At 52.6% G+C, this 100,951-nt stretch overlaps 6 protein-coding genes across 10 annotated transcripts in view; 3 read left to right on the top strand and 3 right to left on the bottom strand.

The window, feature by feature from the left end:
• The window catches only part of CACNB1 (calcium voltage-gated channel auxiliary subunit beta 1), an 11,119-nt gene extending 10,482 nt beyond the window's left edge, over positions 1-637 (bottom strand). The window contains exon 1 of the mRNA XM_041462964.1: positions 471-637. Coding sequence (XP_041318898.1) covers positions 471-557 — 87 coding nt within the window. The 5' untranslated portion in view covers positions 558-637. The remainder of the gene's footprint in view (positions 1-470) is intronic.
• Positions 638-2,834: 2,197 nt separating this feature from the next.
• RPL19 (ribosomal protein L19) lies at positions 2,835-7,527 on the top strand. The gene is made up of 6 exons (XM_041463006.1): positions 2,835-2,961; positions 4,093-4,199; positions 5,192-5,314; positions 6,005-6,125; positions 6,642-6,752; positions 7,337-7,527. Exons 1-6 carry the CDS (start codon positions 2,957-2,959, stop codon positions 7,458-7,460), a joined length of 591 nt encoding a protein of 196 aa, XP_041318940.1. The 5' UTR covers positions 2,835-2,956; the 3' UTR covers positions 7,461-7,527.
• Positions 7,528-8,321: 794 nt separating this feature from the next.
• LOC121351123 (transcription factor CP2-like protein 1) lies at positions 8,322-11,772 on the top strand. The gene is made up of 15 exons (XM_041463007.1): positions 8,322-8,404; positions 8,485-8,627; positions 8,703-8,773; positions 9,369-9,474; positions 9,541-9,647; positions 9,748-9,900; positions 10,077-10,187; positions 10,266-10,363; positions 10,472-10,526; positions 10,626-10,719; positions 10,794-10,884; positions 10,990-11,066; positions 11,207-11,352; positions 11,486-11,537; positions 11,603-11,772. Exons 1-15 carry the CDS (start codon positions 8,322-8,324, stop codon positions 11,638-11,640), a joined length of 1,425 nt encoding a protein of 474 aa, XP_041318941.1. The 3' UTR covers positions 11,641-11,772.
• A 2,075-nt stretch (positions 11,773-13,847) lies between these two features.
• Positions 13,848-50,027, bottom strand: FBXL20 (F-box and leucine rich repeat protein 20). 3 transcript variants are annotated; one of them, XR_005954757.1, is made up of 16 exons: positions 49,470-49,500; positions 36,554-36,615; positions 30,513-30,567; positions 28,641-28,715; positions 25,439-25,533; positions 24,096-24,164; positions 23,597-23,692; positions 23,232-23,358; positions 22,695-22,769; positions 21,792-21,922; positions 20,650-20,710; positions 19,952-19,996; positions 18,796-18,852; positions 17,271-17,483; positions 14,839-16,284; positions 13,848-14,270 (listed from the first exon to the last, which is right to left on the bottom strand). XR_005954757.1 is itself a non-coding variant. In XM_041462925.1 (15 exons), exons 1-15 carry the CDS (start codon positions 49,868-49,870, stop codon positions 16,177-16,179), a joined length of 1,290 nt encoding a protein of 429 aa, XP_041318859.1. In that variant the 5' UTR covers positions 49,871-50,027; the 3' UTR covers positions 13,848-16,176. The 3 variants fall into 3 exon arrangements, 2 of the variants coding, with proteins under 2 accessions (XP_041318859.1, XP_041318858.1); XM_041462925.1 differs by lacking the exon at positions 49,470-49,500 and adding an exon at positions 49,850-50,027 and having other exon boundaries at positions 13,848-16,284; XM_041462924.1 differs by having other exon boundaries at positions 13,848-16,284; positions 49,470-49,502.
• A 412-nt stretch (positions 50,028-50,439) lies between these two features.
• On the bottom strand, positions 50,440-66,832 carry MED1 (mediator complex subunit 1). 2 transcript variants are annotated; one of them, XM_041462921.1, is made up of 18 exons: positions 66,653-66,832; positions 64,710-64,816; positions 63,917-63,995; positions 63,297-63,351; positions 62,702-62,834; positions 61,959-61,987; positions 61,538-61,609; positions 61,284-61,358; positions 60,832-60,905; positions 60,525-60,614; positions 59,493-59,604; positions 59,136-59,260; positions 58,421-58,539; positions 57,493-57,694; positions 57,232-57,327; positions 57,025-57,130; positions 55,829-55,969; positions 50,440-55,651 (listed from the first exon to the last, which is right to left on the bottom strand). In XM_041462921.1, the coding sequence occupies exons 1-18, from the start codon at positions 66,678-66,680 to the stop codon at positions 52,723-52,725; spliced, it is 4,572 nt and encodes a 1,523-aa protein (XP_041318855.1). In that variant the 5' UTR covers positions 66,681-66,832; the 3' UTR covers positions 50,440-52,722. The 2 variants fall into 2 exon arrangements, with proteins under 2 accessions (XP_041318855.1, XP_041318854.1); XM_041462920.1 differs by having other exon boundaries at positions 50,440-55,969.
• Positions 66,833-67,010: 178 nt separating this feature from the next.
• CDK12 (cyclin dependent kinase 12) lies at positions 67,011-95,016 on the top strand. Of its 2 annotated transcripts, none has more exons than XM_041462922.1 (14): positions 67,011-68,761; positions 74,486-75,361; positions 78,647-78,823; positions 79,898-80,037; positions 80,872-81,042; positions 81,771-81,960; positions 82,340-82,396; positions 82,876-82,977; positions 84,189-84,266; positions 85,786-85,902; positions 86,477-86,608; positions 87,694-87,908; positions 90,494-90,937; positions 93,253-95,016. In XM_041462922.1, the coding sequence occupies exons 1-14, from the start codon at positions 67,725-67,727 to the stop codon at positions 93,933-93,935; spliced, it is 4,419 nt and encodes a 1,472-aa protein (XP_041318856.1). In that variant the 5' UTR covers positions 67,011-67,724; the 3' UTR covers positions 93,936-95,016. The 2 variants fall into 2 exon arrangements, with proteins under 2 accessions (XP_041318856.1, XP_041318857.1); XM_041462923.1 differs by lacking the exon at positions 93,253-95,016 and adding an exon at positions 91,703-92,275 and having other exon boundaries at positions 67,020-68,761.
• The last annotated feature ends 5,935 nt before the right edge of the window (positions 95,017-100,951 follow it).

Genomic DNA, 100,951 nt, shown 5'->3' with positions numbered 1-100,951 from the left:
AAAAACCGTCACCCCCCTCCTCAATTGGTGCCCCCCAAGAGCACAGAGATGGGGAGGGGTCTGTCCCCAGCGCCCCCCACCCCTGTGGGACAGCGAGGGGACTGTCCCTGCTCCCCCCAAACCAGAGGGGACAAACCGAGGGAAGCGGGGGGGCGGGGGGAGCACCCCAAGAGTTTTCCCAATTCCCAAAACTTTCCCGTTGGGCGCAACACCCCCCCCCCAAAAAAAAAAAAAAAAAAAAAATGAGGGGGGGGGGGGGGGGGGGGGGACACGCGCATTTGGAGATCCCCCCCCCCTTAATTTTTTAATTTATTATTTAATATTTATCACCCCGGGAGCGGGGGGCGGCACCACCACGAGAATTTGGGGGGGAAGCGCCGAAACCCACGGGACGCCCCCCACTCCTCTGGAGGGGTGCCTACCGTGTCGCCCCCCCCCCCCCAAATAAAAAAAAGCATCGGGGGTGTCACCTGGAGGGCGGCGTTGTCCAAGACGTCCATCTGGATGTCCTGCGTGGAGCTCGAGGGGGTCCGCGCCATGCCGCCTTCCCGCACCATGGGAGCGCCGCCACCGCCGCGGTTTGGGTTTTTTTGGGGGGGGATTTTGGGGATGGGTGGGCGGTTGGAAATTCGGGGGGGGGGAACACACACACACACACGCACACACACACACACACACACGGAGGAAGATGATGACGATGAAGCTCAGGCCTGGCCCCCGCGGTGACGGAGGAGGAGGCCCACTCTGGGGACAATTCCCCCCACCCTGGGGACAATCTCCCACACCCTGGGGACAATTCCTACACCTTGGGGACAATCCCCCCCACCTTGGGGACAATCTCCCACACTGGGGACAACCCCCCCCCCTACCCTGGTGACAACCCCCGTCCCCAGCTGTGTCCCCTCGCTGCTGTCCCCTCCCTCCGGCTGTCGGAAAGTTCCAAATTCCTCCTTGTCCCCCCCTCCCCAGGGCAGAGGGGATTTTCCTGTCCCCACCCCTGGGGACAGCTGGCAGCGAATTTTCATTTCCCACCCTCGGCCCCCCTCCCTCAGCAGCCGGGGGGGGGCTCGGGGTCACCCCAGGGACCCCCGTGCCCTGGATGGAGATGAAAGCCCTGGAGGGGCTCTGGGGGTGGGGGGTTTTTGGGTTTTTTTGGGGTTTTTTTGGTTTTTTTTGTGGGGGGGTTCTTCCAGCCGGGATCGTGCCCGGGGGTGGAAGCGGGAGATTGGCACAGTCACGGCATCTCCTCCTCCTCTTCCTCCTCCTCCTCCTCCTCCTCTCCTCGGCTCCCGGGAGGAGCTTCATGAGCCTCCAGGCACGGATATTCCCAAAAATCCAAAAGAAGGATGGAAAACTCCTCGGAAAACGCGCCGGGAACGCAGCAGCCCGACCTGAAACCTCCCAAATTTGGGCTCAGCTGCTTCTCCTCCTCCTGGGAGCCTTGGGAAGCACAAGGTGGCACATCCAGAGGGCTTGGTGGCACTTCCAGAGGGCTTGGTGGCACTTCAAGGGGTGGGATTTCAGGGAATAATCAGGTGATTTTGGGGGTTCACCTGGTGATTTCAGGGTTCACCAGGTGATTTCGGGGGTAACCAGCTGATTTTGGGGAGTAATCAGGTGATTTCAGGTCTCTAACCAGATGATCTTAGGGCATAACCAGGCAATCTTGGGGGTAACCAAGTGATTTTGGGGGATAATCGGGTGATTTTGGGGGTTCACCAGGTGATTTTCAGGGATAGCCAGGTGACTTTAGCCCCAGTGCTCCCAGTCCATCCCAGCGCTCCCAGTTCCATCCCCATTCCTCCCAGTCCATCCAGTCTATCTCAGTGCTCCCAGTCTATCCCAGTCCCTCCCGGTCTATCCCAGTCCATCCCAGTCCATCCAGTCTATCTCCGTTCCTCCCTGTCCGTCCCGGGGTGGCTCAGTGCTCCCAGTCCATCCCAGTTCCATCCCAGTCTATCCCAGTCCATCCCAGTCCATCCAGTCTATCTCAGTGCTCCCAGTCTATCCCAGTCTATTCCAGTTCCATCCCAGTCCATCCCAGTCCATCCCAGTCTATCCCAGTCCATCCCAGTTCCATCCCAGTCCCTCCCAATCCATCCCAGTCTATCCCAGTCCATCTCAGTGCTCCCAGTCCATCCCAGTTCCATCCCAGTCTATCCCAGTCCATCCCAGTCCATCCCAGTCCCTCCCAGTCCATCCCAGTCCCTCCCAGTCCATCCCAGTCCCTCCCAGTCCATCCCAGTCCCTCCCAGTCCATCCCAGTCCCTCCCAGTCCATCCCAGTCCCTCCCAGTCCATCCCAGTCCCTCCCAGTCCATCCCAGTCCCTCCCAGTCCATCCCAGTCCCTCCCAGTCCATCCCAGTCCCTCCCAGTCCATCCCAGTCCCTCCCAGTCCATCCCAGTCCCTCCCAGTCCATCCAGTCTATCTCAGTGCTCCCAGTCTATCCCAGTCCCTCCCGGTCTATCCCAGTCCATCCCAGACCATCCAGTCTATCTCCGTTCCTCCCTGTGCGTCCCAGTCCATCTCAGTGCTCCCAGTCCATCCCAGTTCCATCCCAGTCCATTCCAGTTCCATCCCAGTTCCATCCCAATCCATCCCAGTCCATCCCAGTCCCTCCCAGCGCTCCCTCCACGTGCCTCCCACGCTCCCACCGCGCATGCGCAGCCCCCACCCAGCCCTTCCCGCCACGCACGCGCGGGCTGTACCATCCCTCTACAGCCGAGGGGGGAGCCGGGAAGGACCCACCTCTCTCCCACGTATCCCGCGTGGGTTTCCATCCTTTAGATGAGCGGCTACGCGTGATTTAATGGCGGTTGTTCCTTCATTGCGTTTCGGGCTGCGGCAAGACGGCGGGAACGGGAGCGGGGGGGAGGGTGCGGTGGTACGTGCCGCGCGCAGGGGGCGGGGTCAGCGCCGCCGCTGCGTCTCTCCGGCCCCGGCGCCGCCGCCGCCATGAGGTGGGAGCGGGGCTGTGGCCGCTGCTCGGGGGAGAACGGGGGTCAGGAGGCACTGGGGAGGGCTGGAGGGCAGCGGGGGAGTCTCCTCAGAACCGGGGCGGCGCCCGGGCAGTGCTGGATGACGGCCCCGGGCGCTGTGAGGCGGCCGCGGCCTCCTGAGGCCTGGCGGGAAAATGGCGGAGGGGCGCCATGGCCGCGCTGGGGGCCCTAAGGGGAGCGAAGGATCCCTTGGTGGAGGTGAGGACCCTCCCAGGGGAGGGTGACGGTCCCTAAAGGGGGATCAGGGGTCCCTGAGGGAGCTAAAGGGGAGCTAAAGGGGGGTTGAGGGACCCCTGAGGGGTCTGTAGCGTACCTAAAGGGGGGGTCAGGGGTCCCTAAACGGGGATCAGGGGTCCCTGACGGAGCTAAAGCAGAAGGTTAAGGGTCCTTAAGGGGCTGTAGGGTCCCTAAAGGGGGGATCAGGGTTCCTTGAGAGGTCTGTAGGGTCCCTGAAGGGGGGTCAGGGGTCCCTGAGAGGTCTGTAGAGTCCCTGAAGGGGGGTCAGGGGTCTCTGAAGGGGCTAAAGGGGGGGTCAGGGTGGAGAACAGAGCTGCGAGGAAGGGAACACAGGGCTGTGAGGAAGATAAAAACAGGGCTGTGAGAGGAGGGGAAACGGGGCCATGAGGAGGGGGAGAACAGGACTCTGGGAGGGGGAACAGAGCTGTAAAGAAGGGAGAAGAGGGCTTTGAGGAGGGGGAGAACAAGGCTGTGAGGAGAAAGAACACAGGGCTCTGACGGGGGGAAGAACAGGGCCCTGAGAGAGGGAGAACAGGGCTCTCAGGAGGGGGAACACAGAGCTTTGAGGGAGAGAGAACAGGGGGTCAGGGGTCTCTGAAGGGGCTAAAGGGGGGGTCAGGGTTCCCTGAGGGGTCTGTAGGGTCCCTAAAGGGCGGTCAGGGGTCCCTGAGGGGTCTGTAGGGTCCCTAAAGGGAGGTCAGGGGTCCCTGAGGGGGCTGTAGGGTCCCTAAAGGGGGGGGTCAGGGGTCCCTGAGGGGGCTGTAGGGTCCCTAAAGGGGGGTCAGGGGTCCCTGAGGGGGCTGTGGGTCCCGCGGTGGGTGCAGCCCCCCCTGATCCGTGCCCATTTCTCCCCAGTATGCTCCGGCTCCAGAAGAGGCTGGCCTCCAGCGTGCTGCGCTGCGGCAAGAAGAAGGTGTGGCTCGATCCCAACGAGACCAACGAGATCGCCAACGCCAACTCCCGTACGTCAGGGGGTCTGGGGAAGGGGATCCTGCAGGAGGGGGGGAGCAGAGGTTTTGGGGAGCTTGGTAGTGGTGGGGTTGGTTTAGGTTGAGTATGGGAAAGATCTCTCAAAAGTGTTTGGTTCAAGCTTTGGTTTAGGTAGAATTTAGCAAATTATGTGCAGGTTAAAGTGGGGATTTTCAGGATTTGCAGTGATGAGGTGGCTGGTGATGTGTTCTGAGGTAATCAGTGAGGGAGTTGGGATTGTTGGAGGTTCAGTGGGAGAAACAGGAGGGAAAACAGGGCTGGGGGGGGATGAACACAGGGGTCTGGGGAGGGGGAGAACAGGGCTGTGAGAGGGGGGAACAGGACTCTGAGTGGGAGGAGAGAACATGGACCTGAGAGGGGGAACACAGAGCTCTGAGGGAGGAAGAACAGGCTCTGAGGAGGGGGAGAACAGAGCTGCGAGGAAGGGAACACAGGGCTGTGAGGAAGATAAAAACAGGGCTGTGAGAGGAGGGGAAACGGGGCCATGAGGAGGGGGAGAACAGGACTCTGGGAGGGGGAACAGAGCTGTAAAGAAGGGAGAAGAGGGCTTTGAGGAGGGGGAGAACAAGGCTGTGAGGAGAAAGAACACAGGGCTCTGACGGGGGGAAGAACAGGGCCCTGAGAGAGGGAGAACAGGGCTCTCAGGAGGGGGAACACAGAGCTTTGAGGGAGAGAGAACAGGGCTTTGAGGAGAGGAAGAGCTCTGAGAGGGGGGAGAACAGAGCGTAAGGAAGGGAACACAGGGCTTTGGGGAGGAGGAGAACAGAGCTCTGAGAGGAGGGGGGAATGTGGTTCTGATGGGAAGAGAACAGGGCTGTGAGGAGGGGGAACTGCCCTGAGGAGAGGGAGAACAGGGCTCTGAGCAGGGGCGCTGCCTTGTCCGTGCTGTTGGCTGCTCTCCATGCCCGTGGGCTGGGGTCAGTGCTCCCTGGCAGCCCCCAGCAGCGTTTGGGTGCTGTTGCAGGGCAGCAGATCCGGAAGCTGATCAAGGATGGGCTGATCATCCGCAAGCCCGTGACCGTGCACTCCCGCGCCCGCTGCAGGAAGAACACACTGGCACGCAGGAAGGGCAGGCACATGGGCATCGGTGAGTGCCCCTGGGGACAGGGAAACTGAGTGCCCTGTGCCCCTGGGGACAGGGAAACTGAGTGCCCTGTGCCCCTGGGAACGGGGGAATTGAGTGCCCTGTGCCCCTGGGAACGGGGGAATTGAGTGCCCTGTGCCCCTGGAATGGGGGAATTGAGTGCTGCATCCCTCTGGGACTGGGGGAAATTCACATCGGAGAGTGCCCCGTGCCCCTGGGCTGAGTGCCCTGTGCCCCTGGGGACGGGGAAACTGAGTGCCCTGTGCCCCTGGGGACGGGGGAATTGAGCGCCCTGTGCCCCTAGGAATGGGGAAACTGAGTGCCCCATGCCCCTGGAAATGGGGGAATCCACATCTGGGGTGCTGCATCCCCCTGACAGTAGGGAAATCCACATCTAGGAGTACCCCATGTCCCTGGGAACAGGGGAAATCCACATTAGGGCGTGCTGCATCCCCTGGGGATGGGGGAATTGAGTGCTTCATCCCCTGGGAATGGGGAATTCCCCACCTCCCACAGCTCCTGCTGCTCCCTCACCCTGGGAATCACCTCCTGGGTTTGGGCTGCAGGAAACCTCTGCCTTGTGCCAGTGGTTGTTTCTTTGAGCTGAAGGGGAGGATGGAAAGCTTTGGGATGAGGGTGGGGTTGAGCAGGCAGGAATTTGGGGCTCCCTCTCACCCCATTCCCCCCCTCCAGGCAAGAGGAAGGGCACGGCCAACGCCCGCATGCCCGAGAAGGTCACCTGGATGCGGCGCATGCGGATCCTGCGGCGGCTGCTGCGGCGCTACCGCGAGTCCAAGAAGATCGACCGCCACATGTGAGCCCTGTGCCCCCGAGCCCGGCGTGCCACCTGCCCTGGGCAAGCCTGGACATGCCCTGGGCAATCCCAACCATTTCCTGGGCAGCCCCAGCCATTCCCTGGCTGTTCTCAGGGCAGCCCTGATCATTCCCAGCCCTCCCTGGGCAACCCTGCCCATTCCCTGGGCAACCACAGCCATTCCCTGGGCAATCCTAGCCATTCCTAGCCCTCCCTGGGCAACCCTGCCCATTCCCTGGGCATCCCTAGCTATTCCCAGCCCTCCCTGGGCAACCCCAGCCTCAGGAAGGCGGGTTAGGGTTAGGCACAGCACAGGGCCACTGCTGCCAGTATAGGCCAGAGCAGTCCCTGGACAGGTCCAGTTCTCCCAGCACGGGCTGGGGTGAGCCCTGAATCCTTGGCCCTGCACTTCCCACGCTGCCAGCAGGGTGGGAACATCCCCTAATCCCAGTGCTCCCAGTCCATCCCAGTGCTCCCAGGCAGGTGTTGATGTCCCCACCCCGCTGTGCCCCACAGGTACCACAGCCTGTACCTGAAGGTCAAGGGCAACGTGTTCAAGAACAAGCGGATCCTCATGGAGCACATCCACAAGCTGAAGGCCGACAAAGCCCGCAAGAAGCTCCTGGCGTAAGTCCTGCTGCAGGCAGGAGGGATTGTCAGGAATAAATCCCCTCCCTGTGGGTCATTCCAGGGGGGTTCTGGGAGGAATTGATCCCAAACTGGGCAGGGAAATGTGGGGTTGTGGTGGGGTTTTCCTGAGGTGGGAACTGGGAGATTCCTGATCACTGCTGTGGTGGGTGAATGATTGACCAGGGGAGGGGAGGGATTGCAAAATCCCGCTGTGTCCTTGGGGGGAAAAGCTGAATCTCATCACTCTGGGGTTCAGCAGAGACACGTGACCCCAAACCAGCTGCTGCTGTGGGACAGCAGGGCCCAGGGAGATGGGGACAGGGGTCAGGGGGTGTGGGGTTGTGGGGCAGGGTGTTGTGGGGTTGTTCTGGATGGTGTGGGGTTGTTTCTGGGGTGGTGTGGTGCTGTTCTGTGTGGTTTGGGGCTGTTCTGGGGCTGCTCTGGGTGATTTTGGGTGTTGTGGGGCTGTTTCTGGGTGTTGGGGGCCTGCTCTGGGTGATTTTGGGTGGTGTGGGGCTGTTCTGTGTGGTTTGGGGCTGTTCTGGGGCCGCCCCGGGTTCCTGACGGCCCCGACCCCGCAGGGACCAGGCGGAAGCGCGGCGCTCCAAGACCAAGGAGGCGCGGAAGCGCCGGGAGGAGCGGCTGCAGGCCAAGAAGGAGGAGATCATCAAAACCCTGTCCAAGGAGGAGGAGGCCAAGAAGTGACCTCGGGCTGTCCCCTGCTCCCAGCCTGTTCCATCCCCGGGCCTCCAATAAAACATCCCGGACTCTTCCCGCCGAGTCTCCGTGTCTGCAGTGGGGAGGGGACGGGGAATTGCTGGGGGTCCCTCTGGGGCACCCTTCCCCACAGCCCCGGGCACAGGGGACCCCCTCAACCCCCCCAAAGGCTCAGGGAGGAGCTGAGGGGCTGGGGGACACCCAAACTCCCCCAGCAGCTCCTTGCCAGCCCCATCCCACACTGGGAATGGCTGGACAGACAGACAGACACGGCCTGGATGGGCTCTGGGCCCACCTGGGGGGGTTCAGTGAGCTGGGGAGGGTCCCCCCCACCCCAAAATGGAGCTGAGACCCTCCCAGCTCATCAGTGATGGGTCCGTGTGTGACACCCCTGTGTCACATCCCAGTGTCACCATGAGGGGGGACAGCATCCATAGACCCCCCCCCAAATCTGACACCTCAACACCCGAGTGGGGAACACAGCACCCACTGACCCCCCCCACACTGGGGGCTTAGCAAACACCCTTTTTCTGCCCAAAAAGAGCCAAACCTGGCAGAAATTAAAGGGGTTAAAAGGGGGGTGGTGGCAGGACACACAAGGGGGGGTTTGGCTGGGACAAAGGGACTGGGGGAGCTCTGGTGTCCCCCCCATTCTATTGACAGCAAACGGTGCCCCTCCCTCCCCAGTGTTTACTGTCAACACCCCAAACTGGTCCCAACTGGGCCAAACCGGGCCCAGCCCCGCTCACATCACCCTCCCCGTGCCTATAAAATGGGGGTGGGGCCACCCGCCTGTCCCTGTCTGCTGTCACCCTCTGCTTTGCGGGGTGTCCCCCCTGCACCCCCACCATGCTCTTCTGGCACGGCCAACCCGACCACTGCTGGTCCAGCCCTGGGGACATGTACCCCCTGCCCAGTTCGGGGGTGCTCAGGTACCCCCCAAATCCGCTGGGTTTGGGGAAACTGAGGCACGGCCGAGCTCCCACCCTTTTCGGGGGGTGTTTTCCCGCAGGGACACCCCGGTCCTGCCCTACCTGAAGCAGGAGGAGCCCAACGGCATCTCCACATCGCTGCCGCCCTTCCAGTACATCCTGTGTGCCCCGACCTCCCCGGCTGTGCGGCACCACGAGGAGACCCTCACCTACCTCAACCAGGGTGAGTCTGGGGGCGCCGGGGAGGTGGGACCCCCCCGCTGAGGGCTCAGCTCCCGCTCCCGGCCCCCTCCCCCAGGGCAATCGTACGAGATCCGCATGATGGGGACGCCCCGGGGGGACCCTGCCGAGGGCCGCAGGATGGTCAAGGTGAGCGGGGTGGGGGCGTGGGGGAGCCTCGGGGCAAAGCTCTGGGCTGAAGACCCGGTTCAGTCCCAGTCCAGACCCAGTTTTGCCTCCTCACAACCCCAGTCCAGACCCAGTTCTACCCAATTCTCATCTGAGCCCCAGTTCAGTCTCATTTCAGCCCCAGTCCTATCCAGTCCAGCCCCAATTTTGCCCCAGTTCAGCCCCATCTCAGCCACAGTCCTGTTCCAGTTCTGCCCCAGCTCAGCCCCAGCCCAGCCCCAGTCCAACCCCAGCTCTGCCCTGGTTCATCTCCAGTGTAGCTAGTCCCAGCTCAGCCCCAGTCCAGCCTCAGTTCTGACCCAGTGCAGCCCCAGCTCAGCCCCAGTTCTGCTCCAGTCCAGTCCCAGTCCAGTCCCAATCCATCCCCAGTCCCAATCCATCCCCAGCTCAGCCCCAGCTCAGCCCCAGCTCAGCCCCAGCCCAGCCCCAGTCCAGCCCCAGTCCAGTCCCAGTTCTGCCCCAGCTCAGCCCCAGTCCAGCCCCAGTCCAGCCCGTGTCCGGCGGGGCCGTGGCCGTGGCTCAGGCCGTGGCCGTGGCCGTGGCCGCCCCTGTCCAGAGCGTGCTCCGCGTGGTTTTCCACGACCGCCGCCTCCAGTACTCGGAGCAGCAGCAGCTCGAGGGCTGGCGCTGGAGCCGCCCGGGCGACCGGATCCTCGACATCGGTGGGTGCCGGGGCTGGGGGGAGGGCCCGGGGGGGCTGCAGGGGCCGTGCTGACCCCGCTCTGCAGACATCCCCCTCTCCGTCGGGATCCTGGAACCCCAAATCCACCCCACGCTGCTCAACACGGTGGAATTCCTCTGGGACCCCTCCCGACGCACATCCGTGTTCGTGCAGGTGGGAGCCAGGCCTGGGCGGGGTTTTGGGGGGGCTCGGGGGGGTCCTGGAGGAGTCACAGCGCCCGGTCCCGACCCTGCTATTCCCCCCCCCATCCCAGGTTCACTGCATCAGTACCGAGTTCACGCTGAGGAAGAACGGGGGGGAGAAGGGGGTCCCCTTCCGCATCCAGATCGACACCTTCGGGGCGGGGGGCAAGGGGGACCCCCCCGAGCACCTGCACTCCGCCAGCTGCCTGGTCAAGGTGTTCAAGGTATCGGGGGGTGGGGGGAAAACCAGTGCTCCTAGTGCTCCCAGTGCCCCCCCACTACCGGGAGATCCAGCTCTGGGCTGGGGGGTGGGTGCATGGCGGGGTCTGGGCACCCCAAGGGTCCGGGTACCCGCGGGGGTCCCGGGGGGTCCCGGGGCCGCCCTCACGCCCCGGCACAGCCCAAGGGGGCCGATAGGAAGCAGAAGACGGACCGGGAGAAGGTGGAGAAGCAGCCTGCGGCGGAGAGGGAGAAATTCCAGCCGGCCTACGAGAGCACCGTGCTGGCCGAGGTGGGGCCCGGCCCTGGCACCCCCCGTGGGCCGAGGGTGCCCCCGGGACCCTGCCCCCATCACCCCCTTCCTCCTCAGTGCCCCCCGTGGCCGGACGTGCTGGGTGCCCCCCACACCCCCCCGGGCAACCCGGGGCTGCCGTCCCCGCACCCCTTCAAGCTGCTGAGCCCCGAGAGGTGAGCGGGGACCCCTGGACCCCCCCTTCCCCAATTCTGGGGTCCCCCTCTAAGCCCCCCCCTCCCCCAATTCTGGGGCCCCCCTCTAAGCCCCCCCCCCCCCCGCAGGGTGTGCTTGTCACCCGCCTGCGCTGCCGAGAGCCCCGCGGAGAGTCCTGGCGAGGTGAGGGAGCCCCCCGGAGCCTCCCCCGGCCCCCCAGGAGGGGCTGAGGTTGTGCCCGCTCGGGTCGTGCCCCGCTGAGCCCCCGCTGAGCCCCCACAGGCGCTGAGCCCCTGCGCATCCCCCCTGGAGACGCAGCAGTGGCTGCTCCGGCGCCGCTTCTCCTCCTGTGCCCGCGTCTTCGCCAACTTCAGCGGTGAGAGACCGGGCCGGGCTGGGGGGCAGAGCCGGGCCCCCCTTCTGCCGCCCCCTGAGCCCCCCTGTCCGCAGGTGCGGATCTGCTGAAGCTCTCCCGCAGGGACCTGATCCAGATCTGCGGAGCCCCCGACGGCATCCGCCTCTGCCACGCCCTGGCGGGCAGGTGAGGCTCCCGCGCCCCCGCTGCCGCTTTTTGGGGACCCCCGGGAGGTTCCTCGGGGTTCGGCAGCATCCTGGCCCCCCGCCAGAGCCTTCTGTGCCCCCTCAGGTGCCCGCGGCCCCGGCTGACCCTGTACGTGGCGCGGGAGCCCGGCGGGGCCGAGAGTGTGGAGGATGCGGGAGCAGGTGAGGAGGGCTCAGGTGTGCGGGGAGGGGGCTCAGGTGTGCGGGGAGGGGCTCAGGTGTGCAGAGAGGGGCTCAGGTGTGCGGCAGCCCAGGGATGGGCACCCATCCCATCCCCATCCCCATCCCCCCCTCCTCTCCAGGGCTGTACCAGGAGCTGCACCTGGAGCAGCTGACGGTGGCCGAGCTCACCTCGAAGCTGGCGGAGCTGCTGGCGCTGCCCCCGGGGCAGATCCTGCGGCTCTCCCGGCAGGGACCCGCCGGCATCCACGTCCTCGTCAGCGACGCGGTGAGGACACGGGGACAGCCGGGGACGGGAGGGACAGACCCCGCAGCCGCCCCGGCCCCTCGGGGTCCCCAGTGCTGGAGCAGGAGGGTCCCAGCCCCCCTGAGCCCCGCTGAGCTCCCCCTCTGCCCCGCAGATGATCAGGAACCTCCAGGACGAGACGAGTTTCGTGGTGGCGATCGGCAAAGGTACCGGGGGTCCCGGGCGGGCAGGGGGCGATCGGTGGCCCCGGCTGAGCCGCGTCCCCCCGCAGCCCCCGGCCCCGACGGCTTCCAGCTGCTGCTGCGGTAGGAGCGACCCTGGGAAGGGACATCGCTGGGGACAGAGAGAGGAGCCCGGGGCTGGCACAGTCCCCAGAGCCCGCCCGAGGGGATGGGACCCGTCCTGTCCCCCGCGTGTCCTCCTCCGTGTCCCCGCTTTGGATTAAAGGAGCGGCCCCGAGCTCGGCCTCGTCCCTGCGGCGCCCGCCGGGGTTTGGGGTCCCCAGGGTGGATTTGGGGTCCCCAGGGTGGATTTGGGGTCTCCAGGGTGATTTGGGGTGCGGGGACAGAACCGGCCGGTGTCGCCTCAGCCCGGTCGGGAACGGGTTGTTCCAAACACCGAATCCTTCCCGAGCCGGCGGAGCGGGACCGGGACGTCCTTGGGAGAGAATTCCTGGGGCAAAGGACGGGAGTGGGATAAACAAAACGGGAGCAGGGGAGGAAGGGGAGGAAGAGGAGGACCGGGAGGAGCTGGGACAGCCCCGGCCCGGAGCTGCCACCACAGACACGGGGACAAGAGGAGGACACGGGACCCTGGACCCATCGCTGGACGGGACAAGGGGACATCCCCGACCCTCCCAAAAACACTCCACGGGGATCCAGAGTCCCACCAGCCCTTTCTGACTGTCCCCTGTGTCCCCACCCCGCAGGGATGGCCCGCGGTGTCACAGAGGCCAGAGCCACCTTAATTAACCAGGTGCATTTATAATTAACTCCCAGTTCAAGGCGCTGTCCCACCCGCAGTGCCGGGACAAGCACAGCCACAGCATTTCATTCAAGGGACATTTCCCGGCTCTCTGTCCCCCAGCTCCTGTGTCCAGCCCCAGCAGCCACCAGGACACCCCCGAGCTAAAAAGTGTCAAAGCCCCCGAGGGAAGGGGACAGGGGAATGGGGGTGGCGCAGGGGAGGGGGCTCACAGCCCCTGGGGACCCCCGGGGGGGCTCAGCTGCACCTTTGGGGACAGAGATGAAGCACAAAGAGCCCCGAGTGTGGCACTGCTGGCACAGGGTGACATTCCCAGCCCGGGGCAGGGATGGGTGGGAGCAGGGGATGGATTCCATCATCCCTTAAAAAAATCAGCTCCAGGTTTCCATGTGAGGTCAGTCAGAGCCACGGGGCAGGGACAGGGACAAGGAGGTGAGGGGACACTGGTGACACTCCCAGGGTGGGTCCTTGCAGGGCCCAGGGGAGAACAAAGGGGAATTGAGGAGGAAAAGAAGCTTCTCCTTGATTTTCTCCATCATTCCAGCCCCACATCCCCCAGGCTGCAGCACAGGAGCCTCTGCCAGGCTTTGGCACAGAGGGAGGGCAGAAACCTTGACCTGGATGCCAGAAAGGAAAACAAAAAGGAATAAATCCCCCAAAACACCCGCAGGCCCATCAAGCACACAACCCTTCACCAGAAAAAGCCAAAATGTTTTAGGACATTTTCCAGGACACTGTAGCCAAGATGTCACACTGAGCCCAATCCACCCCTATTCTGCCAAAAAAACCCCAAAATTACCCCAAAACCCACAGCAGCAGCCAGCCATGAACAACAGAGAGGAAATCAAACAGAAATACAAAGGGAATTACAGAGATGTGCAAAAAATGGAATTTGTTGGTTTGAAACAACCCCCGTGACAGCGCTTCCCACCCGCCCCACACTCACCCTGTGTCACAGAATTGGGATAAAAGGTGCTGCAGTGTCTCCAAGGCCCAGAAAATTCTCTTTTTTGGTTTCACTGGATCTGCTCAGCCCCCCTGGAGGATCTTCTACCCCAGGCTGCTTCCTGGAGAGGTCCCTGCTCCTGTGGGGAGTCCAGGGGCAGCTGGAAGGTGCAGGAAGGCAGATCCAGGCTCCAGAAACCTCTGCTGGGAGGTGGGGACAGCCCAGCCCCTGCTCCACGCAGGATTCCAAGGACAGGGAACAGCTCAGGGGCTGAAATTGGAAGAGCTGCCCAGCACAGGCTGGAGAAGGGGATTTGGCACAGGGAGGGAGCTTGGAGATGGGATGGGATCCTCAGCCAGGGCTGGAGCTGTCCCAGAGCCCCCTCAGAAAGGCCAGGATGGAGCAATTCCTGCACATTGTGAGCAGCCCAGGCTATGGAAGGAGTCCCTGGATGAGCTCTGAGCTCCTTCCACCCCCAAAAACCATTCCTGACTCCATGCAAACACTCAGAGCTCCCCCCTCAGCAGCTGCCCCATGCAGGAGCTGGATTTTCCTCCACCAAGTGATTCCCCCAGCGAGACACAGCTTGGAAAATGGTGTTTATTGGTATTTATAAATATAAACATCAGGAAGAGTCCATTTGAAGACGGATAATTGACTTAAAAGGACACTGTCAAGAAGTTTGAGCTACCTTAATGCTGTCACCCTGGTCTGCAAACAGAAAATAAATTGCTTTGGGTTCTGTGTTCTGGAGTTTTCCCTGGAAAACTCTGCTCTGTTACAAAGGGATCAGTCAGCCAAAATCCTGCTCTTCGCTCTCCCCTGCCACAGTAGGAACTAAACAAAAGTGTTTTGTTTTGTTTTTTATTTTCCCAGAGTTGTGCAAATCCTGTGATTGCTGGGTGACCCCTCGCCCGTCCAGTCTGTCACCACCATCTTCTGCCACCCTGAAACCTGGAGAAAGTTCTGGAAATGAAGGCGCCCGAGGAGAGGGGGAGAATCCACAGCGCTAAAGAGGATTTGAATAAATATAAGGGATTAAAAGCCGTCTACAGGAGGGCATTGACAGTATCCTTTTAACCACAGCAGCCTGGAGTTGCTCCCAGCAGAGTGAGCACAGACTGGGGGGGCTGGGGGAGAGGAAGGGGTGCAGCTCCAGGGGCGCCTGGGACCCTCCTGCTGGGAACAGCGCATTGTCCTTGGAATTCCTGGTGGGAAAACCCCCCCCTCCAGCCCCTAAAATATCCATTCCTGGTGCTGCAGCTGCTCTTTCCCCACCAGGAGATTGCTCAGCAGCAGGGGGAAGCCCAGCCCCTGGCTCCAGGGGAGCAGGGAGCCCTGAGCTCCCGCAGGGACAGTGGGAACGACGGACACGGCTCCCACGGACCAGCCCTGCCCCTCAAACCCTTGGGATCTGCCCAGCAGCTCCACACTGAGCCCTGGAATTCGCTCAGTCCGGGCTCCCCTGGAGCCTGAAACACCCCAAAAAAGCAGCCACGGACCCCCCACCTCCCCCAGAGCTGGGCCTGGCACGTCCAAACCCCATCCCGGGGCTCCCTGCAGGGCTGCACACTTACCTGGGCAGGTGGGGAGGGCAGGAAGGGCCCCCACGGGGACTGAGGCTGGATCCCAGCCCTGCTCCGTCAGGGAATCCTTAATTCTTCATCAGGGCAACAAACAAAAAGCTCTACTTGGCTTTTCCTTGGGGGAAGGATGGAGGGGAAGGACAGGAGGAGGGAACTCAGTCGGAACACGGGCTGGAACTTCCTCCCTGTACTGAGAATTATATATTTGTATATATATTATTCCCTGTATGGAGAGTTATAGCCTTGTCATTGGGGTAAAACCTGGATTTGGGATAAATTTGGACACCCAATCCCTGATCACACAGGCCAGGAGAGCCCAGCCTGGGGTGCAGCTTCCCAAGCTCCTTTAAAATCTTCCTGACAGCTCACCACAGGCTCAGGCTTCTCCTGGGAGAAAATTCCTTATGGATTTGTGGCTTTGGGCTGGGAAATCTCAAGAAATTACTGAATTGGGAAAAAAAAAAAGTGGCATTAGAAATTCCAAGGTCTGTCACAACAATCTGGGAAGAATCTGGGAAGCCTCTGACACAGGGAAGATGAACCTTCATGTGAGCATGGTCAGGTGGGAGCAGGGAAGCACAGGGGAATCCTGGACCACAGGGAAATCTGGGACCTCAGGGAAATCCTGGACCCCAGGGAGATCTGGGACCTCAGGGAAATCCTGGATCTTAGGGAAATCCTGGATCTCAGGGAAATCCTGGATCCCAGGGAAATCCTGGAGCTCAGGTAAATTCTGGATCCCAGGGAAATCCTGGACCCCAGGGAATTCCTGGCTGAGCAGCTGCTGTTTCATTCCCTCACTGACAAATGGACATGGAACTTGTTTGTTGGGGTTTTTAGGCTTTTTGGGGCTTTCAGGTTTGTTTGGGCTTTCAGGTTTTTTGGGGTTTTCAGGTTTGTTGGGGTTTTTAGGTTTTTTTGGGGCTTTCAGGTTTGTTGGGGTTTTTCCTTCTGCACAACGGGGTTCCAGCGTGTTCCTCTCCTCTCCCCTCTCCCCACTTCCAAGGATCTCCGCTCCTTTTCCAACCTCACCAGCAGCATCAGTCCCTCCAGGCTGGGAGCCCTCCCCTGGGCTATTCCCAGCAATTCCCAGCAGGAACGGTTCAGGATCAGGCCAATCCACCCCGGGAACAGCCGGCCCAGCTGCAGCTCCATCCCCAGTCCCTCATCCCGCCGGGATCACAGGGGGTGTGTGGGTGGCTGCAGGGCAGCCCAGCCCTGCTCACTGGCCCTGGCAATGACACTGGGATCGCTGTCCCCGAGGTTCTGGCGTGCCCGGAGCTGCCCGGGCGTGGTTCCAGCCCCCTTTGCCGGGAGGAGGTTCCAGTGTCATAGGATGATGCAGCATCTGCAGAAGCGCTGTCGGCTGCCGCCCACCGAGGGCGGGGGGGTCACCGGGGCGAAGTAGGCGTGGACTTTGATGTTGGGCAGGTGGGTCTGCAAGGGCAAACAGCAGGAGCAGTCAGGGACACGCCCCGAGCCACCAGGGATGGGGAACGGCTGGGGTCACCCGGCACAGGGAATGAGGCTCCTCATTCCAACTGGTGGGATTCCCATCCTTGGAAGTGTTGGAGCAGCTTGGGGTAGTGGAAGGTCCCTGGTTGGGCTTTCTCAAACCCAAATCACCTAAAGATTCTGTCATTTTATGGTGTAACTTTGCAGATCCATGTTGTCTTGGCAGGGAAAATGTTATCATTACTGTTCTTTTACACGTGGAGAAAGTGATTTAGGAGGGGAGGAAACTCCTGCCTGTGAGGGGGTGAGGCCTGGCACAGGGAAGCTGCCCCTGCATCCCTGCAAGTGTCCAAGGCAACCCAGGGTAGTGGAAAGTGTCCAACACAAACCATTCCACCTTTCCATGACTCCAAACCCACCACCGATGGTTCTCAGAACTCCTTTGAGCAGGAGCATGAGGTGATGGGAACTCTGCCAGCTCAGCCCTCCCTATGGATAAACCCTCCCGATCCCAACTCCTCCTTATGGATAAACCCTCTCCATGGATGAGCCCTCCCCACCCCAGCTCCTCCCCATGGATAAACTCCCACCCCCAAAACAGCTCTTCCTTGTGGATGAACCCTCGCGATCCCAGCTCTTCCTGTGGATAAACCCTCCTGATCCCAGCTCCTCCTTGTGGATGGACCCTCCTGATCCCAGCTCCTCCCCATGGATAAACCCTCCTGATCCCAGCTCCTCCTTGTGGATGAATCCTCCCCCATCCCAGCTCCTTCCCATCTCAGCTCCTCCCTGCGGATAAACCCCCCCATGGATGAACGCTCCCGATCCCAGCTCCTCCCCATGAATAACCCCTCCCGATGGACAAACCCTCCCGATCCCAGCTCCTCCCCATGGATGAACCCTCCCGATCCCAGCTCTTCCCCATGGATGAACCCTCCCGATCCCAGCTCCTCCCCATCCCAGCTCACCCTGAGTCTCTTGATCCCGGCCCGCGTGATCTGCTGGCAGTCGTACAGTTCTATCCTCTCCAGGCTGTGGCAGCTCTTGAGGTGCTCCAGGGAGGCGTCGGTGATCAGGGGACAGTTGTCCAGCTCGATCACCTCCAGGCGGTCGTGGGCGCAGGCGCCGTTGCCCAGGTGACGGATCCCATCGTCCGTGATCAGCTCGCAGTGGGATAAACTCTGTCCCCAAAGACAGGGGTTAAACCCAGCTCCCAAAAAACAGCCCGGATGGGGATGGGAGGGTGGTCCGTGGTGGGCTGGGCTGGGCTGTGCCCGATTTCCTGAGGCATCAGAGCCCACCACACCATTAAAGCCTCCTGCCTCACCCTGCCCAATCCTTGTTCCTCCTGGAGTGGAGGAAACACTGCTGGCTTATCAGGAATGTGATACAAGCACTGGAAGGACCAGTTTCCACTTCCATTTTAGTGTTTATCTGGTTTCCCATCAGTTTCCCCTCTCTCCTGAGCAGGTTCATGTGGGGAGAGCCCTGATGGTGTGAGGTGTTTCCTGCCTTGCTTCTCTCCCAGCCCAGATTTTCTGTGATTATTTCTGCACACACACCTGATTTAGAGCCCATTTTTGTACAGGAAGACCTTGACCAATAGACTTAAAATTCTGTGCTCGCTCCTGGGCTCTGTGGGTTTCTGAGGAGTGATGTGCTTCCAGCTCCAACTTCCAGCTGCAGGGGGAAAACTCCTGCCTGGGAGGGTGGGCAGGCCCTGGCACAGGGTGCCCAGAGCAGCTGTGGCTGCCCCCAGATCCCTGAAGTGTTCAAGGCCAGGATGGACAGAGCTTGGAGCACCCTGGGGTAGTGGAAGGTGTCCCTGCCCATGGGAACAGGATCATCTTGAGGGTCCCTTCCATGGTTCCAGGGGAATGCAGCTCTGGAGGGATGAGACCCCCAGGGTGACACAGAAATTCCAGCAGAGCTGAGCTATGCAAGAACCCACCTTTGGGACACCTGTGGCCTCACCCATTGTGGGAAGGACCCTGGCCCAGCTCCAAGCAGCAGCAGGAACACGATGGCCCCCCCTTGGTGTGGATTTTCAGGGGGATTCACCTGGAAAGTGCTCGAGGAGGAAGCAGGGCCTGAGCCAGGAGCTGGAACTGGCTTTCCTGAGGGATGGCTGCACTGCAGAACCCACATCCCCACACCTCCCAGGACAGCATCCCTCATGGCACAACCCAGGGGGTGACAGAGACCAAACTCGCAGAGTTTCAGCCCTGAGCACTCCAACTCCTGGCTGCCCTGCAGGTTCCTGTCCCACAGACAGACTGACAGCTCCTGTGCAGGCAGATCCCACTTGGAATTCTGCTCCTGGGAGAATCCCCACAACCCTTTCCCTGTGGGGGCCTGGGGTGGGATTCCTGTGAGCAGGAGGGAAGGGATAAGAGGTTCCTCAGGGTCAGGTTTGCAGCAGAATTCTTCCAACTGTTAAAATCTCTTTGTTTGGAGAAAGGAAATGCTGGAAGTGTCCCTTGGGATACTCACCAGGACCTGCAGCCGTGGACAGTGTATGGAAAGCTGGATTAGTGTGCTGTCTGTAATCTGGAAAAGAAGAAAAAGCCCTTTCATGTTGGTGCTGGGCACAAGGATTTGTTTGTTTTTTTGTTTTTTTTCTCTCCTACCAAAGCAAAACTGCAGGATTTTCCCTAATCTATGAGATTTCCCCACAGTTCCTCAGGAATCCACCTCCTCATGGAAATCACCTCCTGCCCTTGGAGAACTGGGATGCACAGGCATCACTGGATTGTTTTTAAACTCCTTAGGGAGCTGAAATCAGCTCCCAAATGTGTCCCAGATGTTCCTCTGGAAGGACAAGGAGGGCTCAGATTCCCTCAATCCCCTACAGATTGCCCAGCTCTTGGTTTTCTTCAGGAAGAAAGAATCCCTACAAAGATTCCCAATCCCAAGCCCCCACAGGAGCTGCCTGGGATGGATCTGTGCCCTGCCCAGCTCCTGGTTTTCCTCAGGAAGCAGGAATCCCTACAAAGATTCCCAATCCCAAGCCCCCACAGGAGCTGCCTGGGATGGATCTGTGCCCTGGCTCAGCTTTGCTTCTCCATTTTTAGGGTTCATTCCCAATCCCTTCCTGCCTGGCTGGTGTCATTCCCTCTTTATATCCCAAATTTCTGCTCAGGACACACGGTCCAGCTGTTCCCAGGAATCCCAATCCCATTCCCTTTGTCTCAGGCTCAATCAATTTCCAATCCATCCTCAGGCTTGGAGGTTTTTTCACAGAATTTTGAGTCAATTCCACCCTTTTCCCTGGAAATACTTCAGCCCAGTTTGGTTTCAATCCCCTAAAATCATTTTTGTTTCACAATTTTCCCCATGGTTTTCCAAATCAGAGGGAACTCCCATTATTTTTTAGCAAGATAAGATTTTTCTCTAGGATTTCCCCCCAAAAATCTGGATTTTCTCTCACAAATCCATTATTTGACCCAGGATCTCTCACTATTAAATATTTCTTATTTACAGCACTGTTCCCATGGACAAAACCTCATTCCCAGCATTTTCCTTTCCAAATCCAGCCACTCTTCCCACTCAGGATTCCACATTAAATTCTGATTTGGAGAAAATCTCTTAATTTTCCACCAATTTTCCACACTGCTGCAAGAGAAACAGCCTGAGGTGGCATTCCTACCTGGACACACTCTTCCAGATCCATTTTTTCAAGCTCATGGCAATTCTAGGAATAAAGAGAATTCCAAACACCCATGGTGAGTGTGAAGTCCAGACAGCAAATATAAATATAAAACCATAAAAAATATAAAGATAATAAAGAGAAATAATAGAAATACATTATATTTCAAATATAAAGATAAATAGTATATACAGTATATAATATCTAAATATTTATTTAAATTTACAAAATCAATATAAATATAAATATAAATATAAATATAAATATAAATATAAATATAAATATAAATTAACCACCACAAAGACAGTTTGCTTTAGAAATTAAGGGGTTTCTCCATGAAATACCACAACTGGAAGGAAAGCTTACAAAGTTTCTGAAGGATAATAAAGGAAATTTCACTCATTTAAGGGTTTTTTTAATCATGGAGAGTAAATGAAGTAAAATTTAGACAAAAGAGTAAAGTTTGTAACTAAAATATTTAACATTTCCTGTGGTTTGGATGCAAATCCTCCCAGGTGTGCGAGCCAGAATGATGCCAAAGATCCCATAAAACCGAATTTTTGGACCTTAAGCTTCCACCCAAATTCAAAGCTTTCCCCAGGGTACTTCCCTGGTTACTTCCTGGGGTATTTTTTGCATTTTCCTTTATGAAAAGGAAGGAAAAGCAGGAGGGGAAGGAGGAGGAGCAGGGCTCTTACCCTGGCCAGGGTGGTGAAGCCCACGTCGGTCAGCTGGGAACACCTTGCCACTTCCAATATTCTGCAGGACACAAGGAAAGAAACGTGGTGGAGCCCCCAAATCCCAGGAGAGGGCTGGGAATGACCTCAGGAGACCCCTCAGTCCCACCCCTGCCCGGGGAGAGCAGCAGGGGACATCTCCAGCCAGGGACACCCCACGTCCTCGTGGAACTGCTCTGGGATCTGCCACCCTCAGGAAGGAATTCTGATGTTGGAGTTGTGGCTGCTGAGGATTTGAAACTTTCTGTGCTGACAGATTCTGACTCCCTGGAGAGCATCTGACCTGTCACCCCCTGCATTTGACCTGAGGCTTCCAAAATTGATTGATAGCACTGGGATTGTGGGGGTGGAGTTGGTTAGAAGTGTGTAACATCACAGGGTGGAAAATTAGAGTTTGGGGTTTTAGAATATAGAAATAAATATGAAGCAAGATGGAGGTTTTAGGGTGGAGACTGGTTGTTCTTTATCTTCTTCCTCCTTCTTCTTCCTTCTTCTTCATGGGTTTGGGTGGTATTTTGTAATTGGACAGGAAATTCCACAGTGCAGGCCTTGAGTGACCAGTTATTGGGTTAAAAGGGAAAATAATTTAGGTGTTGTTTCTTAATTGGACAGTTTAGCCTTAAAATACCTTGTAACAAGAGATAGTTGGCCATTTTGTGCCTTGTTAATGAAAAACTGCAGAACTCACTGCTGTAAGGCTGTAACAATGATAATAAATAATAAACACCTGAATCTAAATGTGAGCCATCATCTCAAGTGCCTTCAATCCTGACCCTGACAGAGGCAGAAAAAGGAAACTGAAAACCTGCGTTCCTCATCTGGAATTTGGGGTGGGATTTGTCCTGGTTGAGTCTGTGCTCCTCATCCTGGCACCTCTGGAAAGGTTCACCCAATCCCAAATTCCCTCCATGGATACACACAGAGCCTGCAGGCACCACACTGGGAGTTCTTTTAAACCCCAAGAATTTAGGGGACAACCCAAAAATCACAACCACCCTGTTCCAAACACCTGGAAAAAGCTCAGAATGGTGGGTGAAATGGCTCAGAGAGCATCTGGAGCCTGTGCTGGGTGTTCCACTGGGGGAAGTGCTGGGAGAACTCACCGGAGGCGTGGGCAGTTCTGTCCCAGGGCGTTGAGGATGGCGTCGGTGATGTTGGAGCAGCCAGAAGCACACAGGGACTGCAGCTTGTGGCAGCCCCTGCAGATGGTGATGAGCCCATCATCTGTGATTTGCTGCCAGGGAAAACACAGCTGCCTCAATCCAGGTAGGATTTGTCTCTCCCAATTCCAAATTCCAGCTCTTTTTGGCTCAAAAAGTGTTAGGGAAATGTGTCACCCCAAAATTGTTATGGAGATGTTTTACCAAAGCAGCAGAGGGAGGATAAACCTCGCTGGATTTGGGAATATCAGGGAAGGGATCTGGAGGGAAATATTTTGGAGCTGTACCCAGTGAGGGATGGGGGAAGGTGCTGGGAGTCCTGCAGGGCTTTGGAATTCCTGCTTGGAAAGACACAGGGGGTCTGTCCATTTGTGTTTGTGGACACAGCAGTCTGTCCATCCCTGTCCCTGGGGAGTCCATCCAATCCCATCCCTGGACACAGAGGGTCCATCCATCCATTCCTGTTCCCATGTCTGACTGTAATGGCACAGACAGCCAGCCCATGCCAAAAATGTGTGTTTATGTCAAAAAAATCTAGGCATAAACACACATTTTTGGCACCACAGAGATGATTGAGGGCCTTCCTGTGCAGAAGTGTCTTTGTAGGCTCAGTTCTGCACAGGGACCAGAGGAGAGGCCTGGCAGAACCAGCCCAGCCTGATGGGAAGGATTTTTCCAGCTCATCCCACAGACAAGTTCAGAGGGAAGAGAGAAACACCCCTGACAGAGCAAAGGTGAGGGGCTCAGTGCCCCTGAAGTGCCACCAAGGAGCTGCTGGTGACAAGTGCCCCGTGGGCAGGGGGATGGAGCACATTCCATGAGGGAATCCTGGGCAGTGCCACTCACCAGGCAGGTCTGCAGGTTCAGGGTCACCAGCTCAGGACAGTGGGCACCAATGAACTTGAGGGCCTCGTCCTCCAGCTGGAAGGGAAACCACAGCGATGGGAACTGGGAGCACTGGGATCCAGGAATTAAAGCTGGGACAGCAGGGAATGGGGATTTCCTCTGGGGAGGAGGGAAATGCAGCACAGGAGCAGCAGCACCAGGAGTGCTCCTGCTTTTTACTCCAACAGGAGCAGAGCCAGAGGAAAGGACTGTCATGAAACCCCTCGAGCCCAGATCTGGCCATGGATCACAGTGACCTCCTCCAAGGGATCAGTGGGAAAAGGAAAATCAGGATAAAAGGATTCTCCAGCCCCACATGTGATTTATTCCCTGTCCCACTCCTCGGGGCTGTTGAAGAACTTCCACCCCAGCACCCGATCTCCAACTCCGTGGGGATTTTGGAGAAGGGGATAACCCAAATCCCTGAACTTCCATGCCCACACCCTGAGGGACAGCAGGACACCCCAGCCATGCCCATTCCCACTTCTCCAGCTGTACCTGGGTGCAGCCTTTGAGGGACAGGGCCCGGAGCCCCCCGCAGCCCCGCACCAGCGCCTGGATCCCGTCCTTGGTCACTTGGTCACACCAGGAGATGATGAGCTGTTCCAGCAGCGGGCATCCCTCGCTGGGGACACAGGGACACACATGGAAAGCTCATTTGCCTCAGGAGAAATCCTGCTCCAAGCCAGAAGCTCTGCTATTCCCATTTCTGGGAGCCACAGAGCAGCCCCACACCCAGTAGGGGACATTGCTCCACAGGGAGGCTCTGGAGGGAACGTTGGGTTGGCTGGAGGATCTTAGAGGTCTTTTCTAACCTTAATGATTCCAAAATTCCATGGAAAATCCCTGCTGCTAGCTCCTACCTGAGTGCTTTCAGGGACAGGTTGGTTATGGAGGTGCAGGAAGCCAAATCCAGGTGCCTGAGTTTGGAGCAGAACTTGCTGAGGCTGGTGCAGGTGCTGGAAGAGACACACGGGGACAACTCCTGCAATGGATTCATGCCAGGCCACAGAAATCCCATGGGATGGGCAGGATGGGGTGAGGATGGAGGTGGGAACCTGGCACAGGGTGCCCAGAGCAGCTGTGGCTGCCCCTGGATCCAAGAAGTGCCCAAGGCCAGGCTGGACAGGGCTTGGAGCAGCCTGGGATGGTGGAAGCTGTCCCTGCCATGGCACGGTGGGAATGGATGGGATTTCAGGTCCTTCCAACCAAAACCATTCCATGATTCCATGGAAAACCTCCCACAATCCCAAGGCCGCCTTTTTTTGGCAGCCAAAAGAAGAATTTTTGGCAGCCAAAAGAAGAATTTTTGGCAGCCAAAAGAAGAATTTTTGGCACCCAAAAGAGAAGAGTTTTACTCACGCGTCCGTGATCTTGGTACAACCATTGAGGTTCAACACTTCGATGTTCCTGCAGTTCTGGGCAAAGGTCCTGGGGGGAAGGAAAGGGAAAACATTGGATTTGTGAGGCAAAGGAATTCCAGGTGAAAAAAGTTTTACAAACCTGATTGAAGAAGAAAACACAGAAAATCAAGAAGGAAATCAAGAAGAAAACCATGAAAATCAAAAGAATCAATAAAGAAATCAAGAAAATCAAGAAGAAAATCAGGAAGAAAATCAGGATTAAGATCAAGAAAAGAATAAGAAAGAAGAAAATCCAGAAAAAAATGCAGAAGATCAAGAAAGAAATAATCAAGAATAAAAAAACCAAGAAAACAAAAACAAACAAAAAAACCCCCAAGAAAACCAAGATGGAAATCAAGAAAGTAGAAAGGAATCAAGAAAGAAGAATCAAGAGAATCAAGGAGGAATAAAACAATCAAGGAAAGAATCTATAAAGAAGAAAATGCTCAACAGAATCAGGAACAAACCCAAGACAATCCCTGATTTCTGCTGCCCCACCTCTTGCCCTGGGATGTCCCAGCCTGGAGGCACCAGAATCACCCAGTGCCCATCAGCCTCAGCCCTTGGCTTTATTTTAATGAGAGAAGTGGCTGCTGGGTGAGGTTAAAAATAAATTTAGTGATATATTTATAATATTTCTATTAATTAAGTATACTTAATATTTAATTTATTAATTTATTCTAATAATATTTATTTTTATCAATGAATATTTATATATCTATACTTATATACTTACACATATTTAAATTTAGTGATGTATTTATAATATTTCTATTAATTATACTTATTATTTAGTTTATTAATGTAGTATATTTTAATTTATGGTAATTAATATATTTCTTTTTATATATAATATTTATATTAATGAATTAATTATATTTATGATTGAATATATTATTTTATTCTAGTGTTATTTGTTTCTATTATATTAATGTTTAGATATATTTATATCTTCATATCTAAATTGAAGTATAGTGATATATTTAAAATTTAATTTTTATTTTAATTTTTATTTATTTACAATTTAATTTTTATATAAAACCCCAATACATTAAATTATAAAAATGACAAATTAAATTATAAAAATGATCAATGAAATAAAAAAAATTTATTAAATGAGAAATGAATAATCTCTGTCACTGCTCTCCAGGTTTTGACATCCCGAGTGTCTCAGCTCCGAAGCGGGGATAAATTCTCCCCATTTTTTTCCCAGAGAAATTAGAAAATCCGGATTTACCCCAGATAAATGTGATCCAGATTAATCCCAGATTTCTCTGGTTTTGCAGCCCTTTCCAAAGGTACCTTAAGGCGTTGTCCCCCACTCCCAGGCAGCCCCGCAGGCTCAGCTTCCGCAGGAATCCCCCGCATCTCTTGGAGATGTTCTCCACCACTCGGCCCTGGGGGACACAGAGGAGCCACGTGAGAACCCCCCAGAGCTTCAGGAAGATCAAGTGAACATTTTGCAGACTGACAACAATTTGTTGTTCAAGGGAAAACGGTGCTAAGGGGATAAAAGTGCTGTGGGAATGGGCTGAGGGAGGGCAGGGAGAATTATTCAGCTTCTGAAGATGGAGACAAGGAGCAATCAGCTAAAGCCAATCAATGACAGGGTTCTGAGGCTGGGATGACCCCAGTGTAGTAGAAAGTCTCTTCTTTTTCAAAGAAGAAGTCGAGATTCCTCAGCTCTGCTTTTCAAGGTTGTTTATTTTCTCTTATCTATTACATTTTTCCCTGACCAGCTGAGGTCTGTCCAGCAGGTCGGTTCGTGGCACACTGCTGGCTCTTGGGGGGTGTTAACATTTTATACTAAGAACTACCTGTACTTTATTGACAATAATTTTCCAATACCCATCACCTATGTTAGACAGTCTGTCCCTGCTCTAAACCAATCAAGAAGTGTCACCAGCAAGAGATGATGGAGGACAGGAAGAAGGAGAAGAAAGGACAGGACATGCCCAAATTCCTCCATCTTGCCTCTTGAACCCTCATTCTAAAGCCCCAAAATTCTACTTTTTTTTAGAAATGAACTATCAGCCTACTCAACTCTTGTGGCTTGTGAATCTTCACACAAAGCTGGTAATTTTTTCCATGGGTTAAAATCAAAGGCACAGGTGTTTTTGACTCCATGCCAAGGTCTCTGAGCCCCTTGCCAGAGTCTCAAGCCATCCAGGGCAGTCAGAGGAATGTCCTGGGCTCCAACAATCAGCTAAAGCATTTTCAGAAATTTCCTCCTTTTTGGAGCTCCTGGACACGGGCACAGACTCCCCAAGGGAGGTGAGAGGAGCTACAGCCCAGATTTCCAAGCACAGCCAATGGATAAACTCCAATTTCTACTCAAAACAGAGATGAGCAGAACCAGCCCACGAGTTCTGCTCCTGCAGGAAAAGGGATTCAACCATTCGTGCTCCAGAGATCCAGAAAAGGGGTTTAATTTCAAATCTGGACCCAAAGACTCCATTACAGCCAGGATTTACTTTTCTCCTGGGACCAAAGAGCAAAACCACGGGAGAATATTTGCACCAGAAACTCAGAACCTTCCCCTGCACTTTGGCTGTTCCTCACAGAGCAGGAGCAACCCTCGCTCCTTCCAGGACTAATTGGAATTTGGAACCTCTCTGAAATGAGGATTTTCTTCCAGAATCTCTTTTCCAGTCTAAAAAAACCCAAATCAGCCACCAGGCTCAGCAGAACACAACCCCACTACCAGACCCTGGGCTGGCCAGGCGAGCTCTGGGGACACCACGGGAGCAGCTCGACCTCCAGAGCCCTGAAAAAAGGCTGGAAAAGCTGAAACACCCCCTGATTCTGCAGTTCTATATTATATTCTACATTCTATGTATTCTATATTCTATTCTATATTATATTAAATATTCAAATATATATTAAATTATATATTCGATATTCAATTCTAATTCTATTCTATATTCTAGTCTATATTCTATATTCAAATCTATATTAAATTCTATATTCTATTCTATATTCAATTCTACATTCTATATTCAATTCTATATCCTATTCTATGTATTCTATATTCAAATCTATATTCTATATCCTATTCTATGTTCAAATCTATATTCAATTCTATATTCTATATTCAATTCAGTATTCTATTTCAATTCTATATTAAATTATATACTCTAAATTCAATTCTATATCCTAGTCTATATTCTATTCTATATTCTGTATTCAATTTTATATTCTATTCTATATTCTATACTCTATTACAGCAAGCCTACAAATTCTGCTAAATTAGAGGAGCCAAACATGTTTTTATCATAAATTTCCATGGGCTGATGGATTTAACTCTGTTACAGCAGAGCCTGAGGATGCCCAGCAGGAGCTTTGAGGTGAGCTACAACAAATTTTGTTTTCAGAGGGGAAGCCTGGGCTTAGGCAAGAACACAGGTTTGATGTGCAGGGACATGAAAAAAAGCACCCCAAAAGCACTGAGGAATGGGAAAAGCCTGCTTTGTACTCCCAGCCTCTCCCTCCTCCCAGGCTGAGCTGTTCAGTCCCACCTCCTGCCACTCCACACATCAGGAACCCTGAGAACTCCACTCTGAATAAATAAATAATTCCATGGCTCTGGGTTTTTAGGGCACGTTGTGAGGGGAAGGATTCATTCTGAAGACCCAAAATCCCCCATTTCCTTCCCCCAGGCCACTCAGACCCTCCTCAGGTGACAGTGGCACCTCCTGCTCCTCACCCCTGACTCTCAGCTGCACAAAGGGATTATTTTAACACTTTCCTGCAAAATCAGGGGTGGATTTCCCACAAGGTCAGAACCTTCACCCAGCAGCTCCTTGATGCCTCTGTCTACCACAAGTTAAAGCCACACACTCCTCATTTCCCTCCAATGTGAAATGTTTTCAATCTCTCTCCTCCTGTTTTAAACTGGATAAAAAATCCTGAGAAGAGATTTAAGGATTGGGGGTTTTCTCATCCGTTTTCCTGCTTAAGGCAATTTGAATTTTCAGCCTCCATCCCCACTGCTGCTGCAGAATCCACATCCCATAGGTTAAGCTACAATAGAGCAGCTCCAAAGCTGCTCTTTTAGGGACAATTTGGACCTTGTCCTTCCCAAATCATCTTCAATTTCAATTTTTGATACTAAAGATACAAAATATTTCAGGCCATGATTCAATATTCAGTCCTCATGGTCTGATTTGAGTGCAAGGAGCAGTAGCTTAAATTCTCTTCCATACAAGCAGCAGTTTTCCCCCCAAAATTACCTTTTCTATTAATTTCTTTTTTCAGAACAGACAAAAACTACTTTCCTTCCATTACAACCTTTAAGTCTTGCTAGGGATATAGAACTCTGTCCATTTTCAAAAGCTGAATGCATTGCCAGGACTTTAAAAGACTCCCTGAAGCTGAAGAACTGAAATTAATGATTTCTATCTCCAGGGAAGGTAGAAAGGGTTACACTGGGAGTATTAATCCATTCTAGGCTGTAATTACATTTTAACAAGAAAAAATAGGTTTGTATGTCACTTAATTATACCTCAATATCCCTCTGGAAATCAAACAGGTCAATTCGCTGCCAGTTACTGCCATCCAGGGCCAGAACATTCCATGCCTTTATCAGGGGAAAAAATGTAAATGTGTGGTTAATATTAAAAAAAAAAAAAAAAAAAAAAAGGTCAGTGGGGACCTAGTCACAGTTTGTTCCTTTGAGAAACAACATTCTGTCCCAGGTGGGGAAGCAACAGGTAATTGCAGCCAGCAGGGAGAACTGAGCAGGCACCAGGAGCACTGGCAGGGAGCTTGGTGCCCTCCAAACTCAGAATTCTGAGTCCCCCAGCCAGGGAAGAGCCCTGGCAGCTTCCACTCCCTTGGGAGGTGCAGGTGTGAGCCAGGAGAGTGCCTGGAGCTCTGGCATTTTCACATTCCTGGCTGGAATTTCCTCCCCAGCACCTCAGAGGACACTTGGGCACAGTGAGTCCCCAGGGGACCCCACAGCTGCAGTGCCAAAGGGTTTGGGTTTTGTTTAAATCACCAAAATCCCTGTGGTTCCTGCTCCAAAGGAGAGGCAGGAACTCAGAGGTGGCTGCTGTGCCCTCAGCCAGGTGGGGAGCACAGAGCTGAATTTAAAGTTTCAGTTTCATCATCAAGGTAAACAAGGGGATCTTGTAATAACCAGGAGGCAGCACTGTGCAGGAGCCAGGGGTAAACACAGGGGGATTTTCCACCCCAAATCCCACCTGCACCGAGCTCCTCCCCAGCACAGCAGCAGCTCTTGGGCAGGAGTTAGTGCAGAGTTACAACAGATGAAAAAACTGAGCATTAATTGAGTTTTTGGGGTTTAAACCTCACTGCTGATGTTTGTTTCAAGGTCTGGAGAAAAGCAGTGGGAAATGCCCCAGTGGCTGCATAATTCCATGGGCAGTGCAGGGAACGTTCCAGAACCTTCCTGCACATCCCTGCAGGAACTCCCTGTGCTGTGCCACGGAACAGGAGCTGGGACAGGCCAGGAGAACACCCTGACATTGGCAAAGAATCCCTGGGAGCCCATTCTGGCCAACATTGCTCTGCTGGATTTCAGCTGGGAGCTCCTTCCCTGCACAACCTGTGTTATTCAGGTGACAACTGTGATGCCCAGACACCACAGAGGGTAATTTTTTAAAGCAATTAACAACGTTTAAGCAGTTTTTTTTTTAATTCCAATGTGCTTAGAGTAATTAAATCAGTCGTGGTTGAGGTTTGGAGCCAGGACTGATGGGTTTGTGCAGGTGTCACCCAGCCAGGATGGTGAACACAGCACTCCAACACCTTCCCTGGATCACCACCCTGCCCTTGCTGTGCTGCTTCCCCTGGGAGTTACCAGACACTGGCAGGAAAAAGCACCTGAATAAATCTGGCAGCTCCAGAACTTCCCAGTGCAGCTGGAGGAATTGTCCCAAGCAAATAATCCAAGCTGGGTTTCATTAACTAAAGCCCATGAAGGATAAGAACAACCCCTCACTTTATTTCCATGCTTACTCCAACTACATCCAAGGAGAAAATGAACTTTCATTGAGTGTGCAGCATCTCTGGAAATTAAAATTTCCACCAAAACCCACAGGATGCCATTTTGGGCTCATCCCATGTTGGGGATTTCAGCAGGGTGAGCTCCCTGTAAAACCCAGAATGAGGGGAGAGCTCTGGGCAAAACATCAGCCCTGTCCCCTTTGTACCTGGGACACTGGAAAATGCTACTCCAGCTCAGAATTCCCCTTCACTGGTACTATGGGAATTTTCCAGGACTTCCAGGGGACACTAAATAACCCCAGCTGAGTGGCACAAAGCTCCCTGGCCCAACCCCTCTGGGGAGGGAGGATTGTCACCTAAATCCAACCCCCTGCTAAAATCCACCAGGAAAGAGGAAGGTTCTTACCCTGGAAACTTGAGCACAACGACACAGAGTGACCACATCCAGGAAAGAGAAAATTCTGGAACAGAAATAAGAGATACCTTATAGGTTATTGACATTTAAACCAAAAGGGGACAGGGAAAATAAGGGGGGAGGCAGGGGGAGGGAAAAAAAAAAGGACTGGGACAGCAAAACTTCTTTGTGATTTGGCTGAAAGCTGAACTGTGAAAGGAAGTGCAGAGGCAGCAGTTCCCAAATGGAAACAAAACACGGCCATGGAGCCACTGGGAAACAGAAACCTCACACCTTGGAGTGGGTCCTGACCCAAATCAGTGACTGCTCACCCCAAGTGACCCTTGCAGGAGCCCCACACTGAGCCAGGACAGGGAGCACCAGCAGGGATCTGGGCTGGCTCTGACTGCACACGAGTGAATTAACACTCCAACACCTTCAGCAACAGCTCCCAGAAATGGGCAGTGCCATCCCTCATTACCAGCTCCAGGATCAGGGCAGTGCCATCCCTCAGTGTGGGCAGTGCCATCCCCCATCACCAGCTGTGGCTGCCCCTGGATCCCTGGAAGTGTCACAGGCCTTGGAGCCACCTGGCACAGTGGCAGGGCTGGGAGTGGATGGGCTTTAAGGTCCCTTCCAGCCCAAAGCACCCCAGGATTTTGCACTTCCACAACTGGCAGAGGCAGATGTGCTCAGCCAGGAGGGACAATGACACCAGCCAGGAGGGACAGTGACACTGTGGTCACTCCTGAGTGGCACCCAGGGTCAGGGCACACCCCAGGGACCCGGCCAACGCCCAGGACTGCTGGGCTATTATTGGGATAAAGGAATGACACAGCTGAGACTGCCAGGATTGCCCTGGGGATCACATCACACCCTCCCAGCTGTGGGTGCAGGAAGCACCCAGCCCATGGAAAGCTCCCAGTCTGCACCAAGGTATCAATAATGTCTAAAATTCAATGGGATTTCAATGTCATTTGGTGGTTTATGGTTATTCAAACAATTGTGTCCCAAAACAGATGAGGTCAAGTGGAGGGTGGGAGGACATCAAGGTCTTGTTCCCTTTGGGAACAATTATAAAACTGGAGTTTCTGCAATATAAGATAATACAAGAGTTCAACCACAATGTGCTTTAATGTTTTAATTTACTATTTTCAACTTGAAGGCCACACAAAAGAGAAGGCAAACGTTGTCAGCCACAAGCATCCTGAGAAGCAGGGATGGAAAAAGCCCTGCAGAAACACCAATATTGGGTGGAAAGGGTGTTCCTGATGGAGAGTAAATGCAATTATTTATCAGAACATTGATGCTAAAGGTATCACACAGCAGCACCCGCTAAATCAGGATGAACATTCCCTCCTGTGCTCATGCACTTCCCAGGGATACTCATGGATCCAAGGAGTTAAGGGGTTAAGACCCAAGGGGTTCAAGGCACTTCTGATCTTACCACGAGACAAATCTGACAGTGATGTGCTGGGGAAAAGCTCTGCAGAAGAGCCCAGTGCACTTTAATGCTGTCAGGAGCCCCAAATTCTGGATTTCAGAGCAGTTCCTCCTCCCTGCCTACAGAAGAGGCTCCCCCTGAGCCCAAAAAGTCATTTATTGGTGTCCAAGGGTTTATTCAGCACCATGTCCATGCACAACAATACCAGGAAAGGCAGGGAAATGAGAGAAGCTGGGGAAAATTCCTGTCATAGGAGAAAATAAAACTTCAAATTCTATGGGTCACTCACTATGGAAGTTGTCTCTATTTTCATTAAAATTCCCTACTCCATGGGAATCCCAGACTGTTAATGATCACCACATCCCTCTCTCAGGGCTGGGAGATTTGGGATAAATTCTCCTCCACTTGCTGCTCCTCCCCTGCCAGCGTGCCCACACATCAACAGGGATTCCCCCCGACCAAACCCTCACCCCTCTGCCTTCCCCAGCACGGAGACTGCAGCTTTGAGGAGCTCCAGGGACTTTCCCAGTGCTCCCTCAGCTCCTCCTGCCCTTGTCCAAGACCCTGAGTCAGTGATTCAGCAAAATCAGGCTGCAAAAAGGATTTTTTTCACAGCAGGCACTCCTTGGTTGTGGATTTTCATCATTTCAGAACTGGATCCAGGTGCTTCCCAAGGACCAGGAAGAGCAGCAGGCACCATCACCCCAGCTGAGAATTCCTCTGCAGCCCTGAGGATGGGATTTTCCCACTCCAAGGAACTCCTGGACAACACTAAAATACCCCAAACCCCACAAACAAGCAGTGACTGAGCTGCAGCAGAAGGTTGATCAGCACTGCTTGAATGATTTTTCCCAATTCTGCATTAACAGGCCCAAAGGCACTGTGCTGGAACATTTATTTTTCCACCCAAACAGGATTCCTGTCCTGGTGAGCCCTTTTACATTGGTGTTTTTATTCTTCAGAGTCCACAGTGGAGAAAATAATCCACAAAATTAACTTTATCATCAAACACTGATCACAGATGAAGGCAGACTGAGCTTCCCAAACAGGAATTAAATCTGGAATTGCAGCAGATTAAATTGTCTCACTGCAAAGGGACTCCCTACGTGTTTGATTTTTGTCAGAACAGCTCAGCTCTGCACAATTTGGGTAAAACACACTCACTTTGAGCTATTTTCAGGTTTCAACCTCTTAATCCACTCAGGGGTTTCTAGGACTCCTCACTTTCCCACTGCTGCTCTAATTAGATTAGGGTCAAGACTCTCATGAAATCCCTGCATGCTGCAGGCTCCGAGGTGAGCCAGCTTAGACCTTCAGCCTTCTAAAATTATCAACACCAATTTGTGCCAGCGACCCCCCCCAGCATCCCAGTTCAATCCCAGTTCAGCCCTGCTCCCACGGGCTGGGCAGGGGCTCAGACATCACAGCTCTGCTGCCAACTCAGAGCTCCCCACGGGCACAACTCCAGCTCCCCAGGGATAAATCAGCAGTGGGCATGGCAGAGCCAGGCCTGGGCATGTGCTGGGCAGGGCTGGATGGGCAGAGCACGGAGTCAAAGCTGCTTAGGCCAGGGGAGAGCTGCAAACTGCCTGACCTGCCTGTGACCCAGCAGGAAGAGCTGAATTCCTGCAGGCTGATCCTGCTGGGGACAAGCAGGAGCTGGGCAGCAGCCCCATGTCACACTGGGAGTGCCACCTCCTTCAGGAGGGCAGCAGGGACCACCTCTGCCAGGAGATCCAGGCTCAGGGAAGGAAAGCACCTTTCCAACAGCAGTGGGAATGCAGGGAAAAAGGGACAGGATGTCCCTGTGGGGACACAACCACAGCTGGAGCCAACAGGGAGCATGGATACACCTCTGGGAGTCACTGCCCAGGGAGGAGCTGGGGCAGCCAGGGAAGGAGGGAGCAGTGCAGGAAATTCTGCTTTTTGCTGCTTTGGCTCATTGCTGTGTGTGTGAAGGTCCAGCCACCTCCAGAGGTGTCCCCTCAGCTGGCAGGGGACAGAGCTGGAGCAGGTGCAGCAGTGCCAGGACATGGATTGGTCACCACCTGCTGGGGCTGGGGCTGCCCCTGGATCCCTGGCAGTGCCCAAGGCCAGGCTGGACAGGGCTTGGAGCACCCTGGGACAGTGGGAGGTGTCCCTGCCATGGCAGGTGGAACCAGACAATCCCTTCCAACCCAAACCATCCCGGGATTCTGTGACCTCCCCACCCTGTGTTGCTCCCTGGACACACAGGACAATGTCCCCACTGCAGGTGGGGCAGAACAGGATGTCACTGCTGCATCCCAGACACAGGACAGGGCCATGTCCTCAGGAGCACCACCCTCCTGCTCCATCCCTGTATTTTTAGGGATAACAAAGGCTGCCGTTCTCCCCTTTCACATCCTCCTCCTCTTTATTTTGCCTAAGTGCAGCTTTCACTCCACACACAGGGGACCCCAAGGCTGTCTGAGAGTGCCCAGAGCAGGGACAGGACTTCACAGAGCAGTGCCCAAACACACCAGCCTTTGTCCTGCACACAGTGACATCCATTTACAGGAGATTCCTGCAGAAAACCCATCCAAGCTTCTCTTTCAAAGGCTGCACTGTCAATGCACAGTAATTAATTTTCACAGTATGCTAACAGTGAATTCCAGCTCTCCAAACCATTACTTATGAGCTTTAAACATTTATCAACTCCTGATTTCCCCTCAGTTCCACCAGATCCTGAACAATTCCCTGCTCTCCAGCAGGTTGGGATGACCAGGGACAGCAGGACACAACAGGCACAGACATTTCCACAGGGCAGGAGTGTGGGAACTCAGCCACACTGGGGCTTGTCCTGATGCAATTCCCTGCTCCATGCAGGACTTTCCCTCCTTCCTACCACAAATCCTTCTCCAACTGTCCAGCAGAGTTCATGGAGTCAGGGAATGGCTTGGGAGGGACCTCAAAGCTCATCCAGTGCCACTCTTGTCACACTTCCCACTGTCCCAGGCTGCTCCAAACCCTGTCCAGCCTGGCCTTGGGCACTGCCAGGGATCCAGGGGCAGCCCCAGCCCCAGCAGGTGGTGACCAATCCATGTCCTGGCACTGCTGCACCTGCTCCAGCTCTGTCCCCTGCCAGCTGAGGGGACACCTCTGGAGGTGGCTGGACCTTCACACACACAGCAATGAGCCAAACCTCAGCTGCTGGCTCCACTCAGGATTATTCCACTTCTATCTGTCAGAAACTTCACCCAGCTCCAAGAGAAGTTCTGCTCCTGGGAGCCTCATGCCCTCACACTTCTCCTTCCCCTGAAATCCATGCAAAATCCCATTTACATGCCATCACCCAACCTTTTTCTCCCTATCCTATTCCCCACACTCCCAGTGCCACACAGACTCCCTGCCTCACCCATCAGGGCTCTTCACAACCCCTGTCTTGTCACCTCAGCACAGAGAAAAACCCCAGGTTTGTTTTATCTGCTCCCACCAGAAAATCATCTCAGAAAATCCAGAAAGACAATTTTTTGCCACTCCTTTGTTGCTCCAGATCCCAGCCATGGTTCAGGACAAGCACAGCAGCTGCCACCTGCAAATCCCTGTGCAAACTCCTCGTGTGGAGGCTGGGGCTCCATCCTGCTCCTCCCACAGGCATCCCTCACCCCCAGATTCAGGTTCTCCAGGGATCTCCACACACATGGACAATCACTTCCCAGGCCCCAATCCCAAATATCCACCCTGGCAGCAGGGAGGGCTCTAACAGCCACACACTGTGCTCTGGGGTGAGGAATACTGGAATAAAAGAAATGGGATCAGGTGGGAAACAGCAACTGAACCAGGTGGGAAATACCCTTCCAGGGCAGCCAGTGCACTGAAAATTAAACACAGTCATCCCTTTTCCCTGCTCCTTTCATTCCAGACGTGAGCCAGCAGCATTCCCTGGGTCACATTTCCCTCCCCACAGACTTCACTGTCACTGGGTGTTGACAGAACCAGTTTCTTGCAGTGTAAGGACGTTGTTGCTGTTAATAATTCAAGCTTCCCCCTGCCTCTGCTTTCCCCATTTCCAGCCTAACACCTGAGCTCAAAGCACTGAAACTCAGCTTCAGTTCCAGAGCCCAAAATGAGGGACAATCACCCCCACACTCCCCTCCTGCTTCCCACAGGGCAGAATTTTCCACAGAGACCTTAAAGGACTTTCAAACAATAAAAATCCACCAAGTCTGATCTGTTTGGTGTTTGCCAACAGGACCATCCTGCCAGGAGCTGAACATCTGGCTCCTACTGACAAGGGACAGGACAAAGTCCACTCCAGTATAACTGGAGCAGAGGGATTCACCTCTGCTTTCAACTCAACCCCTCAGAGAAGCAGAATCCTCTTCTCCACATCAGCCCATCCTCACCAGGAGCATCAGTGAGAGGATCCTCACTCCTCCATTCACCAAACAGACAACTAGCAAACCAACGCAGCATTTAAAACCCCAAAACTGAATCCCATTTAGCACAAACTGCTGACACAGACCTTTGACCTGCCTCTGTTTGAGTCTGGCTTTATGAGTGACCTGATCCAAGCTCATGATTTTGGAGCACAGCAGCAAAATCCTGGTTGCAAATAACAACCCACCGGTGTCCAGAGAGGACTCACCGAAGCAGCAGCTCTTTGGGCAGTTTTTTGTTGATCGCAGCTTCATCGTTGTTTGAGAACATCTGCAAACACAAAAAATGGCACAATTTAGCTCCACATCAAGGGAACAAACCCTGATTTACCTCAGTGGCTGGTTAATGAGGCCAGGAAATTCCTAACAGATAAACCTTGTGCTGCAGCTTTCCAGTTTCTGGACCACAGCTGGATGGAGCATTACATCAAAATATTTTAGAGCATGGTGCAAGGATTGAGAGATGAAATATAAACTGAGATTTGCAGCTGTTCCAGTGAAGTAAATGATAATCAGGATGTGCTTGTGAGCTGGCACTGACTGGAGAGGCTCTCTCAGCACTTTGAGGGGTACACACATCAAAACTGGGAGGTTTTACAGACCAAACATCTGGCCAAGGGGCTGGAGGGGAGAGGAAGAAGGATCCAGCAGCCCAAATATCCATAAAACAGAGGTGGAAGGTGCAGGTGCACCTGGGTTGGTTTCTGTGATGGAAAAGGTGCCCCAGAATGTTCTCCCAGCCCTCAGAAGCTGTGGGACAAACAGGACTGAATTTTAATTGACCAAGAATAGCTTAAAAGGAGTTGAGATCTTTGGTGCTGCACCAGGAGGAGGGATAATGCTGGGAAAGCTCTGTGCTCTGCCAAGGCAGTGAGGCCAGAGCTGGTTCTTGGATCCCTCCAAATCCAGGGACAACACCTGATGCACCTGGAATGGACTTTGGGACCAGGTAAAAGCATCTCAGGCACTCTAGGAACAAGAGAAACTTCTCTTTTTCAAGGAGTCCCAAAGAAAACAGAGAGCAAAGGCCTCATGAGCCTCTTGAGAAGAATCTAAATAAAAACAGTTCTAAGATTTGGTATTGTCTTCTCATGGAGGAAATCCAGCACCTCCCAAATATCCATCCTGAGTAAGGATCCATCACCTCCCAAATATCCTGTACCTGAGCATGGATCCAATCCCATCACACCCCAAATATCCTGTACCTGAGCACAGATCCAGTCCCATCACCTCCCAAATATCCTGTCCCTGAGCCTGGATCCAATCCCATCACACCCCAAATATCCTGTACCTGAGCATGGATCCAATCCCATCACACCCCAAATATCCTGTCCCTGAGCATGGATCCAATCCCATCACAACCCAAATATCCTGTACCTGAGCACAGATCCAATCCCATCACCTCCCAAATATCCTGTACCTGAGCATGGATCCAATCCCATCACACCCCAAATATCCTGTCCCTGAGCCTGGATCCAATCCCACCACAATTTAACATGAAATCCAGTGTAAAAACCCAATGTGCTGCCACTGAATGACCCTTTAAATGCTCCATTTGGTGATGGAAAACTGGGAATTGAGGAACACCTTCACCCCCCGAGAACAGCAAACCCCAGGATTTCAGAGTCAAGGCTGCTCTCCCAAATCCCAGTTTCCTTTTGAATTATCCCAAGATGCCCGAGCACGGTGCTGAAGTGGGAACTCTCAAACTTCCATCCCAAAATGCCAGCCAGCAGAAGTGTTGCTCCCCCCACAGACCCTTTTATCACTTCCCACCAGGAACATCACAAGTCCTGAGCAGAAACCAGACTGGCAACTCTCAGCCCAGTTTGCTGCTAATTAAACTGAGCTTTTGCCATTCCCAGCTCACACAGCTCCCAGGGCTCTTCCCTCCCATCTCCAGGTGACTCTGGAGCCACAGTGGGTGGGGACAGACATTCCCAAGGCTGGGAGAGCAACATCTGGGACAGGAGCAGCTAATAAAATTGATTAGTTGATTGATTAGGAGATGGAGGAAATCATGGAGGGAGCTCTAATGGAGGAGGAATGCAAAGGAATTACTCATGGAAAAGGAGATGTGATTCCTTTCCCCCAATTACACATCCAAACCCTTTCCCACCACAGTCCAGACCTCAAATCAGGACTCTCCTCCCAAAAAAAAGGATCAGATAAATTAAAGGAACAATCAGAGAGCAGGAACAGACTTCCCAAAAGGAACCAGAGCAGAACAAGGGCAGGAAGGGTTAAAACAGAGACTCCAGAAGCAGCCAGGAGCCTCCTCTGCCTGATCACAGAGAACTCTGCCCATCAAACCCCCCAGAGGAAAATCTCACCTCAGTCCCAGCACAAATCCCATCCCCAGACTGCTTTCTGCAGGAGTTTCCCTTTGACCAGCACTAATCTAAAGGAATGTTTGTTTTTTGTCTTACTAAAAATAGTCCTTGGACTTAAACCCTGCCAGGGCCCAGGCAAGATGGGCTCCAGGGGAGAACCTCAGCTCTGGAATTCCCTGTCCCTGGAAGGCTGGCAAGAGCCAGGATGCATCTCCAGACCTATTTTCTGCAGCCTTCCTTCAAAGCTGAGGCTCAGATGGCAGAGGCTGGGTGAAAACAGGCTGGAATTGGGATTTTGCTAAGTCATGGCAGCACGTACAGCTAAATATACCACGGACATGGGGACCTTCTGGCAAGTCCATACAAAAATAAAGCTCTGAAAAAATGTCAGTGGCTATTCTAGACTTCCAGGCTTTCAAAATGCTTCAAAGGATAAAAACAAAATGCCCCAAGTTTGCTTCTCCTAACATCTCTTTTATCTTTTTTAATACCAGATGTTGTCCAAAAGAAGAAATTATTCTGGACAGGACACAGAAAATCCCATTTTTCTTGTATGGAAATTTTCAATTCTGTACCAAGGACAGAATCCTCCACCAAGGAGCAACTGTGCTGCTGTGTGAAGCCACAGGGGATTTTGGGAAGAAATTCCTCCTTGTGAGGGTGGGGAGGGACTGAGATAGAATTCCCAGAGCAGCTGCGGCTGCCCCTGGATCTCTGGAAGTGTCCAAGACCAGGCTGGATGGGCTTGGGGCAGCCTGGGACAGTGGAAGGTGTCCCTGCCATGGCAGGGGTGGCACTGGGTGGGATTTGAGGTCCAAGCCAAACCAGACTGAAATTCTATGGAATTAAGGAAGTTTATGAAAAGAGATGGGCAAAAGTTGTGGGAAATATTAAAGGTAAGAAGACTTCCAGAAAGCTGTAAAAGCAGGCCTTAGAAAGAACAGAAAACTCAGAGCTAGCAGCAGCTGCCAAGTCTGAAAGCAGAAAAAGTTACAATAGTACAGCAAGCAAGGACATGAAACTCTATGGAATTAAGGAAGTTTATGAAAACAGATGGGCAAAAGTGACCAAAAGCAGAGCTCTCACAGCCTCACACTCAGCACAACATGCAATTGTCCATTTCCTTTAAAAACTCATCCTCTGCCCTCCAGAAGATCCAAAATGTACCAGACTGGCTCCACCCACAGCAGTCCAGGCTCATTCCCTCATTTCCCCACTTCCAGGGCAGGAGACAGAGCTGCTGGCCAGGCCTCGGTCACACCAGGGCTTTGTCACCTGGGACAGGTCACAGGTGGCAGTGTCTGGGTGTCCCTGCACAGGGGACAGCAGCTGGGCCAGGGTGGGTGAACAGCTCCAGCACAAACACAGCTTGGTGGCATTGTTGCTGCCACTCATCTGGGGTGGCTGTGCCACAGACCAGGCTCCAAAATCCATGGAAGTACTTGGATCTCTCCTGGCTCATGGGATGGACCTCACAGATGGGTTTGGGTGGGAAGGGACTCTAAAGGCCACCCAGTGCCACCCCTGCCATGGGCAGGGACAGCTCCCACCATGCCAGGGTGCTCCAAGCCCTGGCCAGCCTGGCCTTGGGCACTTCCAGGGATGGTGAGCCCATATCCTGTCTGGAAAACCCATCCCAGGGCCTCAGCATCCTCACAGGGAGGAATTTTTCCCTAACATCCAATCCAGCCCTGCTTTATCAGTTTGAAGCCATTCCCTTCATCCTGCCCCTGGAATTCCTGATGGAATTTTCAACGGTGTCAGCCCACTCTGAACCCAAACACCTGAAAGCACAAAATTCAAAGCTCAGTGGAGAAAAAGGGATGAAGATAATTCAGAGCTTTAGGGAATTAGTGGCTGTGAGGTTAGAGGAGGCACCTGGGTCAGCTGTGACGGCAAGAGACAGAATTATCCACCTTGATGTTCACTCCAGGGAAAAAGAACCAGGATCTGGCACCTCTGGAGAGCCTGAGGCTGCCTGGGAAGCACCAACACAACAAAAAGGCACCACAGAGAGGGGAAAGACACCAAGGAGACACACAGGGGGGAAGGGAGAAGGTGACACCCATTTCTGCACAAAACCAACCAAGAGACACCCACAGAGGTGGGCAGGAAATAAAAGGCAGAAACATTCCCAGAAACACAAGCAATAAAGTGCTGCATGTCTCTGTGCTAAGCAAAGCTAATGCCAAAGAAACAGTGCAGAATTTAAAATCATAATCTGTTAAATATTAGTAAATATTTTGATTTTAAACTGCTCCAACTTGTTTATTTTTGGGAGAGAAACGGTGTGAGATGACAAATGGGTAATGATGAAACTGCAGCTGCTGGGAGGCCTGGAGCTCACTGCCCTCATGGGCCCCCTGTAATTCAGGATATTCCAGGGTTCTGTGAGCCCTGATCCACGAGGAAATGCTGGCCAGACCCTGCAGAACTGCACATAACCACAGGAAATTAAGCAATTCAAACCAAGCCAGAAAACAGGCTGCAATTATTAATTATTAGAGAGCAAATAATGTGCTCTGGAAATTGGTTTTAGGTTGGGAAAGGTAGGGAATCAACCACTGACGGCAGAAATGAAGGATTACATCCATAGCTTGAATATTTTGGAGTTTACAGCCCACCCAGTCTGTATCAAGACACTTTGGAGATGAACCTTCTGAGCTGCAGAAGTCTTTTCTGTTCTGAAAGCTCTGTGTGAATTAGTTCAGAGTTTAAACCCTGACTCTGAGATGCACTGGGAGGTTTCTCCAGCTGTAAGGCTGCTGGCTCCCAGCCCAAATTCCAAGATTTCTGGTAGAATTTGTACCAATTTTATCTGTCATGATCCACATGGAGATGAACAATCCCAGTACAGTCACTGACACAAGACAAGAGTCACAGCAAACCTCACCCACAACTCCAGTCTAGCGAAAACAGCTGAGCACGAACCACAAAACAACAGCAAAAACGTGGAATTCACTCAGCATTTCCTTTGGAAAAGCTCAGTGAAGCTTTGAGACAACTTCTTACAAACATGGTCAATATGTACTGACACCTTGCCTCGAGTTCTGCTCATTTGGGGAAAAAATTCCACCGCTGTGACAAAGCTCAAATAACAGAGACACGAGAGACATCAGTTCCCTTCCCAGGACAAGATTTCAGGAAGCAGCAGCTGGAGCAGGCTGAGCTGCCTTCCTGGAGGCAAAAAAAAATATTACACTGCAGAGATAAGTCACAGTGAAGTGACAGAGAAATCCAAGGGCTCCTCAGAGGACGCCATCCAAAGAATGAAGTTGTTTACATCCACAAGCAGCTCCGACCGAGGGAATTTTCCCTCCAGCCTGTAGTTACACAGGGAATTTTATTTAAAAACCCATCCAGTTTAATCTGCATTGAGTCTCCAAGGAAATGGCTGGCTGCTGGATGAGGCCAGGCTGTCACAGGCTCTGGTGTGGCTCTTGGGATGCTCTGTCAGGATCAGGAGGGATGGGAACGTGGGCGCTGCCCTCCTGCCCTGGCCACGCTCGCCCCTCTGGCTCCCAACCCGAGCTCTGCTCAGGCAAAATCCTGACTAAGCAGGACAAACAGAAATAAACCCCGGCCAAAAAGGCTTATTACAGGCTTAATATTCCTAAAAATAGCTGGATAGGCAGGGGGCTGGATGGGCACTGTCACATCACTGCTTGGTTGGGAAAGTTGAAATTCCTGCTGGGATGGAGGAGCTACCTGAGCCCAGCCTGCATTTGGGACACATTAAATAAAGGGCATTTTTTGAGGTTTTTTTGAACCAGCAATGATCCAGACCTCAGTCAAACCCCACAGGAATGGAGCTCTCCCCCTGGAGGGAAATCCCTCATTGCTGGATGGGCAAAGGGATGAGGTCGTGCTGCTTCCAGAAAGGAAAACTCCACAGGCACAGGTGAGATACCAAAACCCCAACCCAAAATATGCTGGGATTCTGTAAAAGCACTTTGCCAGGGCCAACACTGTCACCCAAACCATTCACACAACTCCTGAGGAGAAGGAAGAAGTGAATCCTCTTTGGGGTAAAAACAGCAATAAAAATTTGGGACGCCAGCGCTGTCCCTCAGGTCACACAGGCTGAGGCCAAAAGCCATTTTCCTGGTGGATTCCCCCAATCTCCCTGGGGCCTGGGCCAAGCCCCAACTGATTTTTGCTTCTGAATCTGTCCAAATCCCTCTACTCAAGCCACAGCAGCAGCACAGTGGGGGTGTGAAACACAACTCCCATTTCAGCTGCCACGTGCCCGCATCCCACTGAAAGGGAACCCCTCCAGAAACTGCTGCCAGGTACATTCAGCCTCTTTTTGTTCACCTGTTTTGTTCTCCTCCCACAATCCTGGCTGCCACACAGTTCTCCCCACAGCAACCATCCCAAACTACCCCAAACCCCTCCCTGTGCCCACTGAAATCCCAAGTCCAGCCCCCCCAGCCCCCAGTGACCCGACGGGCACCGGCGGCATCCGAGCGGCTCCTCCCGGGTGGCCCTGGCAGGACCTGGGGCACAGCTCAGGGAGCCAGCAGCTCACACTTAATCAGATTTCATTCCCCACCAGTTGTACCTGGAAATGGATAAGAAAACACCTCCCCAACGTCAGACACAGCCAGGGAAAGGGCTGGGCAGCACCAAGCCATTCCTGCTGCCAGGGCTGCTCCAAGCCCAGCTCTCCACAGGTGACTCCTGAGGTGGCCCAGCAGAGATTTCTGATGGAAAACGGTGCTGCTTTCTCACACACACCTGCCAAGGTTTTAAATATAGAGCTCTGCCCATAAGAACAACATCCAGACCCAAAAAGGAAGAGTATAAATAAGACAAAGACTTCCTGGCTTTCCCAGGACAGCCTGTGGCACAGTCCCTGGCCATAAAACACCCACTACCAGCATTTATTTCTATTTTTTAAGAAGCTCATTTTAGCAGAGTAATCATTTACTACAAATACACTTAGAATGGATTTTTAAAAAAAAAATCAAACCCAAAAACTGAGACATGATTCAGTATTTTCAGCCTAAACCCAAGATTAACCCAGCTCTCTGAGGCTCATCACAATTCAAATAAGCTGCTTTGAAAAATTATAGTTCTGCCCCTCCCCAACACCTGCAATTCTGTTATTATTACTGGTAATATTATCATTATTACTATTATTATTATTGGTAATAAGGTGGTTTTTTCACTGCTGGGTTTGTATCCAGCTATTATGTAAGAAGACGCTGGGATCACTGGCATAAATATTGGGAAATAAAGTCAAATGATGGTGACTTAAATAAAATTATCCACCTGAGCTGAGGTGTGAAGGGCATGGAGGGAGTTTGTCCCAAATGAGAACTTTGGGATCAGGCAGAGATGCCCAAATCCCAAGAAGGGGGGGCTGGCTCCTCCTCAGGGCCGTGCAGATCCAGGTTTCACCCCGGATCAGGGAGGATAAAACCCTCCCAGGGCTGACTTTCCCAATGGTGTGACTCAAAGGAAGCTCCCAGCCAGCGAAAACAGTAATTACTGCAGTGTCCCAGGCCCCAATTAATGACGGTGTCCCAGAGAAATGGGATGTGCCCGTGGGTGCCAGCCCTGAGTCTCTTTCCTGCCACGCAGGCGGCGATGGATGGGCACAGCCCCTGTCCCCAGGGCCACCTGGGATCCCCAAAATGTCCCTTGTAGGAGCTGCTCCAACCAGCAGCTTCCAGTGAAGTCACCCCAAGGATCCCTGGGCTGCTCACCAGCCAGGAAATCCCTCAGTGGAGTCAGACATGAAATCATGGAATGGTTTGGGTTGGGGCAACCTTAAAGATCAGCCAGTGCCACCCCTGCCATGGCAGGGACACCTCACACTGTCCCAGGGCTCTGTCCAACCTGGCCTTGGGCACTGCCAGGGATCCAGGGGCAGCCACAGCTGCTCTGGGAATCTGTGCCAGGGTCTCACCACTCCCCCAGGGAGGAATTTCTTCCCAGCATCCAAATCTCTCTTCTTTTAGTTTAAAACCCTCTCCTTTTTCTCTTATCATGGAAAAAATCATGTGCCCCTGGTGGGGGGTGGAACTGGATGAGCTTTAAGGTCCTTCCAACCCAAAATATGCTGGGATTCTGTAAAAGCACTTGGCCAGGGCCAACATCCCCATTGTCACCCAAACCCTGCCAGAGAGAAAAGGAAGTGAATCCTATTTGGGGCAAAAATAGCAATGAAAATTTGGGACACCAGAGCTGTTTCTCAGGTGATACGAACTGAGGCCAAAAGCAATTTTCCTGGTGGACCCTCCCTGGGCCAAGCCCCTTTTGCACAACTCATTTTTGCTCCCAATCTCCCCAAATCCCTCTTCCCTCTACTCAAGCCACAGCAGCAGCACAGTGGGGGTGTGAAACACAACTCGTGGTTTACATCTCTTCCTATCTCATCATTTCAACAACCACTTTGAACCAAATAAATTAACAGTTTATTATTATTCACCTGCCCAAATGAAGCCCTGGTTTATAAAGTGTTACGTGTGATGTGGCACGACACCAAAATTAAAAATAAACGAGGGTGGAGGAGTGAACAGGAATATGGAAAATCCATCAGCTTGGACACCCCCCTCCCAAAATCTTTATTTTTTACAGTTTTTCTCATTATCTATGAGCCACATTGTTAGATACCATCCAAAAAAAACACCTGTTTCAACTGTGCCACCTCAGGTGTTCCTGGGTTATGTCACCAACAGTTTCTCTTCCCATATAAAATCAGATTCCATGGTGTTACATCAGTTTTTGCAAGGAGAGTCAGAGCAAAGTTTTCCCTGCCCTGTTTGTCTCCCTCTCTTTGCACAACCTCCATTCCTTGGAACAGCAAAGCCCCAGCCAGGAGCACAAGGAGCAGCCCAGGAAAGGGAGCAGGGACAACCCCAAAAGGATCAGTCCTGAAGATCCAAAACCCCTGAAAATACAGCAAAAGCATTTCAGAGGCAGAAACGCAGCAGATTCCAAAATGGGATTAGGGTCAGTGAGATTATTCAATTTCTGAACACAGATAGGATTAATTATTAGAAGGCAGCTCGATTTTGGAGCATTTGAAGTTTCCCATTTTGCATCCAGCTTAGCTCATTTCACATTTCTACAGCTGAACAAGAGCTGGGCATTACAGAGGTTCAGAAAGGTCAGAATTCCCTCACACTGAGGACCTTGAATCCAGCACAGAAATTCCATGGATCGATGCATTTCCCAGGCTGAAGGTGCTCACAAGGCTCACCACAGACTCTCATTCCTCAGAGACATCCCTGGAGTTGCCAAAATGTCATTTCTACCAGGCCAAACTGCCCCATGGACAGACACACTTCACAGCCAGGAGCAGCTCCTGCTCACTGCAGGCTTTGGAGGCTCCCAGAGGAAGCTGGAAAGGATGGAGCTTTTTGTGTGCTGGTGGTTTGGAGGATGTAGAGGAGACTACACGGATGGTTCACAGTCAGAGGAAGAAAAAAAAAAACAACTGGAATTACTTAATCCTGACAAGGTGGCTGAGGGAAACCCAGGACAGCTGCAGGTGACATCCTAGGGCACAGGAGGACAAGAGAACTTGGGCCTTGGTAGATGAATCCTCCCAGAGCATCAGGAACCACTCAGAAGCACCAGGAGATGCCTCCCCTCCTCTCTGCTGCTATTTGGCTGCTCTTCATCAGGCAGGAAGCAGAGAAATCCCAAATAAAAGCACGGATTTGGATCTGTCGGGGCACGTTCCACGTGAAACCGACACCACAGAGAATTAGGAGTCAATCTGGGTAATGTTTTCCCTTTTTGTTTGCTTTGCTGCAGTAAGTGGTGATTTTCTCTGTGGTGGCCACGCCTCCTGTAAAGGGACTAATCCCAGTATGTTCCATGGCATTCCCAGGAAAAAAAGAATTCCACTCTTCCTGGAATCAGAAACTCACATGCAAGTCCAATTTAAGGAGCTTTGCCCATATTTTATTCCTACAGTAAGGAATTATTATTATTATTATTATTATTAACCCCCCTCCCGACTGGATTTGTGAATTACCCAACAACAATGGCTCAGGAATCTGTTTACGTGGCTCCACAAAAGACAATAAACCAAGTGCAAACCCAACCCAGCCTCCCCCTCTGCAATTCCCCCGTTATTCCAAGTCTGAAACAGACACAATATATCAGTCACAGCCCCAGATCGGGCTGGTTTTACCCCAAAATAAGATTCCAGACTCAAAGGCCCTACTTCCCCCTGCTCAGCCAGGGGAACTGCCCTGGCAGTACCCACAGGTGAGGAGGAAGAGGAGGAGGAGGAAGAGGAGAACTAAACACCCACTGCCTTCATGACCTCACAATATTCCACAGCTCTGAAGAGCACCTCCCAGTCTCCAGACATTTCTGCCCAATTTTCCTCCTGTCCCACGAAGTGTGAACTCTCACAGACCTTTCTTGCAAAGCAAAGCCACCACAAACTGGTTTCTAGGAAGCACAGAGGAATTTCCACCCATTCTGCTCCTCTGGAAAATAAATCTAAGCGTGAACACACATTTTGGAAACTCTCTTGACCAACATAACCTCAGTGGAAAATCACAAATTTAAAGGAAAACAGCTCTAAAACTTTCCAGGTTATCCAGGTGAGCGGGTCAGAGATAATCCATGCTGGGGAAATGAAGGATTCTTTGGATTTATAATCATGGAATAACTCATCCAGTGCCACCTCTGCCCTGGGCAGGGACATCTCCCACTGTCCCAGATTATCCCTCTCCAACCTGGCCTTGGACACTTCCAGGGATGGGGCAGCCACAGAACACAGCAACCAGAACAGCCAAGAAACAGGATGATGTTTAAAGGCACTTCTTGTAGCTCAAAATAAGCCTCTCTATAACACACCAACTCTTCCTGTGTAAATATAGGTTTAAAAAATTAATTTTAGGCCTCAAAGGCTCCTCGAGCATTTTGCTTGTTTTCCAACTTGTCTTGTTTTTTACTATGAGAAGAAAATAACATTCCAGCAAAGAAAAAAAACCCCACCCAAAACAGGCCAAACAAAGCTCTTCCCCACTCTTTTTCCCCAATGAATTGGGTTCATCGTGTCCTGGTGCAACCCTGATAAAACCCTCCCAAAATTGGAATGAACTCCAGCACTGAGAGACAGAGACTGAGGAAGCAAAGGATTTTGATGCCCTATGAGACATTTCCCCCAAAAGCTGTCACCAACCTGCTTTTACTCTGTATCCAGCCACTCTGCAGCAGTACAAAATAAAAAACAAAGCTCTCAGGGGGTAAAAATAAATAAATTAAAAAACCTGTGCAGGCAAGAAGAGCCCAGAACAGTAAATACAATAACCCTGGATAACACAGGGCTCATGTGCAGGCTCCTCTCTGGAGTTCCCAGGGTGAGCCCAGTGCTTTTAGCACTGCATGCTACAGAAACACGAATATTACATTTAAAAACACCTGAGCCCACCCCAAACTGACACTGCTGCAGCTCTCACACGGATCTGACGGAGGAAGAAAACAATCCCACGTGCAGTGTGGGACCACCAGCATTTCCTCAACTCCAGGGCTGAGGAATCCCCCAAGGATCTCTGAGGAGCCAGAGCCCCTCCAGTTTACCACTAACCAGCATTTCCCCTGCATCGCCATCCCAGCCCTCTCCTCCAGCCACGGTTTTACCATTCCAGGCTCTTTTTTGTCCCCCACAAGGGCCGGGCAGTGCGGAGAAGCAGCGAGCAGGGATTTCCATCCTCTCGCAGCGATGGGAAGTAAATCCCGCCGCTGCCCTTCCTCCCTACCCCTCCTCCTCCTCCCACGGGAAGACAGCTGGGACAACAATGCGGCTGGAATCGCCCTGGCTCCACACTCCGCTTTGTGCCACGGCCTTTGAATAGATCTCATTGTTTACCCTCCTCTCCTTCCGTCCTCTCCATCCCCCACCTCCCCGTAAGCAAATTTTTTTTTTCCCCCCTGCTACTGCCCCAAAAATAAAAAAATCGGGGCTGGGGGCTCTTTTCTCCCCTCTGAGAGCCCCCCCAGCCCCGCTCCCCAAAGGCTGTGGTGTTTTCCAGGCGCGATTCCCCACAGCTCCTGCTCCATCATCAACTTGGCTGGCAGCTCTCGCACCCGCAGCAACACGTTGGCAGCAGCTCCGACCCCCCCAAAGCCCCCCGGGAGTTTGTAACAGACGGGGAGACCCCCAAAATGGGGAGGGGGAGAAGTTTCACACCAGCACCCCCCAAACTCGCAGACCCCCCCTCGAGTTAGAATCAGACGGGGGAACACTCTCCCTAAAACCGATGGAGGGGAAAGAGGTTTCACACCAACGCCCCCCAAATCCGGGAGTCCAGGCCTGAGCCCCCCCACCCCATACCCACAGACCCTCCCCAGCCTCATTCACAGCGACCCCCCCACGGGACCCCCAAAAACGGGGTGGGGAGGTGTTTAACACCAGCCCCCCAAACCCGGGGGGCACAGCCTTGACCCTCTCCACATCCCCACACTCACCCCCAGCCCCATTCACAGACCCCCCCCGCGGGAGTTTACATCCTCCGACAGAACATCCCCCCAAAAAATGGGGATGGAGGAGAGAAATGTCACACCAACCGCCCCCCAAAGGCGGGGGGCACAGCCCTGAGCCCCCCAGGCCGCCCCCGATCTCCACCCCCCATCCCAGCCCCATTCAAACAGGCTTTGCCCCAGGGCCGCGCTGTCCGGGCCGGGGCCAGGGAGGGACCCCAGGGCCCTCAGGGGGGGTCGCACACAGCGCGGCCCGGCCCCCCCCGCGCCTCCTCAGCCGGGCCGGGCCAGGCCAGGCCGGGCCTCCCCCCCGCGGGACCGGCCGGGGCCTCACCTCAAAGCGGCTCTTAGTGACCCCGTTCATCTCCCTGGGGGTGCCCCCCGGGAGAAAAGGGGGGGTGAGGAAAGGAGAGGGACGGGAGCAGGACGGGGGAGAGGGAGGGAAGGGAGAGGGGCGCACAGCGGGTGGGGAATGGGGGGTTTGGGTATAGCGAAGGGAAGGGTCGGGGGTGCCCCCCGGGAGAAAAGGGGGGTGCGGAAAAGAGAGGGATGGGAGCGGGGCTGGCGAGGGGAGGGGGTCCCGGAGCCGGGGGTACCGCGAGGAAGGGGCGAAGCACCGGGGATGCCTTGAGGATGGAGGAGCGGGGATATCCCGGGGAGGGCGAAGGGATGGGAAGGGGGGGACACACACGAGCGAGGTTCCCCCCCACCTACCCCGCAGGCCGCCGCCCCCATCGCGCCGCCGCGGGGGTCCTGCCGCCCCCTCCCCCGGTGCGGAGCGAGGGAAGCGGAGCTGCCCCCGGTGCCGGGGGTGCGGGACCCCCAGGATCCTCCCCCCGGTGTCCGGGGGGCTGCGGGGATCGGGGGTCCCGGGAGGGGGGGGGGGGCGTCCCCCGCCCCTCCGGTCCCTTCCGGGAGCAGCGAGTTCAACCAATCAGCGCGCCGCGCGGGGGTGACGTCATGGTGATGTCATTGTCGCGGGAAAATCGAGCATGGCGGGGATGCCCTTGTGACCCTCCCCCAGCACGGAGCACACACCGCTTTGTACCAAAGGGGTTTATTTGCGTGTAAATAAACATGTTCTCTGCGATATTTCCAAAAAAGTTGAAATTCCATTTTCCGCCCCACAAAAAAAAAAAAAAAAAAAAATCTGCCGCGGGAGGCGGGATATTTACAATTCCAGCGATTTTCCAGCCAGGGATTTATGTACATCATGATAATCGAGGAAAGAACCAGTTGCTTTTAATCTCCGTGTTCACTTCACCACCTGAGATTAAAAGGTTTGGCTTATATTAAATTTTCACTTTATTTTATCTTTCTGAATACTGAAAGATGTAAAATTATTGAGAATATAAGCAAAAATATTCCAAAAATAAACCATTTCTCAGAGCCCGAGCACTGACACCCCAATGCCTCTCGTGGTCATGCACCTCAGCTCTCCCAGGACTGACATCATTGGAAGGGGACAGGGCAGCAAAATGGGGTGAAAAGCTTTAAATTTGGGCTGGAGGAGACGTTGTTCCCTCTGTTCCCACCTTCCACAGGGGGAATTTTGGATACTGAGCTTTGGTCTGGGTGAGGGGAGAGGAAACGAGTGCAGCTTGTTCCTTTAAAACAGGTTTTTGTGTCAATTTTGCTGCTTTCCCTTCCATATTTTAGTGTGCAGCACAGCAGGAAAACACAGCTCTGGCCAAGAACGAGTCCAGGGAGCCATCCTGAGGGATTCCCAGCCTGGATTCCACTTGAAAGTGCTTTTTGTTTGGAAGGCTGCTTGTGCCCCCTCGCACAACTCGCAACGGACCGAAGGGATTTTGTCCAAAACAATGGATTTGACAATAGCAGGAGATGGGGGCAGCTCCAGAGGCTGACTGGCAACATTCCCAACAGAGCCACTGGAACAGGGTGTCCAGCTGAATTCCTCTGGGATTGTGCTCCTCACATCCTCTTTGCAGCACCCCACGATTCCAACACTGTGCCAGGGATCACTTTTTGCTCCAGGTTTGGATTTAGTTCCCATTTTCCTATCATTTCAAGCTCTGGTTGTGGTGTGCAGGGCACCAGGAGAAAGGGATAAATACTGGAAAATGTAAGGAGGGAAAGTTCTCCAGAGCTGGGGGAATTTTGGGAGACATTCAGGCTCCCATGCTGGAATTAAACTGGAGGCAGGAGGAAGGGGTGAAAAATCCCTACAATTAACAGGAGAGTTGCCAAGCTACTAAAAAGACTTTCCAAAAAAGCTGGAAACCAGACAGCTTTCCTGGGGTATCCCTGGGGTCAGCCCAGGATGGGAAATTTCAGTGGTTTAAAAGAAAAACTCAAATCCTTGCCATCTTTTCACGCTGCATCCCCAAAGCTGAAGCACAACCTCATTCCCACGGGGAAATCCTGGCCTCCAGCACCGACAGCAAAATCCAGTGGGAGCATGATCCTGCTCAGTACATAATTCCACAGGAGATGTGTTTCCAGAACTCCTGATTTCCCACATTCCTCTTCAGTGAATCAGATGGAACTGCTTTTAAAAATAAAACACTCTCCTGAGTCTCTTTTCCTTTCAGGGACCACAAGATCAGCCCGGAGAGAATGCCTGAGTCATGCTCCTAATTCCAGCCAAAAGGGGAAAATCCATCTTTTAAGGAAATCAACACTTCTGCTGCAACTCTGATCCCAGCTGAGCCACTCTGGGACTGTTTTCCAAGCAGGACATGGGTCCCTTAGCTGGACAATCCTTCCCAGGGCAGTGCTCCTGTGTGTGACCACAATTTTCAGCTTCAGCAGCACGAGGAGATTCCAGGGAAGCTTGTTGGTTCAGGCAGGAGTCCCTTTTCCATTGAGATTTGCTGGAATTTCACCATGCTGGAATGTCACCAAAGCTGCAGAGCCACCCAAACCCACGGGCTCTACCCAAATTCCCACTGGGGGAAAACAAGGAGCACGAGGTGTTGCCACATGGAGGTGAATAAATAGCTGAAATAAATGGGAAGGCAAACCCAAGGCAGCAGCAATCCCTCAGAGCTGAGACCTGGGATAAAATCCTGATTTCCATGAGGAAACAGCGCCCAGCTTGTGCCAGAGGCACCCTGCTAAGCTGGGCATTGAATGAAGGAATGCCGTGGGAATAAAATAAATTAAAAATCTCGTGGTTTTCCTTCTTCCAAAGAATTAAAACCCAGCCCTAACACATTTCCTAAAATAATTACTTTAAAACTTCCTACATTCAAAAGGAGTTTATCCTGAATGGGAAGAGGGCAGAGGGACTGGGATCTCCCAGACCAGCCTATGTCTGTTTGTCCCACCTGGGAGCTGCTCCCACATTCCCACACTCAGATTCATCCCCGTTAACTCCAGGGGATGATAATACTCATAAATTCAGGAAGAATGGAAGTGCCCATAGGATGAAGGCCACAGGCAGGGACCTGGCACTCACATCCTTCTGCACAGACCTTGGAGGTCTGAAAATCTTAGAAATACCTTGGAAATACTTATTTTTCCCCCTCTCCAAACACACCCCGTGAAGATCCGTGTGGCAGGTTTGAGATGAATCCTTCCTTCCTTCCCTCCACGACCTGCAGACAGCTCATCTGGGAGAATTAATTGCCAATTAGAGCAACATCCATGAGATCATCATCTTCCTCCCCGATGAGGAACTCGGGGCTGGCCCGGGACGGCCGCTCAGCCGAGAGGATGGCGTTGCTTGCCATGGACAGAGATTGATCTGCTGAGATGGGAGACTTGGACCAGCTCTCGGGCTTCATGCCGTGGGATTTCTTCTTGTCCCTGTCCTTATCCCGGTCCCTTTCTCTGTCCCGATCTTTGTCTTTCACTTTTTTCTTCTCCTTTTTGTGCTTCTTGTGCTTCTCGGCGCTGTACTCGGGCAGGGGCCGGATGCCATCGTCGGAGCTGGGGCTGTTCTGGTAGGATTTCTCGGCAATGGAAGAGCCCGACTCGCTCTCGCTGTCGATGTTCTGGGGGGTGTAGGCTGGGGATTTGCTGTGGCTGGGGGAGCAGCGCTCGTGTTTGGGGGTGGAGCCGCTGATCAAGGGGGAGCCGTAGCTTTTGGAAGAAGCCATCTGAGGCCTCAGCCCATCCCCGCCCCCTTCCCCTGGTTTCTGCAAAGTTACTTTGGCTTTAATGCTGGGGGAACCACCATCGTGTTTGCTGATGATAATTTTGGCCACTCCAGTGCTGCCGACGTTTTTGGAATCCGAGTTCTTCTTGGAAGAGTCAACGGATCCTCCAGAAACAGAGACCTTCGATTTCTCCTTGTCGCTCTTCTCCCGCTTTCCCTGGAACTCCCCTCCAGACATGTTGTGTTTGGAGGACATTGTATGGCTTGAGGAATTGGAACTCGGCCCCATCTGTCCATCCATGGGGTCGTCTCCGCCAGGCCCGCTCGTGACCACCCCGTGCTTCAGCTTGTCTATGACTGCGGTCAGCGATGGCTTCTTGTTTCTGCTCGGGGACTTGCCTTTGGAGCTTCCATGCTGGTTCTGGGATGAAGACATGGAAGACCCACTGGATGAAAAGGAAGATGAAGATGCCGTGGAGGAATTGGACGAGGGAGGCGGTTTCTGTGACATAGACCCGGAGGATCCCATGCCTGAAGATGATTTCATGCTCGAGCTTGACCCAGTGCCAGACATGTGGGACCCACCAGAACCTGAACTGATGGGTGACTTCGCTTTTGACGACGGGGGAGTACCCGGGACAGGTTTCATGGGAGAAGCAAGTTTCTCAGAACCCCCCGAGGGTCTCGAGTGGGACGGGGAGATGTTTGGTTTGCTCATGGAAGGGTTCATGAGGGATGATGGCTTTCCTTGAGGTTTCATCTTGGTGCTGCCAGAGCCGGTGCTGAGGCCGTGCTTGGTGATGGGGGAGGATCCCGGCTTTCCCACCGACTGGGCCGAGCCCTTGGACTGACCCGAGCCGGAGCCGCCTTGGCTGGAGTAGAGGCTACTGCTCATCTTTGAGCCAGAAGACCCTTCTGATTTGCTTTTAATTTTGCCTGAGGTTGAAGAGGAGGAAGAAGAGGAGGGGGAGGAAGAATGGCTATGATGGCTTTTGCTGCTGGAGGAGGTGACAGAACCACTACTCGTGTACTGGCCGTGTGAAGATGGTTTGCCAACAGTCACTGTTCCTTTTGGGATCTGAATGGTTATTTTTGGAATAGGAGGAGTAGCTACCCCGGGAGGAGTCTGGGATCTGCCCGAACTCCCCGGAGATTTGGACCCACCTGTGCTTGCTGGTGGCGTGAAGGGCCTGTTGGATGAACTGTGGGATGGAGATTTCCCATCTGTCTCCTGCTTCTTCCGCTTTGGAAGTTTCTCTTTGCTTTTGCCATCACTGGATGGCGTCCGGCTGCGCTTCCCTGGCTTCCCATCCATCCCAGCTCCTGCCATGGCACTTCCAGACCCATTGCCTTCCTTTACCCGTTTCTGAGACTTCTCTTTTCCTAAATCCCCCGTATTCAGCAAAGGGCTCTGACCTCCACTGTGGTGCTCCATGATGTCAGAGGACCCCAGTGCTTTGCTGGCAGCTGCAATAATACTAAAATCCACCGTATCGGACGGAGTGCTCCCCTTAAATTTATTTTCCCCCCCATCAGCCCCTAAGACTTGCACCCCCAAATTAGTTAGAGCCTGGGGGGCATAGCCCTTGAAATCATCAGTGTCTCCACTCTGGCTGCTCTCATCGAAGTATTCCTCCCCAAAACCACTCTGGCTCTGACTGTTTAGCAAGTCAGGGTTGAAATCTACCCCATCTGGAAAAAAATGGTTGGAGGAGTCGCTGTTGGGGCTCACAGCGGCGTCCGCGATCAGGTCTGCGGGGTCTGTGTAGGGATTCTCACTACTGTTGGTCTGAAAAACATCGGGGTCAAAGAGGGCACTTTGTGAATGTCCTGAACTAGAAGAGTCTCTGACTGGAGTCCCAATGGGTGGGCAGTCCTCAGTACTGGTGGGCAGCTTGGAAGCCTCCTCGGCTATATCCGAGAGGATGTCGGTGACATCGGCCCCGATGCTGTCCGAGCTGGACAGGCGAACCATCCTCTGGATACTGGGCTGGGTGTGGGGCAGAGCCTGGGGGTAGGTGGTAGGAGGAGTGCTGCACTGGCTGGGTGCTGGAGTAATATGAGGGGTGTCCAGGGTGTCTGCAGTCATGTTGACATCAAAAATGGGGTTCTGGGAGTCAACATCCATGGAAAAGAGCTCCCTCTGGAAATCATCCTCAGTCTGGTGCTTGGGCTTGTCGGCTGGCATGCGGGATTTTTTTTTCTTTTGTTTATTCCCCCCAGGGCCCATTTCCATTCTGGGAGAGCCAGAGGAAGAGTTCTGCCTTTCCAGAGGGCTGCTCCCATAGAGTGTGGAGAAATCCTGAGGGGGATTCTCCTTAAGAAGGTTCATGAGCATGGGGTGGTTCTTGGTGTTGCTGGCTGGTGAGGATACTGGTGGTGGTGTGTGGTGGGGGGGGGTTGGACTTGAGCCAATGGTAGACCCCACATTCCCTGTGATCTGCAACAAACTAGTGAGAATAGGGTTCTGAGACACTTTGCTGAAGTCCTCCCCATGGCCCACCGAGTCATGCCTCTCTTTCATGCTTATGCTCATGTTAAACAAAGTAGTGATGGGCCCCCCAGGAAAAGTGTTGGTTGGGGTGGTGGTCCCACTCATTGGGTTGCTGCCTGTGGTCATGCCATACCCTGGGCTGCTGGCTGGGGGCAGGTTTTTCTTCACCATGTCTTCAACTGTCTCTGCAATGAGGGACAGGGCTGGCGTGTCAGCTTGGATGGTTTCTGCTTTCCTACGGATGGCTCTCATGGTCACAGGGATGGACATGCACCTGCAAGACACAGCACAGGGTCAGGGTGGGGCTGGCTGCCCTCAGCAAAGGTCACTGGGGAGGTTTTACACCTCCAGCAGGTATAAAATGAGCACTCAGGGGCTTGCACAGGAGAGAAGCAGGTCCAGGTTTTAAGTCCTGCTGTTCTGCTTGAATTCACACTTATCCCACCAGCCCTACCCAGCCACGAGACACCTGCACTTGCAATCACAGAGGGAGGATTAATCAATTATCTCTAATAACTGATAGCTGACAGATCATCATCTGGTAGTTAAAAAGCACAGAATCATGGAATGCTTTGGTTTGGAAGGGGCCTTAAAACCCATCCAGTCCCTCTCTCTGCCACGGCAGGGATGCCTCCCACTGTCCCAGGCTGCTCCAAGCCTTGTCCAGCCTGGCCTTGGACACTTCCAGGGATCCATGGGCAGCCACAGCTGCTCTGGGAAGCTGTGCCAGGGCCTTCCCACCCTCACAGGGAGGGGTTTCTTCCCAATATCCCTCCTAGAGCTACTGTTTCAGTTTAAAGCCATTCCCTCTGCCATGTCTTCATGAAGGAATCGGGGTTGTTACTCCAATTCTGGCAGAAAACACCTTTATCTCAGCTTGGTAAACCTGATTTCCTACAACCTTATAAAAATCCCAGGATGGCTTGGGTTGGAAGAGCTTAAAGCCCATCCAGTTCCACCTCTCTGCCATGGGCAGGGGCAGCTTTTTGAGCTCAAAAAAATCAGTGATAGCACCACATCCTCCTCAGGGATAACAAGTCTATAACGTGCTGAAAGCAAAACCAGTGGTTCCCACCCAAAAGGTGACAGGAGTGTTGTGCTCTGGGAATGTCCTGCTCTGTTCTGAATGTGACTGAGGTGATAAAAGCCCTGTGTAACCAACAAACTCAAAAATAAATAGCTACAGTCAATGAATTTTCAGCATGGCTCTGAGTTCTTCTCTCCTCCAAACAACCACAGAACAGCTCCAGAACTGCTGGATAAACAGGAGATGGAGCAGAGCTCATCTGTGTGATTGGGAGCACAAGATGGGACAAAATCCCAGCTTACCTTTGAACAACTTTGGCAATGAAATCATCTGTACAGATGAGGGCATCAGACAACCCTTTGTACAGCTTACAGTTCACGTGGCTGGAGTCCTGCACATCCATCACCACTGCAAGAGAGCAGGGAGAGATCAAAATCCTGCACACAGGATGAGGAAACCCTGCCAGCCTTCCCAAAAACGCTGTTCCTGCTGCCCCTGAGGCCACTTACCACACACCAGGGAGTCGTTCACAGGGTGCTGGAAAGATACACTGAAACAGGAGTCAGAGAGAGGGCAAACTTCAAACTGCAGGATCCCAGGAGAATCTGAAAGACAGAGGAACTTTTAACTGAGGGAACAGTGAAGATGAACCAGAGCCTCACACAGATGGGAAAAAAAACAAAGGAAGCAGCAGCGGCTTCAATTCTTATCAGGAAAACTCCCCAGAGTTCACCATTCCCACTTCATATTCCTCTGGAGGTGGCACCCACCTTCCTTCAGGACTGTCCTCTTGACACAGCTGCCAATGAGGGTGTTGTAGGCCACCTGGTGCCGGATCAAGCTGAGGATGAGGGGCACCCGGCCGGGGTGCTGGAAAGCGATTTTGCTGATCAGAGTTCCCTGCAGGCTCCGTCCGTCCGGGAGAGGAGCGTCTTTGTTCAGGAAGTAACAGTGCTGCTGTCCTGGAAGAGCCTGACAAACAATCCCTGCTTTAGAAAGGGTTAATGGACACCCAGCAGTGCTCAGAAGGCACTGACACCATGTCACCTTTCTGGCTGATAGGGACAAACACTGAGGATGTTTTCCTTCCGCTCTGAACGAGGAAAATATTTTAATTCCTCAGAAGTAGCACTGCCCAACAGCATTCACTGTTCCCACTAAAACAGTTTCACACTGGATGGCATCCCTTGTGGGGAGAGAATCCTCTGGAGTTAACACTCATCTACAAATTTAAGGATTTCTCCCAAAATGCTGCAATTCATTCAGCCACACATCACTGCTCAAAAGGAAGGGACAGATCCTGGGAAGGCTCAGCCCCTCTGCTCTCCTCCCTGCAGCTGCACTCCAGCAGCAAAGCATCTTTCAATACTTGATTTTCCTAAGCACCATGCTCATCACAGAATCATGGAACGGTTTGGGTTGGGAGGACCTTAAATCCCATCCAGTGCCACAGACTGAGACACTTCCCACTATCCCAGATTGCTCCAAGCCCTGTCCAACCTGGCACTGGACACTGCCAGGGCTGGGGCAGCCACAGCTTCTCTGAGAACCTGTGCCAGGTACATGAATCCTAACGCTTGAAGAAGTTTTGTCTGTGAACAAATACAGAACCCATTTTGTTTATCCCACTTGGAATCAGCTGAATCCCCCTGAGGTTGCTGTGGAGGGGTCCCAGGCTGGCTGGGAGGGAACACTTACGGCGTAGAAGCGCATGTTGTGGTTCAGGGGCAGGGGATCCGCCTCCTTGGACAACTCAAACTGGGTGATCAGCTCATACAGGGGCACAAACGTGGGTGGTGTGTCAAACAGTGGGATACCTGAGGGGCAAGACAGAGTGGAATGATGGCACCTGAACCCAGGATGGTGAAAAACCTGTGGTAGTCATATTTTCTGGAAAAATCCCTTCGCCTAAGATTTTGCTCCTGGGAAGCTGAGAAGCTTCAGAGAAAAAGGAAAACAATAATAATCTGATTTACTTCTCCTGTGTTTTGCTCCTTTGGAATGTGTTTGGAGATTGTTTCATTGGGTTTCTGTGAATTGTTTTGACTTATTGGCCAATCAGGGTCAAGCTGTGTCGAAGCCCTGGAAAGAGTCACGAGTTTTCATTATTATCTTTTTAGCCTTCCATAAGTATCCTTTCTGTATTCTTTAGTATAGTTTAGTTTAGTATTATTTAATATAATGTGCTATCATAAAATAATAAATTAGCCTTCTGAAACATGGAGTCAGATTCATGATTCCTTCTTTTGGGGACCTGGAAAATACAATAAAAACCTGTCCAGGTTTTACTGACAACAGCACAAAACCCTGAGGAACTCCCCTGGCACAAGTTAAAAATCAGCAGCATTTACTGATAGAAAGGAGGGAAAATGAATAAAACCCCAGAGATGTGTCTGACAGGTCTGCAACCCACCTGTGCAGCTCTGCAGTTTCTGGATGAAAGCTCGAGACACTGGAATGGGACGTGGGAACTTCAGGAAGAAACAAGCAGGCAAGTCCACGCTGTTGGCACTGGTGATTGAGGAGAAAGATGGAGTTCTGCAAGAATGGGGGGACAAAAGGTCCTGTGAGCTGCAGGGCTTCTGCTCTCACCTGACACAACATTTATGTTTGCTCAAATACACTTTGTTACACCTTAGAAATGAAGAAATCTTCAGAAGCACCAGACAGCCCTGAAAAAGGCATTTCTGGGCCTAAAGGCAGCACGTGAGATTCATGTAATGCTGTGACAATCCCCCAGCTGAGTGCTGGCCTCGTGTCCTGCCCTTACCCTTTGCTGTCCACAGGATGGGAGCCCATGATCAGTGGAGCAATTGGAAGTTTGTGCATTGCCATGGTTCCCTCCACTGTCACCGACACGTTCATACCCAGCGAGCGAGGAACTGCAGGGGGAAGCAGGAGAAGAACCCAACAAGGACATGAGCTGATGGAAAAAAAACTCACCAGTGGCAAGTTTTGTAGATTAAATATGAATTAAATATATGGAAATGTTCAAGGCCAAGTTGGATGGGGCTTGGAGCAACATAGGATAGTGGAAGGTGTCCCTGCCCATGGAACTGGATGAGCCTTGGGGTCTCTTCCAACACAAAATATTCTGTGATTCCATAAAATATTATTCTGGCTTTCCCCACAAGGCACAGAGCTCACTGTACACCTTCAGGACCAAATGGACAACAGCCAAACTGACAGCTCTACCCAAAGCTCCATTTCCCTCTTGCCAGGTGGACCAATTGCATCATTCTCAAAATATTTTCCAAATGCATTTGCGAGTTCATCGTTTGCTCTTTGCAAATAAAAACAAATTATGATTTTGGATAATTTACCTCTCTTTTTTTCCTGACAACTGGAGCTTGGTTTTGGCATTGTAACAAGAGCCAGATGTCCATGCATAAAAACAATTTTCCAGTATGACTGGAGAGGCATGAGGGTGAATGGGGCTCTGAGGAACCTGGAATAGTGGAAGGTGTCCAGGCACATGGATGAGCTTTAAGATCCCTCCAAACCCAAACCATTCTGGGATTCCATGTTATTATTCAGGTAACAAAAGAAATCCCATGTTAAAATGAGATTGACTGCAAGGAAAAAGGCTCTGCCTGCAAACCCCAACACCTCACAGGAGCCCAGCTCCAACTCCAGCACAGTCACAAGGTCCAGTGGTCACCTGGGGCCAGTGCTTAAGCTGGGCTCATTAAACCTGTGACTGTCCTGCTGGACAGGGTGACAGCAGAGGCTGGGCTGCAATTCTGCTCCCTTCCCTCCTTCAAGCAGCAGCAGACCCCAAGCAGTTGCACAGCTGACTTACCATTGTTCTCGTGCAAAACCACGGGGGCTCCAGTGCCATCCTCAAATAAATCATAGGGGGACACGTAATATTTGAGGTTCATCAGGAGACCTGGGGGAGAGAAACTCTGATGAGGCATCCCAAGAAGTCATCCTAATCATCCCCACCCCACAAAGCCACACAAACACCCAAAGACTTTGTCCCTCTTTTACTTTACTATTTTTCATCAGTTAATGTGGAACTATGACCCATACTTGAGGCCAGGAACAAATAATTTTTTAAAATTTATTAAAATTAATTCCTTTTTCTAAGAGTGAATCACAGGTACCTCCACTCCTGGGGGTGAGATAGCCAACACTGCCATGGAGGATCTTGTCCAGGGGGTTTGCATTGGTGGCTTGCCTGCAAGAGAGGCAATCACAGTCTGAAACAAGCCACAGCCACACCTGGAACCAAAATCCATGTGCTGAGACTGATTTCAACTCAAAATTCACATTTCTGGGACCCAAAGAGGGGTTGATCCAAAACTTCACACTGTACAAGCAAAACAAAAGCTGCTTTACCCTCTACAGCATGGCTGGCTTGTCACTGAACCTACAGCAGCGAAACAAGGCCAAAGCTTTCTCAATTTAAACCACATCACTGAATCCACCTGGCTACAAACTTTTATTTTGCCTTTTACACTCTCTTCCAATCAAATCCTGCAGTTAAAAAGGAATTTCTCAGAGCTCTAAGCATTTATAGATATTTAGAAAACCACACAGACACCACAAAACTTACCAATACATGCCAGCCATCTTTTGGAGATCCAACTCCAAGGACTGCAGAGCCAAGTACATTTTAGTTTTAAGTTTGCTTAGGGAAAAAAAAACAAATAATAAAACAATATAAGAAAACTTGAAAGGAACTGTGCAGTGCAAACCTACAAGCTTGGAGGTTTTTATCTTCATTTTATATGTGTTGGTATAAATACATGTATTCTAGATTTGTTATTTCATTTTATAGATGTAGACAGATTTATATCTTGGACTTACTTGTCCCCTGGCAGCTTATACAGGTTCACAAGTCCCCTCAGATGCTTTGAAAACTCATCAAAATTTTTCTCTCTGAAAGGAAAAAGAGGGAAGTTACCAAGTATTCAAATTAATAATAGATTGGTTTCATTAAAAAAGTGATATTAATAAAGATGCTGAGCCACTTAAAAAAAAACAAAGACTTTTGCTACATGAAAATGTTTTCTTTAAATGATCCAGCTTTAATGTGCTGTGGGCTTTGAAGATACCTTGCACAGCAGCCAGAATCACAAGATCTGAGCCAAAGCCAGAAAATCCCCTGGAGAAGTGAAGACACTTTGTGGGGAAGGGGCAGTTGTGAAGAATTTTGTGTTTGCAGACACAAAAATATCAAATCAAATAGCATCAGATCAAAACACAACAACCCACCCCTGTCACTCACCTCAGATGTTGCACCAGCTCTGGACAGCTCTGAAAAGGAAGGAACACACAAGGATGTCAGTGTGGAATGCAGCCACTCCAGGTTTTGTGCAGCTCTGCAGCTGGGAAATATCAGGGCAGAGGAATTCCCAAGCATCAGCTTTTCCTGGGAAGCCACACAATGCTCACAACCACTTGCTGTGGTTCTACTTCTGCTCCTCAAGCCCTGCTGGGACAAGTCCAGGTAATAACATTTCCTCTTAAATTATTAATTTGAAATAAACTTCTCAAACTATGAAGCTTTAGGTTGAAAATCTATGAGCTTACATAGGTATTACTGATGGGCTGTTTTGAGGAGAGGCCAATCAACACCAAGCTCAAACTCTCCTCCACATGCAGAAGGGTATTTTCTCCCAGCATTCCACAATTTTTAACTTTCCATTCCCAGATCTGAGCTTTGTAAGAATAATTTCCCTTTCCTTTCCTTGGAAACCCAGCAAAAACTTCCATAAAATTCTCAGAAAAATTGAGGTAACTTCCCCAAACGATTTTGCAAGTTGTGAATCCACAGTGTGCATTGATTAGAAAATCCCACAGGAGTAAACTACTCCATGGAGAATTTTACTTCCCACTAGAATGAGCAGCAAGGGTGTAACTCTGGGTCTAAGGGAATGTTAAATAAAACCCATTTCCTCTGCTCAAAATAAAGAGAGATAAACAGGAATCCTAAAAGCACAAGGGTTCCTCTTTCCCAGGCATACACACCACGGGGTTTTCTCCATGGTGAGCCACCTTGACATCACAGAGCAGCCCTGTAGGGTCCAGCTGCACCTCCACATAGAACATGTCTGAGGTGATGTAGCACTCGGTGCCGTTCGCACTCAGGTGGGACCCGAGGCTGCCAGAGGAAACAGAACAAAAATCGCTGTGAGATGCACAGAAAAACCCCATAAAACCCCCACAAAACCCCACAATCCAAGCACACCAAACTCCCCAGTCCAAGTACACAAAATCCCACAATCCATTACACAAACCCCACAGTCCAAACAAAAACCCTAATCCAAGCACACAAAACCACTCTGTCCAAGCACACAAAATCCCCAATCCAAGCACACAAACCCCACAACACAAAACCCCCAATCCAAGCACACAAATCTCCCAATCCAAGCACACAAAACCCCCCAATCCAAGCACACAAAACCCCCCAATACAACAGAAACCCCACAACACAAACTCCCCAATCCAAGCACACAAAACCCCCAATCCAAGCACACAAATCCCCCAATCCAAGCACCACAAGGTTTGGTGTGGGCAGGGCACCAGGAGAAGTCTCTGCCATGAGCCAGAGGAGGAGACCCACCCGCTCTGCCTGGCGATGGACTCCAAGCGATCGGTCATGGCAGGCAGAGATGACACTGATGGAGGGAACAAAAACCAAACTTCAGGGGAATGATCCAACATTCCCCAAGGAATGAGGCACCAGCAATGAACCAAATATCAGCTGGTTACTCCCTCCCATGCCTGCTCACACTGTGCAACTACACAGGACCTGTCCTCAAATGCAGACAGGAGGGTCTGCACAGAAAAACCCAAATATTCCCAAACTGCAAGGAGAGAAGGGAATTTCTTCTGCAAGTGGAATCCAGGTACGGGCACTCACAGAATCATGGAATGGTTTGGGTTGGGAGGGAGCTTAAAGCCCACCCAGCAGGACACCTCCCACTATCCCAGGTTCCTCCAAGCCCTGTCCAACTTTGGACACTTCCAGGGATGGGGCAGCCACAGTTCCTCTGGACAAAAGAGAGGATTTTCCCAATAAAAGCAGCACAGCCTGACTGTCCTGGCACTGAGCTCAGTGTGTGATGAACCCCTGAGCACCAGGAACACTGTGAAACACAGCAGCAACACCCTGTGTGGTTTTTATGGAGCATTTCCATAGGATTTTCCACCCTGTGGAGAGCACACAGAGAACACACCAACCTTTCAGGGCCTTCTGCAGTGTCTCCAAGCAGCTCACCAGGTGCTGGTGTCCCCCTGAGTTCAGCACCACACGCTTTTCCTTGGGCACACAGAAGAAAAAAATATCATTTTTTCCTCAGTAGGAGGGAATTATGGCAACTTTTGAGCAGCCAAGCGAGGTTTATTTAAATAATTAAAAGCAGATTAGATTTAATCCCCAAATCACAACATCTTGATTCCTCTAGGTGAACAGTATATGTTTGCAAGCAGATTACAAAGGCAGGCCTGGAGTTGAGTTATTTTCTTTTTAGCAATTTGCCCAGCTGGAAGCACAGAATGTAGCAACTTTTTATAGGTCTAAGCTGAGAGTTTTAGAAGAGGAGACAGAAAAATAAAGAGCTGGGCAAACTTTTAACACCTGAGCATGGCCAGGAGGCTTTGCTGAGATCTCCCCTGCCTCCTGCTCCTCCTTCCCCCACCCACACCAATATTTCAAATCCATTTTTGACTCAGCCAGGGCTGAGTGTCACTGAGCAAAAACAATATCCACAAAACAATATCCTGGAAGGGCAAGTAGCAGAAAATACAGGTTTGACCCTTTCCCTGGCACTGAGCACTAATCTGTGATTAGGGGAGGGAAAGGCACGTCAGGCAGAGAGGGTTTGGATATCCTTCCCTCCCCTGCACCCCTCAGGAGAGAGTGAAACCAAACCAAACCAAACCAAAAACACCTGGAAGAGATCTGAGACGCCACCACAAAGCCATGAGCAGGGAAGCTGCAGGCAGGTCCTGCTCAGAGCCCAGCAATGCTCACCATGACCTGCCGGACCAGCTTCATGGTTTCTGTCCAGGGCCGGTTCTGGCTGTACTTGGCGTGGAGCCTCTCCAGGAGGGAGCTCATCTTGTTCAGCTTCTCTGCCTCTGGGAGACAGGAATGGTCAGGAAACACAATGAGCCAATATTGGAAGCTTTACAAATCAATTCAGGAACACAAAACTTTACATCTTTAAGTTGGAGATGATTTCAAAGGATTTTCTTACTGCTGGTTTAACCCCAGACGTCGAGGTGAGGTAAATGTCATGGAATATCCCAGGATTTTCCCATGAAAATCCCATGGAATGCCTGTCTGGAAAATGCCCAGCTCCTGTTCTGCACCATCCCTGAGTGATGTGGCCTCAACAGGTTCAGTTCTGCCAGGACAGGATCCCCAGGGTTAGACCTGGGGCAGGAAACTGAGGGTGTGGGACACACAGGGTTAAAGCAGTGAGGAGGGTTTTGTGTCCTGGATTCCCCCTCTGGCCTCTCTCCCAATTTCTTGAAAGGTCCTCACACCTTCCATCATGAAAAACCTCAGCCAAGTCATTCCAATTGCCATTTGTCACAAATTCTGTGCTCAGACACATTTCTGCCTCACAGCAGGACCTGGGGGAGTGGCTGGAGCTGTGCCAGGGGGGTTTAGGTTGGATTTTGGGAAAGTTTCTTATCCCAGAGGGTGCTCAGGCACTGAACAGACCCCCCAGGGCATGGTCACAGCCCCAAGGCTGGCACAGCTCCAGGAGTGTTGGGACAAGGCTTTCAGCACAGGGTGGGATTTTTGGGGTGCCCGTGCAGGGCTGGGAGCTGGACTCTGATGGTCCTGGGGGTCCCTTGCAGCTCAGCACATTCCAGGACTCCACACTCAGCTCAAAGCTGAGGGCAGCCATGCCATGTGCTGGGAGTGCCTGAGTGACTGGAAGGTGACAGAGACAACATGGCTTTCAGGAGCACTCAAATCCTGTATTTTATTGCCAAGAGACAGAGCTTTCTATACTTTCCTGTAAAAAAAAAAAAAAATCCCAGTGGACATCATTCCAGAAGAAACCCTGTCCCCAGCCCCAGAGGGTCCAAGGCAAACATGACATTTTGGTGTCACCTCACAGGATGCACCTGCCAAACTTCCACGGTTTGGGTGCTCTCCTAGCCCACAGAGCTCACACTGAGTCCTCTAAATCCAAGTCTAAGGAACAAGTGAATGTGTGCTGGGTGTTTTGAGTCTCCTGCTCTGGAGACATTCCACACTCACCTGTATCCCCTGCTCCCTGGCTGGACTGGATGATCTCCAGAGGTCCCTTCCAACCCCAGTTATTCTGGGGTTTTGTTTTCAGGCACTTTAAACCTCTCAGCTGCACCAACACAAGATGCTGGAGGTGGGAAGGGACCCCTGGAGCTCACCTGCTGCAAGCCCCCTCCCCAACCAACAGTGAGTTGTCCAAAATCCCAGGAGAGAGGTGGAAGGGACCTCAGCAGATCACCCTGACCAGGCAGGGTCACCTGGAATGTGCCCAGGTGGGTGTGGAATTCCTCCAGAGAGGGAGACCCCACACCCACCCTGGGCAGCTCTTCCAGGGCTCTGACACCCTCTTCTTCATATCGAGCTGGAACTTGCTGTGTTTCGGTTTCTGGCCACTGCTCCTCGTCCTGTCGCTGACTGAACAGAGCCTGGCACCATGCCCTGACACTCCCTGGAGATTTCTGTACGGATTTATGGGATCCCCTCTCAACCTTCTCTCCTCCAGAGTAACCAGGCCCGGCTCCGCGCTCCCTCCTCATCACAGACATGCCTCAGACCTCAAATCGCCTTTGAGACCCTCGCCGGTTTCACTTTCCGGGGCGGCACCTCATCCCCAGCCCGGGGCTGCCCACACCCGGATCCACCGGGCCCCCCTCGTTCCCTCACGGAGCCGGCGGGAACCCCCGCCTCCCTCGCGCCGCACTCACCCTCGGCGCTGCCCGGCGCTGCCTTCATATTGCAGGTCCGGGGCCGGGATCGAGAGAGGGAGAGGGGCTGGAGAGGGATCGGGAGCGGGCGGGGAGCGGGGGCGGCGGCCGGGCCGCCCTCGCCCTCACACGGCGGCGGCCGCCGCCATCGCTGCGCCCGCGGCCGCGCTCTCGCGAGACTTCGCCGCGCCCGCAGGGGCGGGCGTGGCTCGGGAGCTAGCACGCCCCGCCCCCTCAGCCTGCTGAGCGCGGCGGCGCCCGCTGTGGAGCTCTAACGGAGCACTAACCGCCCGTTAGCCGGCCGTGCGCCGGGGTGGGCTCGACAGCGACCCGCCGGCGGCTTTAGAGCGCAGCGCGGCGGAGCGGGAGAGCGGCGGGAGGCCGAGCCGGCGGGGCGGCGGCGCCGCCATGGAGCTTTGTTGCGGGCCGGGCGCTAGGGGGCGCTGTCCCCGCCCCGCGCCCCGATAAAGTTGGCCGGGAAGCCGCCGCCGGCCGCGCGATTTCGCGGCTCTCGCGAGAGGACGAGCGCGCGCCCCCGCCCATCTCCGAGAGGACTCGCGGACGAGGAGGACTCGCGCCGGAGCGGAGGGAGGGGTGGCGGCAGCGGCGTTATCGCGAGAGTTGCAGGCCGGTCTCGCGAGAGTTGGCGGTGCCCCCGGACGGCGCCGCTCCGGTTCGGGCAGAGCGCGGGGGCCGGGCCGGGGGCGGCGGCTCCGGGGCCCTTCGGCCGGGGATCCGCGCCCAGGCCCCGCCACCGCCGCTGAGGCCGCGGGCAGCGCTGCGGGCCCGGGCCCCGCCTTCCCGGGGCGCCCCCGCGGCCGCGCTGCCCGCCGGGCCTGGGCCCCTCGGATGAGGCGGTGAGGCCGCGGCGCTTCCCCCTCCCCTCCCGGGTCCTTCCCCCCTCCCTTCCCCGTCCCTCCCGCCTCCTCCGGGGCCTCGGGCCCCGCTCCCCATGTAGGAGGGAGGACCGAGGCCGGGGTGGATGGTGCGAGGGGCGGGCGCGGAGGGAGTTTGAAGTTCGGGGCTTTCGCGGAGTCCCCCCCTCGCCGTTCCCGAGCGCAGCGGGGGAGGAATGCCAAATCCGGAGAGACATGGGGGCAAGAAGGACGGCGGCGGGGGGTCCTCGCAGCCGGGCAGCGGGAGCTCCAACAGCAAGGAGAGGCACCGGGCGGGCTCCAGGCACAAGAGGCACAAGTCCAGGCACTCCAAAGAGTCCCCGCTGGCGGCCCAGGAGGCGGCGGCGCCCCTGGGAGCGGTGATCAAGCCGCTGGTGGAGTACGATGACATCAGCTCGGACTCGGACACCTTCTCGGACGATGTGGCCCTCAAGCTGGACAGGAGGGACAACGAGGAGAGGAGGGCGGAGAGGAGCGAGAGGGCCCAGAAGCACCGGCACCACCAGCACAAGCGACTCCGGGAGCTGATGAAGAGCAAACAGGCGGAGAAAGACAGGAAGTTGGAAAAGAGCCTGGATGCTTCCAGCAGGTCCGCCAAGGAGAGGATATCGGGATCCTCCAAGAGGCTCCTGGAGAGCGAGGAGCACCCCAAGGCGCTCTCCTCCAAGAGCAGCAACAAGGAATCGCGCTCGGCCAAGGCGCACAAGGAGAAATCCAGGAAGGAGCGGGAGCTCAAGTCCAGCCACAAAGAGCGCAGCAAAAGCCATCGCAAAAGGGATGCTCCCAAAAGTTACAAAACCATCGACAGCCCGAAGAGGAAATCCAGGAGCCCTCACAGGAAATGGTCGGACAGCCCCAAACTGGACGACAGCCCCTCGGGAGCCTCCTACGTGCAGGAATACGACCTCAGCCCGCCCCGCTCGCACACCTCCAGCACCTACGATCCCTACAGGAAAAGCCCCGGCGGCTCCTCACGCCGCCAGTCCCTCAGCCCGCCCTACAAGGAGCCCGTGGGCTACCAGTCCAACGCCCGCTCGCCCAGCCCCTACAGCCGGCGGCAGCGATCCGTGAGCCCCTACGGCCGGAGGCGCTCGTCCAGCTACGAGCGGGGCAGCGGCTCCTACAGCGGGAGGTCCCCGAGCCCCTACAGCCGCCGCCGCTCCAGCAGCCCCTTCGCCTCCAAGCGCTCCGTGAGCCGGAGCCCCATCGCCAGGTGCGTGTGCTGGGAGCTGGGGAGGGCTTGGGGTGGAGCTGGGAGTATGGAGGGAGGTGCTGGGAAGATGGGGGAAGGGTGTTTAGGAAAGTTGGGAGTGATAGGATAAAGGGGGGATGGGGTCAGGTTGAAGGAGGGTGGGTTTGGGTGGGATATTAGGTAAAAATTCTTCCCTGTGAGGGTCTGGTGCAGTTGGGGATGCCCCATTCCTGGAGTTGTCCAAGGTTGGACAGGGCTTGGAGCAAGCTGGGATAGTGGAAGGTGTTCCTACCCGTGAGATGGTCTTGAGGGCCCTTTGCAACCCTAACCATTCCATGATTTGGGAATTTCCAACCCAAACCATTCCATGATTGTGTGATTCCTTTCCTCCCCACTGGTGCCCAGTTTGGCCGTGGAGTGACGTGTGTGGTGTTGCTTTGGTCTGGGCCTTGACAATTCCCTTGGAAATGGAGTTGACACTTTGGGAAACGCCTCTGTGTGTGGCAGGAGGCAGCGTCCATGTTGGCTCCGGGCAGGCAGGGAGGCTGGAGCAGCTCTGGGATTAAGTTACACCCACCTCTGGAGTGGCCCCTGCCTGGGGAGGCTCCCAGAGCAGGACCTAAGGTGCTCACCTGGCGGGAAGTTCAGCCATGGGGAATGTTTTCACCTGTTTCTGGAAGGTTTATCTGTTTGCTGCATGTGGGAACATGATCTTGCTTTTCAGGAGGGCTCCTTTGGGGTGGATTTTGCTCTTTCTGAACTGTCTTGTCTTTTCTTTCCTCTTGGATTAGAGACAACCACATGCAAACTCCATCATTCTACCTAAACTTTCTTTTCTCAGCACTAGAATTTCTTCCCTTCCCTTCTGAAATCTGGGCAGTCTGGAAGGGTGAGGAGCAACCAGCTGGATTTTTGCTTACCTCTAATTTTCTCTCTTTTCCCCTCTTACTCCAGAAGGAAACAATTATTTCAAGGTAGCTGTGTGTGTTTTATTTCAGGTGTTCATTAATCATCCTGTGACATAGTCTAACGTTGATCTTTTCTTTCTCTAGCCCTGGCTTACATTCAGTGAGTTTCCAGTTGTCTCCATGGATGCTGTGGAGCTTTGCTTGGAGCTCCATGGCAATTCAGATGTGACCTGGAATGTAATGGCCATAGGAATGCTCTGCTCTGTGCTTGCTGTGCTGCATCCTCCAGCTCAGCAGTTCCCAAAGCACACAGGGCTTTTGGAATTTGCTCTTTGTTACCACAACTCTGAACTTCAGGAGTGCTGTCTTCCATGGAGAACTTGCCTTTGTCCTTGCTGGCAGTTCTGTGTTGGTTTCAACCCCCTGGAAGCTCTGACGTAAAATCTCTGTATTCCACTGTGATTTTACAGTGCAAATTTCCTCCAGGCTGCTCCTCCTCTGGCCTGTTTTCTCTGTGTACACCTGGGAGGCTCTCAGGGAGAGGCCTGGATGGTTTTCTCCTCCTTCCCTTCAATCCTTTTTGCCTGGTGCTGCTACTCTGACACATTATTTACCAAGCCTTTGGAAGAGTGAGGGTGCAGTCAGTTCTCTGGTACAACTCTCAGTTGTGGCACTGGGTCAGTGTCCAGCCCTGAGCAGGGAGAAGTCATTGGGAACTGCAGAGGCATCCTAAGAGTTTCCTTCCCAGGAGAACCTCTCTGTGTGAGTGGAGAAATCCAGGTTACATTTCCCTGATTTATGGGAGCAACTTCAGAGCACTTTGTGCTGCTTCCCTAAGCTTTCAGAGCTACTTTCTAAGGACATCTCTGACTTTTGACTAAATGCTGGACCCCAAACCAGATAAGTTCCAAAGGTTACTCACTGTTTACATTCAGTTTGTACCCAACTCTCTGAACCTCTGGCTTGGTAACTTACTCCTCTCTCTTTCCTGGGCAGATAACTCACTGACTGTGTGAGGTATTCCAGCCCCTTTGGAAAACACCTGCCTGCAGTGTAGCAAAGGGACACAGGGAATTTCACCTGTTTTCCATGTGTCAGGTGAAGTCTGAGTTGTAATTCATGTGTTAGTTTTGCTTTGTGGAGCTCCCAGGCTGTGAGGTGAGACTGGAGGGGGGGGACTCTTGGTCAGGTGTGTCCAGGAGGCACAGGGGGTCTGGTCTCACCTGAGGGAGAAGGTGGGCAGAGCCTTCCTCACCTTGACGTGCTGCAGATGAGTTTGAAAGGAAGCAGCTGACTTTGGGCAGTGGCTGATCCCTTCTGTGCTTCCTGTGGAGAGGCAGGAACACTTTTTTGGGAGAGAAAACCTCTTTAACTGGCACACTCAGGCAGGGAACACCTGACCATGGCTTGTGTTCCTCAGGCTTTTCTGGGACACTCCATTATTTCCACTGACTGACAATATGGGTGTTTTTTTTTTAGTGCATTCTGTGTTTTCTTTCATCTCCGTGTCCAAAACACATCATTAGGGAGCTGCACCCTTGTGCTGTGCTGATTGGAGAAAATCCAGAGTGCTTGCATTTCCAGTGGCTGTGGAAAACAGCTCACTTCCCATCGAGGAGGAAACCAGGATGATTTGGTCAGTAGGGAAAATAACAGATGTGCTTTGCCATTCTGTGTGGCAACTGTTGTCACTGCAGCTAAAACAAGGAGATGGAATTCCAGAGCCCCTCAGCTTGCAGGAGGTGGGGTGTGCTGAGTGTGTAGTGAGGTGTGAAAGGTTGCTGGGCATTCAAAAATAAGAATTAAAGCTTGTTTCCTGAGAAATTTGAGCAGTCAGGCCTCCCAGGTAGTGTTTTCTGCTTTATCCTTAACTCTGTGTTGTTTAGAGCAGGTAAAATACTGAAATATTTGTAGGTGGTTTTGGGTGGATAATAGGGAATTATGTGGATGTTAACCTTGGCCATCTCAGCATGGAAGGTTCTAGCATTCACCTCATCCCAATCTTCTGCTTGTGTGACTTAAATAAATCTCATAGTGCTTTTAATTTGGATTTTCAGATGAAGCCATCATTTCTTTGTTATTTCACAGCTGTCATGGTTGGTATCTTTTATTTCTGTTTTCCAGTTCTGGAGGGACAGCAGGGTGGGTTTTACTCCCAGAGCATTTTTATCTAGAATGAGGAAGGAATGTGAGGCTGAATTGCCCCTCATCCATCCTGGAAAACCTCGACAAAGCAAGTCAAGTGTGGAATGCTACACCAAGGCTTCACAAATTAAGGGGGAAAGGGGTAAAAGTGCTAAAAAGGGCTGCAGGTAAAGCCACAAAAAAATCATTCCAGAAGATAGAAATTGCTTTCTTCCAGAAGCAAAACCTGCCTGTGCATCTTCTGCACTTAATTGCCTGTTTTATTTGGGATATGCAGTGATAAAAAGCCCCTCAGCAAGTGCTGGGTTGGTGTTTTTGGGGGCTGTTGATGCTCTGAGGATGGGAGGTGAGGTGGTTTTGGTGAAGCTGGGAGAAGCTGGATGTGGAGCCTTTTTCAGGTCTCACAAAACAGCTGTGAACACCAGCCTGGAAAACAGGCTTGGAAACAGCAGTTATTTGTGTGGGAACTGTAGGGAATTACTGTTAGTGAAGAGAAAAAGGGTGTGAGGGGTGCCTGTGGAGTGAAGAGGACTGGGAGGAAATGGGTGGATTTATTCCTGGAATAATTCCTGGTGGATTTATTCCTGGTGGGGCAGAGGACTGTGGATATTTGCTGCTGGAAGATCAGGGAGTCATTCCAGCCCTGGGAAGTGCTGGTTCTGTGGTGCAGCAACCCCTGTGGGAGGGTCTGAGCACTCCAGACATCCCCACCCTCCCCTGCCCTGGTCCAGGCAGGTGTCCCTGGTGGCTGTTTCTAAATTAGCACCATTAAATAAGGTAAAATTGGACTTTTGGAGAAGTTTACTTTGATCTGGTTTGATTGCTCTGCATCCAGCTGGATTAAAGTCTGGTGAGGGTGGGCAGGCACCGATTCCCAGAGCAGCTGTGGCTGCCCCTGGATCCCTGGCAATGTCCAAGGCCAGGCTGGACAGGGCTTGGAGCACCCTGGGACAGTGGAAGTGTCTCTTCCATGACAGGGCTGGCACTGGATGAGCTTTCAGGTCTCTTCCAACCCAAACCCTTCCATGATTCCATGAAATGGAGTAACTCTTGGGGGTTCTCATGGGGCAGGATGGAAGACAGGGAGCTGGAGAAGGGGCACTGCAGCATCTTGAGCAATCCATCCTGGGTGAATTGCAGTAGGGAATGTTAACCCCAAAACTTTGTGGTTGCAGTCAGTGACATCCTACAGGATTCATTAGGAATGTTTTCCATAACCTGCAAATGTCTTGGAGCTGCTGAAAAGGTAACTGCTCGTGGTGTCAGACAAACTGCTCAGGCTGTCAGCTCACTGAGCAGAACCCTTGGAGAAAGGTGATCCTGAGGCAGCATTCCCATGGCAGACAGTGTGTGAGGAGGGAAACAGCTGTGTGACTGCAGACCCTGCTTTTTCCTCCTTCTGGTTGTATATTTATTTTGCAAGTGTAAAGGTGAGGACTTACCTACAGCCCTGCTGTTCCTTGACCACTGTCAGCACGAGCCTTGGGCTGGTACTTCCAAGTGGGAGTGAGGAATTCTGATCCTTGGAGTCTCCCATGGGGAGACCCTTCACCTCCCACACTCACAGCTGCCCCTCCTGCAAGGTGCTGCTGGTGTTGGGACAGGAACTTTCTGTTGTCTCACTTCTGCAGTTTATTTTCCAAATGTTGATTGTCTTGGGATAATACTAATTGGTGTTGTTAATTATGTTGTGAGTATGATTACAAGGGACTCGGTGTCACCTGTGTTTGAACTGCTGCTGTTAAATGTGTTCAATAACTGCTGTGGGACTGTTTTGAGGGAATTCTGTGTTTTCCAAATTAGATGTGTCCTGAGTGGAGTGTATGTTACAGTGTTTGAACTCAGAATTTTTGGCTGTCCTGTTGGCATCAGAGCCCACCACACCATTAAAGCCTCCTGCCTCACCCTGCCCAATCCTTGTTCCTCCTGGAGTGGAGGAAACACTGCTGGCTTATCAGGAATGTGATACAAGCACTGGAAGGACCAGTTTCCACTTCCATTTTAGTGTTTATCTGGTTTCCCATCAGTTTCCCCTCTCTCCTGAGCAGGTTCATGTGGGGAGAGCCCTGATGGTGTGAGGTGTTTCCTGCCTTGCTTCTCTCCCAGCCCAGATTTTCTGTGATTATTTCTGCACACACACCTGAGAGCCCATTTTTGTACAGGAGGACCTTGACCAATAGATTTTAAATTCCTGGCTTTTATTTTTCTTTCTTCCAAATCACACCATGCAAATTTGAGTTCTGATAGCAGTAAAAGAACCAGGGGGGTGAAAGCAGCTTGAAGCGCCTGATTTCCTGAGGCAGCATTCCTGTTTTATCCAGCTTTCCTTTAAAGCTGCACATAATTCCTGTGAAATATTCCTAAACTGCCAGCTCATCCTCTTGACTGGAGCCTCCTGTTGGGTGTGTGAGCTGTGATCTCCTCTTTCCCTTGGGGCTTGTCCAGCCTTGATCCTTCCCTTCTCTTCCCGGTGTGCTGGCGGGTCTGGCACAGGAAAGGTGGGTGATGATGGTAGATGATATAAAACTGGTGGATGATATAAAACTGCTCCTGATTGACTCAGAAACTCCTTTCAGTAGCTCCAGCCTCTCCTGACAGGTGTTGTGGCCTCTCTGAGCTGACCAATAACGCACTCAGCTGTTGGTGAGCAGCTCAGAGGGTGAGAGAAGCTCCGTTTCATTTCTCTCCGCAGGAAATCCGTCAAGTCCCGGAGCCGCAGCCCTGGCTACTCAAGGCACTCATCTCACAGCAAAAAGCAGAGGTCTGGCTCTCGCAGTCGCCATTCCAGCATCTCCCCAAGCAGGCTCCCACTGAACTCCAGCCTGGGAGCAGAGCTCAGGAAGAAGAAGGAGAGAGCGGCCGCGGCGGCCGCTGCAGCCAAGGTGGACGGGAAGGAGGCGAAAGGCTCCCCTGTTTTCCTGGCTAGGAAGGAGAACAGCTTGGCTGAGCTGAAGGAGGCTGGGACAGAGTCTAAAAAAGTCACCAAAACTGTTAAATCTGAGAAAGCTTCGGACACGGACTCGGTTAATTTACTGTACACCAACGCAGAGTCTAAAGCTCCTGCGGAGACAACGAAATCCAAGGCAGAGGAGAACTCGGAGAGGAAACACCCTGTTCCACTTAGGGATTCCAAACCCACGGGAACAAAAGACTCGAAGCCTGTAGCAGTGGTAGAGGACCTGGTATCTCCAAAGGAGACAGACACAGCAGAGAAGGAGATTCCACCCCCCCTCCCCGCCATCAAATCCCCTCCTCCACCTCTGCCCACCACCACCCCTCCGCCTCCCACGCCGCCGCTGCCGCCGCTGCCTCCGTCACCCGCTGTCCCACCTTTGCCTCCAGCCCCAGTGACTCCTGTTCAGGTTCCTCCTTCAGCCCCAACGTCTTTGCCATCTTCTTCCCACCCAAGGACGTCTACTTTATCCTCTCAGGTGAACTCCCAGTCCTCTGTCCAGGTGGCTACAAAAACCCAAGTGTCTGTGACGGCTGCTATCCCACACCTGAAAACTTCCACCTTGCCTCCGCTTCCGCTCCCCCCTATTTTAGTTGGGGAAGATGACTTGGATAGGTAAGGTCACACCAGAGCATTCCCTTTGCATTTAAGAGCAAAGCCTTGAATAAAGAGGGTTTTTTTTTGGGTTGGTTTTACAGTTATGAGGTTATGCTGCAGAGTACAACTGTGGTGTTGGTTTAAAGGAGTTATCCCAGGGCTGTTCCAGGTGCTGGCCCTGCCAGGTTTGTGTGGAGAGTTTTATGGTCTCATGCAGGTTGTTGTCTCTTATCTCTGTGGGAAACAAGAGGTTTGGCTGCTGCTTTAGTGCTGCTTGGTAAAGGTTTCACATCACTCCTTGCTCCTGTTTGTTACAGGTATGGAACATGGATCTGGGGGTTTGCCTCTCTTTGTGTTGGAGCTGTTTGCACACTTACTTTAAAATTACTTTTTTGTTTGTTTGTTTTAGAAACTTTTACTCAAATAACAGGAAAAAACTAAAAAATTCTTAACAAGTACCCAAACCAGAACTTTTTCTGTTCCTGATTCACCAGCCACACAGGCCATGCCCATGTGTAAAACCAGCATTGGTTTAACTTGAGTATTGTCTTAATTCTTGAGTAATTGATGCAAGCAATTCATTGCTTGAGAAGTAGGTATTGTTTGTTTGAAAAAGTTTAAAAATTAGTGAAACTGCACCTGCTTCAACTTTATTTCCTGATCATTTCTGATCAAAACATGCAGACTTGGGTCTGTCCTGTGATTGCAGCTCTGCCTGGGCTGGGGGTGTTTGTGTTTTGTGTTCTGTGATGAATTTCTCGGAAAACCCCACTCATGGGGTTTCTTTTGGTGGGAAGCAAGGAACAGAATATCCAGAATGAAGTGGAGAAGAAAAAAAAACCCAAAACAGTTGTTTTTTCTCTCCTTTTCTAGCTGTTAGTATGTTGCAGTGCCATTAACTTAAGGTCATCAGTGATATTTTTCTTTAATTTGATTTGCTTATCCTGTAGTTCTAAAACCTCCTCTATCCTCCCAGTCATCCCTAAAGATGTGCTGGGACTGGGGAGTAAAGCAAATTTTCAGTGACCAGTGTGGTATCCCACAGTCCTGACTCAATAAAATCACCCTGTGGTGAAGTGTTACATATTCTGAATAATTGAATTTATTCTCATGGATGATTCTGGTATTGATGGCAAGCAGGGAAATGTTCTCACTGCCTCCAGCCTAAAAGTGAGGCTGGTGTGTGTTTGTTGCCCTCCCTGTGTGATGTTGTTCAGTAAATATTACTGGTTTTAAATGTCTGTTCTGAGCAGGAGCTTTGAGCTGCCTGCTGATTTTCCCAAAGCAAATCCTGCTGCAGTGTTCCCTTCTTTCCAACTCCAGAAGTTGTCCTACAAATTTCTATTTTATTTTTTCAACCACTCACACCTAGAGCTCTGTTTTGTTTTTTTTTTTTTACCACCCAGGTGTGGCTTAGCTCTGTAAAAGTGTTTTATCCCTGACCTCAGGGCTGGGGTGATGCTGGGGCTCAGTAAATGCCTCTGTGTGACTTTTTCCCAATAAAAGGATGGGAAATCCCACTTGTTTTGCTGAGTCTGGTGGCAGTTCCATGTGGCCCTGACAGTGCAGAATCTCACCCTTCACCAGTGGCCTTCATTTTTATGAGCAAAACTCTTTGAGCTGGACTTTTGTCCTTGCTGAGCCCGGGGAATGTTCCAGCCCCAAGCCCGTGGCAAATACAGGGTTGGAAATTGGGTTTTGAAGTGCCCAAGGACAGAATTTGTTCAAGTAGAGACTCTTTAATCTCTCAAGAATTAACACCACCATTTTTAGGCTTGGGTGGTTCACCAGGAGAGGAGGAAAAGCTGTTTAGGAGGAATTGGTACAAATTTAATCCTGGTTTGGTGCAGAGCTTGTGCAGCTTCCTGGTGACACAGCACTCACCTGGCTGCTGAAATTCCTGCTGGTTTTGGGGTGCCATTCCTCCTGGTTCAGAGGAGAAAAGCAAATGAGCTCCAAGGAGCTTTTGTTGTGTTCTTGGTGTTTATTCTTGGTCTTTTGTCTGCTTGGGCAGCTCTGGAGGCTCTGTTTGGCTTCCTCCCCCTGGTGACCAGCCCAGGTGTCCTGGGGGAACTGAGCTTAGAGGAACCAAGTGCTGATATGCAAATAGAGGAACTGAGCAGATAAAAGGCGAGAAAATGGGAATTTTTGGTGATTGAGAACTGCTAATTGGTAATTTGGAACCTGGGTATTGCAGGTTCACTCTCCAGACACACCTTCACCCTTCCCACCATGGTCTTACAAAGAAGTTGTTTTTATTTTGGACAAAGGCTGAGTCTTTTTGTGGTTTAGTGGTGACTGTGACAGTGTTCATGGCTAGACTTGATCTTTTCCAGCCTTAACAATTCCTTGTGATGCTCTGTGGATATTTGAACATGATTATTCTGCTTTGAAGCATTTTGCTGTCAATGGGGGGGAGTTTCAGCCCATCCACCTCTCCCATTTCTGGTGGCTTTTTATCTTCCTCCTTCCTTAAGTAGATTTCACAAGAGATTGTCGTGCAGATTATTAGGCAGTGTCTAATAAAATAATTGGCAAAACGACCTACTTCCATCAGTTCATTTATTCTAAAATGTTAGACCTGGTGGTTCAAACACCAAATCTACTCCCTGCCCTAAAAACAGACCTGGGAAGGCTGTTTGAATCTCTGAATTTTTTTCCTTTTCCTGGTGAACCAGAGATTTGCATGGAGAATTTGTGACTACTCAAACCTAGGAATTCTCCTCACTGAATACATAAAAGAGAAAGTAGGTTTTGCTCCTGCCAGCCTAAACCAAACTCCTGATAATTGGTCATTTGATTTAAGAAATCAACTTCTGGTTCCTCAGCAGCATTTGGGAGTTAAAGCCACATTTCAGTCCTTGCTGAAAGGTTAAAAGTTTCTTGTGGAGGAAGGTTTAGCTCTGGCTCTGTATTTATAGTGGTCCTCACCAAGTCAAGCACTTAATTTCATGGTGATAAATGGAGTAAATAGAGGAAGTAAAGGTCAGAAAGTGGGTGCTGGCTGATCCCCTGAGCTGCCTCACAGGAAACTCTGAATTATTGCTACTGATTTGTGCAAATTGAGCAAGTTCTAGTGCAGACCTGTGTGTTCATTCCGTGATGTGTTCCACTCTGACACTTTCCTCTCCTGGTGTATGAGCATTGTAAATCTAAGCTGGTTTATTTTACATTTTGACGTGCTGATTTTGACACTTAAACATTGTCAACCAGAGCTGTAATCCTGCAGTAGTTTATTTTTTTTGTTTGTTTAACTGGCTGTTGAGTCTGACTTTTGTGTTGTATTAACTTTTCGGAGTTTAGTCCAAAAGAGATTCTTCCTCCAAAACCTGTGAAGAAAGACAGAGAGCAGAGACCACGACACTTACTCACGGACCTCCCGCTCCCCCCAGAGCTCCCTGGGGGGGACCCATCTCCTCCTGACTCCCCAGAACCAAAGGCAGCCACACCACCTCAGCAACCCTTCAAAAAGAGACCAAAGTAAGGCTGACTTCTTATTTTCTTAATTTTTTTTTTTTTTTTTTTACATCTTTAATGCTCAAGTCTCCCGACTGGTTTGAGAGGTTTTTATTGAGGGAAGTGAGATGGGGGAGAAAACAAGTTCTTATTTCTGTATTATTCAGTATAATGGCTGTTTCCTATGGGTTGTTTCACATTTGGACCCTCAGCTAAAGGCAACTTGCCCCATTTATTTGAGAATTAATGGCAGAAGTTGCTGGAGTGTGTCATGTCCAATCTTCAGCCACATCTACCCCAAAAGCTCTTTTCTCTTTGATTTAGCCAGGAGAAACCTCTGGATGAGCATCTCTGTATAAAACTCCTGTTGCTTTCAAAAGTTGATTGTTCCAAATTGGAGATTTGGATTCTTCACTGGCACAGGGTGCCCAGAGCAGCTGTGGCTGCTCCTGGATCCCTGGAAGTGTCCAAGGCCAGGCTGGACAGTGCTTGGAGCAGCCTGGGATAGTGAAAGGTGTCCCTGCCCATGACTGGATCATATTTTGTGTCCCTTCCAACCCAAACCATTCTGAGATTCCACAATTCCACATTCTAGGCATAGAGAACTTCCCCTGATCACAAATTTAAGCAGTTATTGAGGGAGCAAAATCCCCTGACGTTTTGTACAGAGTGTTTTCAATTAAAAAAAAAAAAAAATCAAACATCCAGCATTCTGCAAAATACCCCAGACATTCATTTTTGCCCTGTTGCAGTGTGATAATGCCATCCAGGATAATATTTTTGTATTGGGAGTAGTTGGGATTATACACAAAAATACATGAAAATGAACATTCTGGAAGTGTGCTGCCAACATGCCTGAGCCTTGCTGTGTTCTTGGTGTTTATTCTTGGTCTTTTCTCTGCTTGGGCAGCTCTGGAAGCTCTGCTTTGCTTCCTCCCCCTGGTGACCAGCCCAGGTGTTCAGGGATTATCCCAGGATGTTTTATGGATTAACCCAGGATGTTTTAGGGATTAACCCCGTCAAGCAGGTGGGGTTTTTTTGTGGGATGGCACTGAGCTGGAGCCCTCAGGTGTCTGACAGAGCTGTTCCTTCCTGCAGAATCTGTTGTCCTCGCTACGGGGAGAGGAGGCAGACAGAGAGTGACTGGGGCAAGCGCTGCGTGGACAAGTTCGACATCATCGGCATCATCGGAGAAGGGACGTACGGGCAGGTCTACAAAGCCAAGGACAAGGACACAGGTGAGCATGGCTCCAGGTACATCCCACTCTCTGGGTGTGCTCAGCTCCCTGCCAATGCTGCTCCACAGTGATGAACACCTGCAGGGCCAGAAGTGACTCCAGCACTTCCGTCGGGTGTTTTCCCAAAGGGGCAGGAGAGCAGCAGCTCTGGAATCTTGAGTTTAGTGCCCAGGTTCCTGCTCTGCTGGTGAGATCCTGTGCCCTGGGGTGTGGATTGATGCCTGGGCAGAAGATTGTGGTGGCCACAGGTGCTAGCTGAACCCCTGCTTTTTAGATTGTCAGATTTTATTGCAGCACAGCTTGGGAAATTCCAGGGTAAACTTCTGTTCCCCCTTTGTAGTGTGTTGGATTAAGCCCTTTTCTGACCCAGAGATTGGGCAACTGAGAGGGGTTTTAAAATCTTTTATTCTATTTTCAATCTCATGAGAAGGGTGAGATAATACAGATGTTATAATTCACACCATTAAAATCAGAGGCAAACTATTTCTTAATTGCAATATAGTATAACTGTTTCTTGGTTTATCAGCTTTTGCCACACCATGCTGCAAATACCTTAAAGCAAATCATCTAAAATTACTCTTTGTGGTTCTTATGACAATGCATCTTTGACAGTTCAACTTCTCCAAAGTATCTAGTGTTATTTATGAGGCCTCTATAAATCCATTTCTCACAGAGCAGGTTAGGAAGAGCACAGGTGTCAGGTGAGAGCTCCTAGCAGAGCGATTGAACTAAAATGAGCAGGGAGATCCCTTAGTGGGCATTTTCCCTGCTTGGGGCTGCTCCCAACTCCCCTGGGGGTGCAGGTGAGCAGGCTGTGACCCCTGTGCCCTGCAGGTGAGCTGGTGGCTCTGAAGAAGGTGCGCCTGGACAATGAGAAGGAAGGGTTCCCCATCACAGCCATCCGCGAGATCAAAATCCTGCGGCAGCTCATCCACCGCAGCGTGGTCAACATGAAGGAGATCGTCACGGACAAACAAGATGCACTGGATTTCAAGAAGGACAAAGGTACTGTTGGCTGCAGGGGTGGTTTCTGTTCACCACAGATGTGTTGTAGCCCCTTGGTTTAGTGTTAATTCGGCTCTGGGGTGGGTTTGTTTCTTTGTGTCCTCCTACGGTTGGATCTGGTGCTGGCCTCACCTCAAAGGACCAGGTTCCAGTTGGAGTGAGTTGATCAAAGGATGGTTGCATTCCTGCAGAGTCACAGGAGAGCAGTCTTTAAAAAAAAAAAGCCTTTTCAGGGTCACTTTTAACACTGATTAGTGGCAACAAACGTACTAGTAGTGTGAAAAGTTCTTTGTCCTCAGCCACTGTGGATAAAGAGTTTTAGCATCCCACTGGCTCTTGTTTGGGACCTGCTCTTCCAGGAGAGAGAAGGGAACAGCCCAAACACAAGTTCAAACCATGCATGGCAGTAATCCTTCAACAAACTCTTATAAGAAAATAACCAAAGCATGAAGGTAAATGGGCCAGAACTTCAGAGGAATTTAGTTTGAGTGTTATTTAATTTCAGATCTCAGCTTGGTGGAGCTACTTTGTTGTTTTGGGGCTTTTTTACCCCTTGAAGGGAAAGGACACCCAGTAAGCCCAAAGCAGTACAGGACTGTAAAAAAAAGGACAACTCCAGCAGAATTATGCACAACAAAGACTCTTTCAACAATTTAATCTCCTTTCATTCATCCTCTTTTTTGTGTCTCTCCTTTTGTTTTCAACCATTTTTCTGTTTATTATCCCAGGTGCCTTTTACCTTGTGTTTGAGTACATGGACCATGACCTAATGGGGCTGCTAGAATCTGGCTTGGTACATTTCTCAGAGGACCATATCAAGTCTTTCATGAAACAGTTAATGGAGGGTCTGGATTACTGTCACAAAAAGAATTTCCTTCATCGAGACATCAAGTGCTCCAACATCTTACTGAACAACAGGTAACCAGCTGCACAAGAATCTTGTCCAAAATTACAACCAAATATCTCAATATCCACCTAAAAAAATTCTGTGGGACATTGGCCTGCTGGGAAGGGTTTGTGATACAGATGACACTGAATTATTGGTGGGGTTTTTTTTTAACTTTGTGTTTCTTTGAAGCGTTCAGTCAGAAGTGGAGAATTAAGCCTGGCATATCCAGCAGTAATTCCTGCAAATGTGGCTTTGTGAGGCTTTTCTGCTGCTTGGAGGAGTTTCTTCACCCTTTAACTGGGGTTTAAGTAGGAGTTGGGTTCTGATGGGTCCCTGACAGCTCAGTACATTCCATAATTCTGTGTTTGAAGTGTGATTTAAACCAGGGGCTGTGTTTTTGTCTTTCAGTGGGCAGATCAAACTTGCAGATTTTGGGCTCGCCCGACTCTACAGCTCGGAGGAGAGGTGAGGAAGGGGAAGGGATTTATCTGGGTGGGATGAGCTTCTTTCTCCTTAGTTATCCACACAATCCCTCACTTGGAAGTTAAATCATTTTCAGTGCTATCATCCAGCTTCAGCTGTTGGACAGATACACTCCTGGCTGGTTTTAATAACTTTTAATTAGAAGAGCAGCTCAGAAGGACCCAAAACTTCTTCTCTGCTTGCTTTGACCTTCCCTGGAGTGAGTTTTGCTCCAAGCTCAGTCACCATTCAGTGATGGCAGCCTGCTGAAGGTCAGGGATTTTCAGCCTTGGGTATCTACAGCAATTCCTGATTCCTGTAAAATCCATGCTCAGCTGTTTTTAACTCAGAAGTGCAAACACTTGAAACCCCCCTGCTGCCACCAACAGGTGTAAGTGCAGCTGGGAAGCAAAACCAAGCAATTTTCAGGGTTTTGTGGCTCTTGGGATGAGTTTTTATTTGGGTTTTTTTTTGCTTTGCAGCCGTCCCTACACCAACAAAGTGATCACGTTGTGGTACCGACCCCCAGAACTGCTGCTCGGGGAGGAGCGTTACACCCCTGCCATCGACGTGTGGAGCTGTGGGTGAGTGCTGCTGCCCTCCCTGCCTCTGCTGCCAGCTCCTGAGCACTCCCATGGCAGCTGCTCCTTGATTTGTGCCAATTCCCACAGCTGGATCTCTCCCAGCCATGCAGGATGAGGCAGGAATATTTCACAGTGCTGTGAGGGACAGGGGTGTGCCCCCTCATTAAAATCACTTAGTAAAAACTCCTAGAATGAGATTTTCCTTGGGTTTGAAATGAGAAAGGGTAAAAAAAAATTCACTATTTAAAATGCATACCAACCTGATATTGATATACCCTTGAGACCAAGAGGGGTGACAGAGCTGTGACATTTGCCCTGTGCTGCTCACTCCTTCAGTGTGTTTTTTAGAGAATTTTTCTTTTAAACTCTTTAAGTTGCAGTTTGCCACTAATTTTTTTTTTTTCAGCTAAAACATTTTTAAGTAGGTATTTCAGATTTTAGGAAGTTTCAGTGGTACAGAAAGCCTGGGGAACAGGAGTCTGGGCAGTTCAGCCACAAAGGTGGAACATTTTTCCAAATAATTCAGAAGCAGAGACTGGAGGATTCAGCAGTAGAACCAAGACTGGATTCCCCACAGTGTGCACTTCCCACTGGGATGTCCTAGCTAAACTTCAGCAGGGTTTTATAATACAAAGACAGGTTGGGCAAACTAATAATTAATTATAATTACTGACTGTGAGGTCCATTTGCTGCTCAGTTCCCATTCCAGCCAGGTGCCTGCATTTCCCCAGCTACTTCTGGCACTGATTCCTGGTGGCTGAAGGAGAGCTGTTGGGGGCTGCAGGAGTAAGAGGTGCTCCCTCTGTCCTCTCTTTCCCTCCCAGCTGTACAAGAGCTCTGTGTGCACAAATCCATCTCCTCTGCTTGCCCTGACAGCCACAGACAGCTTGGGCCAGCAGAGGGAAGTGGAAAACCCAAACAAAAGCTGAACCTGGAGGAAATGAGAGCTCTGGGCTCTTTTCTCTTGTCACGTTGACACATCCTCCTTTCCCTGCAAAGAGTTAACCTGTCAGGGGCTTCCAGCACGCAGCAGCCACTTGCAGGAGGTGATTCCCAGGAGCCCAGGGCTGGGGACTCTGTACACACAGGTCACTTTGTCACTACAAGCCCTGATGCAAATCACTCTCCTCAGGCAAAGCACAAACGCGGCCGTGTTGAGACGCTCATCCCCAGGGTTTGCTGTCGTGACCTCTTGCTTTTCCTCCTTCCAGCTGTATCCTCGGGGAACTGTTTACAAAGAAGCCTATTTTTCAAGCCAATCTGGAACTGGCTCAGCTTGAATTAATCAGGTAAAGCTTTGCACATGCATGTCTGTGAAGGGAGGTGCTGCAGGAGCTGCTCGTGCACACAGGCAGTGAGTTAGAGGAGCCCTTGTTCTCTAACCTGCCTGGAAAACAGGGCCAGGAATGCAGATGGGAATAATCAGGTGTCCACACCTACACCAGGTGTGTGGTTGCTGATTTATGTGGCCTCAGTAGACCTTGCTGTTTGCTGAGTCCAAAAATGACCAACCTGAATTACTTCTCACACTGAAAGTTTTAATCCTGGAATGATTTGGGGTGGAAGGGACCTTAAATCCCATCCAGTGCCACCCCTGCCATGGCAGGGACACCTTCCCCTGTCCCAGGGTGCTCCAAGCCCTGTCCAGCCTGGCCTTGGACACCTCCAGGGGTATCAAGTCCACAGCTTCTCTGGACAATCTCTGCCAGAGCCTCACCACCCTTATTATAAAAATACTAAAATTTAGTGAGTTTGGGAAGGTTAAGTAAGAAACATTAAGATTTTAAACTTTGTAGTAAGAAAAATAAAATGTCATTGTTTTGAATGATTTATAAACTCAACCTCAACATTTTCCTCTTCCTGACACCTCCTTTTTCAACACCTCATCTGAGCTGTGCCCAGCCCTGGGTTCTTCCTGCAGCACGTTTAGAAAGGTGTTTTCCCTGAGGTTGGTGGCTCTGCTCCTCCTGGCTGAACCTTGAGTGCTGTGTCTGGTTCTGGCCCCCCAGTTTAGGAGGGACATGGCAGGGCTGGAGCGTGTCCAGAGGAGGCAAGGAGGCTGGGGAGGGGTCTGGAGCACAAACCCTGTGAGGAGCAGCTGAGGGAGCTGGGGGTGCTCAGCCTGGAGAAAAGGAGACTCAGGGGTGCCCTCATCACTCTCTACACCCCCCTGAAAGGTGCCTGTGCTCAGCTGGGGTTGGGCTCTCTCTCCAAGCAGCACTGACAGAACCAGAGGACACAGCCTTAAGCTGCACCAAGGGAAATTTAGGTTGGATATCAAGAAAAAGTTTTTTACAGAAAGGTGATAAAGCTCTGGAATGTTCTGCCCAGGGAGGTGGTGGAGTCACCATCCCTGGGTGTGTTTAACAAAGCCTGGATGTGGCACTGGGTGCCAGGGTTCAGTTGAGGTGTTGAGGCTGGGTTGGACTTGATGATCTTGGAGATCTCTTCCATCCTGGGGGTTCTGTTCTGTTCTTTGTGCTCACACCATTCCTACAAGGAATGGCCACCAGTGACACCAGGACAAGAGGACACAGCCTCCAGCTGTACCAGGGGCAGTTTAGGCTGGACATCAGGAAAAAATCCTTCCCAGAAAGAGGGACTGGGCACTGGAATGTGCTGCCAGGGAGGTGGGCACAGCCCTGGAGGTGTTTAACCAAGGCTGGATTGGCACTGGGTGCCAGGGTTTGGTTGAGATTTCGGGGCTGGGTTTGACTCGATGATCTTGAAGGTCTTGAAGATCTTCCAACCCAATGATTCTGTGAATTCTGTGAGTTCCCTGGCTGACTGTGCTTCCCTGCTCCCCAGCCGGCTCTGTGGGAGCCCCTGCCCAGCTGTGTGGCCAGATGTCATCAAGCTGCCCTACTTCAACACTATGAAGCCCAAGAAGCAATACCGGCGGCGCCTGCGCGAGGAGTTCTCCTTGTGAGTCGGGCTGGGCTCCCTGTGCCCTCTCCCAACACCTCACCCACCTCCAGAGAGGTTCCCTGCGGCTGGGGACTGCTCTCCTGGAAGTGTGGCATCTTCGGGGGGACGTTCTTCAGGGGGTCTGGCTGTGGGATAATTTTATGGGAATTGTGGCAGAGGTGCTTCTCACAAATGGCAAAATACAGAGTGGAAATGTCATGGAATATCATCAGCTGGAGGGGACCCACAGGGATCATCCACTGCAGCTCCTGGCCCTGCACAGACACCCCAAAAATCCCCCCCTGTCCCTGAGAGTTGTCCAAACACTCCTGGAGCTCTGGCAGCCTCAGGGCTGTGCCCATCCGCTGGGGAGCTGTTCCAGTGCCTGAGCACCCTCTGGGAGGAAAAAACCTTTCCCAAAACCCAGCCTGAACCTCCCAGGCACAGCTCCAGCCACTCCCCACACCTGGTGCCTGCCCTGCCCCTGAGCTCTGGCTGTGTGGATTCCCCTTAGGCCTGAGGTGTCCTCCTGCCACTGAGCTTTTCCACACGTTTTCCATGAGCTCATCCATGTTTCCCACTCTCCCCACAGCATTCCCTCGTCTGCCCTGGACCTGCTGGACCACATGCTGACATTGGACCCTGGCAAACGCTGCACAGCAGAGCAGGCCCTGCACAGTGACTTCCTGAAGGACGTTGACCTCAGCAAAATGGCACCTCCAGAGTAAGTCCCAGTTGCCATCCCCCTCTGTGAGCTTTGGGATGGAGACATGGTGTTCGTTCCAGTCAAAATTATGATTTCTGTGTTCTTCTCTTGACTCTGCCCTTGTATTTGGTCATGTGGTTGAGCAAATGGCTTTTCCTGTGCTGTTGGTTTTCTGCCTGATGACAGACTGGGTTTATAAAACCCAGTTTAATGTTTGTAAGATGCTCTAAAGCTCTGCTGGAAGATGTGCAGGAGTAGATGTAGCACAGCCCTGTCTCTGCCATGGAGAACTGCTCAGGCCTAATTAAGGCTGTGTGTTAATTGACTGCCAGAGTTGAGCAGTGTCACTCAGTTTTCTCCCACTCCAGTCAAGCAGATGATAAAACTGTGACTGGTTTGTGTGAAAATGCAGCCACAGCTCTGGAGATCCCTGTTTCTTTCACTGTTTCTCAAGTAAGGGCCTTTCCTGACACTCCCAGACTCCCAGAGCTTGGTGCACCCACTGGTTTTGTGTGCCTGCAGTGAGATCCCAGCCCATTCAGGGATCAGATCCCAGTGCAAAGTAAATTATTTTTACACTGGCTTTAGGACCTGTCCCTTCCTGTGATAGTCTGGCTGCAGTCATGGATCATGGAATCCCAGGATGGTTTGGTTGGAAGGGACCTTAAAACTCATCCAGTCCCACCCCTGTCATGGGCAGGGACATCTTTCACTATCCCAGGTTGGTCCAACCTGGCCTTGGACACTTCCCAGCTTCTCTGGGAAATCCATTCCAGCCTTCAGCACCTTCACAGGGAGGAATTTCTTCCCAAAAACCCTTCCTGAGTCCATTTCTCCATCTGTAAAAGTGGAACAACATGACATGGATCTACAGAGTTACATCCTGCAATAGTTTAGGTGGAAAAGGACCTTAAATGCCACCCCTGCCATGGGCAGGGACACCTTCCACCATCCCGGGGTGGCTCCAACCCCATCCAAGCTGCCCTTGGCCACATCCAGCGATCCAAGGGCAGCCACAGGGGCAACACCATCTGTGCTAAGGGCTTCCTGTGGGTTTTGAGGATTCCCTTGGTTTCCCTGCCACGTTTTTCACTCTCTTGCAGCCTCCCCCACTGGCAGGATTGCCACGAGCTGTGGAGCAAGAAGCGCCGGCGGCAGCGGCAGAGCGGGATGGCCGTGGAGGAGCCTCCGGTATCAAAAGTTTCTCGGAAAGAAACTACCTCTGTTACAAGCACAGACACTGTGAAAAACAACAGCAGTCCTGTGCCCCCCCAGCCTGCCCAGCTCAAAGCAGAGCCTGGTGCTGCAGATGCAGTAGGTCAGTGCCCACCTGGGTCTGGAAGAGGCTCCTGGTGTGTTCCCTCCCTGGGTGTGGGAGGTTTGGGTCTGATTTTAAGCCAGTCTGGTTCTTTTTTCACCTCTAATTCTACAGAAAGGGCATTCCAGGCTCTTCCTGTCCTCATTTCTTTTATTCTTTTTTTTTTTTTTCCTCTCTGCTGTGAAGACGCAGAAGGTTCTGTCTGGTCTTCAGAAGTCACTGATGAGCTGACTGTGAATTTGTTCTGAGCTGTGTTATTAGTTCTAAAAGAGGCTGAATGATGAAAGGAGTCGTTGAGTCACTTCAGCCAGTGGAGAAACAAATCATAGGAATCATAGGCTGGAAGGTGGAGCCACGTCCGGGGTGTGCAAATGAGCTGAAGTTTGATCTTGTTGATAAATTGTATGAAGATTAGGGGTGGGAAGTGTCAGGCTGGTGGGCAAAAATGAACATTATTGCACTTTGCTGCAGAAAAGGTGATCCAGACTGGCAGGACCTGGACTTGTGCACTGTTCCAAGCAGTGACCAACTCCCTTGTGCCCAGAAAATAGTTGGAGGGAAGGAATGTGGATTTACACAAAGCTGCCCTGATTGTTCTGTAGAAACCTTACAAAAACCCAGATATGGGCTAAGGCTTCCTTTGTGTCCAATGCTGTGCTGACAAGTAACGAGGAAGACAGTTCTTGCTCCAGGGAATGCACAATCCATGTGTTCAGTGAAACATGGCAGATGGACAAAAGGTGGTGCTTGGATTAACAAACAGCTGGGAAAAGAATGTCCCGTTCTCCATTGCCTACCAGCAAGAGAAGCTCCATTTTAAGCTGCTGAAACCAAAGCCTTGCACCCTTATTCCCAAAAAGTTCCAGCGTCACTGTCAGTGTGAAGGGACACCCTTGTCACTTGTCATTGGGCTGTGAAGGGAGGTGATGCCACTCCCAGGATGTATTTTAGGATAACCTGGATCCTTGCAGGTCAGGACAGAGTGCTGTGATCCCAGGCCAGCTCCCAGCAAGGAATTGCCTTCTGCTTGACCTAATTCTTTGTGCTGTGTCAGGGGACACGCCCTTCCTGCATCCCAGAGAGCAGCTCAGCTCCATCCTGGGAATCCTTCCCAGTGCAGGAGGGAGTGATTTGGGTCTGTGGGGTCCTCAGGGGGGGCCAAGCTGTGATTGCCCTGCTTGGGGGCTCGGGGCTTGCACTGCCATCCTCATCCATTCCCCCTCACCCCCCTGCCATGGCTTGGTATCCTTGGGCTGCCCCCACTTCCCAAAGCCGGGAATGGGGCAGTTAGGCTTGGCTGAGCTGATTGTGAGCAGAGCCAGGTGTGCTGTGGGTTTGGGAGGGCTGGGGGCAGTGCAGCAGCAGCTCTGTGGGTGCAGTGTGTGTGCAGTACCACGGGGTGCTGCTGCCGTGCCACCGGAGCCGGCACCGCATCCCGAAATCCTCCCGGAGCATCCCTGCCTTCCCCCAGCCTGGGGACACAAACAGAGGCTGTTAAAGTGTTGTGGGATGTGGGGGACGGGTCTGCAGTGCTGTGGGATGTGGATTTTGGCTGTGGGATGTGGAGAAGGAATATTCCTGGCTATGGGATGTAGAAAAGGGGCGTTCAGTGCTGCAGGATGTGAAGACAGGATGTTCAGTGCTGTGGGATGTGGAGAAGGGATGTCCCTTGCTGTGGGACATGGAAAAGGGGTGTTCAGTACTGTGGGACATGGAAAAAGGATGTTCCTTATTGTGGGACATGCAGAAGGGGTGTTCCTTGCTGGGGGATGTGGGGAGCAGGTGTTCCTGGCTGTGGAATATGGGGAAGGGGTGCTCCTTGCTGACAGATATCCATCTAGGATGTGGAGAAGGGGTGTTCCTGGCTGTGGGATTAGGATCATGGCTCTGGGATGTGGGGAACAGGTGTTCCTGGCTGTGAGATGTGGGTAAGGGCTGTTCCTGGCTCTGGGATGTGAGTAAGGGCTGTTCCTGGTTGTGGGATTCAGGTCGTGGCTGTAGGATGTGGGGAAGGGCTGTTCATTGCTGTGGGATGTGGATCATGGCTCTGGGATGTGGGGAAGGGCTCTTCCTGGCTGTGAGATGTGGGTAAGGGCTGTTCCTGGCTGTGGGGTGTGGAGGAGGGCTCTTCCTGGCTGTGAGATGTGGTAAGGGCTGCTCCTGGCCGTGGGGTGTGGAGAAGGGCTGTTCATTGCTGTGGCATGTGGATCATGGCTCTGGGATGTGGGGAAGCGTTGTTCCTGGCTGTGAGATGTGGTAAGGGCTGCTCCTGGCCGTGGAGTGTGGAGGAGGGCTGTTCATTGATGTGGGATGTGGGTAAGGGCTGCTCCTGGCTGTGGGGTGTGGAGAAGGGCTGTTCATTGATGTGGGATGTCGATCATGGCTCTGGGATGTGGGGAAGGGTTGTTCCTGGCTATGGGATGTGGATCATGGCTGTGGGACGTGGGGAAGGCCTGTTCATTGCTGTGGGACATGGGTAAGGGCTGTTCCTGGCCGTGGGACACGGGGAAGGGCTGTTCATTACCACGTGCAGTACCAGCATCCCAACCCTCACCCCCCCTTGGTGCTCCCCGTGTGTCCCGCAGGCCTGGGCGACATCACGCAGCAGCTGAACCAGAGCGAGCTGGCCGTGCTCCTGAACCTGCTGCAGAGCCAGACCGACCTGAGCGTGCCCCAGATGGCCCAGCTGCTCAATGTCCACTCCAACCCCGAGATGCAGCAGCAGCTGGAGGCTCTCAACCAGTCCATCACGGCCCTGACCGAGGCCACGGCGCAGCACCGCGAGCCCCCGGCGGCAGCGGCGGCGGAGGAAGCCATAGAGGAGCCGCCTGCGGAGGTGCCCGAGGAGCAGCAGACTCCAGAGGCAGCCAGCGCTCAGGGAGACATGCAGAACGTGCTGGCAGTTCTGCTGAGTCAGCTGATGAAGAGCCAGGAGCCTGGGATAACCCTGGAGGAGAGCAACGGGGAGAAGAGCAGCGAGCAGCGGGGGCCCAGGAAAAGCCCGACGAGGCATCCCGAGGAGAGCACAGGTAAATGATGAACACACCTGATGTGAGCAGTGAGAGCATCCCAGAGAGTGCTGCTGGTTGAGCTGCAGCCAGGAATGAGACTTTGGAGTGTTGGGAGAGAGGCAGCAAGGGAGTGGATGGGAGGAGGGAAGGGGCTAGGATGTGGTTGGACATCAGGAGGAAAGACCCTCACACCCCTCCCTGCGGTAAGTGCTGGACTGCTCAGGAGGCTGAATAACTCTAAACAGCCCAAAAAGGCAAATATTACCCCAGAATCCATGAGTGCTCCACCGTGAGTGGGCCAGTGAAGGTAATTGGAGGTTTTGGGTTTGCCCAAAAATGCAAGGGAAGTTTGGAGGGTCAGTTCTTCCTCAAATCCCCCAGCAATCAGTTTGCACGTCCAGGGAGCTTTTTTGCTGCACCTCTGTGTTTTTTCCCAGCTCTTTTTCACCATCCCCTCCCTACCCTCTTAAACAAATAAAATAAATAAACCTGCAGAGATGATTTTAAAGAGCTGAAATAGTGGTGAGTGCTGAAGGGAGGGATAGTGGCAGCTGTTGTAGGGAAAACCTGAGCATCCACAAGTGCCTGGTTCTACCTGGAGCTGATTTTTGAGCCCTGAAACTCAGCAGCTCCTAAAGCTGAACCAAACTGCTGCTTCTTATAGTGAGACTTTAAAACCCCCTGCTTGTGTCAGTGAGCTCTCGGATTTCCTTTCCAAAGGTGAGTGTAAATGTCTCCATGTCTTTTTTTTTTTTGTTTCTGTTGATTTTTTGAATTTATTAGCAACAGCCTGTGACGACCTCACCAAATTGTAGAAGCGCCTCCTGAGTATGTCTCAGACTCTCCGGGGAGCCTGTTTTGGCCCGATCCCACCTCCTGCAATGTAGCTGAACGTGCTGTGTTCTCGTGCCTTCAACACCCGCCCACCACGAGCCAGTTGTGATCGTGCTTTTTTTTTTTTTTTTTTTTTTTTCCTCCCTTTTTTTTTTTTTTTTTTTTTTTTTTCTCCTCCCTTTTTATTTTTTTTTCTTTTTTTTTTTTTTTTTTTTTTTTTTTGTTGTTGTTGTTGCCCTAGTCCTGGAAGATAACTAGGTTACTGTAGAGCAGATGGAATTCGATGCCGTTGTTCTCTGTTGATAATTCTTTGGAATGATTTGCTGTCCCCCAGATCAGCTTGGCTTTACAAATTTTACCTGAAGATTGTTTTTGGGGTTGTTTTTTTGTTTTTTTTTCCCGTTGTTTTATTTTTCTGGATTTCAATACAATCTAGTTTTCAAAGTGGACTGACGGATACGGGTGGAGGGGTGGTCCTGGAAGACTACTGGTTTTCACAATAAAGTTTGACCTTTTTAATAACCAGTTTTGCCAATGATTTGAGGATCTGATTCCAACAAGGTGTCCGTGGGCTCTGCCATCGCCAGTAATTCCTTCCCCCGTGGGCGAGGGAGAGGAGGCAGCTCAGGTGTGTTGCTCCAGAGGAGGCAGGGCTGGTTTTGGGAGTGGAGCAGGTCGTGTCCCCTCCCTGCCCTGGTGTCACCTGCCGTGGTGGTGTCACCTGCAGCCGTGGCACTGCCTCAGGGGAGGGTCGGTGCTCTGCTCCCTTCCCACCTCCCAGCCCGGCCCCTTTGTGCTGGGACAGAGCAGGGGGGGCTGGGGGTGACGGAGCTTTCTTCTTCCAGGAGGGAAACAAATCCCGATTTGGGATGAAATCAGGGGTGAAGGGGCAGGGGGGAGGAAGCAGAAGGCTTTTCTCGTGCTCAGGACAGTCTGCAAATATTCGGGGGGCGAGCTTGTTTTGGAATCTGTTGGCAAGGTCGGGCAGCAGGGCTGGGGTGGGTGGGTGGGAGGGGGCAGTAACGGGTGTCCCCTGCCCTCGGGGTGCCGAGGGGACACTCAGGAGCTGGCAGCCGTGTGCTGAGCTCGGCTTTGTGTTTGTCCAAGGCAGCACATCCCGGCCACGCTCCGTGAGCCGCCCCTGGAGCCGGGCGGTGCCGCGTCCCTCGGGCAGCGGGGGGAGCGCGGGCTGGCGTGTGGCTCCACATCTGCCTCCTGCTCGGAATTAGCCTTTGATCCGGCAGCGGGAATTCCCTGCACGGCTGCCCAGGTGTTAGGACAGCTGTTTTCGGCGAGTTGGGTGCGCGGGGGCCGGGGCGAAAGCGTTAATGAACATTGTTAATGAACGTTGATCTCCCAGCCCAGCGTTCAAACTCTCCCTCCGCCTCTTCCCAGAGCATCCCAGAGCGGGCGGCCTCGGCAAGGGATTGGTTTGATTTGCTTAGAAATGTCTTTGTCTCTGTTTGAAACGGTCTTTAAAAGAAGTCACCCTTCCACAGCGTGTCCTCCTGGCATTGTCCCACCAGAGAAGAGACCCCCCGAGCCCCCCGGACCGCCGCCGCTTCCTCCCGTGCCCGAAGGGGATCTCTCCGGAGCAGCCCAGGAGTTGAACCCGGCCGTGACGGCTGCGCTGCTCCAGCTCCTTTCCCAGCCCGACCCGGAGCCGCTCGGCCACGCCGCGCAGGAGCCGCCAGCCCCGGAGTTCGGCCGCTCGCAGCCCGCCAGGACTTACAGCACCGACAGCTCCGAGGGCGGATTCGCTGCCGAGGAGCTCAATCCGGGCCAGACTCTGCTAGAACCTTCTGCCCAACCCCTGGGGAAAAGCAGGACCTTCTTGGGCTCCGTGAGCCACCTCGGGGAGAGCAGCAGCTACCAGGGCACGGGCTCGGTGCAGTTCCCTGGGGACCAGGACCTGCGCTTCGCCAGAGTCCCCGTCGGCATCCACTCGCTCGGGCAATCCTTCAGCAAATCCGAGGGGAGCAACAACAACGCGCTGGTACATCCAGAGGCCAAAATGCAGAGTTACAGCGACTTGGGGCCGGGGACAGCCGGTTCCAGTGGGGCAGGAACAGGTCACAGCTGGGGTGCCCCAACCCAGGCGCCGTCTTCCTATGGGAAGACATTCCGAGGGCCTGGCCGAGTGCCTCCACGGGGGGGCCGGGGCCGGGGGGTTCCCTACTGATATTCCTGGGATTCCCCCCCTTGCCTCTCCTCCTTTAGCCACAGGACTTGATTTTTTTTTTTTTTAATTTTAATTTTTTTAAAATTTTTTTTTTGGCCAGAGCAAGGTCTCGTCCGCATTTCAGCTGCTGCAGAGCTCCCTGGGCATCCCTCCCTCGCTCGGGAGCTGCCAGAGGGTCCCCACTGGCCTCCCTTGCTTGGTTAGTGACAAAAAATAATCCCAACCCCGCAGCAAACTGAGCCAGGAGAGGGGGGGATTGATGGAAAAGTAGGAATGGAAGGAAGGAAGAATTTAAAAAATGCTGTTTCCCCCAGCTGGGCACTGGAGTTTGCCGGTGGGTCAGGGAGGGCTGGGGGGAGGCTGCTTCCCAAAGCGGTTTTATTTTTGTTGTTGTTGTTTTGTTTGTTTTCCCCATTTCCTTAAGAAAAAAAAAAAAAAAAAAGAACAAATGAAAAGGGGAATTTATCAATGCAGAGGCACCTGGATGGTTTATCCCAGCAGTGGGATGTGACACTGGTTGTGTTTGATTTATCTGATGTTGCTTTCTTTCCATAAAGCATCCGGTTTTCCCTCTGCTCCAGGGCCAGTCCTGTCCCCTGTGACAGCAGCCTTAGTACATTGATTTTTGGGAAGGGTCTCTGGGTGTTGGATCCCTCCTGCTGTAACTTGGCAGTGGGAATTGTCTTTTTTCTTTTTTTGGCTTTTGTTTTGATTTTTTTTTTTTTTAAGAGCCGAGGAGAACACCTCCCTGAAAACCAGGGATTTCTGCCGTTCGTAACTTTCAGAACCCTTCAAGAATTTAAAAAAAGGAAACAAAAATCCCAGCATCTGGTGAAATTTGCCACCAGATGGGAGTGATTTGTCCCCAGAATCCTGGGCCAGTGCTGCCCATCTTGCCGAGGTCGGTCGCATCTCAGCCCTTTGAGGTTTTCCAGGTGTTCCTGTGTCATTTCCATGAGCATATTTCTATTTTTGTTGTTGTCAAGGAAGTATTTACGATGGATTTTCTCCTCCCACAGACCCTTGCGCTGTTCATTTCAATGAGACTTAAAAAGAGATGAATAAAACAAAGGTACCTATTTATCAGCTTTTTTTTTTTTTTCTAAGTAGGCCTTTCCTATGGAAAACATTTAATTTTAGAGCCGACAGTTCTGGAGTGTTAAAGGGGAGGGGAATTTTGGGGTGGGCCAAGAGACATTCTTGCTACTAACAGGATTTAATTTCTTTTTTATACAGAGAGATAAATTTAAATAAATGCACCTGAATAGGTGATGCTTCTCCACTGAGGAGATCCTGCCTTACCCAGCTTTGCCGTGGGAGGAAGGAAGGGAGAGAAATTAAAGATATAGATTTATTTTTTATTTTTATTTGCTGGTGATATGCAGGGACCGGTGGCTCCCAGCACTGAGGAGCAATGCTGTTTGCAGAATTCCCACTGGAAATTTGTAGGGTTTGGGATTTTTTTGTTGTTGGTTTGATTTTTTTTTTTAACTTAGTTCATGCCTGATGTGCAGAGAGAAAAAAAGAGAAGTTCTGTGAGACACAGAGTGCACTGAACCCACCGAGGGGCTTTAGGGGGGTTTAATTTCTCTATTTCCCCTTTTCCTGGCACCAGCTCCAGGCTGCCATGGAGCTGCTGCTGGTTTTTTCTTCCCCAATCCCATCCTCTTTGGAAGGAAAAGTCTCATTCCTGTGCTGAATCCTCTTAGGAAGCTGATGCCTATTTATTGTCCCTCCAAACTGGCACATTCCCAGGAAAGCTGCCGGGAACGTCCTCGACCTCCTGCTCCCCGTGCTGGTGTCATCCTGACTTTGGGGCCCCAGTTTGGGGTGGTTGGTCCCAGTTTAGGGGTCACCAGTCCCAGTTTGGGGTGGCCTTTCCCAGCTGGCCCAGCTCCATCTCCTGCAGCAGGGCTGGGGCCAGCGAGGGCTCCTGTCCCCTTCCCAGCCCCAGCCAGGGATGGACATTCCAGGCATCTGTTCCCTGCTCCCTGGCAGCTGCCAGCTGTCCCCAGGGGCCCTCGGGGCTCCTGTGGAAGGTGATTCCATCATTCCTTTCTCTCAGCCAGTCCAGGGAGGGACTCCTTACCCACTCCCAGTGGCTTTTCCTAACTGATCCCAGCACGAGCCTTTCCATCCTTGGAGCCAGGGGACCCCACAGGCTCTGGGGGGAACCAGCCTGGCCAGGTCCTGGGGGGGCTGTGGGGCCACTCCTGGCTTCTCTTTTTCATTTATACCCCCCCACCTTTTTTTTTTTTTTTTTTAATTTTACCTTTTTTCCAATGCTCTGCACAAAGAACACAAAAGGATTCACGGTGTTGGGTGGGATTTGTTCATTTGGGAGGATTTAAGCTGGTGCAGTTACAGACAAGGGGGTGAGGGCAGCTCCCCCCTCCTTCCCCCCATCCTGGCTCTGGGTTCAATCCCAAATTCTCCCACTGTAGCAGTTCCCAGCAGAGAAGCCTCTGGTCAGATTCTTACTGTACCTCTCCTGAGTTTCCTTTGGAGACCGAGCGCGCCTTTTTTCGGTTGTACCTTTGTCTCTGTACAGATATTTTGTAATATATTAAAATTTTTTTCTTTTCAGTTTATAAAAATGGAGAAGTGGAGATTGGAAAATTAAATATTTCCTGTTACTGTATCTTGGTTGCCTTTTGCTCCGTTGTTTCCCCATAGTCTTTGGAATCACACGGTAACTTGTGTTTTCCTTGGAAAGCCTTTTATTCCCTCCTGGTGAGAGGGGTGGGATTTGGCATTGCCAAGCCTCTGCAAGCCCCCAAATTCCACTCTCTAATTAAGCTCTGAGCCATCATTAGCCCTGGGTTTCCCCCTGCTCAGAGGGGTGTTGGTGGGAGATGCCTGAGCTGGAGCAGGGGATGGTTTGGTTAAGGTGAGAACAGGAAACCCAGAGCTGGTGGGAAGGATTGAGGTTGAGATTCGGCCCAAAACCCTCTCCCAGGTGCTGGAGAGGACCCCAGGGTGCCTGGAGGGGATGGATTCTGCTCCAGCCTGAGCCATGAGGGCAGGAGGAAGGAGCTGTGCCTGTATCATCCCTTCCTCCACAGCAACCCCTCCGTGCCATTTCCCTGTGCTGCTCCCAACCCCACCGTGGCTCCTGAAGCACTCAGGATGGTTTGTGTGCCGGGCAGGAATTTGGGATGGCTGAAGCACTCAGGATGGTTTGTGTGTCGGGCAGGAATTTGGGATGGAAGCTGCTCCTGGAATCTCCTTCCTGCTCGGCTGAGGCTCGGACAGATGATGAGAGGGAGCTGGAGGGGCTGTGAGTCCCCAGCTCAATCCCCGCCGAGCCCGGCCGCCGTCTCCCCTTCCAACCGCGGCTTTTCTCGCTCTCCTTTCGCCTGGTTCCGATCCCTGCGCTGACACATCTTAAAATAATATCCCTGTGCAGATGGTGGGGGGGTGGCGCCGGGCGCTTCCCGATGCCTGGGAAAGCAGGAGCGAGCCCCCAGCGCCCACCCTGATTTATGGAGGGGGCAGCTGGGCCCCGTGCACTCGGCTGGATCCCTAATCCAGCCCTCCTGGTCCCTGCCCGTGGCTCCGGGGCCTCACCCGGCTCGGCAGAAGGGACGCGATGCCATCCCCAGCTCCATCCCATCCCATCCCATCCCACCTTCCCTTCCCTCTGCCGCCAGACAAAGCTCCACGCGGCCCCGGCTCCTGCGGCATCCCGATCCAAAGGTGACCAGGCCGTTTTATCCCGTTTAATTTATTTTGGCATTGAACTTCCTCGGCAGCAGCTGCCGTGCCAAATGGCCGGGGGCTGCCCGGAGCCGGCGCTGTAAATCTCCGGCCTTCGGCTCTTCCCGCTTGGATTATTCTCGTTGGAGCCGCGGCTGCTCCATCCCGACGTTCCTGGCTGCTCCATCCCACCCTTCGCGGCTCCATCGGCTCCAAATGTGGGATCTGGCACCGCTCTCCTTCCTCCTCGTCCCCGCGATGCTCTCACGGCGCTGGGGTTGTGCTGGTGGCACCGTCCAGCCCCGCTGGCATCGCATTCCGGAGGATCCCGGAGCTCCAGGCCCGCGGAGCCAGCGCCGGGAACGGGGATGGAGACGGAATGCTGAGGAAGAGGAGGAGGAGGAGGACGAGGACGGGGCCTTCCCATGGAGCAGATCACCCTCATCCCACGGGATCTGTCGGAATCTCCGCCTGGATCAGGCCTCGCACTTCCCGGGCGCACACGCGTGTGGCAGGGTGCGCGCACACCTGGGGGGGCACACGCGCGTTCACGCGTGGCCGGGGGGGGGTGGCTGTCACCAGGTGTCGCTCTCGGCACGGCCACCACCTCCCACCGCGTCCCCGTCCTCCTCCTCCTCCTCCTCTCCGGCTATATTTGTCCTTCCAGCTGCTCCGGCTGTCGGCATTAAAGGTTTTTCATCCAATTTAGACGTTTCCTTCCAAAAACCCGTTCACACCTTTCGCTGGCATTTGGAAAGGGGAAAGAAGAAAAGGACTGAGAAGGATAAAACCACCCAAAAAAAACCCCTTGGAGGTGTTGGAGGCCGCGGGTGGGGGATGGACGAGGTGTTTGGGTTGAATTTTGGGGGGAAGGACGGGGGTGTGAGCCCCCCCGGTATTATCCATCCCATGGCACCCTGCATTTTCCATCGCTTGGCATCAACACGCCACATTTTGAGGGCACGGGTGGGTTTTGGGTGGCAGCACAGGCATGGATGGGGTGCAGATTCCTTGGGCAGGGGGGGAGGTGGCACAATCCCTGTGCCATGGGGCCACCTGGCCCTGTCCCCTCGCACTGGCAGCTTGATTAAAACGGCGGCGCGGGCGGTGGCACAGCTGGTGCCTCCTGCCAGCACCCGGAGCGGGAAGCGCCCGCCATTAGCGGCTCCAATTAACGGGAACGCGGAGCCACCGCGGCCCGGGGGGGTCCCCAGCCCCGAGTGCCCCCCGGTGCCACCTCCCAGGGACGCTGCAGCCGGGCTGGCATCGCCCACCCCGTGTCCCAGTCCCCGCGCCGAGGCGGTGGCAGTGCCAACCCTCCTGTGCCGTTCTGCCCAGCCAGGGCTGAGCACGCCTCGATTTTGGGGACATTCCCCTCACGCTGCCACCACCTGCCATGTGGGAGGGGGACAGGCGGGGTGACTCCAGCGAGCACGGCGGGCACCCGGATGGGGACAGGGCCCGCGGTGGCAGCGGGGACAGGAGCTGGCACCGCACTCCGGGCGGGCACATCGCCCTCCCCGCTGCCACCGGCGCAGCTGAGCCAAGGCGCGGGGGGGGCCGTGCCTGCACGCTTTCACCTGCCATTTAATTGGATGTATTTTTAATTAATGACGCCTCTGGGACCAACATGAGACAACATGATCTCTGAATAGGGGCAGGGGAGGAATTGGGGCCGCGGGAGGATTGGGCCGCCGGGTGCCCTTACGCGCCAAACGCTGCCATCAATCACCCCCTACTTTTCGGCTCTGGACTTTTGGCTGGGGCTCAAGGCGGGCGCCGGGGCCACCCCCCGCTGCCGCCTGGCACTCGTGTGACGAGCGACACGTCCTCAGCCGCGGCTGGCGAGGGTGGTGACAGAGGCAGAGCCGCTTTTGCCACCAAATCTTGCCCCAAATCTGCTCTTGGGAGGATCCCCGGGGCATCTGGGGGGCTCCCAACCCCTCTGCTCCCCCTACCGCGAGCGCTCTCGGTGCTCCCCATGCCACCATCGTTGTTTTGTCCCTCCCTCCTGGCTCTGGGGAGGGGACACAGCTGGGTCTGGCGTGTCCCCCCCACCTTCTGGCACAGCCCGGGGGGCGCGGTGGTGCCAGGGCAGCTGCCCACCCCCGGAGGGCCGGCGGGGCTCGCCCGTGGCAGGTGCCGCGGCGCAATGTAGGGCAGCATTAATATTTAGCGGCACTGGGGGGTGGCACAGCTGCCTCCTGCGCTGGAATGCAGGCGACAGCCAGCAGGGACAGCGGCCACCACGGCCACCACACCCCTCAGCCACCGCGGCCAACACACCCCCTCGGCCACCAGAGCCACCACATCCCCTCAACCACTGCGACAAAGAGACCCCCTTGGCCACCAGGGCCACCAGGGCCACAACCCCTCAACCACTGTGAGAAACAGAACCCCCTCGGCCACCAGGGCCACCACAACCCCTTGGCCACCAGGGCCACCACACCTCCTTGGCCACTGACCCCCTCGGCCACCATGGTTCCCAAGGCCCCATGCACCCACAGCCTGCCTGAAGAAATGGGGGGCACATCACAGGGGGGCACAGCCCCCAGAGGTCCCAGCTCTTGGCACATGGGAGGTGGAGAGGTGGTGGCCAAACTCCAGGCCCTTGAAGACACCGGCCACTTGAGGGGGGACAGGAAGATGCTGGGGGTCCCAGCCGCGGCCCTGGGCTGGCTCCCCAGAGCTGGGACAACCAGCCACAATGCCACCATGGTGTCAGGGTGATGGTGGCACCTGGTGGCCTTGGCATTCTCCAGGGAAGTGTGGTGTCAGCAGAGCCCGGCCTTGTGCCTGGTGACAACAGTGACACTGTGACACCGGCCATGGCTGGAGGGGTCAGACCCATCTTGTCTGGCATCCCTGGATGCTCTGCTGGGAGCAGGCAGGGCCTGTGCCACCACCCCTTCTCCCTGGTGACTGGGGGTGGCATGTGAGCCCTGGGGTGGCCCTTGCCATGGCCAGACCCTGACCATGGCTGGGCCCTCACCATGGCCAGATCTTTGCCACACCAGAGCCCTCAGCACGGCTGGACCACCACCACAGCCAGCCCCTCGCCCTGCCCAGACCCTCACCCTGACCAGATCCTCACCATGACCAGATCCTCACCCTGCCCAGCCCCTCGCCCTGCCCAGCCCCTCACCCTGGCCAGACCCTCGCCCTGCTCAGACCCTCACCATGACCAGACCCTCACCATGACCAGACCCTCGCCCTGCTCACACCCTCACCATGACCAGACCCTTGCCATAGCTGGACCCTCACCCTGCCCAGACCCTCACCTGCCCAGACCCTCACCATGACCAGACCCTCACCCT

The sequence above is a fragment of the Pyrgilauda ruficollis genome, unplaced genomic scaffold (assembly GCF_017590135.1).
Source record: "Pyrgilauda ruficollis isolate IOZ18807 unplaced genomic scaffold, ASM1759013v1 scaffold161, whole genome shotgun sequence".
In the NCBI taxonomy this organism is placed as follows: domain Eukaryota; kingdom Metazoa; phylum Chordata; class Aves; order Passeriformes; family Passeridae; genus Pyrgilauda; species Pyrgilauda ruficollis.
Note: the sequence above shows the minus strand (reverse complement) of the source record. Positions and strands in the feature narration are given on the sequence as shown.

Coding starts and splice junctions, on each gene's coding strand:
- CDK12 (XM_041462922.1), top strand. CDS start 67,725: ATGCCAAATCCGGAGAGACATGGGGGCAAGAAGGACGGCGGCGGGGGG. Junction 82,978..84,188: donor ATCGACGTGTGGAGCTGTGG/GTGAGTGCTGCT, acceptor TCCTCCTTCCAG/CTGTATCCTCGGGGAACTGT. Junction 85,903..86,476: donor CTGCGCGAGGAGTTCTCCTT/GTGAGTCGGGCT, acceptor CTCTCCCCACAG/CATTCCCTCGTCTGCCCTGG.
- FBXL20 (XM_041462924.1), bottom strand. CDS start 49,499: ATGAACGGGGTCACTAAGAGCCGCTTTGAG. Junction 25,534..28,640: donor ATTTCCAGAGGGATATTGAG/GTATAATTAAGT, acceptor TGTGTCCCCCAG/GGCCGAGTGGTGGAGAACAT. Junction 22,770..23,231: donor CCCTCAAAGGCTGCACCCAG/GTACAGCTGGAG, acceptor TTTCCCTTCCAG/CTGGAGGACGAGGCCCTCAA.
- LOC121351123 (XM_041463007.1), top strand. CDS start 8,322: ATGCTCTTCTGGCACGGCCAACCCGACCACTGCTGGTCCAGCCCTGGG. Junction 8,405..8,484: donor CCCAGTTCGGGGGTGCTCAG/GTACCCCCCAAA, acceptor GTTTTCCCGCAG/GGACACCCCGGTCCTGCCCT. Junction 8,774..9,368: donor AGGGCCGCAGGATGGTCAAG/GTGAGCGGGGTG, acceptor GCCCCTGTCCAG/AGCGTGCTCCGCGTGGTTTT.
- MED1 (XM_041462920.1), bottom strand. CDS start 66,680: ATGAAGGCAGCGCCGGGCAGCGCCGAGG. Junction 63,352..63,916: donor ACTGCAGAAGGCCCTGAAAG/GTTGGTGTGTTC, acceptor TCCCTCCATCAG/TGTCATCTCTGCCTGCCATG. Junction 60,906..61,283: donor AAGATGGCTGGCATGTATTG/GTAAGTTTTGTG, acceptor CCTCTCTTGCAG/GCAAGCCACCAATGCAAACC.
- RPL19 (XM_041463006.1), top strand. Junction 4,200..5,191: donor GATCGCCAACGCCAACTCCC/GTACGTCAGGGG, acceptor GTGCTGTTGCAG/GGCAGCAGATCCGGAAGCTG. Junction 6,126..6,641: donor AAGAAGATCGACCGCCACAT/GTGAGCCCTGTG, acceptor TGTGCCCCACAG/GTACCACAGCCTGTACCTGA.